Here is a 144,179-nt window from a genome sequence, read left to right on the forward strand (position 1 = left end):
CAGTTTCCTTAGCTGTAAGGTTTGTCATGGATAGACTCTGAATTTATTTATTTATTTTTTCAAATTTTATGATCTTTAATAGAAAAGACAGCAGCAAATGTATGTATGGTTATTTATACACACATTTATACATATACATGTGTGTGTGTGTGTGCGTGCACGTATGCACACATGTATTTGTGTATGGTTGGTTGTTTTGGGATTTTTTTTTTTTGAGGAAATGGAATACCTAGCTTTGTTGACTTTAAGTCTCCAATTTATTTCTACTTCACAATGTATTATACTAGTAACGTACAATATTCTGCTTTGTATTTTACATTCAGCTAAGGTTTGCTTATCAACAAATGTACATATTATTGGGGAGTTGAAAACTAAGGTGAGGTAGAGAAATCCCTTAATCATCTTGCACAGTCTAGAGCTACTTAACCTATTCTGTCATGACTGTAAAATTCTCAGTGAACTGGTAGCAAAGAAACAACTTGCCACATCAGCAGGAGTGCAAGATTCTAACTCATGGGAAGCATCCTTTATTCCTGCTTGAACAACTTGAAACAGCACAAATCTTCGAATAAGAAAAATATGTAGGCAAAGCAGATGTGATAATGATCCTCTCTTATTGAAGAGAAAGGAAATGCTGCATTGTCAATCTTCAGTTAGGCTATTATTATCATTAGCCACAGGGCATGTACATCTACAGGAAAATATTAGCAAGCTCCCAGGAAAGTCCCTGACTGCATCTCACTTAATTGGCTTCTATAGGTTTTCTCTCTTTCTCTTTATGCACTGGCATCATTCTGCCTGAAAGATTATAAATAAAAAAAGCTAATGAGTGGTATTGTCCCTCCAAAAGCTAGGAATGGATTAGACTCTAGTCCTCCTGGGCCCAGAGGAGAGTTGAGCCTTTTCACATTGTTTTTCCCTCCTATATTATAACAAGCTTTCAGCTTCAGACAATAGCAAATTTCCCCAATGCCAGCAGCCTAAGAGGAGCTTAGCTGGACTGCACCAGGGTTTGCAGAGGTTGAACTTTACTTAGACTGTGTAGCTAATCATTTAAACATCAGTTTCCACATTTAGAAAATTATAAAATGGAGATATTGATATTTGCATTCTCTACCTAACTCAATTGTTGTGAGGAAAGTACCTGGTAAATATTAAAGTCTTACAGAAAGGTTATTATTTAAATATGCATATGCTTATATGTTTATATATGTATATTATGCAAATATGCTGTATGCATGTGTGTGTACATACAATTCCCAATATATTCTAAGTATAACTACTTGTGCAAATTTGCAGATAAATCACTAATTAATACATATTTGCAATGTCTATTTGGTGGAGGGTAGAGGGGAGCAAGATTGACTACTTTTTTTTTTTTTTTTTTTTAACAAATATGTCATTATGAACACAACCTGGTAAATGGTAAGTGCTTTAAAAGGTAAATAAGAGAGAGAAAATAAAACATGAAAAATTTGCATGAAAGAGTCAACGGTTTGGAAAAGGAAGGGAAAAAAATGAAGAAAATAAATGGAGAGGATCACAAGGAAGACTTGTCATGTAAAGGAAAAGTAGTTGCTTGAGGAGAATGGAGTTGGAAATATCAGTGGTTTTAAGCAGATGTTTTAACATTAGTAATATATAATCTGTCCATTAATAATTTAAATGATGTAGAATAGGATTGAAAAAAATTTTTTTTTTCTGTCAAAGACCATTGGGGAACTTACATGAATGGAGACAAGAATAATATGAATTGGCCTCAAGCTCAAAGATGTTCTTGGAAGTGCTTTAAAAGGTAAATAAGAGAGAGAGAGGGGAAAAAAAATGAGAAATTTGCGTAAAAGAGTCAACTGTTTGGAAAAGAAAAGGAAAAAATACTGAAGAAAACAAATCTTTAAAAAGTAGAATTAATGAACTAGAAAAAGAGATGAAATAGTTAACTAAAGGAAGTCACACATTAAAAACTAGAATGGGGAAAATTGAAGCTAATGATTTTATGAGACAAAATAATCAGTTAAACTACAAAGAATGAAAAAAGTGGGAAAAAATGTGAAATACTTCATTGGAAAAACAGCTGACCTGGACAAAAGATCCAGAAAAGACAATTTAAATTTAAAAACTTTGGCCTACCTAAAGGCTATGACAAGAAAAAAAAAAAAAAAAAAAAAAAAAAAAAAAAAAAAAAAAAAAAAAAAAGGTCCTGGATAGCATTAAGGAAAACCCTAACATTTTAGAAACAGAGGGGGAAATAATCATTGAAAGAATCTCTAAATCTCCTTCAGAAAGCAATCTCAGGAAAACCACAAGAAACACTGTGGTGAAACTCCAGAGCTACAATCTCAAGAAAAAAGTAGTGCAAATTGTCAGACAAAAACAATTCAAAAATCAAAGAGCAACAATCAGGAAAACCCATGGTGTGACAGCTTCTACAAAAAAGAAGTGGTGGGCCTGGAATACCATATTTTGGAAGACAAAGAACCTAGTGTTACAACCAAGCATTAAATATTCAACAAGATTCAGTATCATCTGTCAGTATCATCTTACTTCAATGAAGTAAGAGACTTTCAATAATTTCTCTTGAAAAAAAACAGAACCAAGCAGAAAGTTTAATCGACAAACACAGGAGTCAAGAGAACCATAGAAAGGTAAATAGGGGGAAAATACTATTTACATCTCTAGATAGGAAAATTATATCTATAACTGTTTAGTACTTTATCTGTCAATGGGGTAAACAGAGATAGGAATCACATAGACTAAGGGTGTGATTGTAAATGGACTCTGATGTGATGACATCAAAGAAAAAGACATAAAGGGCTAGAAAAAGGTTTACATTGGAACAAGAAAAAAAGAGAAGGTATAATAGGACAATTAGATCACATGAAGAGGCACAAAAAATTTACTACAATGGAAGAAAAGAAGGGAGGGGAATGAGCATTGTCTAAAGCTACATGCCATCAGTTTTGGCTCCAAGAGGGAATAACTTAATCATTTAGTTGGGTATAGAAATTTATCTAAGCTTATAAAAAGGAACAAGGAAAAAGAGGAAAGAAAATGAGGGACAGGATAGAAGGGAGGGCAGAAACACTAGAAAAAAAGAAAAACACTAGAAAAGGATGAGATAAAAAATGTTTTGGGTGGCATGGGTTAAAAAAACAATCCTAAGAGGACAGCTAATTGGTGCAGTGGATAGAGCACCAGCCCTGAAGTCAGGAAGACCTGAGTTCAAATCTGGCCTGAGAAACTTAACACTTCCTGGGTAAGTCATTAACCCTAATTGCCTCAACAAAAACAAAAACAAAACAGACAAACAAAAAGTCAATACTAAGGACAAAATAAAAAGAGAGAATAAAAGTATATATGGGGGAGAAAATAAGATAGAGGGAATTACAGAGCTGGTAACCATAATAGTGAATGTGAATGTGATGAACTCTCCCTTAAAACAGAAGCTATAATAGATTGGATTAAAAAAAAAAAAAAGCAGAATTCTAAAATATGTTTTTTTACAAGAGACACATTTGACACATAGTAACATACACAGATTAAAGGCAAAATGTTGGAAAATAATTTATTATACTATAGTTGAAGTTTAAAAAAAAGCAGAGGTAGCAATTCTGATCTCAGATAAAGGAAACATAAACATAGATCTTAATAAGAGATAATGAAGAAAAGTACACCTTGATAAAGGGTACCATAAACAATGAAGTGTTATTGATACTAAATGTGTATGCACCAAGTAGCAGAGCAGCCAAATTCCTAGAGAAGATATTTTTTCATAATGAAACAAATCATTTTATTATTAGAAAGGTGTATGATCTATGAATTAAGAATATGGTACCCCTCTAAGATCCTTCCCTCCCTCTAAATCTCTGTCTCTGTCTCCCTCTGTCTCTTCGCCTGTCTCTCTCTCTTTGTGTGTATGTGTGTGTCTCTCTCTCTCTCCCTCATATGTTCATTTAGCCTAAATGTTTTATTTTCCTTTTTCTTTTCTTTTTTTTTTTTTTTAATTATAGCTTTCTATTTACAAGATATATGCATGGGTAATTTTTCAAGATCGCCAATTGCAAAACTTTTTGTTCCAACTTTTCCCCTCCTTCTGCCCACCCCTTTCCCCTGATGGCAGGTTGACCAATACATGTTAAATATGTTAAACTATAAGTTAAATGCAATACATATATACATGTCCAGTTATTTTGCTGAACAAAAAGAATTGGGACTTTGAAATAGTGTACAATTAGCCTGTGAAGGAAATCAGAAATGCAGTTGGACAAAAATAGAGGGATTAGGAATTCCATGTAGTGGTTCATAGTCATTTCCCAGAGTTCTTTCGCTGAGTGTAGCTGGTTCAGTTCATTACTGCTCTACTGGAACTGATTTGGTTCATATTATTGTTGAAGAGAGCCATGTCCATCAGATTTGATCATCATATTGTATTGTTGCTGAAGTATATAATGATCTCCTGGTCCTGCTCATTTCACTCAGCATCAGTTCATGTAAGTCTGTCCAGGCCTTTCTGAAATCATCCTGCTGGTCATTTAATATAGAACAATAATATTCCACAATATTCATATACCACATTATTCAGACATTCTCCAATTGATGGTCATCCACTCAGTTTCAGAAACTTTCCAGTTTCTGGCCACTACAAAGAGGGCTGCCACAAATGTTCTTGCAATACAGGTCTCTTTCCCTTCTTTAAAATCTCTTTGGGATATAAGCCCAGTAGTACCACTTCTAGATCAAAGGGTATGCACTGTTTGATAGTTTTTTGAGCATAGTTCCAAATTGTTCTCCAGAATGGCTGGATGTATTCAAAATTTCAGCAACAATGTATCAGTGTACCAGTTTTCCCACATCCCTTCCTGTTAGGATTACAAGGTGAGAACTTAGGTTGTCTGGTCAATTCTCTAGCTCAGAATTCACACCTTTGGTTTGGGCCTTTTAAAAGGAGTTTACATTCTTTGTACTTCTGAGGGAGAGTTTACATGTTTAAAGGAGTTAGAGGGAGCAAGTTCATTTGTTGAAGTGTTTCTCACAAGCCACGTTGAATTCTCACTACAATCTCTGAGAGGATAAAAGAGGGCAGCACTGGGTCTGGAGTGTATTTGAGTCTGGGACAGAGTTGGAATGGCAGGCTAGAAGGAGAGAGTCTGGCTGGGAGATTGAGTTGAGACAGCAGCCTGGAAGCATAGCTTAAAGACGACCAGACCTTTACAATTTGGCGCCCAACATAGGGCAAGGACTTTTGCTTATCTTGACAAGGACTGATTCTGAGCCCTTCAGAGGAGCTAGCCCGGTCTTTCACAATTTGGCACCTGAACAGGGACAGATACCGTACCTCTACTGAAGTCCTCCTGTGACCAGGAGATTAGGTGAGTAGTCTAATAGACAAATAAGGAACTTACTTTGTTAAGGGCTAAACCAGCAATCTCTCATAGCTGAAATGGGGCAGATGTTAGCTAAAGACATTCCCTCAACCTCAGCCGACTCAGCCCCAGCCTCAGCTCTAGCCCCACCCAGGAGTGGATTTTATAATTGAGGAGCAGAGTTTACTTGTAACCTGGGTACAGATTGCTAAACTCTTGGGCACATTAAAACGCATGTACCCTTTGTTCTTAGAGGAAGAAAAACTCAATGTAGATAACAGGAAGCTAGTGGGACTTCAATTGAAATAATTTAACACAAAAAAATGTGCCTTGTTCAATTTCTACAGAGGTATTTTATATATACAAAGTAGTTCACTTAGGCTTAAACTATCACAAAGTTGTAGGAGAAGGAAAAGTTTTAAAAATGCCCGTGGGCAAGGGGATTTAAATGAGGAATTAGGGTGTGATGACTCTGATTCTCTTGAAGAAGCTTCAACCTTGCCTAGAAAGCAGATTGACAGACCCACATCAACTCCACCTTCAGGGGTGGAGGAAGAAGGAGGAGGGGAAGAGGCAAAAACATAAACAGAATCTCCTGTGAAGCAGCTTATGACAAGATTAGAAAAAGCATTGATTAAGGCTAAGAGGGAAGGACAGGATATAAGTGATTTTATACATGCATATCCTGTGATTGAAGGGATTGACTCTGTAGATCAAAAAAGGAGAAAATATACACCTTTAGATTTGAATAAAATTAAAGATTTGAAAAAAGGTTGCACCCTTTATGGGGCTACATCAGCTTATGTTAAAATGTTACTAGATGTCCTAACCCTGAATGACTGGAAATCCATATCAAGGACATGTTTAGAAACTGGACAATATCTGTTGTGGCTTGTGGAGTTCCATGAATTATGTAAGATCCAAGTCAGATGCAATTTGGAAATAGGAGTTAACACACAATTCACTTTTGAGCAATTAGCTGGTGAAAGTCAGGATGTAGAGAATTCAGAACAGATTAATTATCCCATGACAGTGTATGAGTAAATTGCTAAGGCTGCAATAAAAGCTTGGGGTTCCCTCCCCAGACAGAAAGATTGAGAGGAGGCTTTCACTAAAATAGAGCAAGGTGAATGAACCTTTTGCAGATTTTGTGGGATGTCTGCAAACTGTTGTCAAAAGAACTATTTGAGAAAATCCAGCTACAGAAATAATGACCAGATACCTGGCTAAGGAAAATGCCAATGAGATTAGCAAAAGAATTATATGGTGATTAGACAATGATGCTCCTTTAGAGGAGATCATAAGATGATGTGCTACAGTGAGAACAAATGCTTTTTACACCCAGTCTATGATGAACATGGGAAGACAGGGTCCTTCTTGGCAAAGGACTTATAGAGAAACTCAGCAGTGTTTTCAATGTGGAAAAACTGGACATCTAACAGCTCAGTGTAGATATGGAGATAGAGTGAGAAGATAGGATGAGAGAAGACCTAAAACCCCATGTCCAAAATGTCACAATGTTTCCACTGGGCCTCTGAATATAGATTGTTCCAAGGAAATGAGAGGCAGAGCCAAGATCCAATATATCAATCAAAAAATAAATGGGGCATGATGGTAGCCGAGGTTACACCCAAAGAGCCTTTAGAAGGTCAGGACTCTGATTTGATCAACCAGCAGAAAAGCAATCACATGGCAGAAAAGGATTACCTTATAAGTCAGCCAAAATGCATTTAGATAGCAGAAATGGATTACACTTGGAAAGAATACAGGCCTTTTAAACCAAACAGACAGTGTCCAGTGCAAACAAGTCTAATGTGATTGCCAGATGATGAGAAGAGATTTATAAAATGGTAAATAGGAGGAAATTAGATAGGTTCACTGCCTGGGAGAGAGGGTTTGCTTGTATTTCTTCAGATGGAGAAGTAATCAGATGGGTGCCAACAAGTCGTATTTGCCTTGTCCATCCGAGAGAGACAGAAAAAGAGAAAGACCTCAAAACAAAGGAGAAAATCTAAGAAATATCTGACACTGAAAGAGCATGGCTAATAAGAAGACTGTTAAAGAGCTTTAAAACCAGCAGGAATCATTGGATTTCCTAACACAAGAAGAGACTAATGGACAATGGACTTATGAACATTTATAAATTCTCAATTTATGATTATTTGATCATGCTATTTGTTACATACTTCTAGCATGTGTTATGTTACTATGTATTTATATGATTTATGTAATTATGTGTAATACCTCCCGTATTGAAGGATTTATGTTTCAAGGTCATGACCTCACTATGTTCTAAATCAAAAGAAAAGGGGGAGAATCTAATTTCTTCCTATTTATCACTTTCTAAATCTCTTCTCATCATCTGGCAATTACATTGGAGCTGTTTGCACTAGACACTGCCCTGTTGGTTTAAAAGACCTGTATTCTTTCCAAGTGTAATCCATTTCTGCTACCCTCCAACATTATGCATTATATTTCTCTGTCATTCTAGCCAATCTGACAGGTATGTAGTGGTATCTCAGAATTGTCTTAATTTGCATTTTTCTGATTATTAATGACTTGAGGCATCTTTTTATATGGCTAGAAAGTTTCAATTTCTTTATCTGAGAATTGTCTGTTCATATCCTTTGACCATTTATCAATTGGAGATTGGCTTGATTTCTTATATATTAGAGTCAATTCTCTATATATTTTGGAAATGAGGCCTTTACCAGAACCTTTGACTATGAAAATGTTTTCCCAGTTTATTGCTTCTCTTCTAATCTTGTCTGCATTAATTTTGTTTCTACAAAATTTTTCAATTTAATATAATCAACATTTTCTGTTTTGTGATCAATAATGTGTTTTCCCTCTTTGGTCATAAATTCCTTCCTCTTCCATAGGTCTGAGAGGTAAACTATCCTATGTTTTTTCTAATTTATTTATAATCTCATTCTTTATGCCTAGGTCAGGAACCCATTTTGACTTTATCTTGGTGTATGGTGTTAAGTATGGGCCAATACCAAGTTTCTGCCATATTAATTTCCAATTTTCCCAGCAATTTTTATCAAACAATGAATTCTTATCCCAAAAGCTGGCATCTTTGGGTTTGTCAAAGATTAGGTTATTGAAGTTATTGGCTGTTTTGTCCTTTGAAGCTAACATATTCCACTGATCAACTTGTCTATTTCTTAGCCAATACCAAATAGTTTTGGTAACCACTACTTTAAAATATAATTTTAGATCTGGTACAGCCAGGCCATCTACATTTGATTTTTTTTTCATTAATTCCCTTGAAATTCTTGACCTTTGGTTTTTCCATATGAACTTTGTTAGTTTTTCTAGGTCATTAAAATAGGTTTTTGGGATTCTGATTGTTATAGCACTAAATAAATAGATTAGTTTAGGTAGTATTGTCATCTTTATTATATTTGCTCACCCTTTCAAAGAGCATTTAACATTTTTTCAATTGGTTAGATCTGACTTTATTTGTGTGGAAAGTGTTTTGTAGTTTTGCTCATATAGTTTCAGATTTTCCTTTGGCAGATAGATTCCAAAATATTTTATACTATCGGTAATTACTTTAAATGGAATTTCTCTTTGTAATGCTCACTGTTGGATTTTGTTAGTAACATATAAGAATGCTGATGACTTATGTGGGTTTATTTTGTGTCCTGCAACTTTGATAAAGTTGTGGATTATTTCTAATAGCTTTTTAGAAGAATCTCTGGGGTTCTCTAAGTATACTATCATATCATCAGCAAAGAGTGATTATTGATTTCCTCATTATCTATTCGAAATCTTTCAATCTCTTTCTCAACTCTTATTGCCAAAGCTAGCATTTCTAATACAATATTGAATTGTAATTATGATAGTGAGAAACCTTGTTTCACTCCTGATCTTACCGGGAATGGTTCCAGTTTATTCCCATTACATATGATGCTTCCTGATGATTTTAAATAGATGCTATTCATTATTTTAAAGAAAAGTACATTTATTCTTATATTCTCAAGTGTTTTAATAGGAATGTATAATATTCTGTTTCTCTAGATTGTGATCATTCTGGGGGAAGAGATCTCTTGGTGGGGTTTCTGGAGGCAGCCTTCCCTTCAGTTCAGTTCAATAATCCCAAAATTCAATCAGGAATTAAAGTCCAGATCTTATATTGTGTTGTTCAAAATCCTGAATCTTCAGTCTCTAACTTCCTCTAATTCCAAAGCATCCTGTCAGCACGAAGGTTGAAATGGGAATGAAATCTTCATTCTGCCTCCAAGAGTGTGGGAATCAGAGTCTGTCTCTAAGAGTATGGGATTGTGGGTTTCCCAGAAGTCAATCCTAGTTGTAAATCTCCTGGAAGTCCATAAAAAGACTTTTCCTTTAGACTTGTGAATCTGCTGGACTTGCAAATCCACAGAATCCTGGCTTTGAATCTTCTCAAGTTTCCTGAGTGTTCTCCATTTGACTCCCCCCAGGCTCTCAGAGAGTGGGCTTTTATATCCTCCCAGAAAATAGGCTTGTGGGTACTCCCTGGGCTTGTGGGAGCTCCTTAAAGGACCAATGAGCGAGCTCCTTTAAATGTGTAAACTCCTTTAAAGGTGTAAATGCGTTTAAAGTTATAAACTCCTTTAAAGTTATGAACCAAGTACATTACCTAGTAAGAATCCTAACATCTCCCTCTATCTTTTGATTTAGAACATAGGGTGGTAATGACCTTGAAACAGGTATACATAAATCCAGCAATATGGGAGGTATACATAATTACATAAATTACAAAAGCACATAGTAACATAACACAGGCTCGAAGTGATGTAACAAATAACAAGAATCATCATGAGGAATTCATACATGACCATAAATCCTAGAAATAGTCTAAAAGGACTTCATTGTCCATTAGTTCATGTGCCAGGAATCCAATAATTCCTGCAAGTTTTGTTGTCCTGCAATAGTCTCAACAATGTTTCATCTCAAGGAATCCAATGATCTCTGCTAGTTTTCAAATCCTTTAACAGCTTTATCTTGTGTTAGGGAATCTAATGTTTCCTGCAGATTTTGTTCTTAGGTCTCCTTTGTTTCATGATTTTTCTCTGTTTCTATCTCTCTCCAGGTGCTTATTGCCACCCATCTGTTTCCTTCTCCATCTGTTTCCCTCTCTGTCTGTTTCCTTCTCTGTCTATAAAAATACAAGCAAACCCTCTCTCCCAGGCAGTTAATCTATCTAATTCCCTTCTATTTACCTCTTTCTAAATCTCTTCTCATCACCTGCAATTACGTTGGACCTGTTTGTACTGGACACTGCCCTGTTGGTTTAAAAAAACTGTATTCTCCCCAATTGCATTCCCTTTCTGCCATCTGATTACTTTTTGGCTAAGTGATCAGGTAATCTCTTTCTACCATGTGATTGCTTTTCTGTTGGTTGACCAAATCAGAGTCCTGGGTGTAACCCAAAGTTCCCTAGGTGTAATCACAGCTGCCATCATACCCCACCTATCTTTTGACTGAGGTCTTGGAGCTGGGCTCCACCTCTCATTTCCCTGGATCAATCCACATTCTGAGGCCCAGTGGAAGCCCTTGTGTCATTTTGGAAATAGAGTTTTAGGTCTCTCACCCTGTCTTCTCAATCTATCTCCGTGTCTATACTGAGTCTTAGATGTCCAACTTTTCCACATTGAAAACATCAACAAGTTTCTCTATTAGTCCCTTGTCAAGAGGGACCCTGTCTTTCCATGTTCATCATAGTCTGGGTATAATAAGCACTTTTGCCCATTGTAGCACAGCATCTTATGATCTCCTCTAAAGAAGAATCTTTGTTTAGTCCCATTTAATTATTTTGCAAGGCTCATTGGCATTCTCCATAGCCATGTTTAGTAATTATTTCTGCAGCTGCTTTCTCTCCAATAGTTCTTATGACAGCAGTTTGCAGATGTCCCACAAAATCCACAAAAGGTTCATTGGGACCTTGCTCTATTTTATTGAAACCTCCCCCTGATCTTTCTGTCCAGGGAGGAACCCCAAGCTTTTATTGCAGTCTTAGAAGTTTAACTCATACACTGTTGTGGGATAACAAATCTACTCTGAATTCTCTCCATACTGACCTTTACCTGCTAGTTGTTCAAAAGCGAATTGTGTGTTAACTTCTGTTTCCCTATTGCGTCTGACTTGAATCCTACATAATTCATGATACACCAAAAGCCACAACAAGTTTTGTCTAGTTTCTAAACACGTCCTTTCTATGGATTTCCAATCATTTGGTGTTAAGGTTTCATAAGACAAATTATGTAGTAATATTTTAACATAAGAGGATGTAGCCACATAAAGAGTGCAACCTTTTTTCAAATCCTTAATTTTACCCAAATCAAAAGGAGTATATCTTCTCCTTTTTTGACCTGAAGAGTCAAGCTCTTTAATCACAGGGTATACATTTATAAATTCACTTACATCCTGTCCTTCTCTCTTAGCCTTAACCAATGTTTTTTCTAATCTTGTCACAGGCTGCTTAACAAACAATTCTGTTTGTGTCACTGCCTTCCCCCCTCCTACTTCTCCTTCCACCCATGAAAAGTTAGTTGAGGGAGGTAACTCAGGGGATTGGAAATGATCTAATTTCTCCTGCTGTGAATTCTTATATGATTCTTCCTCCTTTTCTCCTAATTTAGTTGATAACTCTTCCCTCTTGTTCTTTTTTTCTTTTTCCTTATTCTATAACTTATATAATTTTCTAAAGCCAGTTGAATTAAATTGTATGTAGTAAGTGTATATTTGGACATTGAGTTAGGCCCATTTTTGTCTTAGTATTGACAAAATTTCTCTCCTAGTAATTTCCATTCTTCTAGATCTAATTCTTTTTCCATAAAAAAACAAGGACATATGACCTGCATAGTTTTTAAAATTTGAGTGATCTCCTCCAAAATTATAATCAATCCTTGACTTTTAATAACCTTGACAATACTCTCTAAACATTTTCCTTAGACATCTAAGAGCTCAATGTAGATATGGAGATAGCAAGAAAAGACAGACTGAGAGAAGACCTAAAACCCCATGTCCAAAATGCCACAAGGGTTTCCACTGAGCCTTGTCCCTCTGCTTAATGGGAGAGTTCATCCCATTCACATTTACAGTTAAAATTACTATTAAAATTAAAATATTTAATTCTGTATTTCCTGCCATCAAATTTTCCCCAGATTATGCTTTTTTCCCTTGCCCCCCTGAAACACTTCCTCAGTATTATACTTATGGCCCCACTTGCATCATGCAGCCCCACCCCCTTTAGTATCTCTCTGTTCTCACTTTAAATCCCTTTCCCTTTTTTATACCCCTCCCTTATTACTCTTTTCCTTTTCCCTTTTTTTCTCCCCCTTTTTAATGCAGTGAGAGAAAATTTTCTGTAAAACAAATATGTCAATTATTTTCTCTTTGAGCCAATTTTGACGAGAATAAGATTCACACAATGTTTCTCCCCCTCTCTAAGTTCCCTCAGATATAATAGTTTTTCTTTGCCTCTTTGTGGGATGTAGTTTCCCTCTTTTTATCTCCCCTTCCACTTTTTTCTGACATTATCAATTTTCCATTTCTACTTCCCTTTTTTATGTTTTATCAATAAAATTAAATTATACATGCACTCTTTATGTATAACCACAACGGAAATACATTTCTCAAAAGTTCCTTTTACCTTTTTCTGCTTCTCTTGAGTCCTATGACTGGAGATCAATTTTTTTTTTTTAATTTAGATCTGTTTTTTTCCTTAGAAACAATTGAAATTTCATCTGTTTCATTAAATGTCCATCTTCTTCCATGGGAAGAAAAAATGCTCTGCTTATCTGGGTAGTTTATTTTTGGCTGCATTCCAAATTCTTTTGCCTTTTGGAATATCAGATTCCAGGCTCTTTGATCCTTTAGTGTGGAGGCAGCCAGATCTTGAGTGATCCTTATTGTGGCACCCCGGTATTTGAATTGTTTTTTTTCTAGTTGCTTGTAATATTTTTTTCTTAGTCTGATATATCTGAAGTTTGGTCACAATATTCCTTGGACTTTTTATTTTAGGATCTTTTTCAGAAGGCATTCGATGAATTCTTTTAACACCTATTTTACCTTTTGATTCTATTACATCTGAACAGTTCTTTTTGATAATTGCCTGTAAAATAGTATGCAGGCTTTGTTTTTCATCATAATTTTCGGGAAGTCCAATAATCCTCAGGTTATCTCTCCTAGATCTATTTTCCAGGTCTGTTGTTTTTTCCAAGTAGATATTTGACATTTTTTTCTATTTTTTTTTTTTAATTTGGTTGACTGATTCTTGATGTCTCAAAGAATCATTCACTTCTATTTGTTCAGTTGTGATTTTCAATGTGTTATTTTCTTCATTAGCTTTTTTTTACTTCTTTTTGTATATGTCCAATTGAGTTTTGCTCTATGGAATTTATTTTTCCATTTCACTATTTTTTTTAATGAGTTATTTTCTTTTTCCAATTCACAATTCCTACTTTCTTGGGGAGCTTTATTTTTTTCCAGTTCACAAATCCTGCTTTCCTAGGAGTTCTTTATCTTTTCCAATTCACAAATTCTGTTTCCCTACACTTCCTGGGAGTTTTTTATCTTTTCTAGTGCACATTTCAGGAAGTTGTTGCTCTCTTGCATAGCTTCTCTTTCCTTTCCCCATTTTTCTTCAAGTTCTCTTTTAAGATTTTTAAAAGTTTCTTCTAGGAGAGCCTTTTGTGTTGGGGACCAACAATTATCTGGATACTCTCTGCTAATACTCTCCTCAAGGTTGAAAACCTGCTGTCTTTCTCTATAGAAGTTAGCAATTATCCTTTTGATCTCTTTACTCATTTTTTTAAAGCCTTTAGGTTCTGACTTTAGGGCAAGGAGGTTACCAGTATTCTATGAAAAGCAAGGTTAGGTATATGGAAAGTAATTGTCCTCTCAATGGGCTGCAAGGAGCAGCCAAGCTGCGGGAGTACTTTGGGAAGAGCTCCACACTTGAAGAGACTAGGCCTGGGCATCATGGCTGGGCTGCAGAAGTGCCCTAAAAGGAGCCCTACTGTGAGGATTAGTGACTGCCTTGGGGCTAGAGGTTGAGCAGTGAAAGTATACCTACTCCCAAGAAAAGCCTGCTTTGGGTATTAGCAGTTGCCCTATCCCTTAAAGCAGCAGAAGTGTCTCCACCTAAGGAGCATAGTCAAGCTGGGGAAATTCCACTGCCCCAGGACAAGGCCCTCACTGTGTAGATTAGAGACTGCCTTGGGCTGTGCCCCTTGCCATGAAGATTTGTGATTGCCCCCCCACTCCACGATAGCCCCTAGCTGCAGAATGGTGCTGCAGAGCTGTGTTATGTTCTTCACTGAACCACTTCCGGTTCTGAGTAGGCACAGCCAGATCCTATTTGGCTCTGGTGTCCTTCAGAGAACCCTCTACCCTAGACTTCTAGCAAAGTATTTCTAAATAACAATTCATAACTATCAAATCTATTTTTAATAGTAAAATCATGGATTTGTTTGATTCTTTTATACTTATTAGTAATAGTAAAGGGATGAACAAAATGACAACAAACAACTCTTACTTTGATAACCTTTCTAGATTTGCAAAATATTTTCTTATAATAACCCTATGAAATAAATTATATAATTCTTATTATCTTTACTTTGAGGAGAAGCTTTATGGGAATCTAAGTGGTATAGTAGTTAGAATTCTGTTCTGGAGATAGGAAAAACTGGATTCAAATCTGACCTCAGGCATTTAGTAGTTGGGTGACAATGGAAAAGTTATTTGACAGTTTTTACTGTTGTTTATAACAATAGCATCTATTTCATAGGAATGTTGTGATCAAAAAAGATAATATTTACTAAATGTGCTTAAAATGGTACTTGGCACATAGTTGATAGTATATGATCACTTGTTCTCTTTCCTTCCCCTATGGTGAGTATATGATGCAGGTCATGAGCAATTTTCCTTACTCAGAGATAATTCCACTACCAGCACAACCAACTTCCATCCTCACAGTAGCTTAGATCTTTTCATCTCTTCAGGTACAATGTTCATCTAATGGAGTTATCTGGAATAACACAGAAAGTAACAATCATAATAAGCCTGTCAATGTAATAAGGTTGACTTTCTTCTGGTATAAATAAGAAAAGTTCCTACCATTTGAAAATACCTCTCTTCTTCCCAAATTACAGATTTAAGGACTTAGGTGGTGGCGGGGATCTTTGTTAATGGTCAAGTGATCAATTGGCAGTTGTAAATAACCTAGTAGAGAAGATAGATGTTTCTTTTTTATTTATAGGCAAACATTTATTAAGTGCATACTATATTCTAGGCACTACTCTCAGTGCTGAAATTTATTTATTTATTTAAATTATAACTTTTTATTGAGAGAACATATGCCTGGGAAATTTTTACAACATTATCCCTTGCACTCACTTCAGTTCTGATTTTTCCCTTCCCTTCCTTCACTCCCTCCCCTATATGGTAAGCAGTCTTATACATGTTAAATATGTTAGAGTTTATCCTAGATACAATATATGTGTGCAGAACCAAACAGTTCTCTTGTTGCATGGGGAGAATTGGATTCAGAAGGTAAAAATAACCTGGAAAGAAAAACAAAAATGCAAACAGTTTACACTCAATTCCCAGTGTTCCTTTTCTGGGTGTAGCTGATTCTGTACAGAAGATAGATATTTCAATAAAATATACAAAGCCAAACTACTACATGTAGTCAGTTATCTCATTGGTCTTGGAAAAGAAAACCTTTTGCTTTGACTTCACTCTCCTCAACTGCTACAATTACTTCCACTTCTGATTCCTTCTAGTCTCAATTCCATTCTACTCTTGTCATATGATCATCTTTAATTCTTTAATCTATATTCTCATCCATGTATGTATCACATGACTCAGTTTCCCTTATAGCTGCTTCTGAATTTGGACACACGGCCCTTATTTTGCATGACTGAAACTGTCTCATCAGACCCTCTCCCACCAAATAGAGCAAAGAATTTAGTCTCTACAATTTAGGAATGGTCCTTCAAAGTCTTTATAATAACGACTTTCAGCAATTCAGTGCTATGGCTTTAAAAATTGAACATCAGAGAAATCATGAAGTCATATAACCAGTAAGCAGAGATGCCAAGATTTGAATACAAGCCTCCTAAATCAAGATAGAGTCTTCTTGATGCTTTTTCTCACTATATTAATTTATTTTATTTTCCATTAAAAATACATAGAAGTACAATAATATATATATACAATATATATAAATACAAATACATAATAAGTATTTATATAATACATGAACATATATACAGATGTGTGATGTATTTCTTTAAGTATTTGTACATGTATAATATATTAATAGAATTAATCATATTTCCTGTATGTATTTAGTCATAGAATAAAATAAGTATCAATACTGCTCTATACACAGTAAGAAATAGAAGGGGCAGTTAGGTGGCACATTGGATAGAATAGCAGCCCTGAAGTCAGGAGGACCTGAGTTCAAATCTGGCCTCAAACACTTAATACTTACTTCCTAACTGTGTGACTTTGGAGAAGTCACTTAACCCCAATTGCCTTAGCCAAAAAAAAAAAAAAAAAAGTAATAAAATGTAGTCTTTATTTCAATAGCAGGATATTATAGATTCATTTTACGTTATATAATTGTACAAACATGGCTAGTGTGTTGTATATCTGGAGCCTGAATTTGGTATCCAGAATTTGATACTTTTGAAGGTTTTTCATTTTAATAGACTATCTGCACATCTTTTCAGTCCCCAAGATTCTTATCCATTATATTTTTAATTAACCATTAACTTGAAAGGTTTTTTTAAGCAACAAAAGCATATAGTAAAGAGACCCTTTTATGTCAAATTATCAGAGCTACAAATCATTTCAATAATTATGTAATTTCAGGAATATCACAAATTCTTTTTTATGTTTTCCCATTGAAAAATTTGACATTAATATATATGTTACTAAGTAAAATTTTCGTGAGAGAAAGCAAATTTTATAGTATAATATCAAATAAAGACTTTCAAGGACAGCCAAGACAAAATCACACTAACTTCCCTTTGGATCACAGCATAAATCTTGGACAAAACCAATGAAGATGTCTATGTCTATGACAACAGAAACAAAAATAACACCGAACTCATCCTTTAACTCAAAACTTTTGGTCTAATGATTAGCATTTTAATACAGTGTAGTAGCAGTATGATTAGGACAGGATAATGAGAAGGAAGAGGATGAACAGACATAATACATCTCTACTCATAATAAATAGATGAGTACAGCACAGATTCATAATTATAAGCCAAGCCAGAATCCAATATTATGTATAGAAGAGGTCTAAACATAAGAGTATAAGAAATACAAGACTGCTGTGAAATTTATAGTTAGGTTGGTCAAGGAAATATTTGTGTCTGAGATGACTTTTGAGATGAAAAGGGACATTTTTGTTGGACTTTGATGTGAAATACAGAAATTGCAAAAATGGAGAATGGTATAGATAAAGACATAAATACAGAAAAAGAGAAAACAAGATTGAAGAAGTACAAGTCATCACTTGAACTGAAAAATAAAGTGCATGAAGGAAAGTAGTTTGTGAAATAAAATTGAATAAGTAGAGCAAAGCTTTAATGAAGATCCTTACAATCAGATTAAGTAATATGTATTTTATTCAAAAAGCAATGAAGAATACCTTAAGATTTCTAATGTGGTCAAATATGAATATTAGTCTTACAATTAAAGGCTAGATTGGAAACTGGAGAACTTAGAGGCAGGAAAACCAGAAGAAGACTAATAAAATCATTCAAGAATAAAGCCCAGAAATTCAAAATTTTAAAAGCATGTTTGTTTCTTCCTTTTTTCTTAACTTTTTATAGACTATTATTGTTCAAGCCTTAATTGCATCATATCATTATCATCAACATCATCATCACCATTAACAATAAAAAAAAATATATATATATATATATATATATATATTAAAAGGTTAAGATGCAGGGGCGGAGCCAAGATGGCAGAGAAGATACAAGCGATTTTGTGAGCTCCTTCTTCCCGCATTACCAATAAGTTAAACCAGCCGCAAAAATAGCTCTGGACTGATAGAAACTACAAGGACTGGAAGCACGACTTACCAGCTGAAGAGAAAGTGAAGTTTCAACAGAAAAGGTCAGTTCCCAGGGGAGGAAGAAAAAAGGCCAGTGCAGACAGTTGGGTGGTAGCGCACTTCACGGATCGCGCTGGGGAGGGCTCCGGGATCAGAGAAGTCACTGAGATAGAGGAATCTAGCACAGGCTGTTAGCTCTTCTCTGCTTATAAAACAGCAGTTCAGAAGAGAAATCAAACCACTTTAAAATTTAAAGCCAGATACTTTAACCACCCCAATCTGGAAGTGACTCAATAGATCTTGGCACTGTGGGTGTGGCCAACTTAGGCTGTCCGGGCTTTCACCTGGGGGTAGTTAAGAGATTGAAAAGCAGGAAGACATGGCCCAAGGCAACACATAGTGCCTGGCTTGGCTGGAGGCTGTGGAATTCAGCTGCACATTTAGAAAGGAATATACTTTCTTCTCAGCAGTTCATGGATCCTATGCAAAAATTGACCATATCTTAGGACATAAAGATCTCAAAATTAAATGTAGGAAGGCAGAAATAATAAATGCCTTCTTCTCAGATTTCTCAGATTACAATGCAATAAAAGCTACATTCAGTAAGAAGTTAGGGATAAATAGACCAAAAAATAATTGGAAACTGAATAATCTCATCTTAAAGAATGACTGGGTGAAACAGCAAATTATAAAAACAATGACTTCACCCAAGATAATGACAATGATGAGACATCATACCAAAATCTGTGGGATGCAGCTAAAGTGGTAATAAAGAGAAATTTTATATCTTTAGAGGCTTATTTGAAGAAAATAGAGAAAGAGAAGATTAATGAATTGGGCCTGCAACTTAAAAAGCTAGAAAAAGACCAAATTAAAAACCCCCAACCAAAAATTAAACTTGAAAATACAAAAATTAAAAGGAGAAATCAATAATATTGAAAGTAAAAAAAAAAAAAAACTATTGAATTAATAAATAAAACAAAGAGTTGGTTTTATGAAAAAGCCAATAAAATAGATAAACCTTTGGTAAATCTGATCAGAAAAAAAAAAAAAAAAAGAGGAAAATCAAATTGTTAGTCTTACAAATGAAAAAGGGGATCTTTCAACCAACGAAGAGGAAATTAGAGAAATAATAAGGAGTTACTTTGCCCAACTTTATGCCAATAAATTTGATAACTTAAGTGAAATGGATGACTTCCTCCAAATATATAGGCTTCCTAGATTAACAGAGGAGGAGATAAATTGCTTAAATAGTCCCATTTCAGAAAAAGAAGTAGAATAAACTATTAATCAACTCCCCAGGAAAAAATCCCCAGGACCAGATGGATTTACATGTGAATTCTACCAAACATTTAAATATTAGCCCCAATGCTATATAAACTATTTGAAAAAATAGGGGATGAAGGAGTCCTACCAAACTCCTTTTATGACACAGACATGGTACTGAAAAAAAAAAAAAAAAATAGGTTAAGATGTCCGGCAACAAGCAAAATATAGTACTAAGAAAGGAAAATACATTCTCTGCTCTAAAAATCTTATATTCTAATGAGAGAGACCATGTTTGTTATTTTCTTTTTTCTCTATTTATACAATCTCTATTGAAAATTAATTATCCTACCTAATACTATGGAGTCCTGTGCAACTAATCTCTCCTTTATATATCATTCATTAAACTGCTAAAAAATCTTCTGGCTCTTTATTACTTTGTTGTTGCTCACATTTTTCACTCATGTCTGACTCTTCTTGACCCCATTTTTTTTTTTTTTTGTTTTGTTTTTTGGGAAGAGTACTAGAATAGTTTGCCAATTCTTCAGCTCATTTAAATATGAGGAATCTGAGATAAATAGGGTGAAGTGAATTGTTCAGAATCACACAGTTATTAAATGTCTGATGAAAGATTTGGACTCAACCATATTAGCCTGTCTGTTGTTTGATAAAAATGGCACTACTATGCTTTAGCTGAAATGTTTTCTCTCCTCAGTTCTACTTCTTCATATTTCTAATTTCCTGCAAGTTTAGATTGTGTCAGTTACTGTTTGAAAATTTTCCTTTTTTTTTTTTTTTCCCTGGACTTGCTCACAGGAGGACTTTGGTACCAGCCCAAGTCCTAATTTTGGGTGAGAAGTGATATGGGGGAATTCAGGAGGATGGTCAAGCAGGCGTCTATTTATTCAAAAAATCCTCAGCTTTATGTACAATATGTTTAATACATTTATATTTACATTACAATACAATATAATATATTTACATACTTGATACATTTACATAACTATAGAACAATGCTCATGTGCCAAGTATAGGATATGGTGCATGCAAGACCACATAAATAACTTGCTATTGTGTGCAGATATTTCCTTGTCACATTAGCATAATTCTGCTTCAAGTATAACACAGATTATCATGCCCCCTGACCTCTGAAGGATAGCTGAAATGCCCTTAGGAGGGATGAGGAGCCAAACCAGACAGTCTTCTTACTGGTCATGGTTCTCTACTATCTGTGGCCCTCTACAGTTTTTGAAGCAAATAGGTGTATTCTCTGAACAGGTAAGTGTTTTATCTCTGTTTTCTATGCATTTCATACATGTATCTTATCTTCCTCTATGGTTTAGTGCGGTGGAATATAAGGTCATAAACATCTTTTGCAAGCTAAATATTTGTATTCACAAACAGTGACAATCCTAAGACAAAAAGAGTACCAGAAGATAATGTCAACATATTACAGAGTTTCTACAAATAGGAGCAATTTGTTGCTAATTTGTAGGGAAAGTTGAGCTAAGAAACAGTTTTCAACAGTGAAGCAGAAAAGTAGTGAGCAGTTTTCAGGGATATGGTGTACAGTACATCATTTACTCATTTGGGCCAGACCATTTGCAAGTACAGTTTGGTTTGAAGAAAATGATAGGGAAATTCAGAAGCATCTAAATGAAAAATATGAACTTTATAGGGCTTACCAGTAGGATAGTTCATACATCTCTAACAAAGCAGCACCTAATTTTATCAAAAGTAAACTAGAAGTAAACCTTAGCCAGATGCAGGATTTTTAGTTCAATAAAAAGGCTGATGAAATTCAGTTTTAGGTTGATACTAATAACACAAAGCACTTTCATGGTGTCCTAAAGGATATTTATAGGCCAAAGAACTATGATATCTCTTAAATATTCAGTGCTGATGGAGTCACATTAATTAGTGATATCCATGATCCAAGAGATATGGTTTTGTCCACATATTGTCATCAAATCAATGCTGAAACTATTCACCATATACCACAGGTTGAAGTTCTTTCTTCTCTAGTCAAACTTTCAATTGAAGAAGAGGTCATGAGTGGCATTTCATATGCCAAAGTGTATAGTGCTGAATTTATTTCAAATGCCCTGCATAGTGTGCCCACACCAAAGAATATGAGTGAAACAGAATTGCAATAGCTTAAAGAAACATAAGATGCACAAATTTAGGGATATCATCATCATTACTCCAAATGTCCTTTGTGTCTCACTCGTGGAACCTTTTAATGTTGTGTTTGTCTGATCAGCCACAGTCAGACACACTGCCTACTGTCTCCAATATAATTATATTGTTTTGATCCTTTTTGAGAATGAAAGACAACAACTATTCCAACGCTTTGGATACAAGTACTGCAAGATCAGGTGGTATACACACACATACACACACACACACACACACACACACACACACATACACACACACATATATATATATATATATATATATATATATGTCCAATGTGTAAGAAAGAGTAAAAAATAACATAACCTTTTTTTATTATAAAATCAATAAATGAAAAATAATGAAAATTGTATAAACTAATAAAGAATGAAATGAATAAAACAAAGAATACATTTTACACAATAATAACATTGTAATAGTTTTGACAAATGTGACAACTATAAAGAATATCAAAAAGCCATTCATGATGGACCCACACTTAACACCACATACTAAGATAAGATCAAAATAGGTCCATGATTTAGGCATAAAGAATAGGATAGTTTTCCTCTCAGACTAGGGGAGGAGGAAGGAATTTGTGACCAAAGAAGTACTAGAGATCATTATTGATCACAAAATAGAAAATTTTGATAGCATCAAATTAAAAAGCTTTTGTAGAAACAAAACTAATGCAAACAAGATTAGAAGGTAAGTAACAATTTGGGAAAACATTTTTACAGTTAAATAGTAGGAACACTGGGAAATGAGTGTAAACTGTTAGCATTTTTTGTTTTTCTCCCCAGGTTATTTTTACCTTCTGAATACAATTCTTCCTTTGCAGCAACAACAAAATTTGGTTCTGCACATATATATTGTACCTAGGATATACTATAACATATTTAATATATATGGGAATGCCTGCCATCTAGGAGAAGGAGGGAAAAATTCAGAACAGAAGGGAGTACAAGGGATAATGTTGTAAAAAATTACCTATGCATATGTACTGTCAAAAAATGTTATAATTATAAAATTAATTAAAAAACAAACAAACAAACATTCACAAATCTAAAAGTCTAATTGTGAAGGTCCTGTTCTCTAAGTTATAATCCTTCTCTGGGAGAAGATCTCTTTTCTGTAAAATCTTTTCCTCTGTGAGCAGGTTTCTTGGGAAGCTTCTGGAGGCTCCAGCCAGACTCTCTCCTTCCAGACTGCCATCTCAACTCTATCCCAGACTTGACTCTTCTCCAGGCTCAATGTTGCCTCTTTTATGCTTGCAGATAATGGGCATATGAGAACTCAGGGGCTTGTGGGAAAATACTTCAACCAATGAACTTGCTCCTCTTAAAGTTGGAAAGTCCTTTAAACATGTAAACTCTACTTCAGAAGTCCAAAAGTGTAAACTCCCTTCAAAGGCCTGCACCAAAGGTGTGGATTCTCTGCCAGAGAATCGTTTAGAAAAACCTGAGTTATCATCTTGTAATCCTAACATCTCCCCCTTTCTTTTGATTTAGAACATAGGGTGGTCATGGCCTTGAAACATAAATCCATTATGGGAGGTATTACATATAATTACATAAATTACACATACACATAATAACATAACTCATGCTAGAAGTGATGTAACAAATAACATGACCAAATAATTCATAAATTGAGAATTTATAAATGTCCATAAGTTCACTGTCCATTAGTCTCATCTTGTATTAGGAAATCCAATGATTCCTGCTGGTTTTAAAGTTCTTTAACAGTCTTCTTATTAGCCATGCTCTTTCTGTGTCAGATATTTCTTAGATTTTCTCCTTTGTTTTGAGGTCTTTCTCTTTTTCTGTCTCTCTCTGATGGACAAGGTGAATACAATGCATTGGCACCCATCTGATTCCTTCTCCATTTGAAGAAATACAAGTAAACTCTCTCCCCCAAGCAGTTAACCTATCTAATTTCATCCTATTTACCACTTTCTAAATCTCTTCTCATCATCTGGCAATTACATTGGAGCTATTTGCACTGTACATAGCCCTATTGGTTTAAAAGGCCTGGATTCTCCCCAAATGTAATCCATGTCTGCTATCTGATTGCTTTTTGGCTGACTTATCATATAATCCCTTTTTGCCATGTGATTGCTTTTCTGCTGATTGATCAAATCAGAGTCCTGGCCTTCTAAAGGCTCTTTGGGTGTAACCTCAGCTGCCATCATACCCCACCTGTTTTTTGATTGATATATTGGAGCTGGGCTCTGCCTCTCATTTCCCTGGAACAATCTATATTCAGAGGCCCAATGGAAGCCCTTGTGGAATTTTGGACATGGGGTTTTAGGTCTTCTCTCACCCTGTCTTCTCACTCTATCTCCATATCTACATTGAGCTGTTAGATGTCCAATATTTCCTCATTGAAAACATTGCTGAGTTTCTCTAGAAGTCCCTTGCCATGAGGGACCTTGTCTTTCCATGTTCATCATAGTCTGGGTGTAAAAAGTATTTGTTCCCACTGTAGCACATCGTCTTATGATCTCCTCTAAAGGAGCATCTCTGTCTAGAACTCATATAATTCTTTTGCAAATCTCATTGGCATTTTCCTTAGTCAGATGTCTGATTATTATTTCTGTAGCTGCCTTTTCTCCAATAGTACTTTTGACAGCAGTTTGCAAATGTCCCACAAAATCTTCAAAAGGTTCATTGGGACCTTGCTCTATTTTAGTGAAAGCCTCCTCTCAATCTTTCTGTCTGGGGAGGGAACCCTAAGCTTTTATTGCAGCCTTAGCAATTTACTCATACACTGTCATGGGATAATTAATCTGTTCTGAATTCTCTACATCCTGACTTTCACCAGCTAATTGCTCAAAAGTGAATTGTGTGTTAACTCCTATTTCCAAATTGCATCTGACTTGGATCTTACATAATTCATGGAACTCCACAAGCCACAACAGATATTGTCCAGTTTCTAAACATGTCCTTGATATGGATTTCCAGTCATTCAGGGTTAGGACTTCTAGTAACATTCTAACATAAGGTGATGTAGCCCCATAAAGGGTACAACCTTTTTTCAAATCTTTAATTTTATTCAAATCTAAGGTGTATATCTTCTCCTTTTTTGACCTAAAGAATCAATCCCTTCAATCACAGGATATGCATGTATAAAATCACTTATATCCTGTCCTTCTCTCTTAGCCTTAATCAATTATTTTTTTTAATCTTGTCATAGGCTGCTTCAAAGGCGATTCTGTTTATGTTTTTGCCTCTTCCCCTCCTCCTTCTTACTCCATCCCTGAAGGGTTAATTGAGGGAGGAGAAGGGAAATGCTCCTGTTGTTCAGAATTGTATTTAACTCCATTGTTACCTGATTCATCCTCTTCATCTTGTTTAGTTGGATCCTCCCCCTCTGGCTCTTTCTTCTTTTCCTTTAGTCTAACAATTTTTAAAGCCACTTGGATTAAATTGTAGGTATGAAGTGTATCTTTGGAAATTAAATTTGGTTTGGAATTGTAGTGTTTACCTAATTGCTCTCCTACTAATTCCCATTCATCTAGATCCAATTCTTTTTCCAGGGAAAAACAAGGACATATGACCTGCACAGTTTTTAAAAGTTCAATAATCTCCTCCAAAATTATAATCAATCCTTGGCTTTTCATAACCTTGATAATGCTCTCTAAACATTTTCTTTGAATAGAAGGCATTTGCACCATTTGACTAAAATTCTACTTTACCTCTTTAACAAAGTTTCCTTGTTACTCATGCTTCTGGGTCAGAGAGACTTTTCCACTGAGATCTGGATCAGAGTCTTTTCCACTGGAATCAGGATCTTGTCTGTCCCTATTCGGATGCCAAAATGTGAAGGTCCAGGCTAGCTCCTCTGAAGGGCTCAGAATAAGTCCTTGCCCCAAGTTGGGTGCCAAAATGTAAAGGTCCTGTCGTCTCTAAGTTATAATCCTTCTCTGGGAGGAGATCTATTTTTTGTAAAATCTTTTCCTCTGTGAGCAGGTTTCTTGGGAAGCTTCTGGAGCCTCCAGCCAGAGTAAAGGTAGAATCTTGAATCCTCTTCTTCCTGATTCCTGGTTCTGAATCTCTTTGAGCTTCTTTGAAGTTCTCCCAGGAAGTCTTGTTCTTCTCCCAGCCTAGACTCTCCTTCCAGACCACTGTCCTAACTCTGTCCCAGACTAGATTAATTCTCCAGGCTCAATGCTGTGTCTTTTATCCTCCCAGAGAATGGGCCTGTGAGAACTCCCACAGCCCATGAACTTGCTGCTTTTAAAGGTGTAAATTCCTCTAAATATGTAAACTCTACCTTAGAAGTCCAAAGGTGTAAACTCCCTTCAAAGGCCTGAATCAGAGAATTGTTTAGACAACCTTGTAATCCTAAAATCTGATGATGAAATAAACTCTCTCTCTCTTCTTACACAGAAGTGATGAATTTTTGGTGCATAATTAGACCTACATTTTAAACATAACTAATCAAGAAAATGTTTTCTGTATATCTTTTAGAAGAAAGGTTTTCTCTTTTTCAGTGGTATGAGGAGAAAGAAAATAAATTTCTGAAAATTAAGAATATACTTTAATGAAAAAAGAAGCAATGAAAAATATTGCTTTGAATCTCACTGACATTAATGATGCTCCAAACTAGACTAGTTGCTAAGAGAAATGAAAAAGAGACAGTGATATGATTTGGAGATTGATTTGAAATATAATGGGAGAGGAAAAAGGGAAAGATAACTCTAAGATTTTATGCTTGAATGACTGGGAGATTTGTGCTGCCATCAACAGAAATAAATAAATTAGAAGGAGTGATACATTTATGGAAATAGTGAGTTTGAAGTGATAGCAGACCATATATTTGGAAATAAGCAATAAGAAACCTGAGGCTGGGAATTAGGGAACAGGTTAGAGTTGAATAGATTTGGTTTGTATCAAATCAATAACTGAATCGATGAGGAGTATAAAAGTTGTTTGTTTTGTTTTGATTTTTTTTTTGTTTTTGTTTTTGCTGATTTGGGGAGTGTATATAGAGCAAGAAGAGAACCAAATATTGAATCTGAAATTATTCACTTATTTGTTAGGCAAGAGGAAGATGATACAATAAACAAAACAGAAAAGGGCCACTTAACACATAGGAATAAAATCAAGAGAGTATAGGGACATAATATATGAGAAAAGCATTCTAAAGGAATAGAGCAGTCAAATAAACCAAATTCGGTCATGAGAAATGAGAATTGAAAAAAAAATTGCAAAGTTCTTGGATCTAGTGTTAAGAAGTCCATTAATTATATTAGAATAAGTTCAATAATGAGGTTGAAAGAGAAATCAGATTTCAAGGGGTTGATGTGTGAGTAGGCAAAGAGTACATATTTTTTTTTTAATCTTGGAAAATTTGGAAGTGAAGAAAAAAGAAAAGTAGGATGTTAAATTTGTAAATAGAAATTTGAGATATATGAGAATATATTATTTGAAAATATGAATGAATAATATAAAATTTTAAAGTTCTCAATATTTACAAAGCACTAGGATAAACACTGAGGATACAGAGTGATATATTTCTTTCTCTCAAGTAGTAGATTTCGAATATAAAGTTCATATAGAGAATGGATGAAAGTCTTGTTGATATTTTGTGTATAGGGGCAGGATAGATGATAAAGTCTAGTGGTTTAAATATAGGTATTCCAATTTAGTTGATGTCTAGAGGTTGAGGTCTAGAGGTTGAGGTCTTATAAGACTGCTCTACAGAAAAATCTTCCTTAATATCATTTCAACCGACAAAACCCTAGCTATGTTTGACACAAATATTTGAAAGTGCCAAGGACCTTGGTGTGAAGAATTTTTTTTTTCTTCCCCCTGAGTCTTCAGTAAATGTGGTTACTGAGGATGCAAAGCTTCTAGTTGAAGCAGCAGAGGAAGTTGGTATGCTATTTATCCCTTGAGGAATGCATTCCTGGATGATCGTGGCTAGGATCAGACTGAAGGTGAGAACTATTTCCAGATATCAGGATCAAGGAGAAATGTTTTTTTATGGAAAAGAAGGATAGAATACTTTTACATAAAAGGGAAAAGAGAAGAGGAGAGGAAAAAGAGAAAGAGAGAAAAAGAGAAAGGGAGAGAGAGAGAGAGAAAGAATGTAAGATGAAAAGATGAGAGAATGAGAGAACATGTAGAAAAAGCAGCCACAATAGAGTAAAATATCTATCATTAAAGAAAACAAAATTTAGTTCAATTCTCATCCACTTAGGTGCTGTTGAACAAGTATGTAAACCTATACAAGTTGCAGCTACTATGTTCAAAAAATAATAATCAAAGAATTATTGGAAGTCTTTAGTGAAACAAGAACAGTTAAATACCTTATTGTGGCATATGTTTGGGGCCTAAAGGTTATTGTGAATACCCTAGTCCTCAGGGTTATCTATCTTATTAACATTCCAGGAATTTGGCAACTGGAAACATTTTTAAAATATTAATTTTGGCAAATATTTATTGCATCTACTTTAGATATCTTTCAGGAATTTAATAGTTAGTAGAGGGGTTAAATGTGATATGTACAAAAATGCCCTAAAAGTGTTAGGGGAAATTAATAGAAGATTAATTACAGAAAAAAAGGTTGAGGGAAGAATTTTAAAAATAGGGAGAGTCCAGATTGGCTAGGATGACAGGAAAAAATAATGCTGAATATTGGAAGAGATGTGGGGAAACTGGGACATTGATACATTGTTGGTGGAATTGTGAATACATCCAGCCATTCTGGAGAACAATTTGGAACTATGCTCAAAAAGTTATCAAAATGTGCATACCCTTTGATCCAGCAGTGTTACTACTAGGCTTATATCCCAAAGATATCTTAAAGAAGGAAAAGGGACCTCTATGTGCAAAAATATTTGTGGAAGCCCTCTTTGTAGTGGTTAGAAACTGGAAATTGAATAGATGCCCATCAATTGGAAAATGGCTGAATAAATTGTGGTATATGAATATTATGGAATATTATTATTCTGTAAGAAATGACCAGCAGGATGATTTCAGAACGGCCTGGAGACTTACATTAACTGATGCTGAGTGAAATGAGCAGGATCAGGAGAGCAATATATACCTCAACAACAATACTCTATAATGATCAATTCTGATAGAAGTGACTCTCTTCAACAATGAAATGAACCAAATCAGTTCCATTTGTTCAATATTGAAGAGAACTAGCTACAACCAGTGAAAGAACTATGGGAAATGATTGTGAACCACTAGATAGAATTTCCGGTCCCTCTGTTTTTGTCTTGCATTTTTGATTTCCTTCTCAGGTTAATGTTACCTTAATCTTGTGCAGCAAAATAACTGTATGGATATGTACATATATTGCATTTAACATTTAGCTTTGTTTCTGAGGTACAATGTACAATTGGCACTGTTCTAAGCTTCCTATGTAGTTCTGAGCCTTGTCTTGGAGCAAGCAGAGGAATACTTTACCTGGTCTCTCCAGGCAATAGTCCGGTTTCCCAGGCTGGCTATTTGCCTTATGTTCTGGCCTTGGAGGATTCTCCAATGATTGTTTGATCCTGAGCTAGGACCAAGAGTTTCAGTTTCTGATCTGCTGTGATTAAGACCCTTTTACTGGCTTTTCTAGACCCTATGAGCTGGGCTGAACACCCTTTCCCCTTAAAATATTGACCTTTCTTGAAATCCTTCCAATCTATTGAGCTGGAGAGTCATTTCATTTGGTCAGACTCTGTTAGGAGACTTGATTTCATGTCATTTTCAGGGGAAACTAGGAAAGTGTGAGCAGCTTCCTCATTTACTCTGCCATCTCAACTCTGCTCCCAGAACTCCAAGGTATTTTTAAAGAGATTAGTCATCTACTTTACTTCTTTATTGTAAACCTTGAGAGACAGAGAGACACAGAGAGAAAGATTTGGGTTTTTTTTGTTTTTTTGTATTTTTTCCCCAAAGTCTCTATCATCTATTAACCATCCCTCCCAAGTTGCATAATCCACAAATTAAATAAGTAGAGACAAAGGCAGACACATTATGTTAGAAAATATATTTACTAGAGTAATTTCAAAGCAATCCATTGATTATTTCTCTTTGTGTATGTCATTAAATGACTCCTTAACTTAACTATTGCTTAGCTATCTTTTCATCTTATTCACAATAATTTTATGAGTTTTTTTTCAGTAAATCTAGGGAATTATATTTAGCAATGATTGACCAATGTATTAGACTTGTCAAAAAAGGATGTAAGATTCATATTCCATAAGGAAATTATGCTGTGTCTTTTTAATCATTAATTCCTCTTCTGAAAATTTGGAAAACTTTTAAAATGATATTTCCTATGATTTTACTGGGAACAAATTCATATTATTTGATGTGTAATGTACAAGTTTCTCTCACTTCTCTTTTTATGAAATTTAGCCTAACACTTTGCTTCCTTCTGTGCACATTTTGAGTTCTATTTAGCTGCCAATTCAACAAAAGCAACAAAAATCATCTATATTTATATTGTTATCTGTCAACATTGATACATATGAAAAATATTTTCTCATTTATAGTTTAAATAAATGAATATGTATATATATACATAATTATGTGTGCATATGGAAAAATAACTGAATATTCAAAAATAATTAATATATAATATATATATATATATATAAGTATTTATATATAAAAATAGCATCTATAGCTAAGTAACATATGTATCTATAATGCACATCTTAACTTAGTATATCTAACATTATGTATGTTTATATCCATATACTTTAGATACATATATTACTTAGATAGAAATGTTTAATCATCTTTTCTTGAATTCACATACTTCTTTCCTCCAATCTTTAGACAGGTCAAGATTCACCCAACAGCAATGTAGTCAAACTCAAATAGAAACAGGAGCCTCTAAACCAAACTTAAGCATTTCAGTGGACTGTATACTAATTTATTAATAAATGTATTAATATTATCAGGATTTTATTATTGGTTCTCTATCCAGTGTGCCTTCTAGCTGCCCACCACTGTTCTAGACAACTGTTTAAGGCTATAAAGTCCAGATTTCCATTGGTGGAAGGAGTTTCCTTACCCATAAGTTCTTTATAATAATGAAATCATATATATATATATATATATATATATATATATATATATAGTAGGCTAATATATATGGAAGCATTTTATAGATATGATTCTATATTCATATAAATATGTTCACACACATATATTTGTGGTATGATATACACAAGGACATATATACATGTACACGTACATACATACATACATGTATACCTACATTATTTATAAAGTACATATGGTGTACTTCACCAGTGGCATGAGAAAGAAAGATCTGGATTCTACCCACCTTTGCAGATAGTTGGAGGAGGACTGTTTCAACGTTACCAGCAGACTAATCATAGAGATGATTAGGCGGATGCAGGACTGCTGAGATGGAGAGGTCTCTCTTCTAATCTCCAATGTGTATGTACCTCCAATTGTTCATTGGTTAATGAACAATAATTTAATAAATGCTCACTATAGATACTGGAAACATAAAAAAGGGAAAAAATAGTACACCAAGGATCAAATATATGATGGGAGTACAAACAAAATAAAATTTTAGGTCTCTGCAGAGTATGTGTGGAATAAATGGAAGATAATATCAGATGGAAAAACACTAACAATTGAAAATCATTTCTCGGTAGGTTGGGACCATAATTTTTTCCAAAAACAGATTTCAATTTTATTAATTGTGACTCATGATATTTCAATAAAGAGACATACTGTTTTAAACATGTTATTAGATAAAAGTTGTGAGTGGAGAAATAATATTTACTATAAAGAGATAAACTTCTATGAAGACATCCATGACTGTGAAGAAAGGCAGAAAACATTAGATTTAAAATGAATAGAAAGATAAATAGAGTTGAAACCACTCAGGCAGAAGCAGGAAATGAATGAGTTTAGGAAACAAGTTACAAACATGATATGGATGTATGCTACTGTGATACAGTTTTATTATGTGATGTGGTTGAAGAAATATTCACTTTAGAGTTAAATTTTGAATTCTGTATCTGCTACATATTGTTTCATAATAATGGTAATATCTTTAGTTCTTTAGGCTTCAATTTTCTCTACTAAATGATTGTTAAGACTTGGTTAAGATAGATATTATAATATTATTATAATTTCCACTTTATAGATATAGAAACTGGATAAATTACTTGTCCATGGTCACAGATATAGTAAGTGGAAGAAGCAGGATATAAAGCCAGTTTTTTTCCTTCAGTGAAATCTACTATAAATAATTATTTTCTTTTCTTTAACTTTCTTCTAGAACTAGAAAATAGAAGAGATAATCATGAGCATTTTCAAAAGATAGGAAATTACAAATGAGGAAATAGAGCTTCATGTGTTTATGGACTAGTCCTTGTACTTTCTTCACTTTTGAACAAGAAATTGACATACTCATCATTCTTCATATCATTCATTTTAAATTATACCATTGCAGAAATAAAAAATATTTTTTTCATACAAAACAGAAATGTTGCACTTTTAGAAAAAAATTACAAGAATAGGTTGCTTATTTCTCAAATGTTTCATCTTCTTGTCACTATCATATTACTAGATTTGGCAGGTTTTCCTGTTATAGTTAAGACAATTCTTTTAGCATACCAGATGCTTTGCACTATATAATATATAGAATTTTGAAAATCCTGCACGTGATTTGGACTTTATCTAGAATAATAGCTGTCTGAGTCCAATTTATAAATTTTCTGGAAAGCCAAAGACAGCTAAAGTATGCTGTCAGTATCAAGCCATTTACTAAGATAACAGTGGGGACAATTTGCTCCCTTTCCAGCTTTTACACCTGCTTCATACTGCCAGTGGCAAGGTTTTTATATTTTGGAATGTTTACCATTTCTCAACTGTCAAGGGGAAAAGTATAAGGAAAGGTTAAAAAAAGAAATAAAGATTTCCTCTTCAAAATTATGGGAAGTTAAAACATTTGAGTGATAAAATATAAAAGTAAATAAGTTAATATTTTCATATTATTAAATATTCAAACTTTAGATTCCAAAGATAGCAAGATCATAATTATGTTACAAATTCTTAGAGTTGAAAAAATCCTTGGAGGGCACCTACCCTGAAATTCCTAACCAAATGCAATGATTCTCTCTAGTACTTTCCTGACAAGTGACAATCTATCTTCTGCTCGAATACCTCGAGTGATGGGACTATAGAGACAGCCTGTTATAATTTCAGACAGTTCGGATTGGCACCAACTTCTTTTTTTTTTTTTTTTTTTTTTTTACACTGAGAAGCAATCTGGTAGCTTCTACCAGAAAAGCATCTATCTGTTGTTCCTAGTTCTTCCCTCTGGAGCCATAAAGATTAAATTTGTGTTTTGTTTTGTTTTGTTTTGTTTTGTTTTGTTTTGTTTTGTTTTGTTTTGTTTTCCCTTTCAAATTACAGCACTTCAGGATATAATAAACCTTCTAAATAGAAGATGTTATAGAAGTATTGAATCTCCCATTCATCAAGTGTTCAAATAGAGATTGAATGACCAGTGTGTTGCAAAAAGTAAACACTTAATCTCAATTTGTTGGATTACTTTTTGCTGAAAGAATGACCCCTTGTCAGGGATACTATAGTAGGGTTGGAGTTTGAGATTGTGGTTATAACCCCTCACCTAAAAGATCCTTTTCAACTTTAAAAATTCTGCGAAATTTTACTTGAGTGTTTTCCAATCTTTATCTTCAGAATAATTATCTGCTACCATTAAATCTCCATATTGTATAGCTTCAAATCCATCCAGGCTAAATTTTTAAAAAGATATGTTCAAAATTGTGAATGCTCTTAACCAAATGTGATATTCACTACAGAATATGATGGTCATACAATCGGAAATTTCAATGTCTATAAGTTAAATAATCTTTATGACTTGTATGCTTTATCTTATAATGCAGGTAAGCATAAATTCTTGAAAGAGGGCTTTGGCATATCCTCTCAAATTACAAAATCTTGAAGTTCTGGCTCAATTATGTCATCTTATTTAAGGTCAGGCCACATTGTCTTTTTTTCTTAAAGCATTTTAAATATGATCTTACAAAAATTAGGATTCATGTCAGGCTATGCCATTTTTTACTTTGAAACTATTTCTTTTAAAGAAAGAATGGATATTTGTTTGTAAAATCCCTGTCATTTCTAGTGCAGCAACTAGTTTTTCATTCTTGAACAGAATCAAGTCTGTCATTTTTCCTGGTTTTGATTAATGAAATTATCACAAAGACAGATTAGAATTTATTAATCATCCCCTTTTTTGGCGGTATGAGCTCCAACAATTGAATTCAACCTGCATAACATGTATTTCTTCTATCTCAGTCTTTTGATATACTTTCTTGACTTCATCTTGCTCCCTGTACCCTTCTTATCTGTATAGGTGATTTTTTGCTATACTCTCAGAATACCAATAACATTATTTCACTCTTCATTGATCTTCCAACACATTCTTTTCTTTCTTTGTTTTGAAATTTTTGTTTGTTTCTTTATTTAGTTTTTTTTTCCTAGTACATATTGATTCTCAATTCAGAGTGCACCTTTTTCCATTATTTCTTTTTAATACTCCATCTATTATCCTCATTAAATCAAAAATCCATCAAAAATAATCACCAAATCACCTTCAACCTACATATAGCTGTTTAGGATGCTCCCAGATCATTCTTTGGGTGAAGTTTATCATCATATATTAATACTAGAGGTATCAACTTTTTGCACACAATTTCTTAATTGCTAGTACACATCTTCCCTGAACTACCTATATTCTATAAACATACACATATACATATTTATGTATATGTGAAGACATACATATGTGTGTGTGTGTGTGTATATATATATATATATATATATATATATATATATATATATTTGTCCATATTATATTAGTATCTTTTTTGAATTTTACATCTTCTTCACTAAACTGAATGTAGTAGAACTTATTGTCTCTTGATTCAGCATTTACAAATTCTTCAAAACAATAGATGTTATTAAATTCTGTAATGTACAAGGAAATAAACAATGTTGTATATATAAATAGCAACATATACTAATATAAATGTTATAATCCTATATTATCTATTTTTTAATCTGTGGCATTTTGAGTCCTATGCACAATACAGTTTTTTTTTTCTTGTTAAATGCTTAATGCATTAGGTAGAACTGATGTGAAAAATATTTAAGAACAACTGTATCTTACTTGGATTTAAAGAGACCATTTAATTTGAAAAGAAGGTAACTAACTTCTTATATAAACAATGAAAAGCATAATAGCCTGATTGTTCAAGGGGAAAACAAGTAAAAATGTAGCATAATCAGGCAAAGAACAGAATATAATGAAGATAAAGTCAAGAAGATAGGTATGTAGGAGTATCTTAAAAGACAAAGTCAGGCAGTATAAAAGAGATAGAATTTATAAATAATGATTTGGCATAATTATAAAATATTAATATGAATCATTTATCTCTTTTGGTTTCTTGATGCAAATGTATTGAATGAATATAGGAAGGATGGGTGATTATCACACTTCTGTGAAGTTTATTGGCTTTTCCATCAGCCATTCAAGGATCAACAAATTCATTTATACCACTGTACTAACTGCAAAAATTATGTTCATGGTTTTGCTAAAATTACTCTTTATCAATATACAAAATATTCCAAATCTTTTCTGAATTTTTCATATTCATTATAATAATATTCCATTATATTAACGTACTGTAGTTTATTTGGGTATTCCCCAAACTGATCGATATCAACATTGTTTCCAGTTCTTGACCAGGGAAACTACCATTATAAACATTTTTGGCATATATTTCTTTCTTTAATGCCATTTAATAAAATTGCTGGATGAAAATGTGTGGACAATTTAATCATTTTTTTTAAACATTTCAAATTGAATACCAGTATTATCAGACCAATCCATCCATACAAATTTACATGATGTAAAGTATACAAGCTTATTATTATTTTCATTTTAATTCATCTTATTAACAATTTTGAATAGGTTTTCAAATTCTTTTGAAAATATTCTTTTTAAAGACTTATTTAACTAATTGGACCATTTACCTACTGAAACATGCCTTTTAGTGTTGTATTTTTTTGTCTATTCTTCATATATATTCAATATTAGACTTTTAAGAAAAATATTTAATAAAATGTTTTTTTTTTTTTACCAGAAAGACACTTTAAAAAATTCATTTGCTTGTGAATTAGTTTTTCAACATAATACAATTACAACTGTATTCTTTTGTATGTTCTTCTGTATTGCTTTTTTGTGATCAAGAATTCTGAGTGCTCTATACTTTGGTTTCAAATTATCCAATCTTTCTCTCTCAGTGGTTCCCTTCAATTACTTTATCATTTTGTTAAACTAAGATGCTCAGAGGATACTAATTTAATCTTGCTCTATTCCTTCTTTATGATTTTGGGTAAACCATCTCCCATGTCTTGAATGGACTTCCCTTCTATCCTTAGTGGCATTACTAACATAGTTGTTCCCTTCTCCATAAAATCTTCTTTGAAACTCTTAAATGGAATCGATCTCTTTTGAATTCCTCAAGCCATTATGTGTAGTCTTTTCCTTGTCAATACTTTTCTAACATATGTTATCACTATTTTATGAATTTTTAAATCTATTCCCCCACCAAATGTTGAGCTTTTGGGGAAACTTTGACACTTTGCAAAGCACTATGCACACAGCAGAGATTTTATAATTTAATTTTAAAATAGCATATAATCTATCTCTAGATAAAAACTTTTTTGGTGATTTTTTCCCCAAAATTCAGTTTTTCCAAAACTAGGCAGAAAAATTAATTTTTCTGTCTTTTTTTTCCATGTTCAGCATCCTAACCTTTCTAACCTCCCCAAAGCACTTAATAAAAACTAAGGATTTGTTCGAGTTAACAGTAGTTAATATAAAAATAATGAAAAGGAATTTATGTCTTTTAATGTCTCTTTACTTATCTTGGTGAGGAAGAACTGGCAATTCCAATTCCATGTAACTACAAAAATGCCTTTGGCATGGTGCAATTTGTTCTATGTGGAAGAAGCATTAACACTAAAAAGAAACCAATCAAGGCTTCCTCTCAATCCCCAATATATGATTTAGTTACCAGTGGATTGTGTTATGACTCTTCATTCAAGGAAAAATTCACTGAGAATACAAAATTTTAGAAATAGAGAAACAAAAGTAAAAAGAAAAAAATTGAACCATTGCACATTGACATTATCATTACAATTATTTGTAATTTAACAACTGAGATAGTATCATATTTTTAAATAAATTTCTAATTTGATAAAATGAATGAAATTTATTTTAAACCAGCATCATATATTATACTTATAACACAGCTGATAGATTATTGAATCTAATAGCTCATTATATTACTATTAGGGAACTGAGTTGCCTATACTAGCTGAATAAAAAGTCCCTAATTATCTAAGTATGGTAACTAAGACTTGCATGTACTATGTCACATAATTTGTCTTAATATCTAGTTATATAGGTTCTTTGTTTTATTCATTACAAGTATTCATTTGAATATTTTAATAAGACTATTTAAAGAAATTGAAGGGAAAGCATAGGGAAATTTTATTTATGATTCAGCTTCTAACATAGACAGGTTTCTAGCATCACTCTAGCATTTCTGGATTATATCTCTGTGTTCTTTTAAATTAAAAATTTGGTTAAATTATGAAGAAATAAAATAAATCGTTTTCATAGATTCACTTGTGTAAATTTTCCCATTACTCAAAAAAGAAAAGAAAAGAAAAATAACAATTTTGTCTCAGAGAAGAGTAATTTTTAAAAGTGCCTTTTCAGAATTTTTAATTTTTTTTAAAAACACAATTTTATTATGCTAGTGGTGGCTTTTGTAGTTTTTTTTAGTTTAATGTAACCTCCTGAATCCTTTTAATTTTTATCCCTATTCTTTAAGACAACTATTGTTGTGAAGGATGAAATCTCATAAATAATAAATATTAAACAAGAAGTTAAAATAAAAACTCCTTATAATACATGATTGTAGTGTCCTGCTTTCTAGAGCCTCCAAATTGGGGTGCCAAAATATACTGTCCAGACTAGATCTCTGGAGGATCTTGGGACCAGCATGAGTCCTTGTCTTAGTGGAGGAGTGAAGAAGGCAGGAGACTCACTAGGCCGATCAAAGATGGAATCTGTTTATTTCCAGTCCTCTCAGCCCCTGAATACAGAAGTATAATTACATCATTACAGCACACTGAACATGTCCTAACTATGGAATCATTACAACACCACATCACCACAGCATACTGTGCAAGTGCTAACTATAAACACCCTACTATAGAAATGTAAATTCCTCTTTACTGTAAGTATCTCTTGCTTCAAGTGGAACACAGATGGTCACTCCCTCCTTGACTTCTCAGGAAAGGTGAGAGCATCAAAGGGAGATGGGGAGCCAGGTTTCCTCTAGGCAGAAAGGTCTTATACCTTACCCAGAGTTCCCTCACTATCTGTGCCCCTCTATATATAATAATACAATATTTTTCATTTATATTGTGCTTCATAAGTTTTGACATGTTTTATGGATTATCTAACTAGAATCAAGTTAGCTTTTTAAGGTAGGAAGGTCAGATATTATTCCCATTTAACAAATGAAATGATTAAGGCACAAAGAAATCAAATGCATATAACCTGTCTGTAGCAAAACTGGGATTCAAACAAGTGTCATTAGGTTCTAAATTGAATAGACTTTTAACTACTCTTTATCCTTTCAATTTCATTCAACAAATATGAATTGAGGATCTATATTTTGCTACCCACTGAACCAGGTATTGGTGATATAAATACAAAAGTGAGATTGCCCCATTTCTGAAGCAGCTTAGGTTATAGAGAAAACAAGTAAATTTATTTTTATTTATTTATTTATTTGTTTTTTTTAATGAGACTAGCCAAAATAACAGAATACAAGGAAAGAATATGGCTCAATTTCCCCCTGCACCCAACCCTAATACAAGGCAGCCTTTTCAACATGCTCACAACCATCTGGATCCTTGAAGGAAAGGGGGCATGGGATTCAAGCACCAAGATTAAGGAAAGGGGAGGGGAAGTTTAGACATAGCTCTTGGATTAAGAAAAGGCTCCCCTCCCCCCTTTCCAGTCTGGTTTTGGGTGGGGCCAGCATTAGGAGTGGGACTGAATGTGACTTAGATTTAAGTCTTCTTCTATTAGTAAATTTGCTCTGACATATTTAGATCACCTCTGGGAGGGGATCTGAAACTTTACTCCCAGTGGAAGGGCCTTCAGTATTTATTCAGAAAGAGTAAACAAATAGGATAGAATAAAAAGCATTATGAGACCAGAATAAGCAAAGTTTTAAGGAAAACACAAATTGCCTATAAAATAAATTAGAATTAAAAAAAAAAATTCAACAATTTGATAAATGTTAAAATGTTGGAATATAAGAATGAGAACAGTAGACAAAAGAATTGGAAAGAAATTAGAACTATAGAGGAAAGATTCAGAAAGAGAAGGATGTATGAATTGAAACAAAATAAAATGAGAAAAAAAAAAAAAAAACAGGAGAACATAGTGATATCATCATTTTCTTCAATTAGAAAAAAAAACTTCCAAACATTCCCCATGAAAAGAACAAAGCTGAAAAGAAAATGTGATACAAGCACAGGAGTCAAAAAGAACATATGCAAATAAATCCAAGGGAAGAATCAGAAAGAACTTTATAAAGAGGAGCCTTCTACAATTTAATGCAGGAAAACTGAAGTAAAGGTCCATTTTAATTCCCTCTTTTCCTCAGGAGTGTTAGAATACACAAAATATAAAACAGAGAGTCTGGGAGTGATTTTGTTATATTTTGACAATCCTCAAAGAATAAATGAAACTGAGAGGAAGGGAAATGATAACCTAAGGGAAAAGAAAAGGGTGAGAAAACATTATCTCACCTATATTTCTACACAGATGGAAGGATCCTAGCCCCAATTCCCTAGCTGGGGCCTTGAAGGTATTGCTGAAAAAAAAAAAAAAAAAAAAAAGGAAAGAGTTGGTGTAGCCTAGTTTAGGAAGTTTTTAAAGCACTGAGATAGAAGCGTGCTTCTTCTATGCAGTGCTGCCTCACATTTGGTTCTTCCACTTGATCTGCATGAAAGATAAGTTTAGTCAGAACATAAGGAGACAGATCTTCTCTAAAGTAATCTGGGACCATTTAAGAATTATGTATGATACATAACTACTACATGCACCTGAGATTTTTCTGTGCCCTAATTCAGAGAACTTAATTTTAATTGAAGAAATTATTCACAAAGTCAAAGAAGAAAAAAGGAATGATTGAAGATGAGATGAAAAAAGCAATAAAGGAAGAGGTAGATTCACCCAGGATTCCTACACCTTCAGGAAATTTGGGGAAAGAACCTGAAAAGTTCATTGGCAAAGATAAAAAAAAAAAGTTAATCATCTTCTGGATCTAAAGCAGGTGCAGAAATGAAGAATGAAAGCAGCTCACAGAAAAGGTCTTAAAAGCAACAGCAATTCTACTAGTCCAAGTAAAGCTGACTGCAGTCAGGATGATACTAATAACTGAGATAAAAATAGGAAGAATTAGGAAGCTTCCTGTAGTTGAAGGAATTTTTGAAAAGTTTTTTATTAAATGACCCAAATTACTCACGTGGCAGGGAGAATCAAAATATTCCTAAGGAGAGTCTATTTTTGGTGGCAGTAAGATTATTTGTTGAATGTTAGAATTTTTTTTTTCTGATTTCCCAAGATAAAATGGAAGGTTTGCAAGTGTGAACATAAAAAAAAAAAAAAAAAAAAAATTGTGACCATATGCATAAATAATTATCTATAGATTCTTTATATTTTTGAAGTCAAAATTAATTTCTTAAAAATATCCTGACTTTTAAGCATTATCAGATTTCCCTAATTTGGTATCTGAAACCAATGAGGATAAAAAAACTTTGACCACAGTAAAACAAACACCAGAGTGAATGGAGAGACAGTCCAAGAAGGATCTCTTTCAAATGGACAATTACCAAGTAGTAAGTAAAAAAATCATTCTCAAATATATAGCTCTGAATTAGAAGCAGTAAATGTAGTTATTCTTTTTAATTCCTGAAGAGGAACAAAGTTATAGTCTCCCTTTCTGACCTCCCTTTCTTCATTTAAATCTCAATTAAAATCTTTACTGAAAGTCTTACTGAACCCTTGCTAATTCCAGTTTCTTCCTTCTATCAACAGTTTCTTTTTGCTCCCACCCCCATTTGTAATTTACTCTTTGTGTGTGTATGTGTGTGTGTGGTTGTAAGAAAAAGAGGCCACCTTATCAGGATAAGGGTATATCTTAATTTCTAACAGACTGACAGATTAAAAAACAAAATTAAAAGCAAAGACTATATGTAGCCCAATGAATTCGGGAGAGCAGCATTATAAATTGCTGTTCCATAAGGCCTTTTGAAAGAATGACAAGTCCTTGATCATGTATTCAGATGAAGGTTATTCATTAATCAAACAATAGTAACAACAACAACAACAACAAAAAAAACATTGATTGGTGTATCAGCAATAGTAATAACAATAAAAGTTATTATTATTATTGTTATTATTATTATTATTATTTATTCACTGAAATAAACATTAGTTCCATCAAACCTGTCCACTCAATGTCAATGTGTGTCTGTAAACATTTTCTGACTAAATGGTTCATGACTCAGGGGAATTGAATCACATTCTAGTGTCACAAAACATGATGGAATGTGTAAATTTTTCCAGGCTTTTAAAAATCATCTTGTTCATCATTTTTTACAGAACAATAATATTCCATTACATTCATATACCACAATTTTTTCAGCCTTTCCCAATTGATGGGCATGTACTCATTTTTCAATTTTTTGCTACCACAAAAAGAGCTGCTACAAACAATTTTGCACATGTGGGTCTATTTTCTTTCTTTATGATTTCCTTGGGATATGGATCAGTAATGGCACTGCTGGGTCAAAAAGTATGAAGTTTCATACCTCTTTGGTCATAGTTCCAGATTTCTCTCAAGAATGGTTAGATCATTTCACAACTCTACCAACAAATATTTTTCTTATATCCTGGTCCAATATTTAAAATTATCTTTTCCTGTCATTTCAGCCAATCTGAGAGGTGTGAGGTGATATCTCAGAGTTGTTTTAATTTTTACTTCTCTAATCAATTGTGATTTAGGGCATTTTTTAAAAAGAAAAATATTTATTTATTTTTAGTTTTTTAGTACATATTGCTTTATAAATCATGTTGGGAGAGAAAAATGAGAGAAAAAGGAAAATGCCATGGGAGAAAGGAAAAAAAAAAAAAAAACAGAAAAAAATCAACATAGCATGTATTGCTTTACAATCTCCTTACCTTTTTTTCTAGATGCAGATAACATTTTCTGTCCAAAGTCTATTGGGATTGCTTTAGATTACTGACCCACTGAGAAGAACCAAGCTTTTCATAGTTGATCATTGTACATTCTTGCTGTTATTGTGTATAATTTATTCCTGGTTCTCCTTGTTTTGCTCAATATCAGTTTATGTAAATATTTCCAGCTTTTTCTAAAATCAGTTTGTTTATCATGTTTTTATAGAACCATTATATTCCATTAGCTTCATGACACAAAACTTGTTGAACCATTCCCCAATTCATGGGCATCTACTCATTTTCCAAATCTTTGTTACCACAAAAAAGCTGCTACAAACAATTTTTTTTTTTTGTATGTGTGGATCCATTTCCCTCCTTTGTGATTTTCTTGGGATACAGACCCAGTAATGGAACTGCTGAGTCAAAAGTTATTCACAGTTTTTTTGGTCATAGTTTCAGATTGTTCTCCAGAGAAATTCCAGCAAAATATATTAGTATCCCAATTTTCCCACATTCTCTCCAACATTTATTATTACTTTCTTCTGTCAATTTAGCCAATCTGAGAGGTGTAAGGTAGTATCTCAGAGTTATTTTAATTAACATTTCTCTAATCAATAGTGATTTTGAGTAATTTTTCATATAAATACAATGATTTTCATTTCATCATCTGAAAATTTTCTATTGATATCTTTTGATCAATTGAGAAATGACTTGTATTCTCACAAATTTGACACAATTTTTTATATATTTTAGAAATGAGCCCATTATCAGAAATACTGACTGTAAAGATTTTTCCCAGCTCTGTACTTCCCTTTTAATTTTCTTTCTGTTGGTTTTGTTTGTGCAAAAGCTTTTTAATTTTATTTAATCAAATTTGTCCATTTTGTAATTCATAAGATTCTGTAGTTCTTCTTTGATCATAAATTCCTCCCTTTTCCAAAGATGTGATAGGTAAATTTTCCCTTGTTCTCCTCTTATGTTTATGGGATCATCCTTTATATCCAAATCATGTATTCATTTTGATCTTATTTTGGTATGAGATGTGAGTTGTAGATCTATGCTGAGTTTCTGACATATTATAATTTTCCCAGGAATTTTTGTGAAATACTGAATTCTTATTCCAGAAACTGGAGTTTGTGAGTTTATCAAATGCTTGACTGTTATAGACCTTCACTGTTGTGCGGTATGTACCTAATATGTTCCTACTGATCCACCACTCTATTTCTAGGCCAGTACCAAATGATTTTGATGACTGATGCTTTATAATATAATTTTAGATTGGTACTGCTAAGCCACCATCTTTGTATTTTTTATCATTAATTCATTTTGGTTCTTCCACATTAACTTTTTTTTTTTTTTTTTTTTTTTTTTTTTTTTAGTTTTCCTGATATTGAACCAACTCTGCATTCCTGGTACAAATCCCACTTGGTCATAGTGCATTATTCTGCTTATAAATTGCTATAATATCTTTGTTAATATTTTATCTTAAATTTTTGTATCAATATTCATTAGGAAGATTGGTCTGCAATTTTATCTGTTTTGGTTCTTCCTGATTAAGGTATCAGTACCATACTTCTGTCATAGAAGAACTTGGGCAAGACTTATTCTTTACCAATTTTCCTAAAAGTTTATATAGTGTTGGAATTAATTGTCCATTAAATGTTTGGAAGAATTGGAAATCCACTTGGAAATCCATCTGACCCTGGAGATTTTTTCTGAGTGAGTTCATTAATGACTTGTTCAATTTCTTTTTCTAACATGTGACTATTTAAGTAATTTGTTTCCTCTGCTGATAATCTGGGAAATTTATATTTTATTAAAATTCCTCCATTTTAGTTAGATTGTCAAATTTGCTGCCATACAGTTGGACAAAATTGTTCCTATTTATTGCTTTAATTTCTTTGTCATTGGTGGTAAGTTACAGTTTGATTTTTGATATTGGTTATTATTTTTTTTTCTTTTCTTTCCCTTGATCAAATTAACTAAAGCTTTATCTATTTTGTTGTTGTTTTTTCATAGAACCAACAAAGTTTTATTTATTAGCTCAATAGTTTTTTGAGTTTCTATTTTATTAGTTTATCCTTTGGGTTTCAAAATTTCTATTTGGTATCTATTTGGGGATTTTTAATTTGTTGTTTTTTTGTTTTTGTTTTTGTTTTTTGACTTTTTTAGTTGTATTCCTGCTTCATTGATATCCTCTTTCTTTATTTTATTTATGCACCTATTTAGAGATATGCAATTTCCCTAAGAACTGCTTTGGCTGAATTCCAAAGGTTTTGGTATGTTGATTCATTATTGTCAATTTCTTGTATGAAATTGTGGGTTGTTTCAGTGATTTGTTATTCGGCACATTCATTTTTGGAATTAGATTACTTAATTTCCAATTGGTTTTTAATCTATATTTCCCTGGCCCTTTATTGAATATTATGTTTACTACATTTTGTTCTTAAAAAGAAGCATTTACTATTTCTGCCTTTCTGCATTTGATTATGAGGTTTTTGTGTCCTAATGCATAATCAGTTTTTGTGTAGTTGCCATGTACTATTCAGGAAAAAAAAAAAAAAAAAAGTAATTTCCTTTATTTTTTTTAATTCAATTTTCTCCAAGTGTCTATCATATCTAGGTTATCTAGGATCCTCTTAATCTCCCTAGTTTTTTTTTTTTTTTTTTCTTGTTTATTTTGTGATTAGAGTTGTCTGATTCTGAGAGGGAAAGGTTGAGATCCTCCACTAGAATGGTTTTGCTTTCTATTTCTTCCTGTAACTGGCTTGAAATCTTCTTTAGGAATCTGCCAGCTCTGCCACTTTGTGCATATACATTTAGTATCATTACTACTTCATTATTAATGGTACTCTTTATTAAGATTTACTCTCCAGGCAGGGCCAAGATGGCAGAGAAGATACACACAACTCTGTGAACGTCCTTACTCCCTCACAACCAATTAGATAAATCAGCCTCAAAAATAGCGCTGGACTGATAGATACCACAAGGACTGGAAGCACAATTTACCAGCTGAAGAGAATCTGGAGTTTCAACAGAAAAGGTCAGTTCCCAGGGGAGGAAGAAGAGAGGCCAGCACAGATGGCTGGGTGCTAGCATACTGCGCTGATCGCGCTGGGAAGGGCTCTGGGATCAGAGAAGCCACTGAGATAAAGGAATCTGGCACAGGCTGTTAGCTCTTTTCTGCTTATAATACAGCAGTTCAGAAGAGAAATCTAAGGCAGTTTAAAAATTCAAAGATAGATTAGATCTTCCTGGATCCTGGAGGTGACTCAGCAGATCTTGGCACTGGGGGTGTGGCCCCTAGCTCCCACCTGAGACTAGTTAAGAGATTGAGAATTGGGCTGATACGGACCAAGGCAACACACACTGCCTGGCTCAGCTGAAGGCTGTGGAACTCAGCCCCGGAAGTCCCAGAGAAGCGGAACCTTTGAACTAGGGACCGCGGTTTCTGGCAGACACTTCCAGTTTGAGCGCAGGGGATTTTCACATCACCTGCTACTGACATCCACACCCCACCAGGACGCATAGGCTGAGCTTTGTGTCACCTTTACTGTTCATTCTCAAACCTCAGGGAAGCCACTAGAACACAGCGCCCTCAAAGCACAGCAGTGCTAGTCACCTATGAGGCACTTCCAGGGAGGGGGTGGGGAACTCTCTCTCAGAGCTCTCTCTTAGCTCAGGCGCAGGGGCCGCTGCATCCATCCTGTTTGGGAGGAAGCTGGTAAAGAAATAAATAAATAATTTCCTACCCCAGGGACAGACCCCAAAAGATTTTTTAAGTATGAGCAAAAAGCCAAAAAAAACCTATAGATTACTTCTACACAGAGAAAGAGCGGATATCCAACCCCAAGGAAGTTAACAGGAGAGAGTCAGCAGATAACAACCTAAAGGGGAATGATTCCTGCCCCCCATTACATAACTCTCTCCTAGAAGAGACTATTAAAAAGCTAAGAGAGATTGAAGAAAAATGGGGAAAGGAAAGGGAAGCTATGATAGAGAATAACAACGTCCTGAAATTGGAGTTGGAAAAAATAAAGAATTCACAGGAGATACAGGGAAACAAAATTTGTGAATTAGAAAAGGTTAAAAAATCACAGGAAAGTAGGATTTTTGAATTGGAAAAGATAAAAAAGTCTCAAGAAAATAGAATTTCTGAATTGGAAAAAGAAAATAATTCTCAAAAAAAATTAGGGAAATGGAAAAAAATTCAATAGAGCAAAATAATTCATTTAAAAATGAAATTGGGCATTTACAAAAAGAACTAAAAACTGTGAAAGAAGAAAATAACTCCTTAAAAGTCAGGATGGAACAAATAGAAATGAATGATTCACAGAGAACCCAAGAATCAGTCAAAAAAAAAAAATGAGAAGCTGGAGAACAATGTCAAATACTTACTGCAAAAATCTATAGACCTGGAAAATAGATCTAGGAGAGATAATCTACGGATCATTGGACTTCCCGAAAACTATGACCAAAAAAAGAGCCTAGATTCTATTTTACAGGAAATTATCAAAGAAAACTGTCCAGAGATAATAGAAACAGAAGGGAAAGTAGATGTGGAAAGAATTCATCGAACTCCTTCTGAAATAGACCCTAAAAAAAGAACACCACGAAATATAGTGGCTAAGCTGCAGAATTACCACACAAAGGAGAAAATCCTGCAAGGAGCTAGAAAAAAACAATTTAAATACCAAGGTGCCACAATAAGGGTCACTCAAGATCTGGCTGCCTCCACATTAAAAGATAGAAGGGCCTGGAACCTGATATACTGTAAGGCAAAAGATCAAGGACTGCAACCAAGAATGAACTACCCAGCTAAGTTTAGCATCTTTTTCCATGGAAGAAGATGGTCATTCAATGAAACAGAGGAATTCTATATGTTTCTAAGAAAAAAAAAAAAAAAAAAAACAGACTTAAACAAAAAATTTGATCTACATCCACAAGACTGAAGAGAAACAGAAAAAGGTACACAGAACCCTTGAGAACTGTAACTCTGTTGTGGGTATATAAAAAGTACTCATGGATAATTTGATTTTACTGATATAAAAGAAAAAAGGGGGGTGTAGTATAGGGAAGGAGGTCGTCTCAGAAAAAGGGGAAGGAATGATAAAAAGAGGGAAACTACATCCCAGGAAGAGACATAGAAAATACACCATACCTGAGGGAATTTAGTGAGGGGGAGAATCATTGTGTGAATCTTACTCTCATCAGAAGAGGCACAAAGAGTAAATAATTGACATATTTGTTTTTCAGAGAATTTTCTCTCACCTCATTAAAAGGGGGGAGAGGAAAAGTGAAAAGGAAAAGGAGAATAAATGAAGGGACTTGGAGGGAGGGGGGAGGGATACTAAAAAAAGGGAGGGCTGCGCGTCACAAGGGGGGTCTGGAAATTAAATATCGGGGAAGGGGATCAGGGGGGTCAAGGGAAAAAGCATAATCTGGGGATAATATGATGGCAGGAAATACAGAATTAGTAATTTTAACTGTAAATGTGAATGGAGACAGATAGCAGATTGGATCAAAAATCAGAACCCTACAATATGTTGTCTGCAGGAAACACACTTAAAGCAGGGAGATACATATAGAGTAAAGGTAAAAGGTTGGAGCAGAATCTATTATGTTTCAGGTAAAGCCAAAAAAGCAGGGGTAGCTATCCTTATCTCAGATCAAGCAAAAGCAGAAGTTGATCTAGTTAAAAAAGATAAGGAAGGAAAATATATCCTGCTGAAAGGTAGCATAACTAATGAAGCCATATCAATACTAAACATATATGCACCAAGTGGTATAACATCTAACTTTCTAAAGGAAAATTTAAGAGAATTGCAAGAAGAAATAGACAGTAAAACTATAATAGTGGGAGATCTCAACCTTGCACTCTCAGATTTAGACAAATCAAACCACAAAACAAATAAGAAAGAAATATAAAAAGTAAATAGAACATTAGAAAAACTAGGATTGATAGATCTTTGGAGAAAACTGAATGGCAATAGAAAGGAATATAGTTTCTTCTCAGCAGTTCATGGATCCTATACAAAAATAGACCATATATTAAGACATAAAGATCTCAAAATTAAATGTAGGAAGGCAGAAATAATACATGCTTTCTTCTCAGAACAAAATGCAATAAAAGCTACATTCAGTAAAAAGTTAGGGGTAAATAGACCAAAAAGAAATTGGAAACTGAATAATTTCATCTTAAAGAATGACTGGGTGAAACAGCAAATTATAGAAACAATTAATAATTTCACCCAAGATAATAACAATGATGAGACATCATACCAAAATCTGTGGGATGCAGCTAAAGCAGTAATAAGGGGAAATTTTATATCTTTAGAGGCTTATTTGAAGAAAATGGAGAAAGAGAAAATTAATGAATTGGGCCTGCAACTTAAAAAGCTAGAAAAAGACCAAATTTAAAACCCCCAACTAAAAATTAAACTTTAAATACAAAAATTAAAAGGAGAAATCAATAATATTGAAAGTAAAAAAAAAACCTATTGAATTAATAAATAAAACCAAGAGTTGTTTCTATGAAAAAGCCAATAAAATAGATAAACCTTTGGTAAATTTGATCAGAAAAAAGAAAGAGGAAAATCAAATTGTTAGTTTTACAAATGAAAAGGGGGAATCTTTCCACCAATGAAGAGGAAATTAGAGAAATAATAAGGAGTTATTTTGCCCAAATTTATGCCAATAAATTTGATAACTTAAGTGAAATGGATGACTTCTTCCAAAAAGATAGGCTCCCTAGATTAACAGAGGAGGAGATAAATTGCTTAAATAGTCCCATTTCAGAAAAAGAAATAGAACAAGCTATTAATCAACTCCCCAGGAAAAAATCCCCAGGACCAGATGGATACACAAGTGAATGCTACCAAACATTTAAAGAACAATTAGCCCCAATGTTATATAAATTATTTGAAAAAATAGGGGATGAAGGAGTCCTAACAAACTCCTTTTATTTTATTTTTTTTTATAAAAAAACATACTATTTATTCAAGCAGAAAATAATTCTCCACAAAACAATTCCCTATGAAACCTTTAAAAATGGGAGCAGAAAAAAGACACAAGGGTTGAGTAAGCTTCCTTTAGATCGTTGCTTTCCTGAGGATCTAGAGGCCTTCTTTTGTTTAAGCAACAACAGTGTGCATTTGCAAAGTAAAAGGTTAGGCTCTAAACTTTTTTTTTTTTTTTTAATTATATATATATATTTTTTTATAATATTATCCCTTTTATTCATTTTTCCAAATTATCCCCCCTCCCTTTATTCCCTCCCCCCGATGACAGGCAATCCCATACTTTTTTTTTTTTTAATTTTTTTTTATTATATATATATATATATTTTTTTATAATATTATCCCTTGTATTCATTTTTCCAAATTACCCCCCCCCCTCTATTTCCTCCCCCCGATGACAGGCAATCCCATACATTTTACATGTGTTATAATATAGTCTAGGTACAATACATGTGTGTGAATATCATTTTCTTGTTACACAATAAACATTAGAATCCGAAGGTACATGCAACCTGGGCAGACAGATATTAGTGCTAACAATTTACATTCACTTCCCAGTGTTTCTTCTCTGGGTGTAGCTACCTCTGTCCATCATTGATCAACTGGAAGTGAGTTGGATCTTCTTTATGTTAAAGATTTCCACTTCCATCAGAATACATCCTCATACAGTATTGTTGTTGAAGTGTACAGTGATCTTCTGGTTCTGCTCATTTCACTCAGCATCAATTTATTTAAGTCTCTCCAGGCCTCTCTGTATTCCTCCTGCTGGTCATTTCTTACAGAGCAATAATATTCCATAACCTTCATATACCACAATTTACCCAACCACTCTCCAACTGATGGACATCCATTCATCTTCCAGTTTCTAGCTACACCAAAAAGAGCTGCCACAGACATTTTGGCACATATATGTCTCTTTCCGCTCTTTAGTATTTCTTTGGGATATAATCCCAGTAGTAGCGCTGCTGGGTCAAAGGGTATGCACAGTTTGACAACTTTTTGGGCATAATTCCAGATTGCTCTCCAGAATGGCTGGATTCTTTCACAACTCCACCAGCAATGTATTAGTGTCCCAGTTTCCCCACATCCCCTCCAACATTCATCATTATTTGTTCCTGTCATCTTAGCCAATCTGACAGGTGTGTAGTGGTATCTCAGAGTGGTCTTTATTTGCATTTCTCTGATCAGTAGTGATTTGGACCACTCTTTCATGTGAGTGGATATAGTTTCAATTTCTTCCTCTGAGAATTGTCTGTTTATATCCTTTGACCATTTATCAATTGGAGAATGGTTTGATTTCTTATAAATTAGGGTCAGTTCTCTATATATTTTGGAAATGAGACCTTTGTCAGAACCTTTGTTTTTAAAAATATTTTCCCAATTTGTTACTTTCCTTCAAATCTTGTTTGCATTAGTATTGTTTGTACAGAAACTTTTTAGTTTGATGTAATCAAAATCTTCTATTTTGTGATCAATAATGATCTCTAGTTCTCCTCTGGTCATAAATTCCTTCCTCCTCCACAAGTCTGAGAGGTAGATTATCCTCTGTTCCTCTAATCTATTTATTATCTCCCTCTTTATGCCTAAATCATGGACCCATTTTGATCTTATCTTGGTATATGGTGTTAAGTGTGGATCCATATCTAATTTCTGCCATACTAATTTCCAGTTTTCCCAACATTTTTTTCCGAATAATGAATTTTTATCCCTAATGTTGGTATCTTTGGGTTTGTCAAAGATTAGATTGCTATAGATGTACCCTTTTTTGTCCTTTGTATCTAATCTGTTCCACTGATCTACCGGTCTATTTCTTAGCCAATACCAAATGGTTTTGGTGACTGCTGCTATATAATATAGCTTTAGATTAGGTACACTTAGACCACCTTCCTCTGAAGTTTTTTTCATTAGTTCCCTTCCAATTCTCAACCTTTTATTCTTCCATATGAATTTTGTTGTTATATTTTCTAGGTCATTAAAATAGTTTCTTGGGAGTCTGATTGGTATAGCACTAAATAAATAGATTAGTTTGTGGAGTATTGTCATCTTTATTATATTCGCTCGGCCTATCCAAGAGCACTGAATGTCTTTCCAATTATTTAAATCTGATTTTATTTTTGTGGCAAGTGTTTTGTAATTTTTCTCACATAATTCCTGACTTTTCTTTGGTAGATGGATCCCCAAATACTTTATACTCTCAACATTTGTTTGGAATGGAATTTCTCTTTGTATCTCTTGCTGTTGCATTTTGTTAGTGATATATAAAAATGCCGAGGATTTATGTGGATTTATTTTGTATCCTGCCACTTTGCTGAAATTTTGAATTATTTCTAGTAGCTTTTTAGCAGAGTCTTTGGGGTTCTCTAAGTATACCATCATGTCATCTGCAAAAAGTGATAGTTTAATTTCCTCATTTCCTACTCTAATTCCTTGAATCTCTTTCTCGGCTCTTATTGCCGAGGCTAGCGTTTCTAGTACTATATTGAATAGTAATGGTGATAGTGGGCAACCCTGTTTCACTCCTGACCTTACTGGGAAAGGTTGCAGTTTATTTCTATTGCATATTATGCTTACTGAAGGTCTTAAATATATGCTCCTGATTATTCTAAGGAATAGTCCATTTATTCCTATACTCTCAAGAGTTTTTAGTAGGAATGGATGTTGGATTTTGTCAAATGCTTTTTCTGCATCTATTGAGATGATCATATGGTTCTTATTAATTTGATTATTAATATGGTCAATTATATTAATAGTTTTCCTAATATTAAACCAGCCCTGCATTCCTGGAATAAATCCTACTTGATCATAGTGTATTATCTTGGAGATGATTTTCTGAAGTCTTTTTGCTAATATCTTATTTAAGATTTTAGCATCAATATTCATTAAGGAGATTGGTCTATAATTTTCTTTCTCAGTTTTCGATCTACCTGGTTTAGGTATCAGTACCATGTCTGTGTCATAAAAGGAGTTTGGTAGGACTCCTTCATCCCCTATTTTTTCAAATAATTTATATAACATTGGGGCTAAATGTTCTTTAAATGTTTGGTAGAATTCACATGTGAATCCATCTGGCCCTGGGGATTTTTTCCTGGGGAGTTGATTAATAGCTTGTTCTATTTCTTCTTCTGAAATGGGACTATTTAAGCAATTTATCTCCTCCTCTGTTAATCTAGGGAGCCTATATTTTTGGAGGAAGTCATCCATTTCACTTAAGTTATCAAATTTATTGGCATAAAGTTGGGCAAAGTAACTCCTTATTATTTCTCTAATTTCCTCTTCATTGGTGGAAAGATCCCCCTTTTCATTTGTAAGACTATCAATTTGATTTTCCTCTTCCTTTTTTTTTGATCAAATTTACCAAAGGTTTATCTATTTTATTGGCTTTTTCATAAAACCAACTCTTGGTTTTATTTATTAATTCAATAGTTTTTTTTTTTTTTACTTTCAATATTATTGATTTCTCCTTTTAATTTTTGTATTTCATGTTTAATTTTTGATTGGGGTCCAAACTCCTTTTATGACACTGACATGGTACTGATACCTAAACCAGGTCAATCGAAAACTGAGAAAGAAAATTATAGACCAATTTCCTTAATGAATATTGATGCTAAAATCTTAAATAAGATATTAGCAAAAAGACTTCAGAAAATCATCTCCAGGATAATACACTATGAACAAGTAGGATTTATTCCAGGAATGCAGGGCTGGTTTAATATTAGGAAAACTATTAATATAATTGACCATATTAATAATTAAATTAATAAGAACCATACGATCATCTCAATAGATGCAGAAAAAGCATTTGACAAAATCCAACATCCATTCCTACTAAAAACTCTTGAGAGTATAAGAATAAATGGACTATTCCTTAGAGTAATCAGGAGCATATATTTAAGACCTTAAGTAAGCATAATATGCAATAGAAATAAACTGCAACCTTTCCCAGTAAGGTCAGGAGTGAAACAAGGTTGCCCACTGTCACCATTACTATTCAATATAGTACTAGAAACACTAGCCTCGGCAATAAGAGCCGAGAAAGAGATTCAAGGAATTAGAGTAGGAAATGAGGAAACCAAACTATCACTCTTTGCAGATGACATGATGATATACTTAGAGAACCCCAAAGACTCTGCTAAAAAGCTATTAGAAATAATTCAAAATTTCAGCAAAGTGGCAGGATACAAAATAAATCCACATAAATCCTCAGCATATATCACTAACAAAATGCAACAGCAAGAGATACAAAGAGAAATTCTATTCCAAACAAATGTTGAGAGTATAAAGTATTTAAGAATCCATCTTCCAAAGAAAAGTCCGGAATTATATGAGAAAAATTACAAAACACTTGCCACAAAAATAGTCAGATTTAAATAATTGGAAAGACATTCAGTGCTCTTGGATAGGCCGAGCGAATATAATAAAGATGACAATACTCCCCAAACTAATCTATTTATTTAGTGCTATACCAATCAGACTCCCAAGAAACTATTTTAATGCCCTAGAAAATATAACAACAAATTTCATATGGAAGAATAAAAGGTCGAGAATTGCAAGGGAACTAATGAAAAGAAAACTCAAAGGAAGGTGGTCTAAGTGTACCTAATCTAAAGCTATATTATATAGCAGCAGTCACCAAAACCATTTGGTATTGGCTAAGAAATAGACTGGTAGATCAGTGGAACAGATTAGATACAAAGGACAAAAAAGGGTACATCTATAGCAATCTAATCTTTGACAAACCCAAAGATACCAACATTAGGGATAAAAATTCATTATTTGGAAAAAAAACTGTTGGGAAAACTGGAAATTAGTATGGCAGAAATTAGATATGGATCCACACTTAACACCATATACCAAGATAAGATCAAAATGGGTCCATGATTTAGGCATAAAGAGGGAGATAATAAATAGATTAGAGGAACAGAGGATAGTCTACCTCTCAGACTTGTGGAGGAGGAAGGAATTTATGACCAGAGGAGAACTAGAGATCATTATTGATCACAAAATAGAAGATTTTGATTACATCAAACTAAAAAGTTTCTGTACAAACAATACTAAAGCAAACAAGATTAGAAGGGAAGTAACAAATTGGGAAAATATTTTTCAAAGCAAAGGTTCTGACAAAGGTCTCATTTCCAAAATATATAGGGAACTGACCATAATTTATAAGAAACCGCACCATTCTCCAATTGATAAATGGTCAAAGGATATGAACAGACAATTCTCAGATGAAGAAATTGAAACTATATCCACTCACATGAAAGAATGTTCTAAATCACTACTGATCAGAGAAATGCAAATTAAGACCACTCTGAGATACCACTACACACCTGTCAGATTGGCTAAGATGACAGGAACAAATAATGATGAATGTTGGAGGGGATGTGGGGAAACTGGGACACTAATACATTGCTGGTGGAGTTGTGAAAGAATCCAGCCATTCTGGAGAGCAATTTGAAACTATGCCCAAAAAGTTATCAAACTGTGCATACCCTTTGACCCAGCAGTACTACTACTGGGCTTATATCCCAAAGAAATACTAAAGAGTGGAAAGAGACCTATATGTGCCAAAATGTTTGTGGCAGCTCTTTTTGTTGTAGCTAGAAACTGGAAGATGAATGGATGTCCATCAGTTGGAGAATAGTTGGGTAAATTATGTTATATGAAGGTTATGGAATATTATTGCTCTGTAAGAAATGACTAGCAGGAGGAATATAGAGAGGCCTGGAGAGACTTAAATCAACTGATGCTGAGTGTAATGAGCAGAACCAGAAGATCACTGTGCACTTCAACAACAATACTGTATGAGGATGTATTCTGATGGAAGTGGAAATCTTCAACATAAAGAAGAGCCCACTCACTTCCAGTTGATCAATGATAGACAGAGGTAGCTACACCCAGAGAAGAAACACTGGGAAGTGAATGTAAATTGTTAGCACTAATATCTGTCTGCCCAGGTTACATGTACCTTCGGAATCTAATGCTTATTGTGCAACAAGAAAATGGTATTTACACACATTTATTGTATCTGGTTATATTGTAACACATGTAAAATGTATGGGATTGCCTGTCTTTAGGGGGAGGGAGTAGAGGGAGGGTGGGGATAATTTGGAAAAAATGAATACAAGGGATAATATTATAAAAATATATAAAAAAATATTTACTCTCCATCCTGACCTCTTTTAATAAAATCTGTTTTTACTTTTGCTTTATCTGAGATCAGAATTGCAACCCCTGCTTTTTTTTTAAACTTCAATTGAAACATTATAGTCTTCCAGCCTTTTATATTTACCCTGTATGTGTCTTTCTGCATCAAATGTATTTCTTGTAAACATCATATTGTATGATTTTGTTTTGTCATCCACTCTCTGCTATTCGTTTTCGTTTTATGGCAGAGTTCCTCCTATTCACATTCACAGTTATGATTATTAGCTCTGTTTTTTCCCTCCATCCTGTTTTTTTTTCCCTGTATACTACTTTGTTCTCTTCATCCTGTCCTTAGTGGTATATGTTTGTTTTTTTATCCACCCTAACCACTATATTATCTTTTATCACACCTCCCCCTTCCTTTACTAGTGTTTCTTTTTTATCAACCCTATCCAATACCTTATCTCCTATACCCCTTCTTCTTTCTCTTAGTAATGGTTTTTTTTAACCCACCTCACCCACTACTTTGTCTTCTATTAACCCTTTCCCCCTTATCTTTCATTTTTAAAAATATGTCTGCCTTACTTTCTATCCTGTCTCTTCTTTTTCTTTTCCTCTTTCTTGTCCTACTTTTTTATAGGTTAGATAATTTCTATGCACAAGTCATTCTCTCTTAAGAGCCAAATCTGATAAGATCAAACTTCAGACAATGCTTAAACCCCTCTCTTCTTTCCCTCCATAGTAATATGTCTTTTGTGCCTATTCATGTCAACTAATTTGTCCCAGTATATATTTTCCTTTCCTCTTTTTCCAGTAGATAAAATTTTCCATCCCTGAATGCCTTTTTCTTTTTTGGCATCACATAAGCATCCATTTATAACCATACCTTCCGTCTATGTGGTGACCATTTCTGTCTGCCCCATGACAGATACAGTTCTCAAGAGGTACAGATCTTGTTTTCTCATCTAGGGAAGTAAAGAGGTTAATTTTAAAATAATATATTTTTTCTTCTGTTTACCTTTCTGTGCTGCTTCCCTTGAGAGCTGTGTTTATAGATCAAATTTTCTGTTTTGTTCTTTTTTTTTCAAAATTAAACATTATATCATATATTCATATGAAGTTTGTTAATGAGCATTTATTGAGCACCTACTATATTCCAGGAACAATGATAAGTGATGAGGATTAAAAAAGAGAAAAAAGGCATTCCTTGCCTCTAAGGAATTTTTTACCTAATGGGGGAAAGAACATGGAAACAAAAACATACATGCACATACACAGAGAGAAAACTGTATGCAGGGGGAAAAAATAACTAAACAAAGAAGCTGGAATTAGGAAAGATTAAGGAAGGTTTCTAACAAAAAATAAGATTTCAACTGAGACTTAAATGAAACAAGAGTGGTTGATAGGGGGAATAAAGGAGGCAGACTATTTCAGCTATGAAGTTAGCCAGAGAAAGTACTTTATGCTTATAAAGGTAATGGAAGTATAAGATTAATATCATACATATGTAGCTTATATGGCTTTATCCCACCTCCCTTTGCTGCCTCTGAAAATGTAATCTGATTCATAGAAATGCACTTAAAATTAGTTGTTGTGGTTCAGTAGAAAATATACTAACACTAGATTAAAAAATGGTAGTGTAGCATCCCATATCAGATCTATACTACAATGATATTGGCTAAAATTCATAATTAGACAAAGTAAAAAAAAAACAAAAAAAAAAAAAAAAAAAAAAGCTTTCTAGCCCTCAGTGTCCTTGTCCATGAAACAAAGCCATTAAACTTGTTCCATTCCAGATCTAACCTTTTATCCTCAGAAATATAATTGATATTTTGGACTTTATAATTTTTCCAATTGTTACTGATAGTTAAGGGATTTTTTAAAGTCTTGATAATAAAACTTCAAAACATATGTGGTAGATGATTATGCAAGAGAATAACTTCATAAATTCTCTTTATTTGCTAGATTCCGTTTTTTCACATAAAATCTTTGCCTTGGTGATATGATCAGCAAAGAGTATTTATTTATAAAGTTGTCTTTATGATGCAGTATCTAGAATACCATTAAGGACTGGTTTATGATTCAATATAGCACATTGTATTTATTTGTCTATTGATACAGTTTATGGACCATGGACCAGATGCTACAATCTGCTCAAATGAAGTAATAAAAAATATCTTCAGACATTTTGCCATTTTCTTTTCTCTGAACTAAGGGTGTAAAGATTTAACTATGCATGAATACTTTAATTAAGGAATTCATTTAATGTCTTTTATTCTACTCTCATATAGCAGGTATTCAGACAATTAATAGAGAAATAGGATTAACTAGGTTTAAATATGATAATGAAACTGGAGATCAGAAGCTATGATAGGAAAAATAGGCAAATGAAAGTAAACTTGATCCATGAAACATAACATGCTCTCAGTCTCATATGACACCCTTTCCTCCAAGTCCTTAGTATACTAACACATGAAGGAGTGAGACTAAACTAATAGTAGTGGGATGAGGGGAGAGAAAACTCATTCTAAGAATTACTAATCCTCTTGACAGACTACTAATGGACTATTTATGTATATTTCTTTCCCTTAAAAATCCAATGTCCTTGGGCTAAGTTCTGTATCCTGGCTCTGATACTCAATAACATTTGGGAAAATCAATTAGCATATCTGATTCCTGTTTCCTTATTTGTTACTGGCAAATTCCAGGGAGGGGGGAATAATATTTTTACTACATAACTCATAGGGTGGTTGGAAAGAAAATACTTTGCAATCTCTAAAGCATTATGTAAATAAATGTAAATATTGTTAGTAATTTATGGCAATTGAAATTTGCCCGGTGGCTAGATGCTGTACTTATAATATTGTTATTTTTAAAATGTTGCAGGAATTCAAATTTGATTTTATAAAAACCTAAATGTGTTAAACCCAGAAGGTTGTTCAAAATGTTAAGCCATTAATACTCTCAGGAAATAAGTATTTGTAGCTATTCAATCCTGGATTTCAGCAAGCAAAGATTTATGTATTCTATACATAATTTTTCAAATAAATAACCATGTATTTATTATTTTAGGTGCAAGTTCTAGGTTGTGTATTGCATTAGAATTAGGATCCTACTAAAGATATCAACTATCTATATTTCTGAAGAAGGATTTGCTTATCATTTTTGAACTGTGTCCTCCTTTATAAAAACCGGGGAAGTGGACTTGTTGGCCACTCTGATGATCCCTTTTAGCTTTAAATCTATATTCATATAATATCAGGGCAACACATTGGTAAAAAAAAAAAAAAAAAAGAAAAAGAAAAAAAAAAGAAGCAATATAATTACAATTTTTATTTTCTATTTATTCTTATAAAATCATCATAACTTGCTACTCTTCTTTCTTCACCACTTTATGAGTCCTTTCTTCACCATTTCATGAGTCCATCAATCAAAAGAATGTCTTAAACATCTACTCTTTATCTGAAACTATATCAGACACTATGTATACAAGGACAAAAGTGAATAATCTCACCTTTCCAAGAACCGATTCAATGGCTAGATGAGTGGTATATCAGGTATTCCTGTAAAAAGTTTTTTAATGAAATATACACAATAGAGATATAAGGCATTATTCAGAGAAAGAAGCATATTGTAAAATCAATGAGTTGAGTGATGAGAGAAGTTAGGCATTCTGAAACAGTACAATCTAGACAAGAAAAGTAATTGCTAATCAGGTATGTTAAAGGTTTTTGAGTAAAAAGAAGAGATTGCTTGCCAAAAAATGATACGGAGTTAGATATGATGATACTTGGCAAATAAATAGGTATGGAGAATAAGTAAAATAATCACATTTTGACATGATGAGCTTGAAATATCTGTATGACATCTAATTCACTATGTCCAATAGACAGCTGGTAATTTGTGGATGGAGTTCAGGAAAGAGATGGGACTCAAAAATGTAGATTTTGAAGTCATTGAAATAAGAATATAATTAAACCTGTGTGAATTAATTTGAAAGAGACAAAGATAGACAGAGAGAGAATTAGAGACAGAGAGAAAACAGAAGTGGATTTTCCTCTCTTTTGATAAAGTACTATCTTTCATTTCATATTTACAAATTGCTTATTATAAATCTACTGATAATTTCATTTAATGTCTTTCTTCTTCCATAATTTAAAATTTTCATCATTATTATAAAATATTACTTTCTGATTCAGCTTTAACTGTTGCAACAATATATGGTTATGAGATAGCAACAACACCATTCTTTTTAAAAATATTATTTTACTTTCCCCTCAGTTACATGTTAATAAAATTTTTACATTATTTTTTATAAGATTTTGAGTTCCAAATTTTCTCCCTTTTTCTTTTCTTCTCTCCTAAATATGGTAGATATTTTGATATAGTTATTAATGTGTTATCATGTAAATATATTTCCATATTTGTACCATTTATGAAAGATGAAATAAATCAAAAGTCAAAAAATAAATAAATAATAAAAATTAAGTAAGTGGAGAAAATTTGCTTTGATCTATATTCAGAGTCCATCAGTCCATCTGGTTAGGGATAATATTTTCTTTTGTGAATCCTTTGCATTTGATTTAGGATCATTGTGTTGCTGAAAAGAATCAAGTCAATCATATTTAATCATCACATAATCTTGCAAATATTATGTACAATGATTTCCTGGTTTTGCTCATTTCATCAATTCATCAAATCTTTTTCCTGAAGTTTGCTTCCTGAAATTTGCTTATTCACAATTTCTTACTGTATACTAATATTCCATCCCATTCATACAGCACTGTTTATCTATCTGTTTCTTAATTGGTTGGCATCTTCTAAGAGTACAATATTTCTTTTAATTTTTAATTTTTAAATTCCTCCATTTAATAGTATTTTATTTTTCAAATAACACGTAAAATAATTTTTAACATTTATTTTGTAAGATCTTGAATTCCAATTTTTCCCTCCTTCTTTCTATGTCCTGTCCCCAAGATAGCAGCCAGTCTGATATATGTTATTCATGTACAATCATTTTTGACTACGTTCATTTTGGTCATTTTAAGAAAGAAAAATCAAAACTAAAGGAAAAGAAAAGAAGAGAAAGAGAAAGAAAAAAAAAAAGTCAAAATAGTATATTTTATTCTACATTCAGTCTATATCGTTTTTTTTCTCCGGATGTGAATGACATTTTCCATCATGAGTTTATTGGAATTGTCTTGGATCACCATATTCCTGAGAACTAAGCTTCTCATAGTTGATTGTCACACAATTTTGCTGTTATTGTGTACAATGTTTTCCCTATTCTGCTTGTTTCGCTCAGCATCAGTTCATGTAAATATTTCCTGGCATTTCTAAAATCATTTTGTTCATTATTTAAAAAAATAGAATTAAAAATAACTATTATATTCACATACCACAACTTATTCACCCATTCCTCATTTGATGGACATCCCTTCAATTTTCAATTCCTTGCCACCACAAAAGGAACTGCCACAAACATATTTTGCCTCTCTCATGATTTCTTTGGCATAGAAACCTAGCAATAGTATTATGGAGTCTAAAGATACATATAGTTTGCTGACCTTTGGGTGTAGTTCCAAATTGTTTTCTACACAACAGTGCATTAGTGTTCCAGTTTTCCACATCTTTCCCAAAATTTATCACTTTCCTTCTTGGTCATATTCATCAATCTGATAGATATGAGGTGATATTTAGGAGTTGTTTCAATTGGAATTTCTCTATCCAAAAGTAATTTAAAGTACATCTTCATATACCTATAGATTGTTTTGCTTCCCTCATCAGAAAATTGTCTCATTTGAGAAATGGATTCTTTATGAAAGCACTTCCTGTAAAGATTGTTGCTCAGCTTTATGCTTTCCTTCTAATATTTATTTAATTGGTTTGTTTAGTCAAAAGCTTTTAAATTTAATACAATCAAATTATTTCTTTTGCATTTCATAATGCTCTCTATCTCTTGTTTGATTATTAATTTTTCCCTTTCTCATATATCTGACAGATAAGATTATTTTTTGTTCTATCTAATGTTCTATTTATCTCCTTAATTTCTTTCTTGTGTATTATTTGATTACATGTATCACATTTTGAGAAGAACAGTTGAAGTCCCCTACTAATATAGTTTTGCTATTTTTCTTTCTTTGACTAACTTAATTTCATTTTTAAGAATTGGGATACTATATCAATTGATGGTATCAATATGTTTAGTATCAATATTGCTCCATTGTATACTGTACCTTTTAACAAGATATAGTTTCCTTCTTTATCTCTTTTTGTAGTGTCCAGACTAGTTTCTGGAGGATCTCTGGATGGGTCTTGGTTTTAGATGGAGAAGTGATGAAGGCAGGAGAGCCACTAAGAGTGGCTCAAAAATGTCGTCCAAAGTCTGAGATCCAGCTTGAGCTCACTCTGTTGTCTCCAGTTCTCTCAGCCCTTAAATAGTTCAGTATGATTATATCAATACAGCATACTGAGCATGTGCCAACTGTAGAACCATTACGTCACCATATCGCACTAAGTATAAACCAACTAGAATGAGTACATCATTATATCACACCAAGTATATGTGAACTAGAGAACCATGATCTCATCAGTCAGACTGAGTAAACACCCTGCTTTAAGTATCTTTCCTTCAAATAGAACACAGGTGGTCAGGTCCTCCCTGACTTCTCAGAAAAATGTGTGAAGACCAAAAGGAGGAGGAGAGCCAAGCCAGACATTCTCAGTGGGTTTCCTCTGGGCTAAAAGGGTTGTATACCTTATCCAGAGTTCCCCCACTATCTGTGGCACTCTACATTTTTTAATTAGGTCTTTTTTTTTTTTTTAAACTTCTGAAGTATAATAGATATGGGTGCAGCCCCTTACCTTTGCTCTGTGCATTTCTGTCTTCTTAAAGTTTGTTTGCTGTAAATTAAGACCACTCTGAGATACCACTACACACCTGTCAGATTGGCTAAGATGACAGGAACAAATAATGACAAATGTTGGAGGGGATGTGGGGAAATTGGGACACTAGTGCATTGCTGGTGGAGTTGTGAAAGAATCCAGCCATTCTGGAGAGCAATTTGGAATTATGCCCAAAAAGTTATCAAACTGTGCATACCCTTTGACCCAGCAGCGCTACTACTGGGATTATATCCCAAAGAAATACTAAAGAGCGGAAAGAGACATATATGTGCCAAAATGTTTGTGGCAGCTCTTTTTGTTGTAGCTAGAAACTGGAAGATGAATGGATGTCCATCAGTTGGAGAATGGTTGGGTAAATTGTGGTATATGAAGGTTATGGAATATTATTGCTCGGTAAGAAATGACCAGCAGGAGGAATATAGAGAGGCCTGGAGAGACTTAAATCAACTGATGCTGAGTGAAATGAGCAGAACCAGAGGATCACTGTACACTTCAACAACAATACTGTATGGGGATGTATTCTGATGGAAGTGGAAATCTTCAACATAAAGAAGATCCAACTCACTTCCAGTTGATCAATGATGGACAGGGGTAGCTGCACCCAGAGAAGAAACACTGGGAGGGGAATGAAAATTGTTAGCACTAATATCTGTCTGCCCAGGTTGCATGTACCTTCGGATTCTAATGTTTATTGTGCAACAAGAAAATGATATTCGCACACATGTATTGTACCTAGACTATATTGTAACACATGTAAAATGTATGGTATTGCCTGTCGTCGGGGGGAGGGAATGGAGGGAGGGGGGGTAATTTGGAAAAATGAATACAAGGGATAGTATTGTAAAATATATATATATATAATAAAAAAAAAAAGTATGTTTGCTGTAAACAGAATATTATAGAACTCTAATTTTTGTCCACTCTGCTATCTGCTTCTGTTTTATGGGAGAATAGCTTCCATTCACATTCATAGTTCCAAATACTATCTAGGTATTTCTCCCTCCAATTTATTCCTCCTCTTGTTTGTCCTATCTCTCCTTCTACCCTTTCCCTCCTCACCAGTGTTTCGCTTCTGTTTATCACATTCCTACCTCTGTCTTCCTTATCTCATTCTGTTATAGACCAGAACTCTGAAACAAGGATTCTTATAAGGTGTTAAGTCCATGGAATTGATAAAGACAATAGTTATCTACTTCAGCATGGTGATTAATAATACTCTAAGTTCTGTATGACTGATTTAATCTTACAACCAATCATGGTTTCCTAGTGATATAATGATTGGTTTGTCCTAAGTGTGGAACATATAAACTGAAAGGCTCAGCCAGATTCAAAAAAAGGGAATACAAGCAGACTGGAGGTGGGAGCTGAAGCTCTGGGAGCCAAGGAGAGAGAGATTCATTTTCACTTTCATCAGCCTTGTGATGGCTGGCCTGGCCTCCTTAGCTTCTCCACTGAAACCAAGAATCTGGAAGGCTTCTAAGAAAGCTAGCTGAGCACCAGAGGAAGGAAACAATAAAGACCTTTGAACTTTAACACCTGGCTATTCTTGTGGTGATTAATCTGCTAAAAGAAAGACTGACTCAAGACCTCCAGAAAACCCAATATAAAAACATTACATCCTTCCCTCCTGCTTCCCCATTGAATACGAGTTCTATTTTCAACTGAAACCATTCCCTTTTTGGTGCCGATACTGATGTTTCCTTCCATTGCAATAGCTGTTATGTAACTCTTCGAGTGAAATAATTTACACCATTCTAGCTCCTTCTTCCTTCTATACCCAGGGTAATCCCGTTTTTTGTTCCTTAATTATTTTTTTTTATTTCATTCTTTTAGATTCAACTTATACCTATACACTCTCTCTGTGTATATTCCTTCTAGTTTTACTATTAGTGATATAACTGTTAAGAATTATAAGTGTTGTCTCCCAATGTATGAATATTAAGCAGTTGGTTCTACTGAATCCTTGTTTGCTTTCTCCTTTTTATGTGTTTGCTTTTTTTTTTGTTTGTTTGGTTTTTTTTGGTTTTTTTGGTTGTTGAAGAGAGTGGAGTCAAAATGGGAGCAAGTAGATAGGTCTTTGCCTGAGTTTTTCATGGCTCCCCTCAGAATTAACACTAGATCAAGCACCCATGGGTTTTGGAGGGACGGAACCCACAAATATTTAGAGTGTAACAAATTTCCATTGGAAGATATTTTGGAAGATCTTCAGGAAAGATCTGTCTCAATCAATTAGGAGAGAGATGAAGGAAGGAGAGACATGTCCCAGAGCAGACACAGAGCAAGGAAGGACAGGGTGGAGAAGCCTCTGCATGGCAGGGAAATCTACTGAAAGGCTATTAGCCAAAACATAACAGTCTCTGCTACTCTGTCCTAGGCAGAAGCCAATGAATCAGATGACAAGCTATGTGACCTCCAACACAACTATAGAAGGCAAATATGAGCTCCTGAACCCTAGCATAATAAGTGGGACATGGATATGTGAAGTATGGGAAGGAAGCCAGCAGCACTGGCCTCAGAGTGGCAGTAAGCCTCTGTTGCCCTATTGAGGAAGTTGGGGATAATCTCCACTTTCCCCTTGGAGCAGACCTCAACCTTTTAAAATGAGCAAAAAAGGAAAAAAAAAAAAAAAAAAAAGAATTCTGACCATAGATATAGCTTTTATGGAGACAGGGAAAGACAGACATTAAATCCTGAGGACACTAAAGGAAAATGCCTCTATATGAATCTTCAAAGGTTGTGAACTGGTCTCCAACTCAAAAGGTCCTATTGGAAGATTTCAAAAAGGATAAAAGAGAGAAGAAAAATGGGAAAAGGAAATGAGAGCTTTAGAAAATGAAACAAATTATCTGAAGAAAACTATTCCTTAAAAACATATTTGGCAAAATAGAAAAAAAAAAAAAAAACAACTCCTTGAAAAACTTAATTAATGAAATGAAAAAAATGAGAACTACTTAAAATAGAATTGGTGAAATAGCAAAAATCTAATAAACAAAACAACTATTTGAAAGTACAATGGGCCAAATACAAAAGAAGGTAAAAAAGCTAGCTGAAGAAAATAATTCACTAAAAATTAGTATTAAACAAATGGAAATGGATGACTCAATTAGACATCAAGAATCAGTCAAACAAAAACAAAAGAAAAATTGAAAAAATAGAAGAAAACATAAAAGATCTCATTGCAAAAACAACTGACTTAGAGAATAGATCCAGGAGAGATATCTAAAAATTATTGGACTACCTCTGAGTTTTGAAATTAGAGATCAAAATTTTGGTTCTTGACACTGCTTTCTTTCTTATTCTATCCTCCATTCTTATTCATTACATCTTCTTATTCTAAATTTATCCCTCTTCTTGCTATTCTTAAATTCTCAAGCATTTAAAGCACATATTCTCTGGGGCAAACCATCTCTTTAAACTTGGTCATTCACAAGTCAAATATGTTCAATATTCCTTATGTCACTAAATGGGCATTTATTAAAATCCTACTGCATAACAAGAATTGTGCTAAATGTTGGAAATACAAGTAAAGGTAGTATACACCCTCTCTGTTTTTGTCTCTCCATCACTATCACTGAATTATACTGTTTATATCCATAGGGGAAATGTAAGAGGTTCAAAGAGAATAAAAATAAAAAGAAGCCAGTGTATCAAGAGCTTTGGAGGACAATGATTTTAGATTTCATCCTAAATGTGGTAAGAATGCTTTAGAGTTTATTAAGTAGAGGACAATATAGTCACACCTGCACTTTATAGAGATCATTTTGTCATTTAAGTAGAATAATTGAATGGAGAGAGAATTGAAGAAAGGAGACCACTTAAAAAGTCATCCAATAGCCCAAGTATCAAAGGATAAGGGCTTGTACCATAGTTTTTGCATTGTCATATTATAGAAGTAGAAAATATTAATAATATTATATTACATATATATATATCATATATGTTAAATATAATGCTATAAAATAAAATGTTACAAGTGTAGCATTCACAGTATTTGAAAATAGATTGAATGTGGAGGTGGAAAACAAGGAATTAAAGATCTGAAATTTATTGCAAGCTAAAGTTGTTGAAATGATTTTGCTGTGTCCCAGCAAAGGAAGAGGAGAAGATTGGTGTTGGGGAGATATAATTATTTTAATTTGGGCTATGTGGAATTTAGTATGCTTATGGAACATCTAGTTTAAGAAATGCATTAGACAGTGGAAATACCAGTGTGGAGGTTAGGAGAGAAATTAGAGATAGATAAATAGAACTGAGAATGATTGGTGTAGAGATGATTGATGAATTAATTGGAGCTAACATCACCAACTGAAATAGTAGAAGATAGCTCAAGAGATAGCCTTTAGAGGTATTTATTCTATATTAGCAAAAAATCTAGATGAAGATCCAATAAAGGAAACTGAAAAGAGGTCAGAGAGGTAGTAGGAAAATAAGGACAAAATGATACCATCTAAACCAAGGGTTCTCAAACTACAGCCCATGGGCTAGATGCGGCCTGCTGAGGACATTTATGCAGCCTGCCAGGTTATGGCAAATGGACTGAGGGGCGGAGACATAGTGTGAGTTTTTGTTTTTACTTAGTCCCTCTAACAGTAAAGTGAACTCGCCCCCTATTTTAAAAGTTTGAGGACCACTAATCTAAACTATAGAGAAAAAAGAATGCATAAAAAATGAGTGATTGACAAAAAGTTAAAGAGAAGTTAAAAATTTCATGAACTGACAAAAGGTCAGTAGGTTTGCCAGTTAAAGAGATCTTTGGGAACCTTGCATTTCATTTGAATAATAATGTGGGAAGCTAAATTTTAGAAAGTTGAGAGAGAGGAAAATAATTAAAGGTATTTATTATTCATGCATTTTTTCAAATAGTTTAGTCATAAAAGAAAAGAGAGATATAGAATAACAAGTAGATACTTATCAGGGATGGACAAATCAAATGAAATTTTTAATTTTGTTTGTTGGATGAGGGAGACATGGTTGTGTTTATAGCAAATAAAGATGCATCCAACAGATAGAGAGTGATTAAAGATAAGTAAGAGAGAAGATTATGGATTAGTTTATCTACTGATAAAGATGAGATGTAATGGGATTATTTGTGAATGTATCTAATGTCATAAAAACAACTGTATTTACATTAATTCATTTATTCAGTACCATACCAATTAAACTCGAAATAGATTACTTTTTAGTTCTTGGAATAATAATAATCAAATTCATCTGAAAGAGCACAAGTCTAGAATGGTAAAAAAAAAAAAAAAAAAAAAAGAGGGAAAAATGGGTTAAAGCACTATCAAATTTTAAAATATATTCCAATAGAGTAACAAAATAGTTTGATACTCAACAAATTTGAAACAGACTTGGAACAAAACATACAAGAGTAAAACAATTTGTTAGCTTACTATTTGATCAATCCAAAGATTTCAGTTCAGTCACTGAAGTGAAGACTCAGTACTCAATAAAACTCCTGGGGAAAATGGAAAGTAGTCTACCAGAAATTAGATTTAAACCAACTCTTCTCACTACATATTAGGAGAGGTTCCAAATGATTACACATATACACATACAAGCAGACATATATACATGAGTGTGTGGTGTAGGCATATATACATACAAACATATATTCCCTCCTACACACATTCATATAAGGAATAGATTGCAGAACCTGGAAAGGATCATGATGAATGATAGAATATGTAAGCTCTTCTAGAATAAAATGAACAATTTTGGTCCCATAAACATAAAATAATTTTACACACAAAAATGCAGCTAATATTAGGAGGAAAATACGGAAATGGGGAGGGGGGACTTCTCTGATAAAGAAATTATGTCCAAAATATATAAGGATGTACTGTTGAATTTCTAAAAGCCATTCTCTAATTGATACAATTCCAAACAATGTGAATGATTTTCTTTTTACAGATATATTTTATTGCCATATTTTTTTTGCTTTTACATTGCTAAATTTCTTCTATTATCCCTCATATTTTTCTTTTCCTTAATCAAAAGGACATCTCATACAAAAAAAATGTATATATATATATATATATATATATATATATATATATATATATATATATATATATATATATATATATATATATATATATATATATATATATATATATATATATATATATATATATATATATATATATATATATACATATATATATATGTATATATATGTATGTATGTATATATATGTATGTATTTGTTAAAATGAAATTTAAAAATAAAAAAATATCAGTAAAATGTATTCATGCTTCAAAAAAATCTGACCTTTATTCAATATTCCATAATTGTGATCCTCTGAAAATGAGGGAGTAGAGTCTTCACATATCTCTTCTTTAAGGTGAAATTTGTTATAATGAATATGTCTAGTATTTTCTCGTTTCTGTTAGCTTTGTGTAAGCTCATATATTTATTAATAATATGTATAATTTCTTACAGTACAGTAAAAATAGGTCTTTTCCTCAGAGCAATCTAATCCTATTGGAGATATAATATTTGTATATAAATATTTATATTCGAAGTTGGTAATATAATGAAGAGAAAAAGAAAGCCATAAAGCTTTATAAGAAAATGAAGAGATTGCTTTTTTTGGCTATGAGAAAGAAATCTTAAATGAAAACAAGAAAAATAATATATTATTTTTAAATATTAAGTTAATGCATCATTAATATGAACTCTTCTATAAGTTATCTTAAAATTCTTAGTAATTATGTTGACAACATATTTCATTCTCTTTATTATCTGATAGATTGTTTTAATATATTTTCTTTAATTCCAACATTGATAATTAAAAGTAACATGCTTAAAACTGAAAACATATTTATATTCATATTTTATTTGTTTATATTAACATAATATATATGAAAAACAAAATTTGACTTTCAAACATAATGCAACTTAATTTTGGTTTGAACTTCTCTTAGTCACAAAGTCACTGGTGGGGGGGAATTATTGCCACACAATCACAGGAAATCTTTTTTTTTTTTTTTTTTTTTTTCTTTTTCCCAATTTTGTAACATCCAACAAAAAACATTTATAATATTTGTTTGTATCACTAAAAGTAAACTAATGATTCTTGTGGAAATATTCACTAATTTTTCCCCTTTGTGATTTCTCATTTAATCAGTTAAAGAGATTGACTAAGAGGAATGTCTATGTTCATTTAAATATTAATTCTATTAAAGGGACAAAGTGGGAATTATGTCTACCCGAGTTATTTGTTCTGGGAAATGAAATATGCCAAAGGGGAGTAGAAATGGTATAGAATTGCTGAACTGAATTAATGCAGTAACAAAATACTGCTTTGTGAATAGTTTCTTCAAACTTTAGATTACTCTTGTTATCTGAATAAAGTAAGCAGTTCCTGAAGAGATAAGAAAGTCTCTCAAGAGCTTTATTAAGCATAAGACTCTGATGTAAAAGAAAGAAAAAAACTGAAACATCCTTATAGGACAACTGTGGGTAAGATTTCTTGTTCTTTGTTCCCCTCACTCATCAGTCATCTTTCCTCTACAAATGGAAAGTAGATAGTCTAGAAACTTAAATATACACATTTATTATTGAAGTTCTTATGATGATTCTTTCAGTAAGTGGATTAGAACCACAGAAATATAGAAATAAAGGCACAGTATTCTGCTGTGTAAAATGAAAGATAGATTCTCCATGTCTTCACCAAATCAGGTAGTCACCTAAATTTGTTTCAATTTTCTCCATATAGCCTAAGAGAGATGACTATTTTCCCATATAACTAATCCCTAGTATATGTCACTTATAAGCAATGCTGAAACTCAATATGCTAGCTAATACCACTCAGTCTCTACCTCAATCTTATTATTATCTTCAAACACTTTCAAAGTTCAGGCAAAGGGATCACACTGATAGCAGATGAGCAATGGAATTCATTGTGAATCTCTGAAGAATTAGGCACTGCTATAGACAAACTCTGATTCCATTGCTAGAACTTAACTAAGAGCAAATATTATTCCCTTTCTTTCTTTGGCAGAACTAACACAAGCCAACTGTTTTTTAAATCTTTAGATATCTTAAGTCTAAAAATTTTGATGATCCAGAGGAAGCACCTCTTTCAGATAATTCAAGGTCCTAGTGTATAATATTGCTCCTACTTAGACTATATTTATCGTAATAAGTAGTAAATATTTGATGCACATTGCAGCATGAGGGCAAAAGTCTTAATTTTTTTTTAAATTAAAGCTTTGATTTTCAAAGCATATACATGGATAATTTTTCAACATTAACTCTTGCAAAACCTTATGTTCCAATTTCTCCCTACTTCCCCCACCCCCTAAAAGGCAAGTAATCCAATATATGTTAAACATGGTAAAATATATATTAAATATAATTAAAAGTATATTAAATTATATTAAAATTAAATATAATTAAATATATATTAAATTAATACATATATGCATATGTATTTTTCTTGCTGCACAAGAAAAATAAATCAAAAAGGAAAAAAACATGAGAAAGAAAATAAAATGCAAACAAACAACAAAAAGAGTGAGAATGCTGTTTTGATCTATACCCAGTTCCTACAGTTGGAACTTGTCTGAATCATCACATTTTTGAAAAGAGCTACATCCTTGAGAATTGATCATCATATAATCTTATTGTCGCCATATGCATTGACCTTGTTCTGCTCATTTTATTTAAAAGTATCATTTTATGACTTTCCTCATCTTTTGTTTTGTTTGCTCTTCATCAGTATCTTTCATTCTTTTTGAGGTATTCTAAAATATGCTCATGCCTGGCATTGCCCAAGTAAACCAGGGTCACAGAATCTATTTTAGAGGGTATTTTTTGTACAAACCTATTATTATAAGTTTATTATTCAATTACTATACTCAAGGAGTCACAAATCCAGCTATTTTTATTTTAGTATTTCTGGGTTATGATTTTTGTTAGAAAGAAGTCATCAGATTGAAGTGAACATTTTGTTAGATAAAAAAACAAACCATTTTGCTCAATCAAAAACCCAGGGCAAAACATATCGAACCAATTAGTTATAGTCTGAAAACCTCCAAATACTTTCAAGACATAGAATTTATATATGCTTATATATTTCATTCACAAATGTGTTTATTTTGTTATTCTGTTGTCAGGATAGAGTGAGCTAAAACACAAGAATTCTATTTGCATAATTAGAAATCTAAGTTCACAGAAGTCTAAGAGAGCCACTCTAATCAAAGTTTGCTGAAATGATTTAGAGGGGTAGAACTTTATACAGTTGTGTGGAGGTCAGAAGAAAAATCTTTAGTGCTGATTTATCTAGTTTGTTTTTTTTGTTTTTGACCATAGATAACTGTGGTAGTTCCAGATATGTGTACACTTCTATCTTCCTCACAATAATTGTCTAACCTGTGACAGCAGCTTAACATCTGATACACAATATCTATTGCATATTAAATGCTGTGGAAACTCAGCTGGTCTTTAATTTTGGCTGTTAAATAGAAACATTGGAAAAAAAGAATGATAGGAACCCAAGAAATAACTTGGAGATTTTGTTTCTCTATAACTGTATATCTTTCTACATATATGTATATGGCCACAAACATGGATGCACACATTATATATATATATATATATATATATATATATATATATATATATATATATATATATATATATATATATATATATATATGTATGTATATTTCCGTATAAAGCCCTCCTAGAAAATTTTGTAAGTTACTTTTTCTCATACAAAAGGATTATTTCCAAATATTGACAAATTATCATTTTTTTCCATATTCAAAGGACAGTGTTGGCAATATATAACAAATAATTAATAATGGGATTCTAAGTGCTACATTAATTTTTCATTTTTAAAGGCATGCATCTTCAAGACTTTAGTTATAAAGAAGATATTTTAATGATGACATGTTCTACTAATCTCTGAGGATTACTATATTCTACAGTATTTAAATAGCTAGATTAATGTCTGGCCAACTACTTTGCTACCTTGGGCATCAGTCCATAAATTCCCCCTGTATCATGATTGGGATTAGAATTTTTAAAAAGAGTTTTCTACTGAGAAAGATGAGGGTATAGATTCATAAGTGAAGAAACTCTACTGCTGAAGTAATGTCTCTTCCACCAATATGCCTGTTGTTCTTGCTATTCCTTGGTTTATGAGGAGCACCAATGATAATGTGATAGCTTGACTTTCAAGATATTATGAATTGGATTTAAATGAGGCAGAATTGCACAAAGTCATCAGTCTGACTCTTTCAAAGTTCAGTGGCAAAATAAAAGCAAGTGCCTGCAGTGGACCATGTTTTTAATGTCTGACCAAACTCTCAGAGCTCTGCACGGTTTGTTTCAGTTGCTTTTGTGGCCATTAGAATAAATTGTCTTTTCATCTGCTCATTCTTCTGGGGAAGTCTTCATGTGCTGGGGGTACACATTCCTATAATTCAGTGATTAGTTTCAGGCCTGCCACTTACAGGCAACTTGGTTTGGCCATCTACCAAAACAGTTTATTGTCACTAAGCATACACTTTTAGCATTTGAGTTTTTAGGATGCAATGCTGTCTTAAGAAGTCTTTTTTCCTCAATTAGATATCTCTTATCATACATCTAAATTATTGCATATACATTTTATAATATAATAGGAATGATGTGGTTGAATAGCCCTCTGGGGGGCAGGTAGGTGGTGCAGTGGATAGAGCACCAGCCTTGAATTCAGGAGGACCAGAGTTCAAATCTGGTCTCAGACACTTAACACTTCCTAGCTGTGTGACCCTGGGCAAGTCACTTAACCCCAGCCTCAGAAAACAAACAAACAAACCAATAAAAAAGAATAGCCCTCTGATCATAAACTTTAGTCAGGCATGAATCAAGATATTCTCTATTATGATGGAGGAGACACTGTACACTATACACTATACAAAGTCCAGGTTGAAAAGGATTTCTCTGCAGATCATTAATAATAAACATTTTATGTTGCCTACTGTAAACTAGGCACTGTGCTGGAGTTATATATGAGAAAAAAGCAAGGACAGTCTCTGACCTCAAGGTCTATATAATTTAATAAGAGAAGAAAATGACCAAAAAGAAACTTAAAAAAAGGTGTATATATGGGTACCCAAGAGGACCCAGCACAAGGGCATGATATATATATATATATATATATATATATATATATATATATATATATATATATATATATATATATATATATATATATATATATATATATATATATATGTATATGGAGTTGCAATCAAATAGAGCAGCACATAGTAAATGAAATATATAGAAACACCTTACAAAATATAAAACATTCCCCCACACACATACACATCAATACATTCTACAGAAGGTACTTGAGATTCTGGAGAAAGAGGGATAAATGAAAGGAAGATAGAAAATGATAATCTATTTAGAATGTGAAAACAAGAAATTTAGGTATAATAATTATAGCTATAACATACTTATTTTAATCCTAGATTTTTTTTCCTGTTGAAATATTGAATAAGAAATGGCAAAGAGAAGAGATATGTTTCCGAATAGGAAGCATTCCACCCTTTCCTGGTTATTACACATTGATATTTTTTCATAATCAGAAAAGTCAGAAGTTAGTATTTGAATGTAAATGTAAAGTGTTAGCTGATACATGTATCTTCCATGAAATAACTTTTATTAGATACTACATTTTTTAAAAGATCTTAATTGTTCAGCTATTCTATTACATAAAGTACATCATTTTTATGAACAAATAGTGTATTTTAATATAAGTCCAACTCTGCATAAAAATGAAATAGTTTATTGTCTTTCTTTCTGTTTAATTTATTGTATTAAAAAAAAAGATTAGTAACCCTAAGCAAGTCACTTAACCCCAATTGCCTCAACAAATAAACAAAAAAAAAAAAAAATAATAATAAAATAAAATAGAAAAAAAAACAGTAAGAATAGAAAAGAAATCAAAAATAAAGCAAAACAAAAGACAACATTATAGAGCCCAGCAGAACATCTAAGAGAATTCAAAATATATAACAAATTTTTAGATCAAGAAATTTCTTTATATAAGAAAGTGTGTGCGTATGTATGTCTATATCTATATATCTATATATATATATATGTGTGTGTGTGTGTGTGTGTGTGTGTGTGTGTGTGTATATATATGTATGTATATAGAAATTATATTCACATGTCCATTTTTTTCTTTGCTTCCACGTAAATTGTTCTTTCATTCTCTGCTGCAAAACTTATTTAGTTTATTCTTTTCCCCCATTTTATCCCCCCCCCCCCCGAATTCCCAAGCAGGCTATGTGTAGAGAGAAGGAACTCTGAAAAGGTATACTTGAATCAAGGACAGTAAAGTGTTTATAGTTAAGCACCTAGTCAGTGTGAGATAATGGTTCTGTAAACATATACTTAATGTGATATGGTGACCTAATGGTTGCCCATGCTCATTGTGATGTAGTAATGTAATCCTATTGAGGTATTAAGAGAGTCTCAGACACAGAAGACTCTCAGCTATGGACACAGAAGAGCCTCAGACACAGAAACAGAGAAGATTCGGGACTCTCTCTTTGACCAGCCTCCTGGTAGCCCTCCTGCCTCCTTCACTGCTCCATTAACACCAAGGACTTGGGCTGATCCTGCAGTCCTCCAGAGAGCTAGTCTTGACATTGCAGCTATGGTTAAGAAAAGATATATCTATGTATACATATGTGTGTATATATATATATATACACATACATACACATACACACACTACATGCATGCACATGTCTTTCTTATTCCTGCTGCTTTGTTTATTAAATTTTGCTCCTTCCCACCCAAGGATCCCTTCTTTGTCTTCATCGCTCATCCTTTACCTCCCCATCCACACTCCCCATCTTCTTCTTCCCTACCCTTATTTCTTTTTAGATTTTGGAGGGTGCTATACCCTTCTTGGTATATATGTACTGTTGCTTACTGAACCCATTCCTGATGTGAGTAGGTTTTCAGTACTATAAGCCTTCCTCCCCATTTTAACACTTCTGGATCTATTCTTCTGTACCTCATTTGTATAGCATGGATATTATTTTTACCTTAACTCTGCCACTCTTTCTTTTGAGATTCTCTCTTGTTGATGTGAATCTTAAACATCTAGTACACATTTTTCCATATTTTAAAAAAATGTCCTTGCTTAAACAGTTTATCCATATTAAATTCCTTAAACTTGGTTTTTCATATTTACTCATATGTTAAATTATCTGTTAAGTTCAGGTTTGGTTGATGGAAAGTCTTGAAACTTGTTTTTTCATTTTCTCTTTGATCTAGGGGTTTCAAAATTTGGCAATAATATTCCTGTGTTTTACACAAAGGAGTTCTCTGAGGTGGTCATCAGTGGATTTTTTTTTTTTTTTCTATTTCTACTTTCCCCTAATTTTCTCTCTCTCCAGGACAATTTTCCTGGATTATTTTCTGGATTATTATGTCAAGGTGTGTCATTATTATGTTATTATTATTCATTTTCCTAGATTATTGTGTCAAGGTTCTCTTTTTGATTACAACTTTCTGGTGGTTCAATTATTCTTAGGTTTTCTGTTCTTTATCTGTTTTCCAGATCTGTCATTTTCTTTATGTTTCACATTCTGTTCTATTTTCTTATTCTTTATAATCTGTTTTCTTATTTCTTAGTTTCTTATAGCTTCCTTGGCTTATCCTTGCCCAGTTCTAGTTTTCAAAGAATTATTTTCACCTTTGAGACTCTATAATTGTTTTTCTAGTTGATTAACTTTTTTCATAAACTTCTTGTTTTTCTTGATTTTTTTTCTTTTTTCCTCAATAACGTCCATTTGATTTTTTTAATTCTCTTTTTGAGTTCTTTTATAAATTTTCTCTGTGCAGGGAACAATTTCATGTTATTTTGGGGGAGGGGATTGAATTTTTTTTTAAGTGTCCTCTGAAGATGAACCCTGATCTTCCTTGTTCTCTTAATATGATTAAAATATGGGGTTCTTTCTTCTTTGCTGGTTCATTTTTAAAATAAGATGTATTAGTGTAAGCACTATGGGGTGGGGAGATGGTGCCTCAAACTTCTGTCCAGTTCTCCCCTCTGTCAGGGACCCCAAACCAAGAGTTCCACCTTCCTACAAATGCCCACAGCCAGCAGAGTCCCTGAAACACTGCTTTTGCACTCAAATGGTGTTGATTCCTTCTTTCCTGGGGCAGTGTCTCAGCAACAGAGTTAGGCTTGGAGTTCCCAAACAGTTGAAGTTCACTGTCTTCCCAGACTCAAACCCTAACTCTACAAACAGCCTAGGAGATTAGGAGGTAAAAGTCACTGTGTTCCTGCTGAGGTTTCACCCATACCAAAATAGCCCAAGGAATCCCCACTTGATTTTTCTACTGAGCTAGCCCAGGACTTCAGACAGGTTAATCCCCAACCCTAGGTCTTTCTTCCAATCTTCTCTATTTATATCAAGAAGATCTGTCCCAAGTCTTCTTGATTTTTTTACCAGTCTATGCTCACCCTGAGGCATTTATTCTATTTGTGGGGTAAATCTGGAGAGCTTGAAATTTACCAATTGACTGCACACCTTCCCAGAATCCTCCCTCTAGTTTATTGTCTTTCATAACCATCCAGTATATTAGATAGAATTCTGGTCCTGAAGTCAGAAAGGCCTGAGTTCAAATTCAGCTTTATACTAGCGATGTAGCTCTAGGAAACTCACTTAATTCCTGACTGCTTCAATTTCCCCAATTGTCAAATGAAAATAAATTATAGCACCTACCTATCAAGTTTTTTTTTTTTTTCCCCAAAAAAATTCAGCTGTAGAAAAATGCTTGGGCACTTAATGTTATTCATCATTCTTTCCTTTTTTTTCTTTTCTTTTCTTTCTTGGTTCTTCCCTTCCTTCTTCCTTTTGCTTAATTTCTTTTCTTTTAGTGCTTACTACTCTTTAAAGTACTGAGTATTCTCATATTGCAAACTGAGTATTTAAACAATTCTCATAAAGTACTTTACTCATGTGAGAGAAGAACCTCTCTCTGTATTTGAGCTGATATTTCATATCATTTTTTATAAAATGTTCATTCACTCCTATGTAATTTTTTATGTGTAGTTTAATACTACAATCCTGCAGTTACTTTTTTGATTAGATAAGTGGATTTACTAATTACTTTCAATTTGTAATACTTTTGTGTGTGTGAACATTTTCTGGGAAGATGTTTAATCAATGTGCAAACAGAAGGCCACTTTCATTGTTAAGATCAAAAGAAGGGGATTTCCTTCTGGATTCCCAAAACTGTTTCCTCAACTGGTTATTTTTTTGAAGAGAGAATGTTAATACAGCTCTTGATGAGAGAAGGAACAAGTACCCACCATTAGTTCTGCTGCTGCTTTACTTGAAGCAGAATTTTGGGGAATTTTATTGGACTATATCTACATTTATATATATCTCTATCTCTCATCTCTCTTTTCATTTTTTACTAATTTCTGTATAATTTTCTGTATTATTAAATGGAATTTATTCTGTTTCTGACCTCAGTGATAGATAAATTTTTACTCCAATATGAAACTTTGAAGGTTTAGATAGAGACTAAGGAAAGGCTATTTTATATGGGGATACAATAATGATAAAGGAAATGTTAAGTAATTGAAACTGCCCCATATGTCAGTCACCAAAAAATGTTAGGAAAAAAATTATATATGTGAGATAACGTCAGTGATATTATACAACTTAAAAAATGTCCCTAGATGGTACAATAGAAGATCAAGCAATTAATATAGATCGCCTTCCTTAACATATATTACTATACAATTCACCTTTGAGTTCTCTGTTTATTGAAATGTATTTTTGTATATAAATATCTATAGTGATCTTCAGAAAAGTTGGCTGTTTGAAAGTTTAGTGAATGTAATATTATGTGATTAATTTATTGTCTTTTAAAAATGGTATTTAAATGAGATATTTAGTTTGAAAATTCACCAACATCATATTCCTAACTAAATTGTAAGGCTGGAGAAACTGAGGCAAGATAGAGATTAGAGAATTTTTAAATAATTTATTGAAAGGGAAAGATTGTGCTTGGGGCATGCTGCCCCCAGGGCTGATGTCCAAAGCATCCAGCAAAGAATGTGAGTTCTCAATGACATATTTATACACAGTAGCTAAACAAAGGCAGGGGGGTGGAGTCCAGGAGTCCAAACTCTGGTGAGTGGGGAATCTTCATGCACGAACCATCCATCCAATTCTGACAGGTGGAGGGATAGGACCATAAATTCTAACACTGAGAGTTAGCTTAGAACCAGGAAGTGTAGACTCCCCCTTTTTGAGTTTACACATTCACAATTTATAACCTCTGAGTTATACTAATCTTAATGAACTGGGGTGGGGAGGGGTCTTTGCAAATAAGGGGATCAAGGCAGAACAATTTAGGGAAACTGAGACAGAGCAATTCAGAAAAACAGGCAGAGCAATTTAGGGAAACTAAGACAGAACAATTAGGGAAACTGAGTCAGGACAATTAGGGAACTGTGGCACAACAAAGTGATCCCAATGTTTCAATTCACTATTTCTCCTTTTTGGGGGGTGGGGAGGAACTGAGCAGACCCATGTAAAGTGTTAGCAAAAAGTCCAAGGTGAATCAGTACATGTGTGGGAAAGAATCAGGCCAAAGATATAAAGAAAGAGGATAAAAGAAGAAAAAACAAAGAGAAAGTGAAAGACAATGTTGTTTATAACTTGTTCGCAGAGAAGATCAATGACATTAGGAGAGTAATGTCACAACTTGCATATGATTTGGATTTAAGTGAAGCAGAGATGTGCAAAGTCATCAGCCTCAACTCAAGTAGAACAAAGAAAATGAAGAGCAGCAGAAAGAGAAGAATCGTAAAATTTAGAGTTGGAAAGGGTATTAATAATCTTTTCTTCTAGCTCCATCATGTAATAAATAAAGAAACTGATGTCTACAAATATTGTCCTTTGAGGCTCAGACACAAAACTAGTTTCTTTCATTTCAAATCCAGGCTCTTTGTATTAAAGCTAACTTAGCTGTTGCTAGAATTATTCATATTTTTAAAATTGCAACTAGGAGAAATAGCATTATTTTTTTTTTCCTTATCAAGTGGGAAAAACTGGAAATCACAAATTTAGAAACATTATTTCCTACATAAGAAATAGACTACAAATTGAAAACACTCAATTTTGAACTTTTTTTTCTTTTTCTTTTTTTTTTTTTTCCTTTTTTTCTTTTCATACATTCTTTATATGCCTGAAGTGGTTACAATCTATCTTGTTCTTGTACCCATTAAATCATAAAATCACAAATCCTGATATGGAATTTTTGAAATTATTTAGTCTCACTTTAGAGATGAAATATGTTGGGAGCAGAATTATCCCAGGGTCTCAGAATAAAGAGACATAGGATTCAAGTATTTTCTTCCAGATATTTGCCCTCAATGAGAGTCTTAACTCTCCAAGGAATGGTAGAGTTCTTCAATCATTAACAGTCTAACCTGATGTTCAAGTTGTCACCTTTTGATGATGATGAAAGTTAGGAAAGGGGGAACTCCTTTTGGTTCAGTGCAAGGACAGTCCCGTGTAAAGGAACTTATAGGCCCGAAAACCTACATTGATAAAAAAGGTTTATTGTATGAGTTTGCACGTAAGATTAAAAGGTAGGAAAACACTAGAGCCAGGGTGACTCTGGTGGGCAGAAATCCTTGACATGACCAGCATAAGGATGCCATGTTTGAGACCTCTGCAAAGAGTGAACTCCAATCTGGCTCTTTTTATAATAGGGGAGCTTTGGACAATGGGAAGGGGCCCATGGGTGGAGTCCCAGGCTGGCCTCCAGCCTGAGCTTCAGCCAGGGTTAGAATTTGAATAGAATTCAATGGGTCTTTAGCTAAGGAAGAAGCTGTTTGTGGGGATTGTGGAAACCTGAGCAGATAGTGGGGAGCTGGGAAAGCCCAAGCTAGCTCAGATCCGGTGGGGGCTGGGAAAGCCCAGATATCATTGGAATTCAAAAAGGGTGCTTTTTTGACCAGGATTTGTGAATCAAAGCTCCTAGCTTCTTCAGCCATGGAGGGGTTAGGAATCAGAAAGGAATCTTAAAGGGAGCTCAACCCCCATCAATGATATCAAAGAAAAATGTCTTGGGATTTTGTTTAGTGGTGAAACAAGAATTCAAATGTTTTGAAATTATCTTTTCATTGGGTAAATTGAAAACCTATGGGCAGATCATTTTATTATGTCATATAAGATAAGAAAAAATATATTTTCCAGTAATTCCAAATTCAATCTTATTTAATTTTCATGGATCTATTTAATTCTAAATTTTTAATCTTAACTAGCATGGATAGTTCTAGTAAAGTCATAACACTATTTTCTTTCTGAATCTTTGCATCTTTTGAGAATTATATTTAAATATCCTAAATTCCAAAGATAAATATTACATTTAAACATTAATCTTTGTAACCTGGCATTTATTTATCTACAACTTAAACAAATATTAATTAAAAATAAACCCATTGTCTATCTGAATTGGCCAACTATTGTAGAGCATAAGGTATATTGTTTTGATAAAATAGGCAAATATGTCTAATTCTAATCTAATGACCCCAACAACTTTTGGAGATCTCTATCACAAAGCATGTTCAAGTAGAAAGGCTTTTGTCCATGGATTAGAAATCTGCACTTTATGACTTCTAATGTTTATTAGACTAAGACTTCTTGTTTTTAAAGAAATTACAATGAGAGAAAGCAAAATACATGCCAATGTTTGTTCGAGATTTTTTTGATGATGTATTACTATATGCAGGTCTTGACATCTCAGCTCACATTAAAATATTTGAATTGGGGAAAAAAAAAAAAAAAGTATCTTCACTGGAATGATGTGAATCCCATACCCTATATATACTTTTCATTTCTAAGATAGTATTGTTTATCATATTGTAATAATTGATCTGAAAAATCTAAAAAAAAATTGAATCTTGTAAGGAAAATAGGAAGTTGTCACATTAGCTGCCTCAATATGTTGACTTTTATTAATTGTTGAAAATTGTGATGATAATGATGCCGGTTATGATCCCTTTAAGATTAGTCCTTTCAGATTGATTTATTCCTTTCTGATTCTCAGCCCCTCCTAGCTGATCAATTCAAGAAGCTAGGACTTTTAATTTACAATCCTGGTCAAAAGCACCCCTTTGAATTCCAATAGGAGATATCCAGGCTCCCCCAGCTAACTTGGGCTGTCCCAGCCCCCATTCTAATGATCTGCTCAGGTTTCCCAACCCCCACCAAGCAAATTTTTGCCCTCAATGAAATTCAGGGAGGAACCAACTTGGGACTCCACCCACAGATCCCTTTAGCTAAATCTCTCATTATAAAAGAGCCAAGCTGGATTTCTCTCATTGCAGAGGTCCCAAACATGGCAGCCTTACACCTGGCATCAAAGACTCTCTACCCACTGGAACCCTGTTTCGGGTGCCCTTTTATCTCTATCTTCACCTTTTACTAATTAGACTTTAACTTTACTTCCAAACCCCAAAATAAACCTCTTTTATCAATCTATGTTTTCAGGTCTGTAAATTCCTTTACAGGGGACTCTTACACCCCCACTAGACCTCATTTAACTCTGTATCCTTGTGCTGAATCCAAAGAGGTTGCAGGAGAGCTTCATTTGACCCTCAAACCTGCCACTAGACATCAATTAAACCCTAATTTTATTTAGGTACCCCAATTCTAAATCTCATCAATAATGCTATTTTTCTAACTTATTCCTGGTATTTTATAATACTGACTTTTATGAAAGTCTTTCTCTTTGTGTTTGAAAATAAATGGTTTTTTTAAAGTTCTTTATATGTGTCACACATACTAAACAATAGATTCACAAAGGCTTTCATACTTTTTTAAAATTTAAAGCTAATTTTTATGGCTTTCTATGGTCTCCCAAAGTTATTTTTAAAAACACACAAAAAACCTAATCTGATGTTAACACAATTTAATTTTTGCAGATTATTTTTATTGCATAAAGTCTTACCTATCATATCTGAAGGTTTGCTAAAATCATTTTTTCCTATGTGAATATATATCATAGATACACATAGTAATTGAAATGATCCATGTTAGAGGCAGCATGGTATTCAATGACAGAATGTTAGAATCAGGAAGACCTGAGTTTAAGTCTCTTTCTGAGACACTAAATCTATGTATGACTCAGTTTCTCCACTGTAAAAATGAAGAAAATATTAGTGCTTACCTCTCAGGATTGTTGTGAAGATAAAATGTTAAGTATTTATAAAATATAGTTAATTCATTATTCAATTAATGTGATTTTTGTATGTGTGCACAGTTTACTCTTGGAGGGGGTGTAAATCTCAAGTAAATAGATTTATGTTAGAAGGTGGAAAATAATCAAATGAAACTCTAGAGGAAATGCTCTGGAGTAAGTATATATTTGGTACATACTCATGCCTCCTTTATATTTTATAGCTTTGTAAATCAGTATTGATGTTTAGAATGATGACCCTGAGGCACTGAAGATTCACAGATATCAAAGAATGATTCAGAATTTGGAATATGCTGGGTTTACTCAAACAGGAAGACAGATTCATTCATTTTAGAAAATTTCTCAGAAAAAAAAGTTTTGTAGAGAAGAATATTCAATTAATTAAATCATTCCAATCCCCAAACATTCTGGCTAATTCTATTTGTAGTCTAAATAATCTATGAAATTGGCAATATTTTTAAAAGAGAAAACATCAAATCAAATGTCTTAACTTGGACAAACATTTAAGAACTTACCATGTCCTAGATTGATTTTTTTAAAAAATTTCCTCCATTCCAATCATTTCTACACTCAGCTACCAAAGTGATTTTCATGAAGTGCAGTTCTCTACTTTGCATCTTCCTGATCAATAAACTATAGTGCCTTCCTATTCCAGCCAGAATAAAAAATAAACTTTCCTGTATGGCTTATTATGTGTCACAAGTGGGTTCCCTCCTATCTTTCTATATTCCTCCTCCATGCTAAGAATCAGCAATATAGGCTGTTTCCAGGACACAATGTCTGGTTGTCCCTTATTCCTGGAATACCTTTTTCCTCACTGTGCTTCCTGGCTTTCAAGAGTCAGCTTAAATTCATTTTTTTTAATTTTCTATAGCTATATTTATATGTATCCTATGTCTATATCTATCTATCTATCTTGTTATCAAGCTGTGCCTGAACGTGGCATAACAATAATCCTTTGCATTCACCCTCTGGATGTTCTCAGTCACAGCAAAACCCCAGAATTGGAATTTGTGCTTTTTAACTATTTAGTACTATTTCCCAAAAGAGTCCAAGAACCCAAGAGCAGAAGCTTTGGGCAATATACTGCAGCAGAAAGTCATCAATAGAATTTCTTGACATTTTAATAATTCCTGTGCTTGTAATCACAATCCAGATGCTACATTCCCATTCCTAACATGCTAACTTTGGTTCTGTGCCCCACTTCAATGACCCTTAAGATATGAGACAATCACAAGGTTCATGATTCCCACAGAATCCAAGAGTCCCATCTTACCTTCAAAATGCCTGGATGTGTAGGGTTTGCAATGGTAACTATTTACCTAAGACTGAAGAAGAATGGTGTGGGGGCCTTTCTTTTTCTGGTTTTCATGATTAAAACTCTATTGCTGCCAGAAGCAAAACCCTTCTTTTTAGAAAGATTTTTATTTGCAAACCATTTTCCTCACTTTGAAATTAAACTTTTATTTGATCCCTAACTTCTTCATTGCTTCACAAGTTGGTTTTGTTTTTCTGTGTGTTTACCACTTTTGAATCTGTATAAACTTGTGAAATTATTTGAAATTTGATGCCATTTTGTTTAGATATAGAGAAATTTATCATAGTAGAAAATAACTGATATGACTATTTTAATTACACTTTCAAGTCATTAGAATTTATTTCAATTTTGCTATAAGATAAACAAATAAAGATTAATATCAAATTTCAATGTTAGAATGCGATTGAAAAAATTATTTTTGTGGATGTTTATAAATATAAATAGACAAAATATTGTTTCATGATTTTGTTTAAGATTTGGTGTTTATACACAATGATCTTTAAATCTTTTGAGATTTGATTATTGTCTGAATTACTATTAAGGTTTATTCAATAAAGTTTCAGTTTTGTGGCATTTGATTACATAAAGTGAATATATTTATTTAAATAACAAATAGTTAACTTCATTAAAATGTTAATTTATTAAGTGTTACTTATTTTATAATATTTATTTTACTTCCTTAATAGCATTTGCGTATATTTAGTAAAAGTTTTTTTTTAATATTTTTTCAGTGGTATTTCTGATACATTGCTTCTACATTCATAAAATGATCGCATTGGCTCTTGAGTACATATCTATTTTTTTCTCCTGCCCTTTCTCACACACTCTATTTAGCATTTGTCTAAACCAATTTGGTGTTTGTCTTCTTCCTAGTCAATTTTAGACCTCCTTTTAATTAAAATAATGTGTCCATCAGCTTTGCATTTGTAATGCTTCTTCAAGAAGTATCTATGTGTAGGTATATCACCACATACATATGAGGTGGTTTTACTTAACTAAATGTGTATATATATATATATCATCATCTACTCAGTTTTTACTATATAAAGGCCAAGCCTTTAAATGATTATTATCATATTTATAGGGCTCTCATTATGTCCAGGTACTTTATACTATAGACACAATAAAAACTTTAATAAATACAATAAAACTTTCTCTTAAACATAATAACAGAAATTACATTTTGCCACTTCAAAAACTTGAATGTCAATTGACATTGGAAGATTATCGGATCACAAGTTTAAACCTAAAATTGACCAAGAGGCTTTAACTAATTCACCCCAACCCTCTTTTTAAAAATATATTATTAAATTGTGACATGGGCAAATTTAGTGACTTTTCCATTACAAACAGAAAACAAGTATACAACAATGCAAAACAATAGATGGTCCAATGCTTTATGTTAAAAATAGATAGTAAGATTAGTGGAACTTTGGAGAAAGAAGAGATGAATATTGATTATATTAGTCAAGAAAAGCTTCAATGAAAAGATTGCATTTTATATGGAACTTAAATATACATGGAATTTTATTTAAATCCAAAGGAGGTGAGAAACTCTTCCAGGAAGGTGAATCACTAGGAGAGATTAAAGTTTATTCTTAAGGTAATAAGTTATGAAAGGCATTCAATTTTCTAAAGAATAGGTGTTGATTGGTTTCTGACCTGTGGACTAAACTAAATTAAAAAAAAAACAAACAAAGACAAAAACAAAAAAAAAAACCCTTAAGGCAGCAAGTCAATCACTTCTTTCTTTATTATTCCTTTTTGTTGTGTAGATAAGAGAATGAGATAAAAAAAAAGGCAAATAAAATCTTTTAAAAAAAAAATGTATATCATTCAAAGTGCATGACCTGGGGAGCGGGGGCAGGAAGTACTGAGCTTAGAGTGAGAAAAACTTGGCAAAAAAGAAAAATGTCAATTTAGACATGATATTTGGGAAGGTTTTCCAACAATCAAAAGAAAGAGTGGACTAATGAACGCAGTAAGGGGTGACTTCTCATTGGAAATATTTAAGAAAAAAAAAGAGAAAGAAAAGAAAGAAAGAAAGAAAGAAAGAAAGAAAGAAAGAAAGAAAGAAAGAAAGAAAGAAAGAAAGAAAGAAAGAAAGAAAGAAAGAAAGAAAGAAAGAAAGAAAGAAAGAAAGAAAGAAAGAAAGAAAGAAAGAAAGAAAGAAAGAAAGAAAGGAAGGAAGGAAGGAAGGAAGGAAGGAAGGAAGGAAGGAAGGAAGGAAGGAAGGAAGGAAGGAAGGAAGAAAGAAAGAAAGAAAGAAAGAAAGAAAGAAAGAAAGAAAGAAAGAAAGAAAGAAAGAAAGAAAGAAAGAAAGAAAGAAAGAAAGAAAGAAAGAAAGAAAGAAAGAAAGAAAGAAAGAAAAGAAAAGAAAAGAAAACACTTTTCTGATGTGGCAAAGATCAAAGTTTTTTTGTTTTTTTTTTTTTTTGGTTGTCCTTAATTCAGTCTAGATTAGTGAAAAATTGAAATAGGGACTTGGGGCATTTGAGTAGATTACAGAAAACTGTATGGCTGGAATTGTAAGTACATATTTTCTTTTTCCCCTTCCTTTCTATTCCACTTATCTCACAATCATCTCTATGGAATCAGGGTCATTGTTAAGAGGAAAATGGAAGGTACAAGAGTAGGGCTTATCAAAAATAAGACCAGCTAACCTAATGTCTTTTCCCCATACTTTTCACTCCCTATATACATCAAAATCAGAAGCTGACTGAAAAGCTCAGGGGTGAGAACTGAATAACTCTGGGCGTCATATTGATATTAATGACATCTATTTCCTTAAGAGGAATAAGAAGGAAAGGTCACCAATAAGTTGCTATTGGAGTACATTTGGTCCACTGTCATCAAAGTCCTGTTTCTCACCACTGCTGAGTTAGTCTGACCATGGGAGGAGAATGGATGACAGCAGGGCACAGAAACAACCACCACTGAATGATTAAAGCAGGGTGATCTAAGCAAAGGAGCTTGAAGAAAAGCATAAAGGATACACTGCAGCGCAGTATGAAGCAATATAACTTAACTGTTGATTGCTGAGAAGTGAAACCAGCTGGCAGACTGTGCTGGCATTCAGCAGTCAGAGAAGGAATGACTCAGTGAGAACAAAAGCATCATGCTGTGTGAGGAAGGGATGTAGTCACATAGATGACAGGCTCTACAAGCAGTGACCAGAGTAGCTAATCAGCACACTGACTATGTACATACTCAATGGGGAAAGGAATGCTGTCAGTGGAGCTATTCAGATATGAAACTGGGCTCTTAGTTGTCTATTAGTTAGGCTTTTCAATTCTTCAGAGACTATAAGGTATGACTCCTAGTAACAGAACTATACAGGAAGACTGTTGATATAAAAGGTTGGGCTTTTGTTTCAGAGGTTTTTTAACAGTGAATCTATTAATCACAAGGTATCACTGTAAGAATTTCTTCAAATATAAAGTGTGTTGTGATTTAAAGAATAATTGGCTTGGGGTCAGGAAAAACTGAATTCAAATCCTAACTCTTTCAGTGTAACAATGGGCAAGTCATTTGCATTTTCTGGGATTTAATTACCTTGACCATAACATACAGATGTCAAACTAGTTGAAGCTTAAAGTTCCTCTGCTAGCTTTAAAAGTCATAGTTTCCTAAAGTGAACCAGATATTAGTGATTTTTTTTTTTTGGCCAAGTTCTTATTTACATATGACTATTGATTAACAAGCCATTGATTCAGAACCCTTGTAAGTCATCACTCAAACTCCATTTCCTATGACCCATGTCCTATTTTTCCCCGTGTTTTGTTTTGTTTTTTTTTTTTTTTTTGGTTATATATGCATAGTAACCTTTTAATAACATTTCATTATGAATCATAGCATCATATTGGGAGAGAAAAATAAAAAAAAAAACAAACAAGAAAACAAACAAACAAAAAGTGAACATAGCATGTGTTAATTTACTTTTAATGAGGGAAAGGAAAGGGGAAACCCCATTTCTCAGTGCATAGATCCCATGAGGTGCAGTGTCCCCTGTAAATGAATTTACAGGCCCAAAAACCTAGATTAATAAATACAAGGTTTATTGTAGAAGTTTGGAAGTAGAGTTCAGTTAGAAAGACGCCAGGACCAGAGGTGGCCGCTGGGTGTGCAGAAACCCTTACATGGTCGGTAGGATACCATGTGTTGGCTGGGAGGGCTCCTACAAAGAGGGCTCTGGCTTGGCCCTTTGTATATCTAGAAGATGATGGGCGGTATCCCATCATCTTTTCAGTTAGCTCAGATCAGGTGAGGGCTGGGGGAAGCTGAGCTGATAGTGGGGCTGGGCTGGGATATTCAAAGGGTGCCTTTGACCAGGATTTGTGAATCAAGGTCAGCCATGGGTTGGGCAATTAGAAAGGAATCTTAAAAGGACCTCTACCCCTATCACTTTCAATATCCATATATATATATATATATATATTTTTTTTTTTTTTTTTTTTTTTTTTTTTTCTGGAGGCAGATAGCATTTTCGATGGAAAGTTTATTGGAACTGCCTTGGACCACTAAACCACTGAGAAGAACCAAGTCGTTCATAGTTGATCATTGCACAATCTTGGTGTTACTATGTATGGTGTATTTCTGGTTCATCTTGTTTCATTCAGCATCAGTTCATGTAAATATTTCCAGACCTTTCTAAAATCAGCTTGTTCATCATTTTTTATAGAACAATAATATTCCATTACCTTCATATAACACAACTTATTCAGCCATTTCCCAATTGATGGGCATCTACTCATTTTACAATTCTTTGCTACCACAAAAAGAATTGCTTCAAACTTTTTTGCACACGTGGGTGGGTTCCTTGTCTCTCCTTTATGATTTCCTTGAGGTAGAGACTCAGTTTGATGCCCTGTTCCTTATTTTCTTCCCTCTCAATCCTCCTATCCCAAAGCCATTCATCCCTTCCATGAAATTCTTATTTCATAGGTAATATTGTTTATTTTTTTATCCTGTCTTTTCCATTCTCACTCCTTTTATTTTTTGTTATTGAAACCTGACTCAATGTTGATAGCACAGTATCCTTGGCCACCTTTTTTTCCAATATGGGTTGTATCTTTACTAATTTCTTTAGCTCATGAATGAAGGCAAGAGAATTGGAATATTTCTTATTTCTCCAATGCAACTTGCAGGGTCTCATTCTAAATGTCATTACTCAGTACATTTTTCTCCATTGAGGTTCATATCCAGCACCCAATGAAAATCTTCAGAGCTATGATCTACAAACTTTCATGTCACTCCCTTTTTTTTTTTTTTAAATGAGTTTGGTACTTGGATCACACATTTTCTCCTCTCCACAATGCCTTCCTTCATATTTGGGACCTTTGCTATATACATATGCATATCTATATTCATATACAGATGCATATATAGATGTATACATACCTAAATATGTGTATATGCATATACATGTATATATGTAAGTATATATACACATATATACATACATACACTCCCATTCACTCTCCTTCAAACTTTCTAACTATTCATTCCCTTAGCATGTTACTTCCTATTACCACTTTCTAAAGAGATGATTTTGCCTAGGATTTTATGAGGAAAGCAGGACCATCTGTCTTGGACTCCCTCATCTTTCATACTCTGTATGTAAAAAATTTCCTATGCAACTTCAGCTATATTATCTTCCTTTCTGTAAGTCTTAGAGGGTAAAGTAATCCCTTGATTTCCAAAGTATTAAAGCTTTACAACACCTTTAACTCTCTCCTCCTATAACTTTTTATATTAAATTATTGTAATTACAATCTGCATAAGAGACAATTTGAGATACAAAGTTCCAAGATAATCAGTTTATTAGTAAGACCAGAAGCTACCAGTAAAATATATATCCAAAACTCTTCAATCATCCAGGATACATCAGAGCAAATAGAGCTGTATTTTTTTAGAAATTGTTTACATATGAGTCAAGATTATGATTGTTCTAAAATAGAAGTGGAGTTAAGATACAGTGTGGGCTTGCATTTACCTTAATAATGCTAACTTGTTTGCACAAGGGGGTTTCCAAAAGCAGATTTTTGAAAGGGAATTTCTGAAGTCCGTGATAACAGAAAAACAAAGTAAATATAAATCCTCTGGAAATACCCATAAGTAAAAAGTCCTATGTTTATGACTCTTTATACCACGGAGTTTATGAGGAAGCAGAACAGTTCTTGTAAGGGTTAATTTATGCTCCCTGACCCCCTTTTCCGAATAAGGCAGATGGAGGACAGGCTGTAACCTAGAGAAAGCTAGAAGTTAAACTCTTATAAACTCTTATTGTTAAATAGTAAAGGCTACTAATATATAAATCTAATCTACATAAATAATTTCAGTGATTTACTATAATGTAGAACAATCTATCTTTCATAAAATATTGTTTATTTTACCTTCATGACACTGGCAATATAAAACTTCCCCCCATACTTCCACTCTTTTCTCTCTTCTGACAGTCATCATCTTGGTTCAAGTCCTCAATAATTCAGTGATTATTGAAATAGTCTTCTGGTTGGGATTCCTGACTTCCTGATTATTTTCTTAAAGTGCAGTTCTATGCCATTGTCCTTCACATTTAAACTCTTAATGGCTTCCTATTACTTCCAGGATCAAATTTAATATTGCTTGGCATTAAAAGCTCATCATAACTTGACACCTTGTACCTCAGAGTTTTCTTAAATTTACTCCCTCTCATATACTCTATGGTCTAACAACATTGACTTTCTGTTATTTACAAAAGACACCTAATTTAACAACTTTGGGGATTTATATTGGCTATCTTCCATGCTTGGCAGTTCTTTTTCTCCTCATTACGATCTTTTGGAATTTCTGGATTCCTTCAAGTTACAGATAAAATTCCATCTGGTACAAAAAGATTTAATTGTTAAAAATAACTGTCCTTATTGGTAAAAAGTGTCTCTTTGTCAACTATCTCCAATTAATTATTTTTATAGCTTGTTAGCACATAATTTTCTATTACTGTGAGTTCCTTGAGATGAGGAACTTTTTTCCCCCCCTTTCTTGGTTTTCCCAGACTTTATCATAATGTTTGGCACATAGCTGATTCTTACTAAATGCCTGATGATTAACATCAATCTTATATTGTTTATTCTTTGATTTTTCATCAATGTTGCCTCTCAGAACCTTTATCTTCCTTAGGAATTATGCATTCCCTAATGCTTTTTAGTTGCTAATGTAGTTTTTCTTCTCAAATAAATTTCTATTTATTTATTTCTTCATGAATATATCTTTTCAGTAGATCTTTGAGGACAAGGACTATTTGTCTTTGCCAAGTGTCTTCTAGTTTTCTTTTTTTCCACACTTAGTAGTACAGTAGTAGTAATAAGAAGCATTTAAGCTTTACAAACAACTTTATACATGTTATTGCATTTGATCATTTCAACAATCTTCAGAATTGTGTTACTGTCCTAATTTTGTAAATGAGAAAACTGAAACTGAGATTAAATAACTTATTCAATAAAAATAATAAATATTTGCTATGTTGAATTACACTTTCCTTGATAGCACCATTAATGCTGTCTACAAATATCATCAGGATGGGGGCAGCTAGATGATGTAGTAAATAGAACACCAGCCCTGAAGTCAAGTGAACCTGAGTTCAAATCTGGCCTCAGACATTTAATACTTCCTAGCTGGATGGCCCTGGATAAGTCACTTAACCCCAATTGCCTCAGGGGAAAAATGTCATAAGGTTATCTTTAAACTAGGCTTCTTCAATGCTCTTTTCATTTTCACTCACCAAAACATTGCTCTATCTAGGTACATAGAATACCTTTTCCTTATGTCTGTGTTTATTCATTCATTCATTCATCTTGGTAAAACAAAATACTGTTAAACACCATGCACTGTTTGTTTGTTTGTTTGTTTCATTTTCCCCATTTTTAAGGAGTAAAATAACAAACAACAACTCATACTTTATTATTATTATTATTTTTTCCTGATTTTTAAAAATGTATTATAGCTTTTTATTTACAAGTAATATGCATGTATAATTTTACAGAATTGACAATTGCCAAAACTTTTGTCCCAAATTTTCCCCTCCTTCCCCCTCACTGCCTCCCCCAGATGGCAGGTTGATCAATACATGTTAAATATCATATTTTATTATTAAACATCTACTCCATTGCTTTACTATGACATGGTGACAATTGTTAACCTTGGGTTCTCAAAGACTCAAGAAAGTTGGCTTTCAGAAAAAAAATGTGATGATCTTCCCCCAGTATGACATGTTCCTTTGTTTCTTCAATGTATTAAGAAATATAGTCCCATATGAAGTAAGAAATGTTTTTAATCATATAAAATGCTATACTATTAAACAACATTTGAAAAGAAAACAATTTGGAATGTAAAATAAAACAACTATTCAATCAACTTCCTAATATTCTACTAAATGGCTAAAAATCAATAGTTTACCTCTCATTATTTCTCTGAGATTTAAATATGCAATTTATTTTAAGCATTTGAAGTCTTATGAAACTATCCAAAATTTAAATGATATTTCAAATGAAAAAATGTCCAATTTCTTATTTTCTGGAAGGAAAAATAATTTGGGATAGTTAATTTTACATGAGATACATTAAAAACTCATAACATTTGTTAGCCATACCTTATTATTATTATTATTATTTTAAAAATAAGAAATATTGTCCTTAAATCCAATAATCTGTACTCTGTGTTCTTTATTTATTTTATGTTTTTCCCCTGAGAATTAAGTTATCTGCATAGAAATTTTAGTTGTTCCATAATTATTTCATATGATATGATTATTAAAAAAAGAAATGTACTTCAAAGTGACTAATATCCTCCCTTAAACTTTTACAGATTTCTGAAACTGTCACAATAGCATGTGTAGATGAAGAAAAATGATGAGTAATATATTTTGTGTCACTATTTTTTAAAAGATGTATTTTTGTATAAAATAGTTATTTACTATTCATTAAAGAAGTATAATTTTGCTTGAAGAACTGTTCAAAAGTGTATAATCTACAATTTGAATCACAAAGAGAATTTTTATGCTGTTTTCTTAATATCTGGAAATGACATGCTTATTTTCCAGAGATTAATTGTCTAAATCAGTGCTAATAACTTCTACAAAATTAAAAAAGGGGGAAATAATAATTTATTTTAAAAAGTCTTAATGCTTCAGAATAATAGTATTATATATATATATATATGTATCAATAAAATATATTTTTCTCAAACCTCAAGTTTCTTAATTTAAGCCTGTTATTTTTCTTGTTTTTCTATCTTTTTGCTCCTTTGTTCCATTTTTTCCTGGTTTCCCTTGTTCTTTCCTCCTTCCTTTTTATTTATTTATTTACACCCTTCCTCTCTCCTTCCTTCCTTTCCTACTTCATTTCTTCCTTCCTTCCTCTCCCATTTTTGTGCTTTCATTTAATCTCTCTTTTCACTCTTTTCTTCCTTCCTTCCTTCCTTCCTTCCTTCCTTTCTTCCTTTCTTTCTTCCTGACTTCTTTTTCCCTTCTTTTATCTTTCTCCTTCCCTTTCTTTTAGCACTTTTTTCTTCTTTTTTCATTTTATTATATGTGTGTATATGTATATATGTTTATGTGTATTTGACATATTACATGACTATCCTCTTTATATGTGATATGAGATATACACACAAAATGAATCAAGACACAAAAATATAATTGAGGGAACAAGAGATAAAACCTGAAGAGTTACAATTAAACATATTAACTATAAAAAATATTTTTTATAGTAGAAAAAAAACCTAGAAGATCATGACCATTTCCTTCTATTCCAATTCCCAGTAGAACAAATTGGAGTCCTATCTTCCTGAATAACTCTTTAGGTACTTATGGGAGAAGGAAGAACAAAATGATTTTGTACCCATTTTTATTCCAGGGAGAAAGCAAAAAGAAATGCAGAAATTTATCCTTTCTGTGAAATTTCATGGGAATTTTTTTGTATATTTCTTGGCAAAAATATATACATCTTTATTCCAGTCTTGGAAAAGTGATTTTAAATTACTTGCAGTTTTGCAGAGAAATGATCACAAAGCAAGTCCTTACTGTAGTTGCAGTTTTTTTTTTTAATTAAATTTGAAGTGAATGTGGGACCAGATGATGGAGTTTCATATTAAATAATTTCTAATCTATTTTCCAAGTCAGAACTTAAAGATATTTTTTTCAGAGGTAGGTGAGTATAAAGACACTATAAAAACTATTTTAAATAAAGTAAGACAACATTGGTATATAATGGGGATTATTTTGAAGAAAAGAGATCTGGCAAAAGAATCTGACAATGATTTTTACTTAGTTGTATCATAAACATCTTTGGAAGTCTCATGGAAACTACAGATAAATTCTTAGAATGTTTTTGAATATTTGAAGAAAAATCTAAATTTCTGTTAGTGTTTCAAAAAAGTAAAGATGTGTTTGTTTGTTTTCATCCACTTTCATGGACTCCTTTTATTAGATGGTGCATAGACGCCGTAATAAAAACAACTATGTTAGTATGTTAATGAAAATGTAACAAGATGATTGTAAGTGATACTATCAAATGCTCTATCAAAATGTAGATAAAATATAATTATAGTAGTCTTCTTTTCTATGTATGTATTTTGTGAATTGACCTAGAAAGCAAAGAATTGCAAATTATAATTTTTCAAGAGAATAAATTTTACTAAAGCATTAATATATAAAAATAAAGATTTAAATTTTATCAGGTTATTTAGCTTGTTTTCCTTCTACATTTGCATAATTATAAATATATATGTGTATGTATGTATGTATATACACATAGACATATACACATCTAGGAAAATATAATAAAATTAGGATATCAGCAAATTTTATAGCAATTAGCCTACAAAAGATGTACAAGCAAGTTTCATTAATACAACTATAAAATAACTTGAAAAAATAAAATTCTTAAGCAACTGAAGACATTAAATTTTAATAGCTGGTTTTATCAAAATAACAAAAGAAAATAATAAAGCAATCCAAATTGTAGATTTTGTGGCATACCAATCAAATTAATAAGTGAATGCTTTATAGAATTATACAAGAATAGCCTAGGAAAATGAATAAATAATGTTAAATAATAATCTAAGACAAATTACAAACTACTATTAGCTCTCAAATTATATTATTAAGTAGAAATTACCAATTTTTTTAATGGAATAGATTAGATAAAGAACACCTGGAAATAAATGATTATTGAAGTTTAGTGTTCAATAAATTTATAATCATATTCTACTAGGAAAGTGTTATCAATTTGACATTAGATTTTGGGAACAGAAAATAATCTGGTGAAAAATAAGTTTTGGATAGCACCTAAAATATGTCTAATACAATAAATTAGAAATGAAAATATGAAGCAACTATAATATTATCAGTAAGAATAGAGAGTGGAAGGTCATATCTTGCAAAAGTATGAACAGAGTACAATTTTGTAATCAAAATGGGCATATTTTTAAACTGGAAACCATGAAATTAATAAATAGAACTGTCTGTGAACTTGAATGGAAGAAAATTGCAACTATTTTCACTAATCTTTTCTTTCTTTGTAGTTTTCTCTATTTTATTTTATATGTTTAAAAATATTACTCTAAAAAGCAGAAATAGTTTTCTCCAAATTACAAAATGGCTCTAAGACATCAAAGTTTAAGAATTCCAATAACAACAACAACAAAAAAGACAATCTGAAAGATGTAATGAAAACAAAAGGAAAATATTAAGGGTAGTGGCTTAGCAGCCAGGTCAGGGATTGGCAAATTGGATTGTTAAAGTGGTCATCATTCAATCAACAGCATCTATTAACCACCTGCAATACAGTAGGTCCTGAAAAAAAGAAAAAAAAAATTCAAGGGGCTGAGATTCTATCAAGAAAGATGCCAAGTACATATGTTAGTGCATTCAAAATAGATATAAATCATATTGATAAAGGAAGCATTTGTAGTTGGAAAAACAAAATGGTTTGAATGTACTCATTAGTGCTTGAACTGAACCTTAAAGAAAATGTACAAGTGATGGTTCTAAAGTGTACAGGTGATGGAGAAATTTTATCCCAGGCATTGAGGAAAGCCAGCAAAAATGACAGATGGAATTTGCAGCATAATTTAAGAGAAACAGTAGGTCAAGTTCATTCAAACAAAACAATCTATAAAAAGAAATAATATATGAGAATTAGGTTTGATGAGAATTAGGAAATCATAAAAGAAAACTATTATATTTGAGGGGAAAAAAAGAGAGGGAGATGAACACTGTGTTAATTTACTCTCTGCCCTGATGTCAGGGAAGCAGAAGGTAAAATAGCCATTGAAAGAATTCACTGAATGCTTCCTCAAAGAGACCCCAGAATTAAAATTCCAAGGAATATCATGGCTAAATTCCAGAAGTATCAAAGCAGGGAAAATATTACAAGCATACAGAAAAAAAAATTCAAATACCTAGGAGCCACAATGAAGATCTAGCAGTTTCCACCTTAAAGGGTCTGGAATCTGATATATCGAAAGGCAAAGGAACATGGAATGAAGCCAAGAATAAACTACCCTGATAAAATGAGCATTTTCTTCCAGGGAATAAGATAGGCATTTAATGAAACAGGTGAATTCCATTTATACCTCATGAAAACATCAGAGCTAAACATAGTATCCTTCTGTCCATGTAAGGGTTCCTGTACACTTCGCAACCAACTCTGGCCCTTGTGTCTTTTCAATATATGACTTCCAAATAAAGGACTCAAGAGAAGCATAAAAACATAAAAAGAACTCTTGAAAATAATATTTCTGTTAAGGGTATACATAGAGAGAGACATAATTTGATTTTATTATTATGATATAAAACAGAATCTAGAGGGTGAAAAGAAAATTATATTAGAAAAAAAGAAAAGTGGAGGTAAAATGAGGGAAATTACATCTCAGTAAGAGACAAAGAAAACCTATTATATTTGAGGGGAAAAAAAGAGAGGGAGATGAACATTGTGTTAATTTACTCTCATCAGATTTGGCTCAAAGAGAAAATATTAGGCATATTTGATTTACAGAGAAAATTCTCTCACTTTATTGAAAAGTGGGAGGGGAAAGGGGAAAAGGAAAAGGGAAAGGATAAGTTAAATAGAAGGGAAAACAGAAATAGTCAAGGAAATGTATAAGAAAGGGGGAGGGACTCTAAAGGGCTCCAGAGGGCTTCTTGAGACAAGTGGTGGTTATAAGTTAAATACTGGAGAGCAAGGAAAGGGGAAAAGGAAAGAGAAAAGTATTATCTGGGGATAATAAGATGACAGGAAATACAGAATTAGTAGTTCTAACCATCAATATGAAGGAGGTGAACTCTCTCATAAAACTGAAACAGATAGCAGAATATATTAAAAACCAGAATTCTACAATATGTTGTATACAAGAAACACATTTAAATCAGAATAATAAATACAGAGTAAAGATAAAAGGCTGGAGCAAAATATATTATTCTTCAGTGAAAAAAAAAATAAAAAAAAAAAAAAAGCAGGGCTAGCCATCCTGATCGCAGAACAATCAAAAGCAAAAATTGATCTAATTAAAAGAAATAAGGAAGGAAACTATATCTTGCTAAAGACGAAAAAAAAAGATAATGAAGCTATATCAATACTAAATACATATGCACCAAGTGGTATAGCATGGAAATTCCTAAATGAGAAGTTAAGAGAGATGCAAAAAGAAATAGATAGCAAAACTATAATACTGGGAGATCTCAACCTTGATCTCTCAGGCTATATAAATCGAACCACAAAATACATAAGAAAGAAGTTAAAGAGACAAATAGAATACCAGAAAAGTTAGGTATGATAGATGTATGGGAAAAATTGAATGGAGATAGAAAGGAGTACACATTCCTCTTGGCAGTTCATGGGACCTATACAAAAATTGACCATAATTTAGGACATAAGGACCTCAAATTCAAATGCAGAAAGGCAGAAATAGTAAATGCATTTTTTTTCAGATCACAATACAATAGAAATTATATTCAATAAAAAGCCAGTGAAAAATAGACCAAAAAGTATTTGGAAACTAAATAATCTCTTCCTAAAAATTGAATAGGTGAAACAGCAAATCATATACATAATCAATAATTTCATCCAAGAGAATGACAATAATGAGGCAACATGCCAAAATTTGTGGGATGCAGCCAAAGCAGTATTAAGGGGAAATTTTACATCTCTAGATGCTTACTTGCATAAAATAGAGAAAGAGAAGATCAATGAATTGGGCTTGCAAATAAAAAAGCTATAAAAAGAGCAAATTAAAAACCCCAACCAAACACCAAACTTGAAATTCTAAAAGTAAAAGAGGAGATTAATAAAATTGAAAGTAAAAAGTTGAATTAATAAATAAAACTGAATTGGTTTTATGAAAAAAAAAAACAAAATAGATAAACCTTTAGTAAATTTGATTAGAAATAGGAAAGAGGAAAATCAAATTTTAAGTCTTAAAAATGATTGGCTAAGATGACAGGAAAGGATAATGCCGGGTGTTGGAGGGGATGTGGAAAACTGGGACACTGATACGTTGTTGGTGGAACTGTGAAAGGATTCAACCATTTTGAAAATAAATTTGGAACTATGTTCAAAAAGTCATCAAACTGCACAATCTTTGACACAGCAGTATTACTACTGGGCTTATATCCCAAAGAGATTTTAAAGGAGGGAAAGGGAACCACATATGCAAAAATGTGGCAGCCTTTTTTTGTAGTGGCTAGAAACTGGAAAGTGAAAGGATTCCCATCAATTGGAGAATGGCCGAATAAATTATGTTATATAAATTTTATGGAATGTTATTGTTCCGTAAGAAATGACAAACAGGAGGATTTCAGAGAAGTCTGGAGAGACTTAGATGAATTGATGCTAAGTGAAATGAGCAGAAATAGGAGATCATTTTACACAGCAACAAGAAGACTATATGATGATCAATTCTGATGGACATGGTTCTCTTCAAAAATGAGATGATTCAAACCACTTCCAATTGTTCAGTAATGAAGAGAGCCATCTACACACAAAGAGAGGACTATGGGAAATGAGTGTGGACCACATATAACATAGCATTTTCACTCTTTCTGTTATTGCTTGCTTACATTTTTCTTTTCTTTTTTTTTTTTACTTTCTAGATCTGATTTTTCTTGTGCAGCAAGATTACTGTATAAATAACTATACATATATTGGATTTAACATAAAATTTAACATATTTAACATAAATTGGAGTATTTGCTACCATGGGGGGGAGGGGAGCAAAGGGAAAAAGGGGAGAATTTGGAACAGCAGGTTTTGCAAGGGTCAATGTTGAAAGATTGCCCATACATATGTTTTTTATAAATAAAAAGCTCTAATAAAATAAATAAAAAAATACATCCCCCTAAAATAAAAACAAAAACAAAAAGTAGCCTAGAAAAATGAAGCAATCCATGTACTGAAGGGTTGAAAGTAACACTTTTGGAAACAAGTACTACATTATACAAATAGGAATTAGAATTCAAGAGGGTATTCAGATCTTCCTAGAAATAAATCATGAACCAATGTGAATGAAAGGTAAAGAGCAAATGAAGTGTGAGTAGCTTCGTTACTTACTTTCATTTTTCAAATCAGTGGCCATAGCCCTTGCAAGTTAGGTTTTAGAGGAAAGCCATCCTTTGAAGAAAGCAGTCAAAGGAAAGTATTATCTCTGCAAATAAAATTTTGTGACCCTCTCTCCTCATAACTAGTCTCACCAGAATACTGGCAACTGTGCTTATTTTGTTTACTAGCACCATTTGTTGTCTGTACTTATGTGCTATAATTTTAGCATATATGTATTATTTTAATATATACAATTATTGAAAAATAAAAAAAAAACATATGCTGAAAGAATATGCTACATTTTTACTCATGTACTATATAACAAAAGTCTGGAAATCACCAAGGGATTTATTACAAATGGAAAGACTGTCTATATCTAAAATAGAAAGCTATATAGAAAAAGGAATGACATATAATTGGATGAACAGCTATTAAGCTAATCATATTATACTATAGAGATGTTAAAGAAAGACTATGAATTGGGCCTATGATTAAAGAGGAGGAAGAGAGTGGGCTTATTTTTTTTTTCAGAAAGTAATTTATTGATTACCATGGTACCAAGTTGTTCCCCAACACAAAATATTTAACATTTGAACAAAAAAATATTCTTCTGGTGATATTATATATTGTAAGTCAGATATTAATCACTCAATAAGAGTGTAATTGTACCTAAGAAATGGCATAAAACAATGTTGTTGTTAAACTTAAAAAGATGTGTTGGTTACTCATGTGTATGTAAGGATCTCTGTGGGTTACATATTGATTTAGTTTTAACATGTAATTCTGTTTATGTTTTATTGTGTTTTATTTATATTGTTGACTATTTACCTATTTAATCTGATTTATAAAGCACTCAGGAGTGTCAGGCACTTTCATGTAGCCCTACAGCTGTGTATTCTACAACTGTGGCATTAAAAAAAATCTTCATTCAGGAAATATATTATCTGAAAAGGTAAGTCAGTGAAAAGAGTGTGAGGCAACAGAAACATAATTTAAATGGTATAATACTTCCACAAAAATGTTAACAGACCTACAAAAAAAAAACAAAAACAAAAAAAAAAAAAACTTTAGCTTTTTGGGTTAATCTCTTTTATATACATTTGGAGTTGGAAAGCAGGAAGGAAAGGCAATAAACATTTATAGAGAGCCTCTTATAAGCAAGACATTGTAAGAAATATTTTACAGATTTTTCATTTGCTCTTCAGAACAACTCTACAAGGTAGGTGCTATTGTTATCTCCATTATATAGTTGATAAATCTGAGGCAATCAGAGGTTAAGTAGGATTTACTTAGAATCACCATGCTAGTAAATATATTAGAATAAATGTATTGCTACATTTAGTTTGCTACAATTTGATACAAATTGCTGCAGTGGTTCATTAAATCTACTCGATATCAAAGCCTTTTGCCTCACCTAATTTCTGAGTCCACACCCTTTAATCCCAACCCCAGGAGAAATTAGCTTTCCTGGAAATTAAGGGTGAAAGAGTTAGGCTACAAATAATCTTTTCTCTCAGCATTTTCTCCTATTTCTCTTTGATAGTTAGATGGGCCATTAGCTAAAGGCCCCATTCTCCTGAATGTTACCATCTCCACCCTGGATGACACCCCAGTTTTAATCTGTTCCCGAGATCTGTTTTCTCTAGGATTTGTACTTTGGATTCTCAGCTGGCCTTCAGCCTGGAGAACATTGACTGGGGACAACTGACCGGGATACCCCCTTGATGCCCTGCTGCCATCCCCCACACCTCACGCCTCACCTCCTGGTATGAAACCCCAAATCTCTAAGACTCTTGTCAGCTCAAAGCAGTTAACAGGAGATAGATGGCCCTTTTCTCACATGCAACTGGAGGTGATGGTTTGAGGGGGGGACAAGATGAGGGGACACATTGATATAGTTTGAAATTTAAGTGTTTAAATCTGTTAGTAAAAATTAGTAGAATAGATCACACTTATAGGGTACCAAGGATAGACAATGTGTAAACCAGCTTGGCTCTTTTATAGCTAAAAGGGGCTTTGTGGGAGGTATCCCAAGTTCTGGCAGTCTTTTCAGTTAGCTCAGATCGGGTGGGGACTGGGGGAAGTTGAGCAGATAGTGGGGACTGGGCCTGGATATTCAAAAAGGTGCTTTTTGACCAGGATTTGTGAATCAAGGTCAGCCATGGGGGTTGGGCAATCAGAAAGGAATCTTAAAGGGATCTCAACCTCTATCATTTCCCCCCTTAAACAGTTAAGGCTTAAATTCATTTAAGAAAATATTCTGGGGCAGTGTCCTTCATTTAAGGCAAGGTTGAAGATTTTCTCATTAATAAAAACTTTCCTAGATAGTTAGTTAGATAGATAGATAGATAGATAGATAGATAGATAGATAGATAGAAGGAAAAACAAAACTCCTTTTAATATGCCTTCCAAAGTTTCTTCCTACCATATTCTGTTGTATTTAGATAACTTGTTATTTTATATATAATAACACAATTATTTATTGACATTTAGGCAGTGGTCTGAGGTTTCACAATTGATTTATAATAGCAGTTAAGTGGATGCCTATCAGTTGGGGAATGGCAGTTATGGTATATGAATGCAATGGAACATTATTGTTCCATAGAAAATGATGAGCAGGATGATTTCCAAAAAGCCTGGAAAGACTTACATAAACTGATGCTAAGCGAAGTGAGTAGAACAAAGAGAACATTAAACACTAGAACACCAAAATCAATTGTGATTTACTTCACTCTTTTCAACCATGAGGTTATTCAAAACAATTGCAATAGATTTGTGATGAAAAGTGCCATCTTCATCCAGAAAGAGAACTATGGAGACTGAATGTGGATCAAAGTATATATTTTCACCTTATTTTGTTGTTTTTGTTTATTTGTTTGCTTGTATGTTTGTTGTTTTTTTTTTCCTTTGTCATGTTTTTTTTTCCCTTTTGATCTGATTTTTCTTAAGCAATACAAACAATATGAAAATATGTTTAGAAGAATTGCACATATTCAAACTATAGTGATTGCTTGCTGTCTTGGACAGGGGGGAGGGGGGAAGAAAGGGAGAAAAATTTGGAAAGGTAGTACATACTTAATAAATATCTATTTCCTTCATACCTTCCTCTACCTTCTCTTCTCTCCTCTCTTCTCTTTTCCTTTCTTTTTCTTTCTTATTTTTTTTTCCTTTTTCCTTTCATAACTTGATATTGTAATCAACTTTAGTCCTAAGGTCTAGGAGATGTGCTTCTGGACTCAGCTACTCTTTCATTCTCCCCTCTGGCCTGGAATAGGAAACAAGAACTCCACCTTCCTTGTGTATGTTTACAGACAAGAATATTTCTGCTCTACTGTTTTTGAGCTTTCCAGGCAAGTGCTGGTTCCTTCTTGCTCAAAGCCACAGAGCTTGGTAACACAGCCTAGTCTGCCATCCTTTATCAGCAAAGGTTCTCTCAATCTTAACCTGCTCAGATGTCCTTCTCCCCACACTGTCTAGAAAATGAAAATTCTTATAGTTGGGACTGAAGTAATTTACCTATCTAGCTATCCCCAGGGCTCTTTGTTTGCTGTTTAAGGAGAGTCAGGCTGGAGGTTGTTATGTTTCACAAGTTGCCAAACATCAATCCTGATATCTTTCTTCAGATTTTTTGATTGTCCTAGAAGGACCCTGTTCTGTTCAAATTCTTGTTTATTTTTACTGCTCCACTGTTGTCCCAAAGAGCTGTTTTATGGATAAAATAGATTCATGGATAAAATCTGGAAAGCCTGGAATTCCCTGTCCTACTCCACCATCTTCCCAGTATCCTTTCCTGCTGTTATGTGTTTGATGCCAGTTTTGAGCTAAGATCTATTACCTCCTATTGTCAGTCAGACAATGAAAATAAGATTTTTCTTATATTATGTGTATAGTAGACTTATTATCTGTATGCAACCACCTATTATTCGGTACTCGTTCTATGCATAGCTAAGGTCTTCTCCCAGAATGGTGGGGAAATAAAGTTTCCTTTTCTCCATTAAGATGTTTGAAAATGTTGGCAAAGAGACATCAGGGAATTGGGTTAGTAAATGCTAAATCAAGCAGTTATCATTTCAGAATTGTAAACATGGTAACAGAAATATTGTTTGTTAAAAAAGTTTTTACACATCTCCTTCATCAGTAATCATTATAAAAGTGTGGGATCACATGGTATAGTCAATTACTATTGCCCAGCAAAATACTTAAGATACTTAAGATAGGAATTAATCAAAGAGTACACATCCTTATTGAAGATAATGGAGATCCATAGAATGCAATGGTTGCTAAGGTTATAGATTAAGCTGTCTCACTTGTACTTTCATTTTTTTTCACCTTGTTTTTATTCTTTTTACCTCCCTATTTTTTTTTTTCAAAATTGTATTTCAGGAATTTCCTACCTAGTTTATACAAATTCAGTTTTGGAAATATTATTCTCAGGATTGCAGTTTATAATTTTGAAAACAAAATAAATACTGTTAACAATTTTGGTTCATTGAATGTTTGTACAAATAAAAGCTGTACTACAAATAAATATGTTAATAAGAATCTTAAATGCTTTAACTTGCCATAAGTCTTTGTGCAAAGAGAAAATCTGAAAGGCAGAGTAGTTCAGTAAATAAGTTTTAGATGTTGATTCAAAGGACTGTTACAAATTGTGTGATCTTGGGGGGAAAGAAATCACTTTTACTCTCTTGGCTTGTGTTGCCTATCTACAGAATAAAGAAATTAGACTAGATGTCCTATAAAAGCCCTTTTAATTCTAAAGGTTTGGTTTGTAATTCAGCAATTCTATTCATCTGATACCTTCTTCCCTTGCAGTTATATATTTCCTTAGTTTTCACCATTTTTCACAGTGAAATATTTTAAAATTCATCATTCTTTCTTTTTACACTATTTATTATTAACATGTTTTACCTGAGCTTTTGTCCTCAATTTCCCCAATAATCACTTTTGCCTTTTCTTTAAGCCCAAACCACACTTGATCTTGGCTTGTGTAAGCTATATTTAAAATTATATTTCTGTGCAATATCATTTCAAAGATCTTATTATTTTGCTTTGCATGCATGTCCATATTTTATCCTCATAGACTGCAAAGATACTAGACTAATTCTATGAAACAATTAATGATTAGATTTGATATAAATGTTTATATTAATATTATACATAAAAGTTGTATATTTTCCAGGATTTTTTCAGTTCATTTTGAAGTTAAGTTGTCAAATAAGAATTGGGCAAACATGTATCTTATATTTCTCATTGATTTTCAGTATTTTTCTATCGTATTCACTTTCTCTCTGACTTCAAATGTTTTTCAAATTTGTATTTACAAAGATATACTCTGGTAAACCTGAAAATGAGAATTTAATCACAATCTACTATGTAGCATCCTTAAAAATTACCAAACATACAACACCTGCCATCTCATCAATGTTTGGCTTACTTCTCTACAAATTACTACATATATCATTCTTGACATTGAAAGTGATAAAGAATTGAAACAGTTTTCAAATTCACTAAGACTCACAAGTAAAACAAATAGGGTTGAATAATCTCATTACCAAATACTTGCCATGCATATAAATGTATATAAAAGTATATATGTGTATTTAAGAATAATATACATTCAATAAGGATTTGATGAGTTTTTGTTCATAATGTAAAAAAAAATTCATATCACATATACAATATTTAAGTAGGCTTCTTCTTTTTAAATGTCCTAAAATAAAAGTAGCACAATATCCTATATTTCTTCATATTGTCTCCCTAGACAAGTGAATGTCTAGACATTTTCTAGACATTTCACTAGCATAGTCATTGCAGATTGTTTTCCATCATTTGTTTCAGAAAATGTAATTATTTTATTATTTTATAATAATTTATTTACTTAAATAATATTTAATATTATGCATATAATTTTAGATTGTTTGAATCGAAAAAGCAAATTGTTAGTCTTGAAAATGAAAAGGGATAACTCACCACTAATGAAGAGGAAATTAGAACAATAGTTAGGAGCTACTTTGCTCAACTTTATACCAATAAATTCGATAACTTAAATGAAATGGAAAAATACCTTCAAAAGTATAGCTCGCCCAGATTAACAGAGGAAGAAGTAAGTAGTCTAAATAGTCCCATCTCAGAAAAAGAAATAGAACAAGCTATTAACCAACTCCCTAAGAAAAAATCCCCAGGACCAGATAGATTTACATGTGAATTTTACCAAACAGTTAAAGAACAACTAACTCCAATGCTATATAAACTATTTTTAAAAATAGGAATTGAAGGAATCCTACCAAATTCCTTTTATGACACAGACATGGTACTGATACCTAAACCAGTAGATTGAAAACTGAGAAAGAAAATTATAGACCAATTTCCTTAATGAATATTGATGCTAAAATATTAGATAAGATATTAGCAAAAAGACTTCAGAAAATCATCCCCAGGATAAGACACTATGACCAAGTGGGATTTATACCAGGAATGCAGGGCTGGTTTAATATTAGGAAAACTATTAGTATAATTGACCATATTAATAATCAAATTAATAAAAACAATATGATCACCTCAATAGCTGCAGAAAAAGCATTTGATAAAATCCAACATCCATTTCTACTAAAAACGCTTGAGAGTATATGAATAAATGGACTATTCCTTAAAATAATAAAGAGCATATATTTAAAACCTTCAGTAAACATCATATTTAATGGCGATAAACTAGAATCTTTCCCTGTAAGATCAGGAGTGAAACAAGGTTGCGCGCTATCACCAATACTATCCAATATAGTACTAGAAACTCTAGCCTTGGCAATAAGAGCAGAGAAAGAGATTCAAGGAATTAAAGTAGGAAATGAGGAAATCAAATTATAACTCTTTGCAGATGACATGATGGTATATTTAGAGAACCCCAAAGACTCTGCTAAAGAGCTATTAGAAATAATTCAGAATTTTAGCAAAGTTGCAGGATACAAAATAAATCCACATAAATCCTCAGCATTTTTATAAATTACCAACACAATCCAAGAGCAAGAGATACAAAGAGAAATTCCATTCAATATAACAGCCGATAGTATAAAATATTTGGGAATATATCTACCAAAGGAAAGTCACGAATTATATGAGCAAAATTACAAAACACTTGCCAAAAAAATAGTCAGATTTAAATAATTGGAAAGCCATTCAATTCTCTTGGATAGGCTGAGCGAATATATTTAAGATGACAATACTCCCTAAACTAATCTATTTATTTAGTGCTATACCAATCAGACTTCCAAGAAACTATTTTAATGACCTAGAAAAAAATAACAACAGAATTCATATGGAAAAACAAAAGGTCGAGAATTTCAAGGGAAGTAATGAAAAAAAAAAATAAATGAAGGTGGTCTAGCTGTACCTGATCTAGAACTATATTATAAAGCAGCAGTCACCAAAACCATTAGGTATTGACTAAGAAATAGACTAGTTGATCAGTGGCATAGGTTAGGTTCACAGGGCAAGATAGTGAATAAAAATAGCAATATAGTGTTTGACAAACCCAAAGATCCCAACTTTTGGGATAAGAATTGATTATTTGACAAAAACTGCTGGGAAAACTGGAAATTTGTATGGCAGAAACTAGGCATGGACCCACTTTTAACACTACATACTAAGAGAAGATCAAAATGGGTCCAAGATTTAGGCATAAAGAACGAAATCATAAATAAATTGGAGGACCATGGGATGGTTTACCTCTCAGACTTGTGGAGGAGGAAGGAGTTTGTGTCCAAGGGAGAACTAGAGACCATTATTGATCACAAAATACAAAATTTTGATTACACCAAATTAAAAAGTTTCTGCACAAACAAAACTAATGCAAACAAGATTAGAAAGGAAGGAACAAATTGGGAAAACATTTTTACAGTTTAAGGTTCTGATAAAGGCCTCATCTCCAAAATATACAGAGAATTGACTTTAATTTATAAGAAATCAAGCCATTCTCCAATTGATAAATGGTCAAAGGATATGAACAGACAATTTTCAGATGACAAAATTAAAACTCTTTCCACTCATATGAAAGAGTGTTCCAAATCACTATTGTTCAGAGAAATGCAAATTAAGACAACTCTGAGATATCATTACACACCTGTCAGATTGGCTAAGATTACAGGAACAAATAATGATGAATGTTGGAGGGGCTGTGGGAAAACTGGGTGACTCATACATTGTTGGTAGAGTTGTGAAAGAATCCAACCATTCTGGAGGGTAATCTGCAATTATGCCCAAAAAGTTATCAAAGTGTGCATACCTTTGACCCAGCAGTGCTACCACTGGGCTTATATCCCAAGGAAATACTAAAGAAGGGAAAGGGACCTGTATGTGCCAAAATGTTTGTGGCAGCCTTTTTCATAGTGGCTAGAAACTGGAAAATGAATGGATGTCCATCAATTGGAGAATGGTTGGGTAAATTATGGTGTATGAATGTTATGGGATATTATTGTTCTGTAAGAAATGATCAACAGGAGGAATACAGAGAGGTTTGTAGATACTTACATCAACTGATGCAGAGTGAAACGAGCAGAACTAGAGGATCATTATACACTTCAACAATGATACTGTATGAGGATGTATTCTGATGGAAGTGGATATCTTCAACATAGAGAAGAGCTAATCCAATTCCAATTGATCAATGATGGACAGAATCAGCTACATCCAGAAAAGAACACTGTGAAATGAGTGTAAACTGTGAGATTTTGTTTTGTTTTGTTTTGTTTTGTTTCTCTTCTCAGATTATTTTTACCTTCTGAATACAATCCTTCCTTTGCAACAACAAAAATTCGGTTCTGAACATATATATTGTACCTAGGATATACTATAAGATATTTAATATGTATGGGAATGCCTGCCATCTAGGGGAGGGGGTGGAGGGAAGGAGGGGAAAAACTCAGAACAGAAGGGAATACAAGGGATAATGTTGTAAAAAAAAATTACCTATGCATATGTACTGTCAAAGAAAATGTTATAATTATAAAAATTAATAAAAAAAAACAAAATAAAAAAATGGATTGTTTGAATCTTGAATGTAGTGACCTGTAACTCTCTAGGAATACTAGAGGTAGCAGCAAGGAATTTTTTTTTTCTTCTCTATCTTTTTTTTTTTTCTTTTTTTATTTATTTATTTAATTTTTATTTTATTTTATAATTATAACTTTTTTTTTTGACAGTACATATGCATGGGTAATTTTTACAACATTATCCCTTGCACTTATTTCTATTCAGATTTTTTCCCTTCCTCCCCCAACCCCCTCCCCCAGATGGCAAGCAGTCTTATACATGTTAAATATATTACAGTATATTCTAGATACAATATATGTGTGTAGAACCGAATTTCTTGTTGCACAGGAAGAATTGGATTCAGAAGGTAAAAATAACAGTTTACATTCATTTCCCATTGTTCCTTTTCTGGATGTAGCTGATTCTGTCCATCATTAATCAATTGGAATTGGATTAGCTCTTCTCTATTTTGAAGATATCCACTTCCATCAGCATACATCCTCATTCCTTGTGTAAATTCTATATAATATAAACCTTATGGAGAACATAAGAAGAAGGCATTTTTTTATTTTATTCAGTTGATTTTCCTCTTTCAAATGGCCCCAATTAATTTCATCAATTTCTTTCTAAAACCATTTCTGATTTTTAATGATTTTTTTCCTCACATAAATTATCATGAATTACAACAGTTTAGTAGTTCCAGTTCTATAATATCATGATATTAATATCTAATGTGGTACTGAGGTAATAAATGTTTTTTACTAAATATCCATATTTGCTCAAACTTCCCTATTATCCAGGGGAAGCCAGACTCACCTGGGAATCAAAGTCAGGCACTAGGGAGACGAAAAGAGCATTCCTTAAGCTGTGCACATCAGAAATTCCTTACAATATTTGATCATCAGAAATTCCTTGCAGTGTTCACTTGCTAAAACAGGAACTCCCTCTACTAAGCAACAGAATTGATCCAGACTGATTCATTTTGACTTCCACTTCAGTGACTAAATCTAATATCTCCATGATACACCTGAAAAAACAGGGGTAACATTATAAAAAACACTATGCAAGTACCCCAACCCATGACTTATAATTATTTTCTTTATAACAATCATACTACTATGTGATTTCCTCACTCCCTGACCTTGTTATTTTTTTTTTTATTTTATAACCTCCATTGCCTAAGTTCACCCCTGTTCAGATCTAACTGTGCTCCCATGTAAGATATTTAAAAATGTCTTCCTACTTAGAATGAATAAATTCACAGATATCATCTAACAGTGTTTGTCTTTTTTAGACAGAACTCTGAAAAAAGGTTGACACTGAATGTTCCATAATTCAAATAGGAAAGGAGTTCCAGGAGTGTGACTTCTCCCAGACAATGCTGGGACTTTGTCTCCTTGGGATTTATTATTCTGAAAAGGCAAGTCAATCCATCCTCTAAGTTTCCTTCTCCTATCTTAGACTCCCATTTGTTCTATCATAATTTACTTTCCTCTTTAAGCAAGTTTTGGAAGCAAAGACCACACAACATTGTGTAAGCCTGTTTTGAAGGCAAAAATGCAATTTAGGAATGTCAGTCAGAATCTAAATTAGCAAGCTGACCAGCAGAGGGGCTGCCTTTGCATCAGTCTTATTACCATAAATATTACAGTGCTGGTGTTAGCTAACTAAAGACAGCCCTAAATTCTATTGGGAATCCTCTAACCTGTCCCAAATTGGTTTATCTTAAAAACAAATTAAATCAAAGGCTTATAAGAAGTCTAAATAACAGCTGAAATGTTTCTACTTACTACTTGCTCATCTGTCCTCTCCCCCTTCTCCATTTAGCTGTAGCACCAGTTCCATTCTACCAATAGACAAGATCCCAATCAACTCCAATCTTCTCTGTACTTGCTCTGGAATTGCAGCCCTCTCCAGTTATGAGATCTAAATAATGATAGTAAAGTGTTTAACAAAGTGACTAGCATATGCTAAGCACTATAATATCGTTACTTATGTAACTGAATATTATTGTTCCATAACTGAAAAATCAAAAGTGGTTTAAAATACTCAACATAATAAAATCAATGAACTTTGTATATTTGGAATTTATACTTATAGAAATTGATTTATATATCTGAAAATGTGATTGGTGTCATCTTATTGTTTATGTTATTATGTAATGTATTATTAATATATAATTAATAATTATGCATTATTTATTAATAACATAATGACATAATTATGTTATTATGTATTTATTATTTAATACATATTAACATAATATTATGTTATTATGCATTAAATTTTACTGTATCTCTAAATCTGTATTTTGAAATTTGAGAGGCCATTGCTAACCAGAAATGCTATTAGATAAAACTTCCCTTTAAATCTGTATGCTGTTAATACAAGTTGATTTTTAAAAGAATGTGATTTTTTAAAAATGAATATTGGAAAAACTTTTAAATACTTGATGTGGTATAAATTTGATAATACTACTAATCTGTTACTTATTTTTTGTATGTTTGAAACAGCAGAATATAGATAATTTTAATTTATAAGAGAAATTAAGTGAATAAATGTTAATCATTTTTATGTTACCTGTTTTTATTGGACCTGGTTCAGATTTGATAATTTATATGGATTTTTAGATATAATCAATCTATAATGCCAAAGTTGAGACAAATGACATTTTTAAAAAGAGGTCACCTGATTTTTAATGCATAAAATACTGCTTATGATGTTACATTTCTAAATTTTCTCACATTGCATAATTTGGTAAAAATTATATCAACCATGATCATCAAAAATTACTTTCTCATAATCTAGATGTTAATTTCAATAATATTTTATTTTCCAAATATATGCAAAGACAGTTTTCAGCATTCACTTTTGCAAAACCTTGTGTTCCGAATTTTCTTTCTATTTGCCCCCACCCACTTTCCCAAGACAGCAAGCAATCTGATACAGGTTAAATATGTGTAATTATTCTAAACATATTTTCGTATTCATTATGCTACATAAAAATTAGATCAAAAGAGGAAAAATCATGAGAAAGGGGAAAAAGAGAAGAAAATAAACAATGACAATTACAAAAGATGAAAATACTATGCTTTGATTCACCTTCAGATTCCATAGTTTTCTATCTGGATGTGGATATAATTTTCCATCACAAGTGCATAGGAACTGCCTGGAATCACCTCAGTTTTGAAAAGAATGAAGTCTGTCACAATTGATCATCACAAAATCTTGTTACTATGTACAATATTCTCTTGGTTCTGCTTACTTTCACTTAGCCTCAGTTCATGTTAAGTCTCTCTAGGCTTCTCTGAAATCATCCTTCTGGTCATTTCATATAGAACAATAATATTCCATAACATTCATATACCATAACTTATTTAACCATTCCCCAATTAAAAAGATACACCCTGTTTCCAGTTCCTTATCACTACAAAAGAACATTTATAAACAATTTTGCACATGTGGACCCTTTTCCATTTTTATGATATCTTTGGGATACAGGCCCAGTAGAGACACTGCTAGATCAAAGGGTATAGACAATTTGATTATCCTTTGGGACTAGTTTCAAGTTGTATTCCAGAATGGTTGGATCAGATCTCAACTTCACCAACAATGCTTTAGTATTCCAGTTTTGCCACATCCATTCCGACATTTATCATCATTTCTTCCTGTCATCTTAACTAATCTGAAAAGTTTGAAGTGGTACCTCAGAGTGATCTTAATTTACATTTTTCTAAACTAGAGTAATTTAGAGCATTTTTTCATGACTAGAAACAACTTTGATTTCTGTGTCTAAAAATTGTTCAAATACTTTGACCTATTGATCTATTGAAGTTAAGTCTAAAACTATTTTAGATATGAAGCCATTATCAGAAACATTGGTTATAAAAATTGTTTCCATTTTTTTTTGCTCTCCTTGTGATCTTAGCTATATTAGATTTATTTGTGGGGAAAAAACAAAAAAAAACAAAACAAAACAAAACATTTTTAACTTGCTGTAACCAAAATTATCCATTTTGTGTTTCATAATGTTCTCTAGTTATTCTTTAGACATAAATTCCTCCCTTCTCCATATATGTGAAATGTAGACAATTCTTTTTTCTAATTTGCTCATGGCATTAATTTTATGTCTAAATCATGAACCCATTTTGACCTTATCTTGATGTGTTACATGTTTGTCAATGCCAAGATTCTGCCATACAATTTTCCAATTTTCCAAGCATTTTTGTCCAAAAGTCAATTCTTATTCCAGAAGCTGGAATATTTTGGTTTATCAAACACTAGATTACTATATTCTTTGACTATTTTGCCTTTTAAACTTAATCAATTCCACTAATTCACTACTCTATTTCTTAGCCACATTTGATGATATATTATAGTTTTTGATTCGGTAAAGCTAGGGCACCTTCTTTTGCATTTTTTGTTCATTTATTTTTTTGAAATTCTTGACCTTTTGTTCTTCCAGCTGAATGACATTATTATTTTTTCTACCTCTATAAAGTAATTTCTTATGAGTTTTAATGATATGGTATTGAATAAGTAGATTAATTAGGTCAAATTGTCATTTTCATTGTATTAGCTCAGCCTACCCATACACATTTGATATTTTTTCCAATTGTTTATATCTAATTTTTGTGAAACGTGTTTTGAAATTGCAACTGGTAATTCATATAGTTGTGTGAAAACTAATTTTTAGTTGTGTTCCTATAGTTCCTTTCTTTGTCCTGACAAATAGACACCCAAATATTTTATACTACCTATATAACTTTGGTAAAATTGTTAATTGTTTCTAGTAAATTTTTAGTTGATTTTCTAGAATTGTCTACATATACCATCATAAACAATTCCTGACTGTGTGACCCTGGGTAAGACATTTAACATCAATTGCCTCAGACAAAATAAAAAAATAAAAAAATAAAAAAATAATAGAATAAAATAAATATACCATCATATTACATAAAAAGAGTATTAGTTTTATTTCTTCATTATCTGTTCTACTTTCAATTACTTTTACTTTTTTATTGCTAAAGCTAACATTTCTAGTATAATATTAAATACTAGTGCTGATAGTGAAACCTTGTTTCACTCCTGATCATATATGGGAATGCTACTTGCTTAACTCCATTACATATAAGGTTTGTTGATGGTTTTAGGTGCTACAAATTATTTTAAAGAAAACCATTGATTCCTATGCTTTTTATTTTTAATACGAATAAGTATTTTCTTAAGTCAAATGCTTTTTCTGCATCTATTAAGATAATCATATGATTTCTATTACTTTGGTTATTGATGTGGTCCATTTTGTTGATAGTTTTTCTGATATAAAAGCATTGCATTCCTGATATAAATGATTACTGGTTATAACGTGTTATACTGATGATAAGTTCTTTAATCTCTTTACTAAAATTTTATTTAATATTTCAACATCATTATTCATTAGGGAAATTGGTCTATAATTTACTTTCTTTGTTTTGGCTTATATTGTTTTAGGAATAAGCACCTTATCTATGTCATAAGAGGAATTTGGTAGGACTATTTCTTCCCCCTTTTTTTCCCAAATAATTTATGTAATATTGGAATTAGTAGGTTTTTTTTTTTCTTTTTTTTTTTTTTTAATGTTAGTTAGAAGTTACTTGTAAATTCTGGCCTTGGAGATTTTTTTTTTTTTTTTAACGGAGTTCATGAATAGATTATTCAATTACCAAGATGGTGGGGAGGATACACACTTCTTTCTAAGCTCTCCTTCTATACTCATAGTAAAATGAAATTCAGTCTCTGAAATAATGCTAGACTGAGAGAATATACAAATATTGGGAGTGCAGCAAATTACCAGCATAATTTCAAAAACAAAAACAAAACAAAACAAAAAAACAGAAAAAGGTCTGTTTTGATCAGGTGTGGAGATGGGAGGAAGCCAGGCACAGGCATGGAGGCCAGTGCACATTGAGCAGACCTGGAGGGGGGAGGGCAATCTCCCCAGGTCTGAGAATCTATGGGGAAGACTCTATCACAGTGTTGTCTACTCTCCCCTGGTTGCAAGCCAGTAGGTCAGAAGAGAAGTCATATAACATCCAACACAAACACAAAAGGTAAAGAACACTCCACATCCACTCAGCACCAGGAGTGACTCAGCACCATCCCAGCATAGCTGCTGTTCCCCAAACAGCCAATGTCTCTTCCTGGTCTCTAGAGGAAACTTAGAACCTCCTTGCCCTAAAAGCAGATCCTTTTTTTTTTTTTTTCTTAAATGAGTAAAAACAGCAAAGGGAGATCTAATTATACATAGCTTCTATAGTGAAAGAGAACAGATTTGAAACCCTGAGAAGACTAAAAGTAGATTGTCTCCAGATAAAGGCCCAAAGGGTGATAAAACCTGGTCCTTACTAGACAAGGCTCTCCTAAAAGAAATTTAAAAAGGATTATAGAAGAGAGCTAGAAGAAAAATGGGGTAAGGAAATTAAAACTCTGCAAGAGAGGATGGAGATAAAAGTGGAGGTAAAAAGAAGGAAATTACATCTCAGGAAGAGGCAAAGGAAGCCTATCATATCTGAAGGAAAGAATGGAGATGGATGAATATTGTGTGAATCTTACTCTTATCAGATTTGACTCAAAGAGAAAATATTAGACATATTTGGTTTACAAAGAAACTTCTCTCATTGAAAAGTGAGAGTGGAAAAGAGAAGGTATAAGGACCGGGGAGAAAACTCTATGGGGAAGGGATTCTAAAGGGGGAGGGCTGCTTGTGGCAAGTGGTTGCCATAGGTTTAATATTGGGGAGGACGATAAAGGAATAACAGAATACAAAATTATAATCTGGTGATTATAAGATGGCAGGAAATACAGTTTTAGTGGTTTTAACCGTAAATGTGAATGTTTTGGGATTAACAGCCAGAATCCTACAATAAGTTGGTTATAGGAAACACATTTAAAGCAGGGTGGTATATATAGAGTAAAGGTAAAAGGCTAGAGCAGAATCTATTATGCTTCAGGTGATGTAAAAAAGCGGTAGTAGCCATCCTGATCTCAGATCAAGCAAAAGCAAAAATTGATCTAATTAAAAGAGATAAGGAAGGAAACTATATCTTGCTAAAAGATACCACAGATAAAGAGGCAATATCAATACTAAACACATACACACTAAGTGGTATAATATCTAAATTCCTAAAGAAATTAAGAGAGCTGCAAGAAGAAATATACAGCAAAACTATAATAGTGGGAGATCTCAACCTTGAACTCTCAGAATGAGATAAATCAAACCACAAAATAAATAAGAAAGAAGTTAAAGAGATAAATAGAATCCTAGACAAGTTAGGTATGGTATATCTTTAGAGAAAATTAAATGGAGACAGAAAGGAGTATACTTTCTTCTTAGCATTTCATAGAACCTATAAAAAATTGACCATATATTAGGACATAAAGTCTTCAAAATCAAATGCAGAAAGGCAGAAATGTAAATCCATTCTTTTAAGATCAGGAGGCAATAAAAACTACATTCAATAAAAATCCAGGGGAAAACTGACCAAAAAATAATTGGAATTGGAAACTAAATAATCTTATCCTAAAGAATTAATGGGTGAAACAACTAATCAGAGACACAAGTATTAATTTCACTCAAGAGAAAGACAACAAACCAAAATTTGTGGGATTTAGCCAAAGTGGTATTAAGGGAAAATTTTATATCCCTAGGAGCTTATTTGCATGAAATAGAGAAAGAGAACATTAATGAATTGGGCTTGCAACTAAAAAAAGGTAGGACAAGAGCAAATTAAAAATTCTCAATCAAATACTAAACTTGAAATTCTAAAAATAAAAGGAGATATTAATAAAATTGAAAGAAAAAAAGAAAAAAATATTGAATAAAAAAAAAAAACTAAGAGCTGGTTTTATGAAAAAACCAAGAAAATAGATAAATCTTTGGTAAATTTGATTTTAAAAAGGAAAGAGGAAAATCAAATTGTTAGTCTTAAAAATAAAAAAAGGAAGGACTTTGCACCAACGGAAAGAAAATTAGAGCAATAATTAAGACTTACTTTGCCCAACTTTATACCAATACATTTGATAACTTAATTGAAATGGATGAATACCTACAAAAATATAGGTTGCCAATATTAACAGAGGAGGAAGTTAATTGCATTAATAGTCCCATCTTACAAAAAGAAATAGAACAAGCTATTAATCAACTCCCTAAGAAAAAATCCCCAGGACCTGATGGATTTACATATAAATTCTACCAAACATTTAAAGAGCAATTAACTCCAAAACTATATAAATTATTTGAAAAAATAGGGAATGAAGGAGTCCTACCAACTACCTTTTATACACTGAATTGATACTGACACCTAAACCACTAGGAAGAAAATGGAGAAGAAAATTATAGACCAATATCCCTCATGAATACTGATGCAAAAATCTTAAATAAAATATTAGTAAAGAAAATTTATATGCATAGAATTTATACATTATTGTTATAAATTAATGTTATATATTATTTATATAGAAAATTATCCCCAGAATAATACACCATGACCAAGTAGAAGTTATATCAAGAATGCAGGGCTGGTTCAATATTAACATAAGTGATTATATCAATACTCCAAATTAACAAAAATCATATGATCATCTCAATTGATATAGAAAAAGTATTTGATAAAATACATCACCCATTCCTATTAAAAAATCATAAGAGTATAGGAATAAGTGGACATTTCCTTAATATAGTAAGTAGCATCTATCCAAAACCATCTGTAAGCATCATATATAATGGAAATAAAGTGGAACCATCCCCAATAAGTTCAGGAGTGAAACAGGCATCATACTATCATCATTATTGTGTTAGAATTCAATATTATGTTAGAAATGCTAACTTTGGCAATGAGATGAAAACAAGAGATTAGAGGAATTAGAGTAGATAATGAGGAAATCAAATTATCACTCTTTGCAGATGATATGATGGTATGCATAGAGAACCCAAGAGAATTTACTACAAAAATTAGGATAGTTTACCTCTCAGACTTGGGGAGAAGGAAGGACTTTGTGACTCAAGAAAACTAGACATGATTATGGGTCACAAAATAGAAAATTTCAGTTATAGTAAGTTAAAAAAGTTTTTGTACAAATAAAAATAATGTAGACAAGATTAGAAGGGAAGCAATAAACTGGGAAAACATTTTTACATTCAAAGTTCTGATAAAGCCCTCATTTCCAAAATATATACAGAATTGACACAAATTTATAAGTAATCAAGCCATTCTCCAATTGATAAGTGGTCAATTCTGAGATGAAGAAATTGAAGCTATTTATAGTCATACAAAAAAGGTGATCTGTAGAGGACCAGAACTCTGAAGAGGTATACTTGAATCAAGGACAGCTTGGTGCTTGTGGTTGAGTACCTACTCAGTGTGAGATACTGGTTCTCTATAATAATGTAATAGTTGCTGGTACTGTTTGCTGTAGTGATATAATCATAACATGGTATTTAAGGGAGTCTCAGACACAGAAGTCTTTCTCAGCAATAGCTCTCAGCCACAGACAAAGAGAAGGCTCTAGGCTCCAGAATCCAGATTCCATATTCCATCTTTGACCAGCCATGGGGTAGCTCTCCTGCTTCCTTCACTTTTCCACACAAAGACCAAGGACTTGGGCTGATCCCCAGGCCTTTAGAGAGAGCTTGCCTGGATATTACATTTTGGTGGCCAAACATGGAGCCCTAGAAATTCAAGGTCTTGCAAAGCAGGGCACAAAGCAGTTCAGCTGAGAACTTAAGCTCAGTGGAGAAGTTCCTTTGATCCAGAAATAGAGTGAATATTTAAAAAAAAAAAAAAAGGCAAGCAGGAAACTTTGGTAAGGACTAAACTATTTACTTTTGTATTTTAGCTGAAATACAAGGGAAGTATGTAGAATGCATAGTTAAGCTAATAAACAAGCAAGGTCTGTTGGTAACTCAGAGGTAGATCACTAGGCTCTTAAATATATTAGGGTGCACTTCTTCTTGGCTATGTAAAAAAAAAAAAAAAAAAAAAAAAAATTAAAGCCAGCTACATGGGACTACTGGGAGAGCAACTAATTGAATAATATAAAGCTATAGGTCCTGATTCAATTCTTGAAGAAACATTATTATGTGCAATATAATATATTTGGCTTTAAATAATCCCACAAGTTCTAAAAAAGAAGGAAAAAAAATAAGAAAAACAGCCAGACAAGAAAATGTGAGGAGAAAGAAAAGGATGGGGCTGATCCAGCTGAAAGGCATGGAGAGTTGGATCTTAAGTACTATGCTGATAAGCTTAAAGAGTGCAGTGTTTCTCAATTTTACAGCTTAGTTACACCTGAGTAGGTACCCTTAGGGCATTCCCCATCTCATGACCTCCTCCTTCAATTTGGCCTTTGAGGATGGAAGGAGGGGCAGTGATATTATAAACTCCACCCATGCAGCAGCTTTGTTCACTCCATATGACACAATTACAAAGGTCACTAATTAAAGATAAAGAGGAAGGGCAGGATTCATCTAATTTGAGAATAGAAATGGTCCCTGTGATTAAAGAGTTTAACTCTTCAGGTGAAGAAAAAAAGGAGATACACTCATTTTACTCTTGAAATTATCAAAGACCTGAAATAGGTTTGTACTCTTTTTGGGACTACATCATCTTATGTTAACATGGTATTAGAGAATTTTAACACCTAGTGATTGGATATTTATAGCGAAGACATGTTTAGAACCAGGACAAAACTTGTGGCTTTCTGATTATGGTAAAATTTATAGAATACAAACTCAATGAAATAGGCAACCTGGAGTTAATATACCAGTCAACTCTGACCAACTAACAGGTGTAGGTCCTTATTCAGACAATTTAGCACAGATTATTTAATCTTTGACAGTGACAATATATGAGCAAATTGCTTCTCCTGGTATCAAAGCATGGAGTACCACCCAGGAAGACAAGATAGAGGGGGAGCTTTCACAAAAATAGAACAAGGTCTAAATGAACCCTTTGCTGATTTCGTGAGATGTCTGCAGACAGCTATCATATGAACTATTGGTGAAAATGCAGCAATAGGAATTATGACAAGAAAATTTACTAAAGAAAATGCTAATGAGTTTTGTAGAAAAATTATACTAGGACTACACAAGGATGCTCCTTTAAATGAGATCATAAGATGCTGGGCAGCAGTGGTCACATATACCTTTTATACCCAGGCTATGATGCAGATTTCTCAAGTTCTAAACATGGGAAGACAGAGTCCCTTTTGAAAAAGGACTTCCAGAGAGACTCATCAGGGCTTTCAATGCAGTAAAGTACTGCATCTGAAAGCTCAATGTTGGCATAAAGATAGAGTGAAAAAACAGGGTGAAAGAACAAGACCCAAAACCCCATGTCCAAAATGCAACAAAGGCTTCCATTGGGCATGAGAATGTACATTGACTCTGGGAAATGGGAAGCAAAGCTCAGCTCCAGGCTCCCAGGGGAAGGGGTAGGGGGACACTTGGGGCATGAAAGCAGCCAGCATTACACCCAGAGAGTCTCTAGAAGTTCAGTACTTCCACATGATCAATCAGGCAGGAAGCATCCTGACGGCAGAAAGGGATTACAGTTGGGGAGAATAGAGTTGTATGCAGCTGGAACTACTGAGATATCCCTGGAGAGGTGAAATCTGTCCCTGTCCATTCTATAGATTCTTTGCCTTAAGGCACAGTGGACTTGACATTTCAAATCCTAAGAGTTCTTACAAAATACTGTTCATTCATATGCTGATAATATTCCAGTCACTAATACAGGTAGACAATGTGTGAATTATCATCCAGGAGAAGTAGTAGCATCTGTATCATTTACTGATACAGACTCCTATTAGGCAATTTGGTAATATTTGCCCAGATTTTGACTCCTAACAACAGAATCCAAGAATATTCTAGACTACAGCTATTACAAATGACTATCCTATTCTTATTATCTATGCAAATGGTATACCATTGAAAGGCCTGGTAAACATAGGTGCAGATTGTACAATCATTGGAGGCACCAGCTGGCCCAGTCATTGTCCAAAGATTAAGGCAGACACCTATATATCTGGCAATGGAGGATCAATAGCAAGTGAAGTGAGTGCTACCTCTTTGAAATGGATATTTGAAGGTGAAACAGCTTTTACTCGTTTTGTAGTTGAAAAATCCCCATCAATCTATAGGGAAGAGATCCTACAACAGTTAGGATCACAATTGAGTACTTTGCCTTTTTAGGCAGAGCTGCTGTTGAAGTCTTGGCCACGCACCCACCTGTCCCCATTCAATGGAAAACTGATATACCAGTGTGGATAGAATAGTAGCCCTTAGCAAGTGATATAATTCAGGCTTTATTAGATATAGTACAGGAGCAACTTGAGCAAGGACACTTACTTCTCTAAGTCCTTGGAATTCCCCTGTATTTGTTGTAAAAAAAGAAATCTGGAAAATGGAAGATATTAAGAAAATTAAATGAAAAGATTGAAAATATGGGAACTCTTCAGCCAGGACTTTCATCTCCTACTCAATAGCCTAGAGAATGGCCTCTTTGGGTTATAGACATTAAGGATTGTTTCTTTTCTATCCCTCTAGATAAAGAGGATAATTATTAATTTAGCTGAGCAATATAGGAATAGACAGTTTTGCCACAAGGAAAGAAAAATAGCTCTACTATGTGTCAAATGTACATGGCTGCTGCTCTTACTCCAGTAAGAAAAGGATCTCCAAAAGTTTTGTTATTACATTACATGGATGATATCTTGGGGTATGGACTGGGAACAAATGTTACACGCATGTTTACAAAAAAAACATAGAATCACTAAGGAACTACAAATTGCATATAGCTCCAGAAAAAAAAAATTAAAGACAAAATCCTTTTTTTAATATTTAGGATATGAAGTATATCCTAAGGTTCTTAGAGTACAAAAACTTTTCTTTAAAAACAGAGAAGTTGAACACCTTAAATGACTTTCAGAAATTGATAGGCGATATTTGCAATTTGGGATAACAACAGAGGAAGCTAGTTCAATAATAAAAGCCTGTATAGCTTGCTTCCTTTTCATGCTCCTATGCTCCTTCCAGGGAAAAACCCTTGTGGTTCAAGACCCAATGAAATTTGGCAAATAGATGTGACCCATTATAAATCTTTTGGTCATCTGTCTTTTATCCATGTTGTAGTAGACACCTTTTCAGGATTTACTTTTTTAATACCAGCAACAAAAGTGAAAGCCGGAATGGTCACTGGATTTCTTACACAAGCATTTGCAATTATGGATGTGCCACAAGCAATAAAAACAGATAATGGACCTGTATATACTTCTAAACATTTTGCACAATTTTGTGCACAGTATAAAATTTTATACACCATTGACATACCTTTTAATCCTCAAGGACAGGCAATAGTAGAGAGGAGAAACAGAAACATCAAGACAGTCCTCTAAAAACAAAAGAAAGGGGGAGCCACAGGTAACCCTAGAGAACTTTTAAATCTAGCTCTTTACACTATTAGTTTTTTGATTTTTGATAAAGATGCACTGGCTCTGGAAGACAGGTTTTATAAACCACTGGAAGAGCAATGTCCAGTGCCAGCAGCTCCACTACCTTATGTAATCACCAGATGATGTGGAGAGATCCAGAAAATAGTGAATGGAAGGGACCAGATAGTTTAACTGCTTGGGGGAGAGGGTTTAGTTGTATCTCTACAGATGGAGAACAAATCAAATTGGTGTCAATGAGCTGTATTTGCCTTATCCATTGGAGAGAGATGGAGCAGACCCTTGAAACAAAGGAGAAGATCCAAGAAACATTGGGTAGTTCCATCACTGACTCTGCCGAACATTGAAAGAGCACAGGAGTTATGGTAATTAACTCATGAACATCAAAGATTGGTAATAAGATTGCTGCATGACTTCAAAATCTGAAGGAATCATTGGATTCCCCATCACATGAAATAATGGACAATAGATTGGTCTTGGACTATCTCTTGGCTGCTGAAGGAGGTGTATGTGTGATTGTTATTTATATATCCTCCTTCTGAACTTAGGGACATGTATATTCATATTGTTTGTTATATCACTACTAGCCTGAGTTATATTACTATGTGCTTATGTAATATCTCCCATGCTGATGGATTTATGCATAACCGTTTCAATTTCAGTCAAGAGGAAACCTGCTAACAATATCTGGTTTGACTCCCCATTTCCCTTTGGTGTTTTCACATCTCTTCCTGAGAAGTCAGGGAGGACATGACTACCTGTGTTTTAAAATAAAAGAAAGCCAGAGATGTAGAAGGCTGGAACTCTCAAAAGGTATACTTGAATCAAGGATAGCATGGTGCTTGTGATTGAACACCTACTCAGTGTGAGATAATGATTCTCTGTAGGGATGTAATGGTTGCATGTGCTCAGTGTGCTATAATGATGTAATCATAATGAGGTATTTAAGGGAGTCTCAGACACAGAAGGCTCTCTCTCAGCCACAGACACAGAGAAAACTTTAGGCTCCGGATTCCAGACTCCATCTTTTTTTTTTTTTTTTTTTGCTAATAAAATTAACCAAAAGTTTATCTATTTTATTGTTTTTTTCCATAAAATCAACTTTTAATATTGTTTATTCATTCAAGTTTTCTTATGTAAGTTTTATTAAGTTTCCCTTTTATTTTCTGAATTTCAAATTTCATATTTAATTGGAGTTTATTTTCTTTTTCTTTTTTCTATCTTTTTAGTTGCATGATAAATACATTGATCTTCTTTTTTTTTTTATTTTATTTATGTAAGAATCTAGAGATAATTTTTTTTCTATTAAGGCCTGTTTTAAATTTATCCCACAGTATGCTATCTCAATGTTGACGATTTTTAGTTGAAATTAATATCTTTCCTATGATTTGTTCTTTGATTCACTCATTTTTTAGGATTAGATTATTTAGTGTCCAATTAATTTTTAGCTTATTTTTCTGAAAAAGATGAATTTACTATTTAAGTCTCTCTGCCTTTGATTTTGAGGTTTTTATGCCTTAATACATGGTCAATTTTTGTGAGGTGCCATTACCAGTGAGAAAAATTTATATTTCCTTTTGCCCCCATTCACATTTCTGCAAAAATCTATCCCAAATTAACAAATTTCCATTCACTTTGTTAACTACTTTGTTATTTATTTTTGGTTAGATTTATCTAATTCTGATAGAGGAAGGTTGACATCCCCCACTAGTATAGTTTTGCTGTCTATTTCATCTTGTGACTCAATTAATTCTTCTCTAGTATTTGAATCCTATGCCACTTAGTGTAGATATGCTTTGTTTTGATGTTACTCATTTTCTATGCCACTCTTTAGCAAGATGTAGTTTTCATCTCTTTTAATTAGATCTGTTTTTGCTTTTGCTTTTTTTTTTCTTCAGCTGAATCATAATATTTTCTGCTACAGCCTTATACATTTATATTTTATGTATCTCTCTGCTTCAAATATGTATTTTGAAAACTACATATTGTAGGATTTTGGCTTTTAACTCACTCTATTATTCACTTCTGTTTTATGGGAGAATCCATTCAATTTCATTCATAGTAATTAAGATTCCTAATTCTATATTTACCAAAACCTTATTTTTCCCCAAATTATACTTTTCTCTCTCCTTTCATCCTTTTCCTCCTCATCAGTGTTTTGCTTTTGACCAGCATTTTCTCAATCTGCATTCCTTTTTTCAGTCCCCCTTCTACTTCTGTACGCCGTTCTATTAACCTTTCTCCTTTCCCTTGCTACTTGTATATAAGTCAAGACAAATTTCTGCATCAAACTAAGTATGCAGGTTATTCCCTTTGAGCCAAATCTGGATGAAATTCACATTCAAATGTCAATCATACCTTGTCTTTTTTTCCCTCAACTCTTATAAATCTGTTGTGACTCTTCATGTCACATACCATATACCACATTTTACCCTCCCTTTAGTTTTCTTTCAGTACAACCCCCTTTCCACCCCTAATTTCTTCTTTATACCATTACATTAAAGACAACTTATAACAACACCTTCTAAGTATACCCCTTGTAACTTCCCTAACAAAGACACAGTTCTCAAGAGTTATGTCTATCATCTTCCCATGTAGAGATGTAAACATTTTAACTTTGAAAAAACATGATTTTTCTTAAATATATAGATAGATAGATATAGATATAGATATATAGATATTGCTGAGGTAACTGAGATTAAGTGACTTACCCAGGGCCACCTGGAAGTATTATATGTCTGAGGCCAGATTTGAACTCAGGTCTTCCTGACTTCAGGGCTAGTGCTCTATCCACTGTGCCACCTAGCTACCCCAAATATATATTTTTTCCTGATAAAAACATGGCACCTATACAAAAATGGGTCATGTAATGGACATAAAATTCTCAAAAGCAAATATTAAAAGGCAGACATAATAAACATACCCTTTTAAGATTATATATTCAAAAAAGCATTGGAAAGATAAATTAACAATTAATTGGAGACTAAATAATCTGATCCTCAAGCATAAATGAGTCAAAGAACAAATGAAAGGAACAATCAATAATTTTAAATAGAATGATAATAATGAGACACCATGCCAAAATTATGGGATAGAATGAAAGCAGTACTTGGAGGGAAATTTGTTTCTCTGAATTTTTACATCCACAGAATGAAAAAGGAACATATCACAGAATTGGGCATACAAGAGCAACAAACAACATCTATGGAAACTTAAATATTAATATATTTAATATATATTAAAATCTCCAATTGAGCACAAAATTGAAAATCTTGAAAATCAGTGGTGAAATTCATACAATTAAAGGGGAAAAAAGCACAATAAATTATTGAAATAGTAAAGAAATCTAGAGACTGATCTTAAGGGGGGAAACAACAATATAGATAAGCTATTGGCTAGTGAGATTTTTAAAAACAGTAAGAAGAAAAATATACAGTATCAAAAATGAAAAGGTGAAATCTCCACCAATGAAGAAATTAAAGCAAGTATTAGGAAATGGTTTGCACACTTATATGCTAAGAGTTCTGACAATCCGAGCAAAATCAATGATCAACAAAAAACAAAACAAGCATAAATTACCTAAATGAATATATCAGGATGTAGAAAACCAAATAATCCCATCTTAGAAAAAGAATTTGAACAAGCTATTAACAAAATCCCTTGGAACAAATCCTCTGGCCTAGATGGGTTCATCAATGAATTATACCAAATGTTTAAACAAAAATTAATGGCAATATTATATAAAGTCTTTGGAAAAATAGGTGAAGTATTCCTACCCAACCCTTTTATGATACAAAGAGCACACTGATCCCTAAATCAGGAATAGTTAAAATAGAGAAACTGCTTTATAGATCAATTTCCTTAACAAGTATTGATGCAAAAATGTAAATAGAATAGTAACAAAGCAACAACAGTAACATACTATAAGGATTATACACCATGACTAAGAAGAATTTATTCCAAAAATGCTGGCTTGATTCAATTTTGGGAATAATATCAACATAAATGAATGTATCAATAACTAAATCAATAGTAATCATAAGATGGTCTCAATATATGTTAAAAAGTCATTTGAAAAAAATATATAACAACCATTCCTATTAAAAACACTAGAGAATGTAGAAATAAAAGGAACATTACTTAAAATGACAAGCAGCATCTACCTAAACCCATTAACAAACATTATCTATAATGGGGACAAGCTAGTAGTCTTTCTAAAAACACAAAAACAAAAAACAAACAAACAAACAGAGGTGAAGCTTAGTTGCCTTTTATCACCACTATTATTCAATATAGTAATACAAATGTTAATTATAGCTTCAAGAGAAGAAAAATAAATAAAACATTATAATAGTCTAAGAGGAAACAAATTATCACAGTTTGACAAAGATATGATGTTATGCTTAGAGAACTGAAGAGCTTCAAGTAAAAAAAAATATTTGAAATAATTAACAATGTTGGCAAAGTTTCAGTATAAAAGATAAACCCACAGAAATCATCAGCATTTCTGTATATTATCAATAAAGCTCAGTAGCAAGAGATAAAATGAAAAATTCCATTTAAAATAACTATAAATAATACAAAATAGTTAGGAGTCTACTTGTCAAGACAAACCCAGTAATTATATGACAACAATTATAAATAAATATATTATATATATTTCACAGGTTTGATCATCCAATTTTGAAAGAGTCCATTTTTGGCATGGCTATGTGCATTTATTTTTCACAATGTAAGTTTGTATTTTACTGACACCTATAACTGAGCTGAAGTAGGAAACTGATGAGGAGTAGGAACATTTCTGCAACTTTACGTCTTAAGAACTGAGTCCATCTTTCTTTAAAGTAATTTTAGAAATAAAAATGTGAAATTTTGTAATTTTTCCTCAAAGGTATATAAGTGTTTATTTTGGCATACATACATAAGTGGAATAAATGATAATTTGTGTATATACTTATTTTATATACATGCATATATACATATGTACTTTTGTGTGGGGGGGTAAATATATATTTATATATACAAAGAGAAAGAGCAAAAGAGTAAAAGACTGAGAGACTCAGAAAGAGAGACAAAGAAAAAAGAGAAAGAAGACAATAATTTTTCCTAAGCCTGTTACTAGAACCTATGGTATACCTCGTTTAACATTTTGTGAATTAACTATCATCTAATCATTACTAATAACTGAATTCAGATTTTAAAAATATCCTAATATAAGAGACAGTAGAATTATCAAAGAAAAAAGAACTCCTAGTTCTATTAATATTCTAGAAATACCCAACTACTTCACAGTAATTAGTGTTACTAATCCACTTAATCTATTCAGTCTTATGTAGTGATTATGAGAATGCTCAGCATATCAGCATGTAATTATCTATCTGGTTTTCAAAGTATATATATCCTGTCAGTTACTATTGCTAGTCTGTCCTAGGCCCAACAGAGTACCTTTGACCACTGTCCTTTGCAGTGTGAACTCTACCCGGCTCGCCTCCTCTGAGGCCTTCTAAGGTCTCTGGCCACAATCTCTTGAATCTATAGTTTAATAACCGGTAGCGCACTCAAGAACAACCACGTGTAATCTTAAAAGCCTTTATTATACCTACTCACATAATGCCCTAACTGATGCCCTGACTTGTTGGTTCCCTAGTGAACACCTGGTCAGAAGTCCCATATATATATATATATATATATATATATATGTAAACTATAAAAGGAAGGGAATAAAGAATAAAAGATATGCCACATATGTGAGTTTGTGTGTTTATATTTAATTATATTTAAATTATATTTTAATTTTAATATCATTCAGAGCAGCTTATTAGCCCTAAAAGACTAAGAGAATCAAAGATCATCCAGGAACAAAAAAAATAGCCACTGTGTGTGTTCATCTACAATGATCACATCATGACTTTTCCCACTGGAATTTTGCTATGTAACATGTTGGCATAAGAAACTAAATAGTTCCATCCATTAGAAAATCCTTGGACAACAAGGGACTATCCTTTAAAGATGTTATTTTTTTCTAGACAATGTACCTACTACTCAGAACACCAGGAATTCCACAAAGAGATTACAGAAGTCATCTAGAATAGCTTTCCAAATTCATCCCAATTTTAATCTTAGCCCTTATGTTTTACTAACTTATTAGGTAAAATGGCACCTAACTCAGGGGTTCCTATTTTAAAGATCAACAATAATCATTTCAGGTGTGGGCTCAATCTAGCCATCAATTTAAATTTAATTAATCTAAATGATTGTTACTTGTGACAAGTTTTTAAAAATCATTAAAAAAATACTTTATGAAGATCAACATAACATAAAATTCAAGTTATATATTTTACAGGTGCAAAAACAGAAAAACAAAACACAACTTAAACCAGGCAATAAAGACATCCTTCTAGCTTTATCATTTAATTGAGCGAGTTTAAATAAGTTATGAAAACTTTATAAAATGCTGCAAAATTCTATGAACCTAAAGTATTATCAATTAAATTAAAATAAAACAAGTAGTATGGAACAGTAAACAGCATACTTGTGGAAAGTCAAGAAACTTCTGTTCATATCCTAATTCTGTCATTTTCATAGTTTTCAAGCTCTTGGTAAATGACCTTACTTCTATAATTTATTATGTTTTCTTTGCATTTGTTCTTTTTTAAGAATGATAATGAATTTTCCCAATTTGATATAACAATTTTTAACACATTCTCTTAAGCTTTGAGTTCAAAATTCTATCCTAGCACTTCTCCTTTTTTCCCTCCCTGATATGTAATGTTCTGGTTGGTTTTCTGGAGGTCTCAGGAGCAACCTTCATTTCAGTAATCACCACAAGAATAGCCAAGTGTTAAAGTCCAAATCCTTTATTATCTCCTTCAAAGTATTGTTTTCTTATCTGGGGCTTCAGCAAGCTTTCTGGGAGGCCTTTGGAGTGGAGAAGTCAAGGAAGGGAGGCACATGATATTGTGAAATGATTTCTGATATAGGTAATACATATACAATCATGTAACCATTTTTATATTAATCATTTTGTTTAATAAGAAACAAGAAAGAAACAGAGAAAGAAAAGAGGAAAAAAAAGAAAGAAAGAAAAACTATTATTCTTTATAAACTTACTCATGGCCTTATTGTCTCCTCAAAATATTTTTGTTTATATTTAAACACAGAATAGGCATGTTATCCTTGAAAATAGGAAAGCTAGTGTTGTTGTTTTGTTCATTTTTATATCCAGGAGCTAGTATATTACCTAAAATATACTAAGTGTTTAATAAATGTTCATTGATGGGTTTTGAGTGATTGCATTTAACAAAAAGACAGAGGTTTTGCCTTGGTAAACACATCATTTGTAGAAAGTCTCCCTAAAATAATCATGTGTCAATAGCTGAGAGATCCTTTTATTTTAAAAAATGATTTAGAAAAAGAGAAAACATTGATATTGAATAGTGTCCTAAATTTATATTGGTTGAATTCACTGTACCAAATATTTCTACCTAACATGTACAAGTATTTAAATTGCATATTAAAAACCTATTACTTATATCTACAATTAAGACCTTTGGTAAAGTTAATGCTACCTATAAGGCAACAATTGATTTCTTAATAGATTCCTTAATAAGAGTTGATTATTAATTATATTACAATACTAATTAAAATGGAAAATTAGAATCATAGCTGAAATACAATGGTATTTGAACCATAATATTAAGAGAAAAATAATGGACAGAACCTTTATTCAAGTTAGTCAAATGCTTAACACACATACACACACACACACGCACACACACGCACACACACACACACACGCACGCACACACACACACACACACATATATATGTGTGTGTGTGTGTGTGTGTTACAACATATGTAATCAAAAGATACTTTTTCTGATTAATATTAGACTATTTTTAATAAAAATAAGGAAGTAGAGCTCACAAAGGTTATATTTTTAATTTTATTTTAAATTTTTTTATAAATTTGTTTTCCTATTGTGCAAAAATAACTTGCTGATTTTGCTATGAAAAATAAGTAAAACCCTTGTTTATTACTATAATACATTAGTCAAACTCCTGAACCACATTGGAATTTAGATCTATTGTATAGTATTCAAAAATATAGATGTGGTCAATTACCTTGGGCAAGGAAAATATTTTTCATATAAAGATTTTTATTGCAACAAAATTTCATAAAATTTGATCTGATTTAAACTATTTGTATATTAGCTATTTTAAACAATTCAATGAACCAAGAAAAATCAAAAGGACTTATAAAAAATGCTATCCATCTCCAGAGAAAGAAGTGATGAAAAAGTAAGAATGCATACTTGAATACATACTTACACATATGTTTATTTATATTTGTATTTGGTCTGTGTTTCTTTTACAACATGTTTAACATGTAAATATATTTTACATCGGCACATGTATAATATTCAGCTTTCTCAATGATGCAAGATGAGAAAGAGTGGGAAGGAAATAATTCAGAACTTACTTTTTAAGTGAATGTTAAAATTTGTTTTTACATATAATTGGGAACACAAATATTAAATAAATATATTTTAAATGAAAAACTATTTTATATAAATTTATCTTTCCATATTCCAAATGCATAGGATATTTATGTATTAAACATATTTTAATTTGGTTGAAAGAATAAAATCCTTTAACTGATATATTCAAACCAACATTTATATATAGTCAAACCAATAATATGAACTATGTTCATATTAAATAGGAAATATGATGCTTTTCATGGAATTCTACTCTTCAGGAACACTTATTAAGAATATATCTGGCATTTGATTTTTATTCTCCCTAGTGTTACCTTACTACTAAGTGCTTCAGGTTAAGTCTTAGATGAAATCTTATTGATAGATGACTAATATCCCAATGAAAAATTTCCCATATTTAAAAAAAAAAAAAACATTCCCTTTAATTACAATTAAAATACTACCTAAACACTAACCTATTTATTTAGCACAATATCAATTAGATTCCCCCCAAAATATTTTAATGACCTAGAAAAAATAACAACAAAGTTCATATAGAAAAACAAGAAGGTCAAGAATTTCAAAGGAACTAATGAAAAAAAAAAAAAATCAAATGAAGGTGGCCTAGCTGTATCAGATCTAAAATTACAGTATGAAGCAGCAGTTACCAAAACCATTTGGTACTGGCTAAGAAATAGATTAGTTGATCAGTAGAATAGGTTAGGTTCAAAGTACAAAACAGTAAATAAATTTAATAATCTAGTATTTGACAAACCGAAAGACTCCAGCTTTTGGGGTAAGAACTCACTGTTTGACAAAAACTGCTGAGAAAATTGGAAATTAGAATGACAGAAAATAGGCATTGATCCATATTTAACACCATACACCAAGATAAGCTCAAGATGGGTTCATGATGTAGGTATAAAGAATGTGATTATAAATAAATTAGAGGAACATAGGATAGTTTACCTCTCAGACCTGTGGAAGAGGAAGGAATTTATGAGCAAAGAAGAACTAGAGATCATTATTGATCACAAAATAGACATTTTTGATTATATCAAATTGAAAAGTTTTTGTACAAACAAAATTAATGCATACAAGATTAGAATGGAAGCAATAAACTGTGAAAACATTTTTACAGTCAAAGATTTTGATAAAGGCTTCATTTCCAAAATATACAGAAAATTGATGCTAATTTATAAGAAATCAAGCCATTCTCCAATTGATAAATGGTCAAATGATATAAACAGACAATTCTCAGACGAAGAAATTGAGACTATTTCTAGCCATATGAAAAGATGCTCCAAGTTATTATTAATCAGAGAAATGAAAAGTAAGACATCTCTGAGATACCACTACATACCTGTTAGATTGACAAAAATGAGAGGGAAAGATAATGTGGAATGTTGGAGGGGATGTGGGAAAACTGGGACACTGATTCATTGTTGGTGGAATTGTGAATACATCCAGCCATTCTGGAGAGTGATTTGGAACTATGCTAAAAAAAATTATCAAACTGTAGATAAACTTTTATCCAGAAGTGTTACTACTGGGCTTATATCCCAAAGAGATTTTAAAGAAGGGAAAGGGACCCGTATATGCAAGAATGTTTGTGGCAGCCCTCTTTGTAGTGGCCAGAAACTAGAGACATTGGATGCCCATCAATTGGAGAATGGCTGAATAAATTGTGGTATATGAATATTATGGAATATTATTGTACTGTAAGAAATGACAAGCAGGATGATTTCAGAAAGGTCTGGAAAGACTTATATGAACTGATGCTGAGTGAAATAAGCAGGACCAGGAGATTACTATATACTTCAACAACAATACTATATGATGATCAATTCTGATGGATGTAGGTAGCCCTCTTCAACAATGCAATGAACCAAATTGGTTCCAATAGAACAGTAATGAATTGAACCAGTTACACCCAAGGAAAGAACTCTGGGAAATCACTATGAACCACTACATAGAATTACCAATCCCTCCATTTTTGTCTGCCTCCTTTTTTTATTTCCTTCACAGGTTAATTGTACACTATTTCAAAATCCAATTCTTTTTGTACAGCAAAATAACCGTATGGACATGTATACTGATATTGTATTTAACTTATACTTTTTTTTTAAAAATAGGTTCCATGAACTGCTGAGAAGAAAGTGTACTCCTTTCTGCCTCCATTCAATTTTTTCCAAAGATCTTATCATAAATAACTTTTCTAGTGTTCTATTTACCTCTTTAACTTATTTATTATTTATTTTGTGGTTTGATTTATCTAATTCTGAGAGTGCAAGTTTGATATCTCCCACTATTATAGTTTTGTTGTCTATTTCTTCTTGCAGTTCTCTTTACTTCTCCTTTAGGAATTTAGATGCTATACCACTTGTGCATATATGTTTAGTATTGATATTGCTTCATCATCTATAGTACCTTTTAGCAAGATAGAGTTTCCTTCCATATCACTTTTAATTAGATCAATTTTTGGTTTTGCTTAATCTGAGATAAGGATGGCTATCTTTTTTTTTTTTTTTTTTTTTTACTTCACCAGAAGCACAATAGATTCTGCTACATGCTTTTACCTTTACTCTGTATGCATTACTCTACTTTAAATATGTTTCTTGTAAACAACATATTGTAGGATTCTGGATTTTAATCCAGTCTGCTATCTGCTTACATTTTATGGGACAGTTCACTCTATTCACATTTACAGTTAAAACTACTTATTGTGCATTTCCTGCCATCTTATTAACTCCAAATTATACTTTTTCCTTTCCTTTTCCCCTTTTGCCCACTCAAGCAGTCCTCCCCCTTTAGATTCCATCCCTTTTCTTATATCTTTCCCCTACTATTTCTGTTTTCTCTTCTATTTAGTCTTCCCTTTTCCTTTCCCCCTTTCCTCTCCTACTTTTCTATAAGGTGATAGAAGTTTCTCTTTGATACCAAATATGACTAACAGTCTTTTCTTGAGATAAATCTGATGAGCATAGATTCACCCAAGGTTAATAACCCTCTCTCTATTCTCTCCTTCAATTATAATAGGTTTTCTTTTCTTCTTCATGAGATGTAATTTTCCTATTTTACCTCCACTTTCCCCTTTTTCCAGTATAACCCCTTTTCCACTTTTAGTTTCTTTTTCATATTATAACAGTAAAATCAAATTATACATGCATTCTATAAGTATACCCATAGCTTAAACATAGTTCTCAAGCGTTATTTTTACCTTCTTATTCTTCTCTTGAGTTCTATATTTGGAGATCAAAATTTTTGTTTAGCTCTGGTCTTTTCATCATAAATAAATGGAATTCATCTGTTTCATTGAATGCCCATCTTCTTCCCCGGAAGAAAATGCTCACTTTAGTGGGGTAGTATATTCTTTGCTGCACTCCAAGTTCTTTCCCTTTGGAATATCAGATTCTAGGCCCTTCAATCCTTTAAGGTGGAAGCTGCTAGAACTGTATGATCCTTATTGTAGCTCCTTGGTATGTGAATATTTTTTTTCCCCTAGATGTTTGTAATATTTTTTCCTTGGTTCAGTAGTTCTGAAATTTAGCCATGATATTATTTGGAGTTTTAATTCTGGGGTCAATTTCAGCAAGTCTTTAGTGGATTCTTTTAATGGTTATTTTATCTTAGGATCCTATGACATCTGGGCAGTTCTCTTTGATGATTTCCTGAAAAATAGTGTCTAGGCTCTTTTTTTTTTTTTTTCCTATCATGGTTTTCAGGGAGTCCAATACTCCTTAACTTCTCTCTCCTAGATCTATTTTCCATGTCAGTTATTTTCCCAATTAGGTATTTCACTTAATTTTTTTTTTTTTTCTGGTTTTGCTTGACTTATTCTTGTTGTCTCATTGAATCATTCATTTCCATTTGTTCAGTTCTGGATTTTAGTGAATTACTTTTTTCATTTGCTCTTTTTACTTCTTTTTTTTGTAAATGTCTAATTGAATTTGTAAATGCGTTTCTTTGTACTACGGAATTTTTTTCATTTCATAAATTCTGTTTTTCAGGGAATTGTTTTCTTTTTTCATTTTTACCAAATCTTTCTTTTAATATGTTCTATGCCTTTTCCAAACCCACTAGCAAAGTTTTAATTTCCTATCTCCCTTTTTCTTCTAGTTCTCTTTTAAATTCTTTTTTTATTTTCTTCTAGGAGAGCCTTTGTGATTTGCACCAATTTATATCATTTTTATATCATCTGGAGATGATCTACTTTTATTCTCCTCATGGTTTGAAATCTGTTCTTCTCTTTTACCATAAAGCTATCTATGGTTAAAGTTCTTTATGTTTTTTTTATTCATTTTTTAGGTTGAGATCTGTTTTTTAAGGGAAGGGAGTTTGTCCACCCTTTCTTTTCAAATGTCAGCTTCCTCTACTAACAACAGTGGCTGTGCTGAATTCCTGCTGACTAATTTCAGGTGCTGGGTGGGTGTGGCCAGGTCTGTGAGATTCAGGCATTTTGGAGTTCACTATTTATCTTTTGTGTTTGTGTTGGATGTTTTATAACATCTCTGCTGATCTACTGGCTTGCAATCAGGGCAGAGTAACCAATACTGCTGTAAATTCCTCCCTGTAGATCATTCAACCAGCAGAGTCTGCATCTCCCCCAGTCTGTGCTGTCTTCACTGGCATCTGTGCTTGGCCTGCTTGTGCTTGGCCCACCTCCCTCCATGCTTGATTGAAACAGATCTTTTCTGGTGATCTTTGAAATTATCTTTTGCTGGTTATTTGTTACACTCCCAATATTCGTGGATTCTGACAGTCCAGAACTAATTCAGAGGCTGGATTTGCAAATTGGTCTGAGAGTTGAAAAAGACCAGAAAGAATCATGAATCCTCTCAGCCATCTTGGCTCAACCTGGTTATTATTCTTGTAAGACTGTGAACAAGTAATATTTTTTAAGCCTAAATTTTGTCACCTATAAAATGTATTATATTTGGAAAGCCTTATCTCATGGGTATTTTCAAGGAAGCATATTATCAACCTTATAATACTATATAAATAGTAACATGAGATAAGGAATATCATTTAACCCTTTCCCATGGCTGAAATTTTATGTTGTGCTCTATATGTTATCATTATATAATAGTGATACTTCTTTTAAAAGAATGTCAGCCTGTAGCAAAAACACAAGTTAAATGTAATGCCACTACCATTATACCTCTTGAGTGATTCATTTAACTCCCTTGCCTTAAACATTAAAATGATGGTCTGAAGTTTATAACCAAATGGAAATACTGCCATTTGTTAGGAATTTTGCATTTCTGTAGCACAACTGATGAAATATTTTATTTTCCCCCCCTTTTTTTCCCCCTTTTTAATAAAGGCTAGAATTTCTTATAGGAAATGAACAAATGTAACAATATCAGTTCACAGGATTGACATTACTAGGATAACAATACAGCCTTAAGCATGTAATCATTTCTTTGGAGCAAAGTATATGTTTTCACATGCTCAAGCTTGTATTTCATTAATTTGTCTGGAACAGGTTCATTTTCACCTAGCCTAATTATGAATCTTTAATAGAGCCATTTTTCATTTCAGATAATCTACACCATGTACACTGTGTCTGTTATTAAAAAAAATAAGAATATCTATGCTGGATCATATGGAAGATAGTCAGACCTTCAGAAATCCAAGCTATAAAAGAGAAAGTTAACACTCAATTACAACGAAAAAAGACTTCAAAAGTAGATTTTTTTGAGGGAATGATTTCATTAATAGTTGCTATAAAACCAAATCTCTGTTATTAACTGTTTTGCTAAATATTATTTGTATAACTTCTTGGGAACTAAAATTCTGCTGTAGCTATTTGAAAAATCAGTATGGCTAATATAGATTTAAATGGGCTATTCTTTCCTTATTTTTGTTGACACAGTGAGCAATTTCAGTAGGGATCTTTAATATATCAAACATAGTGTTGGCTTAAAAAAAGATTGGCATAAATTCAGTATCAATATTACTTTCAATTATATGCTAAAGATACAGCGCTATATGATATATTAAAATACATTAAGAATTACATGCCTAGCATGCAAAATATCTTACATTACTCTGAAAATAATATATTATTTATATAATTTAGTCAATCTTCATTTTATTCAAGTAACCATTCCATCATCTAGTAAACAATATTATTGCTTTGATTATATGTCTCTACATTGTATCTCCTAAATACTATAACATAACACTTGAGAAAATGAAGAATCTTAAAATCACATTATCACAAAATCTTAGAGTTGGAAGGAATCTCATAGATCATCTTATTTAATGTTTATCTAAAGGGCAAGTGCATCAACAACAGTAACAATAAAAACAAACTCCAAAAACCTTTCTATAGCATGTAAGAATTTGTCATCTAGTTATTGTTTGAAAATGTCCAATAAGGAACTGTCCAACACTCAATTGAGGACATGCTTTCTACTTTCTAATTGTTCAGATGTTTGTCTTCTCAAACCCAAAATGGGCTTATATATTACCTCTTTAAAGATTTCTGCTCATTTCTCTTGAGGCAAATTAGACCAAACCTCATCTAACTTAAATACACTAAATAATTCTGAGTCCTCATCCTCTGTAGGCTAAAGGCCTGACTAATATCCTAAGGTTTTTCCTTATAATATCTACTCCTCCTCCTCATCCATACACCCTCACTATCTTTTGACCTCTGTTTTCAGATCTCTTTTATACATTTCCTTATTTTTTCCCCATGCTGGAATATAAGCCCTTAATAATAAGAACTTTACTTCTATTTTTATTTATTTATTTTTATTTCCAGTGTTTATGATAGTTCCTGGTTCATAATGAGTACTTAATAAATACTTGTTGATTAACTGGATAATTCATCTAATTTCAGAATTCCACCATCTCATTTATTTTCTTTTGAGAGCTCTACAAATTAAAAATATATAATCTATAAAATTTGTTGACTAAAATTGATAATAATATTGCAAGTGGTCTAACTATGGCTGAATAAGTCAGACTTTCATCTCCTATTCCTAAGTTTTTGAATTTACTTAATGTAAACATGATGACTTTAGCTTTCTTAGATGCCAAATCACACTAGAAATTTACATTGAATTAATATTCTATTAAAACTCCTAAATCTTTTTCTGATAAATTTCCTTTTTTTTCTTCTTCTTTTTTTTAATCATTGGATTGTAGTGTTGAAATTGGGAAAGGAATTGTAAGGTTATTTCTCTCTCTCTCTCTCTCTCTCTCTCTCTCTCTCTCTCTCTCTCATTCTTTTTCTTTTTTTTTACATTTTTAAAGTTAATTTTATAATTATAATTTTTTGACAGTACATATGCATGGGTAATGTTTTACACCATTATCCCTTGCACTCATTTCTATTCCGAATTTTCCTTCCTTCCCTCCACCCCCTTCCTTAGATGGCAAGCAATCCCATATATGTTAAATGTGTTATAGCATATCCTAGACACATTATATGTATGCAGAACCGAATTTCTTGTGGCACAGGAAGAAGTGAATCAGAAGATAAAAATAATCTAGGAAGAAAAATAAAAATCCAAACAGTTTACACTCATTCAGTGCTCCTTCTCTGGATGCAGCAATTCTGTCCATCAATTAGAACTGAATTAGATCTTCTCTTTGTTGAAGATATCCACTTCCATCAGAATACATCCTCATACAGTATCATTGTTGAAGTGTATAATGATCTACAGGTTCTGCTCATTTCATTCATCATCAGTTGATGTAAGTCTCTCCAAGCCTCTCTATCTCTGTCATTTCTTACAGAACAATAATATTCCATAGCATTCATATACTATACTTTACCCAATCATTCTCAAATTGATGGGCATCATTCATTTTCCAGTTTCTAGCCACTAGAAAAAGGGCTGCCACAAACATTTTGGCACATATAGGTCCTTTTCTTTTCTTTAGTATTTTTTTGGGATATAAGCCCACTAGTACCATTGCTGGATCAAAGAGTATACACAGTTTGATAACTTTTTGGGCATAATTCCAGGTTGCTCTCCAGAGTGGCTGGATTCTTTCACAACTCCACCAACAATGTATGAGTCACCCAGTTTTCCCACAACCCCTCCAACATTCATCAGTATTTGTTCCTGTCATCTTAGCCAATCTGACAGGTGTGTAGTGGTATCTCAGAATTATCTTAATTTGTATTTCTCTGATCAATAGTGACTTGGAACACTTTCATATGAGTGGAAATAGTTTCAATTTCATCATCTGAAAATTGTCTGTTCATATCCTTTGACCATTTATCAATTGGAGAATGGCTTGATTTCTTATAAATTTGGTAGAATTCACATGTAAATCCATTTGCCCTGGGGATTTTTTCTTAGGGAGTTGATTAATAGCTTGTTCAATTTTTTTTTTTCTGAAATGGGACTATTTAAGCAATTTAATCCCTCCTCTGTTAATCTGGGAATCCTATATTCTATATTTTTGGAGGTATTCATCCATTTCATTTAGGTTATCAAATTTTTTGGCATAAAGTTGGGCAAAGTGACTCCTTATTATTGATCTAATTTCCTCTTCATTGATGGAAAGTTCCCCCTTTTCATTTTTAAGACTAATAATTTGATTTTCCCCTTTCCTTTTTCTGATCATATTTACCAAAGATTTATCTATATCATTGGTTTTTTCATAGAACCAACTCTTAGTTTTATTTATTAGTTCCATAGTTTGTTTTTTTTTTACTTTCAATATTATTAATTTCTCCTTTTAATTTTAGAATTTCAAGTTTAGTATTTGATTAGAAGTTTTTAATTTGGTCTTTTTCTAGCTTTTTTAGTTGCAAGCCCAATTCATTGATCTCTTTCTCTATTTTATTTAAGTAAGCCTCTAAAGATATAAAATTTCCCCTTTTTATAGCTTTAGCTGCAACCTACAAATTTTGGTATGATGTCTCATCATTGTCATTATTTTGAGTGAAATTATTAATTGTTTCTATAATTTGCTGTTTCACCCAGTTATTCTTTAAGATGAGATTATTCAGTTTCCAATTACTTTTTGGTCTATTTACCCCTAACTTTTTACTGAATGTAGCTTTTATTGCATTGTGTTCTGAGAAGAAAGCATTTATTATTTCTGCCTTCCTACATTTAATTTTGAGATCTTTATGTCTTAATATATGGTCTATTTTTGTATAGGATCCATGAACTGCTGAGAAGAAAGTATATTCCTTTCTATTGCCATTCAGTTTTCTCCAAAGATCTATCAACCCTAGTTTTTCTAATGTTCTATTTACTTTTTAAATTTCTTTCTTATTTGTTTTGTGGTTTGATTTATCTAATTCTGAGAGTGCAAGGTTGAGATGTCCCACTATTATAGTTTTGCTGTCTATTTCTTCTTGCAACTCTCTTAACTTCTCCTTTAGGAAGTTAGATGCTATTCCACTTGGTGTGTATATGTTTAGTATTGATATGGCTTCATTGTCTATGCTATCTTTTAGCAGGATATAGTTTCCTTCCTTATCTCTTTTAATTAGATCAACATCTGCTTTTGCTTGATCTGAGATAAGGATGGCTACCTCTGCTTTTTTGACTTTACCTGAAGCAAAATGCTCCAGCCTTTTACCTTTTCTATGTATGTATTTCCCTGTTATAAATGTGTTTCCTGTAAACAACATATTGTTGGGTTCTGATTTTTGATCTAGTCTGCTATCTGCCTCTGCATAATGATGAAGTCTCAAAAGGTGATATTAGTTGGTCTCTGTCTCACAAGGTTCTCTTGGAAGATTTCAAAAAAGGATCTTAAAAGAAATTCCAAAGAAATATGGGGGAAAAGAAATGAGAGCTTTGCAGGAGAGTTTGAAGAAGGAAATACAAAAATTGTCAGAAGAAAATTCCTTAAAAATACATTAGGCAAAATGAAAAATAGAAAACAACTGCAAAAGAATTTATGAAATGGAAAAAAATATCCAATGAACAAAACAATTCAGTTTAAAAGTTCAATTGGCCAAATACAAGAAAAAGAAAAAAAAATAAAACATATAATTAAAGAAAATAATTCACTAAAAGTTAGAATTGAACAAATGGAAGTAAATGATTCAATACTATAAGATCAAGGGTGAAACAAGATTGCCCACTATCACCATTACTATTCGATATTGTATTAGAAATGTTAGCTTTAGAGACTTCTGGCCAAGATGGCAGCATGGAGGCAGACAGCTGCTTGAGCTCCTCGTTTTCTCTCAGAACTTACTTCATGACAAGCCTCAGACGTAATGCTTGACCCAGAAAGAAATGCACAAATAATCACCAAGAGAAGACATCCTTGAAAGTCGCCAGAAAAAGTCTGTGTTTGCTTGGGGGAGGGTCAATCAGACTGGGCACAAACTGAGGCCAGGCAAGCCAGAGTGAGACAGGCAGCTCACACAACTCAGACCTGAGGGGGAGGGGTACAATCTCTGCCGTTTCTGGGAAAGGACTTTTCCCCAGTGTGGATACTCCATCTTGGCAGCAAGCCAGGAGCAGCAGAGAGGGTGTAAACACCAGAAGTGAAGATTAAAACCCCAGAAAGCCAGCGTCTCTCAGAACCCGGCTACCCCCAACGCCCACCTGGACTGAATCAGCTCGTTCTCAGAGCCTCAGAGCACAGATTTTGTACAATCATTGCTGTTCTGTTTAGTGGCTCTCTGTTGCCCTACCTTCAGTCTGTAGAGGAAGCCCATTAATACCATCCAGCCCCATCCCCTGCAAAACTGACCAATTGTTTCTCTTATCAATTTGTTTTCTTCAATTCCTACTCTGACAAAATGAACAAAAAAATTCAAAAGGGCTCTAACCATTGACAGCTTTTATATGGAGACAGAGCAGACTTCAACCACTGAGGAGACTAAAAACAGACTGTCCCCAGATGAATCCCCTAAGAGGGATATGAGCTGCTCCTCAATACAAAAGAATCTCATAGAAGAAATCAAAAAGGCTCTCACAAGAGAGCTGGAAGAGAAATGGGAAAAGGAAAGGGAAGCTTGGCAATAGAGCCTGGAGAAGTCATCCCATGTATTCAAAGACAGAGTGGATAAAGAAATCAAATCATTGAGAAACAAGATTAGTGAGCTGGAAAAGGTAAACAACTCCAAGGAAAACAGGATTAGTGAGCTGGAAAAAGAAAACAGCTCTCTAAAAAATAAAATGGATAAAATGGAAAAAAATTCCATAGAAGATAAAAATTCAATTGGACAATTACAAAGAGATATTAAAAAATTAAGTGAAGAAAATACATCATTGAAAATTAGACTGGAACAAGTAGAAATGAATGACTCAAGGAGAAACCAAGAGGTAGTCAAGCAAAACCAGAGAAATGAAACAACTGAAAAGAATGTCAGGTACCTTATTAGAAAGACAACAGACTTGGAAAACAGATCCAGGAGAGACAATTTGAGAATAATCTGACTCCCTGAAAAATGTGAGGAAAAAAAGAGCCTAGACACTATTTTCGAGGAAATTATCAAAGAGAACTGCCCAGATGTTCTGGAAACAGAGGGTAAAATAGAGATTGAAAAAATTCATCGATCACCTACTGAAAGGGACCCTAAAATCAAAACGCCAAGAAATATAGTGGCCAAGTTCAAGAACCATCAGACAAAGGAAAAGATATTGGAAGCTGCTAGAAAAAAGCAATTCAGATATGGAGGATCCACAATAAGGATAACCCAGGATATAGCAGCGTCCACATTAAAAGAACAAAGGGCCTGGAACATGATATTACGAAAGGCTAAGGAACTTGGTATGCAGCCAAGAATAACTTACCAGCAAGAATGAGCATTGCTTTCCAGGGAAGAAGATGGACATTTAATGAAATAAATGAATTCCATCTATTTTTGATGAAAAAACCAGACCTATATAAAAGGTTTGATCTTCAAATACAGAACTCAAGAGATTTCTAAAAAGGTAAAAAGAAATCTTGAGAACTATACTTCTGCCAAAAAAAATATGTAAAGAACATATATACAATTTGTCTTAGAAACTAGAGGTGGAAAGGAAATTATATCATAAAAAAGGGTAAAGTGGTGGTACTACATCTCATGAAGAGACAAAGGTAACCTATTATATCTGAGAGAAAGAAAGGAGGGAGATGAACATAGTGTGTATCAATAGACATATTCGATTTATGGTGAAACTTCTTCCACTTCATTGAAAAGTGAAAGGGAAGGAGTAAGCTAAGGGGAAGGGAATACAGAAATTTCGAGGAAAAGGGGTAAAATAAGGGGAGGAACTTTAAGGTGGGGGAGGGATCCTAAAAAGGGAGGGCTGTGAAAAGCAAGTGGTGTTCACAAGCTTAATACCGGGTAGGTGGGTAAGAGGGAAGGAAAGGGGAAAAGCAAAGCAGGGGTTAATAGGATGGCAAGCAATACAGAATTAGTCTTTCTAACCATAAATGTGAATTGGGCAAACTGCCTCATAAAGAGGAAGCAGTTAGCAGACTGGATTAAAAGTCAGAATCCTACTATATGTTGTTTGCAGGAAACACACCTGAAAAAGGGTGATACATTTAAACTAAAAGTAAAAGGGTGGAGCAGAATCTACTCTGCTTCAAGCAAAGCCAAAAAAGCAGGGGTAACCATCCTCATCTCAGATCAAGCAAAAACAAAAATTGATCTAATTAAAAGAGATAAGGAAGGGCATTATATCTTGCTAAAGGGCAGCATCAATAATGAAGCAGTATCAATATTAAACATATATGCACCAAGTAGTTCAGCATCTAAATTCTTAAAAGAGAAATTAAGAGAGCTGCAAGAGGAAATAGATAGCAAAACTATAATAGTGGGAGATCTCAACCTTGCACTCTCAGAATTAGATAAATCAAACCACAAAATAAATAAGAAAGAAGTCAAAGAGGAAAATAGAATACTAGAAAATTTTGATATGATAGATCTTTGGCAAAAGCTAAATAGAGACAGAAAGGAGTATACTTTCTTCTCAGCAGTTCATGGAACCTATACAAAAATTGATCATATACTACGGCATAAAAACCTCAAAATCAAATGCAGTAAGGCAGAAATAGTAAATGCATCCTTTTCAGATCATAATGCAATCAATATTACATTTAATAAAAAGCCAGGGGAAAATAGACCAAAAAATAATTGGAAACTAAATAATCTCATACTAAAGAATGATCGAGTAAAACAGCAAATCATAGACAGAATTAATAACTTCACCCAAGAAAATGACAATAATGAGATATCATACCAAAATGTGTGGGATACAGCCAAAGCAGTAATAAGGGGAAGCCCAGATTAACAGAGGAAAAAGTAAGTAGTCTAAATAGTCCCATCTCAGAAAAAGAAATAGACCAAGCTATTAACCAACTTCCTAAGAAAAAGTCCCCAGGACCAGGTGGATTTATATGTGAATTCTACCAAACATTTAAAGAACAACTAACTCCAATGCTATGTAAACTATTTGAAAAAATAGGGATTGAAGGAGTCCTACCAAATTCCTTCTATGACACAGACATGGTACTGATACCTAAACCAGGTAGATCGAAAACTGAGAAAGAAAAGTATAGACCAATTTCCTTAATGAATATTGATGCTAAAATCTTAAATAAGATATTAGCAAATAGACTTCAGAAAATCATCCCCAGTATAATACACTATGACCAAGTAGGATTTATACCAGGAATGCAGGGCTGGTTTAATATTAGGAAAACTATTAGTATAATTGACCATATTAATAATCAAATTAATAAAAACCATATGATCATCTCAAAAGATGCAGAAAAA

At 32.9% G+C, this 144,179-nt stretch overlaps 1 long non-coding RNA gene across 1 annotated transcript; it reads right to left on the bottom strand.

Moving 5' to 3' along the window:
* Window positions 1-14,891: 14,891 nt before the first annotated feature.
* Window positions 14,892-102,734, bottom strand: LOC141560720 (uncharacterized). Its single transcript, XR_012487796.1, has 5 exons — window positions 102,575-102,734; window positions 56,305-56,383; window positions 31,192-31,370; window positions 15,477-15,581; window positions 14,892-15,387 (listed from the first exon to the last, which is right to left on the bottom strand). It is a non-coding gene; the product is annotated as an uncharacterized LOC141560720 (long non-coding RNA).
* Window positions 102,735-144,179: the final 41,445 nt, after the last annotated feature.

Source organism: Sminthopsis crassicaudata, chromosome 3 (assembly GCF_048593235.1).
Source record: "Sminthopsis crassicaudata isolate SCR6 chromosome 3, ASM4859323v1, whole genome shotgun sequence".
Lineage (NCBI taxonomy): Eukaryota > Metazoa > Chordata > Mammalia > Dasyuromorphia > Dasyuridae > Sminthopsis > Sminthopsis crassicaudata.